Here is a 144,179-nt window from a genome sequence, read left to right on the forward strand (position 1 = left end):
CAAGAAGGTTTGCGGTGTCTGTCAGTGTAGTGTCCAGAGGCTGGAGATGCTACCAGGAGACAGGCCAGTACACCAGGAGACGTGGAGGGGGCCGTAGGAGGGCAACAACCCAGCAGCGGGACCGCTACCTTTGCCTTTGTTCAAGGAGGAACAGGAGGAGCACTGCCAGAGCCCTGCAAAATGACCTCCAGCAGGCCACAAATGTGCATGTGTCTGCACAAACGGTTAGAAACCAACTCCATGAGGGTGGTATGAGGGCCCAACGTCCACAGATGGGGGTTATGCTCACAGCCCAACACCATGCAGGACCCTTGGCATTTGCCACAGAACACCAGGATTGGCAAAGTCGCCATTGGCGCCCTGTGCTCTTCACAGATGAAAGCAGGTTCACACTGAGCACATTTGACAGACGTGACAGAGTCTGGAGATGCCGTGGAGAGCGATCTGCTGCCTGCAACATCCTTCAGCATGATCAGTTTGGCAGTGGGTCAGTAATGGTGTGGGGTGGCATTTCTTTGGAGGGCCGCACAGCTCTCCATGTGCTCGCCAGAGGTAGCCTGACTGCCATTAGGTACCAAGATGACATCCTCAGACCCCTTAGGAGACCATATGCTGGTGTGGTTGGCCCTGGGTTCCTCCTAATGCAGGACAATGCCAGACCTCATGTGGCTGGAGTGTGTCAGCAGTTCCTGCAAGATGAAGGCATTGAAGCTATGGACTGGCCCGCCTGTTCCCCAGACCTGAGTCCGATTGAGCACATCTAGGACATCATGTCTCACTCCAGCCACCAACGTCACACGTTGCACCACAGACTGTCCAGGAGTTGGTGGTTGCTTTAACCCCTTTCCAACCCTTGCCGTATTAGTACGCACATTTGCGCACCCCCGGTTCAGTGAGGGCTGCTGCGCTGAGCCCTCACTGAACCGAGCACATGTCAGCTGATTGTTACAGCTGACATGTGCCCGCAACAGCCGCGGGTGGAATCGCGATCCACCCGCGGCTGTTAACATGTTAAATGCCGCTGTCAATCTCCGACAGCGGCATTTAACGCGTGCTTCCGGGTTGCGCGTCATAAGCCCCGCCCATCGGCGACCCCGATGGGTGGGCATGACAACCTAGGGTCTGCAGCAGACGCCTGTGGTTGTCATGATCTCGTCGCTATGAGCGCCACCTAGTGGTCGGCGCTCATAGCACAGGACCATTTCTGCTATATGCAGGGGATCTGCTGGTTCCCTGTATGTAGCAGAGCCTATCAGACAACTGCTGCTTCTAGTCTCCTATGGAGACTATTGAAGCATGCAGTAAGTGAAAAAAAAATATGTTTTTAAAAATATAAAAAAGTTTAAATCACCCCCCTTTCGCCCCATTCAAAATAAAATATAAAAAAAAAAAACTCCACATACACATATTTGGTATCGCCGCGTTCAGAATCGCCCCATGTATCAATATAAAAAAAGAATTAATCCGATCGGTAAACGGTGTAACGAGAAAAAAATTCTAAATGCCAGAATTACGTTTTTTGGTCGCCGCAAAATTGCAATAAAATGCAATAACGGGCGATCAAAACATCGGATCTACCCCAAAATGTTATCAATAAAAAAGTCAGCCCGGCGTGCAAAAAATAAGCCCTCACCCAACCCCGGATCACGAAAAATGGAGACGCTACAGGTCTCGGAAAATGGCGCTATTTTTTTTTCTTAGTTTTTTTTACCAAATTTTGGAATTTTTTTTCACCACTTAAATATAAAATAACCTATACATGTTTGGTGTCTACGAACTCGTAATGACCTGGAGAATAAGAATAGCAGGTCAGTTTTAGCATTAAGTGAACGTGGTAAAAAAAAAAAAGAACGAACAACTGTGGTATTGCACTTTTTTTGCAATTTTACCGCACTTGGAATTTTTTTCCCGTTTTCCCGTACAAGATATGGTAAAACCAGTAATGGCGTTGAAAAGTACAACTTGTCCCGCAAAAAATAAGCCCTCACACGACCATATTGTCCAAAAAATAAAAACGCTATGGCTCTGGGAACAAGGGAAGTAAAAAACGAAAAAGTAAAAACGACAAACCCAAGGTTGCGAAGGGGTTAATCCAGGTCTGGGAGGAGATCCCACAGAAGACCATCCGCAACCTCATCAGGATCATGCCCAGGCGTTGTAGGGAGGTCATACAGGCACGTGGAGGCCGCACACAATACTGAGCCTCATTTTGACTTGTTTTAAGGACATTACATCAAAGTTGGATCAGCCTGTAGTGTGTTTTTCCACTTTAATTTTGAGGGTGACTCCAAATCCAGGCCTCCATTGGTTAATAAATTTGATTTACATTGATGATTTTTGTGTGATTTTGTTGTCATCACATTCAACTTTGTACAGAACAAAGTATTCAATGAGAATATTTCATTCATTCAGATCTAGGATGTGTTATTTGAGTGTTCCCTTTATTTTTTTGAGTAGTGTACATAAACACTAGACAATTTGTTCCCCTAAACAATAATTAAAGATATGAAAAATATCCTCAGTTTTTTATTACTATTGATTTTCTTACATTGTAACTGGGGCATTTATAGGAGCCCCATTTACAAGATAAAATAGCACACTACAATGACAAATGTCACTGGCAGAGCCATCAAAGTCTGCTAGGATCCAGGAGCTTTGCTATGCTTGAGACACCTCATGATCATGTGATTGCCGGGTCCTACAGAAGCATCAGCAATCCCATCACACAATGCGATTTAGTCAGTGAAATAGAAGACTGAAGCAGTAATAAACTGCTCCCGTCTTCTCCCCTGGATCCCAGGCAGAGTCTGACAGATGAAGACCCAACACGGCCCTGCTAGATTGCATGAGCAGGAGATTTAACCCTGCCCTGTGAATTTACAGGAGAGCAAGAGCCATAAACTTACACCATTTTGTCTTTCTGGATGTTCTTCTAGACATGAATTGCAAGCTCACTAAGAATATGGTAGATCTGTTGTGTGATGGCTTAAAATGAGTATTGGATATTAGATACAAACTGTAGTACTGAAATAGGCCATGTCTCAGTTGCTTTCCATAAAATTGCATGAAAACAATAAGCCCCTTACTCAAAACTAAACAAACAGTTTAGCAGAAACAAGAATTAAAAGCATGTTTTCTGGGGTTGAGACTGTAATCAGTACTATTACGCGTGATACAATCGCACCCGCACCGCTCCCGGCACATTAACCCCCGCAATGCTGCGATCGAAGTCGATCACAGCATTGCGGAGTTAAGCGCCGATACTCACCCCCTCTCCCAGTGTCCAAGTCCAGTCCCGGATGTCGTCATGACAACATTCGGGTCTCCAGGAGGCAGGATGTTGCTTTGGTCATGCGCAGTGCATAACAAAAACAACTTCTCCCTGTGCAGTGCTGACAGGCTGCATAACACAGGGAGCTGCTCCTGCTCTCTATGTTGTACAGCCGATCAGGCTACAAAAAGTGAACGTCCCATAGTGGGACAAAATGTAAAAGTAAAAAAAATAAATTGTAAAAATATAAAAAACAAAAAACAATATAATGTACCCATCAATAATTATGAAAAAGAAAAAATAAATAAATAAATGCACACATTTGGTATCGCCGCGTCCGGAACGACCTCACCTATAAAACTGGCTAGTTAACCCCTTTAGTGAACACTGTAAAAAAAAAAAAAAAAAAACAACAAGCAAATGCTTTATCTAATTTAAATGGAACAACACGCAATAAAAATGACGAATGTAAATAAAAATGGTACCGCTGAAAAAGTCATCTTGTCCCGCAAAAAACAAGCCGCCTTACAGCTCCATCATCCGGGAAAAAAAAAAAAAGTTATAGCTCTCAGAATAAAGCGATGCAAAAAAAATATTTTTTCTACAAAATAGTTTGTTGAGTAAAAGCGTCAAAACATAAAAAAAAATATATAAATTCGGTACCGCTGTAAACACACTGACCCGAAGAACAAAGCTACCTTATCAATTTTACCACACGCTGAACAGCATAAAAGAAACAAAAAATCAATTCCGGATTTGCTGGTTTGTTTATTGTGCCTTCCAAAAATCAGAATAGAAAGCGATCAAAAAATGTCACGTGCCCGAAAATGGTACCAATAAAAAGGTCAACTTGTCCCACAAAAAACAAGCCGTCACATGACTGTCGGCCAAAATATGGAAAAATTATAGCTCTCAAAATAGGGCGATGCAAAAAATAGTCTCTGCAAAAAAAGCGTCTTTTAGTGTGTGACAGCTGTCAATCATAAAAACTTGTTATGTATCTGGTATCGCTGTACTGTAATCGCACCAACCCGAAGAATAAAGTCATCTAATCGCTTAGACCACACAAGGAATGGCGTAAAAAATAAACTTTAGGGTTAGGGTCGGGCAAAAAAAAAAAAATGATGACGATATGGAGACCAGTGTTGAGCACAAGTGCTCGCTACTTGAATTTGCATTGGGTGCTCGGTTATGCACTGAGTATCACGGGTGCTCAAGTGACATGCTCGAGTCTCTGCCCCATATGCTTCACGGCCCAAAAAAAAATGTTGCTGGGATCACCTGCCATGCACGAGCGATACCCGTATCTTTTTTTTGGGGGGTGTCTAACAACCGTAAAACATGCAGGGCGGGGACTCGAGCATGTCACTCGAGCACCCGCGATACATGGTGCATACCTGAGTACCCAATGCAAACTCAAGTACTGAGCACTTGCGCTCAAGACTAATGACAACTTATTCAATTGAATGGCCTAATGTTATCAAATTCTGTTGTACCTCTGGGTTCAAAATGTTCACTTTACCCCTTGATAAAATCCTTGAGGGGTGTAGTTTCCAAAATGGAGTCAATTGTGGGGGTTTTCCACTATTTAGGCACATCAGGGGCTCCCGAAATACGACATGGCATTCGTTCTTGATTCCAGCCAATTTTGCATTCATAAAGTCACAGTGCTCCTTCCCTTCTGAACCCTGACATGCGCCCAAACAGTGTATTTTCCCCACATATGGGGTATTGGCATACTCAGGACAAATTGCACAACAGTTCTTAGGTTCAATTTTCTCCTCTTACCCTTGTGAAAATAAAAAAGTTGGACCTAAAAGATCATTTCTGTGGAAAAAGTTTGATTTTTTTTAATTTTATGGCTCCATGTTATAAACTTCTATGAAGCACCTGGGGGTTCAGGGTGCTCACCACACATCTAGATAAGTTCTCTGAGGGACCTAGTTTCTAAAATGTTGTCACTTGTGGGGTTTTTCCACTGTTCAAGCACATCAGGGGAACATCCGCTAATTATTCTTCCCTTCTGAAGCCTGCCGTACGCCCAAGCAGTGGTTTTCCCCCACATATGGGGTATCAGCTTACTCAGGAGAGATTTCACAACAAGTTACATGGTGCAATTTCTCCTGTTACCCTTATGAAAATGCAAAACTGGGGGCTGAAAACATTTTTTGTGGGAAAAATGTAAAAATTTTATTTTCACGGCTCCAGGTTATAAACTTCTGTGAAGCACCTGGGGGTTCAAAGTGCTCACCACACATCTAGATAAGTTCCCTGAGGGGTCTAATTTCCAAAATGGTGTCCCTTGTTTAGGCACATCAGAGGCTCTGTAAACGCAACATGGCGTCCGCTAATTATTCAAGCAAATTTTAGATTCAAAAAGTCAAATGGCGCTCCTTCCCTTCTGAAGCCTGCCGTGCGCCCAGTGTTTTTTTCCCCACGTATGGGGTATCTGCGTGCTCAGGGGAAATTGCATAACAAATTTTGTGGGCCATTTTTTCCTGTTACCCCTGCAAAAATATAAAAAAAAATTGGGTCTAAAGTAACATTTTTGTGAAAAAAAGTTAAAAATAGGAATTATTCCTACCGTTAATTACGCTTCCAGGAGTCCATCATAACGGCACGACAGGAGACATACCAAATCAAAAGAAATGGAACATTTAGGGCGGGACTACTGCCTGAAGGACTTTACGGCCATAGGCTAATTGTTGACTGGACAATACATCCAATTTATAATGTTTACTAAATGTGGATATATTGGACCAGGTTGCTGCCTGGCAAATTTGGCCCACTGACGCTCCAGCTTTCTCTGCCCAAGAAGCGGAGATTGCCCGAGTAGAATGAGCTTTAAGGGAAATTGGTGGATCCTTCCCCTCAGATTCATATGCGAGGGCGATAGTCCTTGTCAACCACCTTGCTAGAGTCGGCTTAGAAGCTTTCTTGCCCTTATTCACACCCGAAAATTGCAGAAAAAGGTTTGAGTCTCTCCTCCAGGGGGCTGTGATTTCTATATACCGAACAATTGCCCTCCTGACGTCCAAGGTATGGAAGGATTTTTCCTTTATTTTTGGAGGACTGGCAGAAAGACGGCAGTATTATCTCTTGATTCAGGTTTGAACTGGACACCACCTTAGGGTGAAAGGAGGGATCCAGTTTAAGAACCAATCTGTCCTCCACAATCTTAAGGTATGGGTCCAGAACTGAGAGGGCCTGGATCTCGCCTACCCATTTCGCTGTAGTAACTGCCACAAGAAAGGCTGATTTCATAGAAAGCAGGTCTACTGATGTTTCTTCTAGGGGTTCAAAGGGAGACTTACATAAAGCCCTCAACACCAGGTTCAGATCCCACGGCGGTACTAGACTCCTTATCGTGGGTTTTAAATGAGAAGTTGCTTTTATGAACCTTCATATCCATGGGTCGTCTATTAAGAAGTAGTCCAAAAAAGCACTTAGGGCCGAGATATGAACTTTTAACGTATTTGGCCTCAGACCCTTATCAAACCCCTCTTGGAGGAAATCCAATATCGTTGGAATATTGGGGTGAGACGAATTTCCCACAGACTGACCTGCAAAGCTACAGAACTGTTTCCAAATCCTAGTATAGATGGCTGACGTTACTGGTTTCCTACAGGCTTGTAGAGTTGTAATTACCCGATGGGAAAGGCCCCTAGAGGCTAGGATCCGCCTCTCAGGTTCCAAGCTGTCAATTGGAGGAATTGGATGTTCGGATGTAACAAGGGACCCTGCAATAGAAGATCTCTCCTGGCTGGGAGTCTGAATGGGAGATCCACCGCCATCCGGTGTAGCAGAGGGAACCAGCTCTTTTTGGGCCAGTAGGGCGCTATCAGAATAAGAGCTCCCCTCTCCTGTTGGATTTTCCTTAGTACTCTTGAGATGAGAGGGACTGGAGGAAAGGCGTACACCAGTTTTGTCCCCCATGATTGAGAAAGGGCATCTATTCCTTCTGGGCTGTCGGCTGGGTCCAAGGAAAAAAAGGGCTGCAGCTTCCTGTTTTTTCTTGTTGCGAACAGGTCTATGAACGGGGTGCCCCATCGTTGAATGATTTGATGAAACACATCCGGATTCAGCTCCCACTCTGAGGGACCAACTTTTGCTCTGCTGAGAAAGTCTGCTACCACATTTTCGGACCCCCTTAGATGAATAGCCGATATTGAAAGGACATTTCTCTCCGCCCAGTAGAAAATTCTTGACGCCAAGGATTGTAACCTTTTCCCTCTTGGACCTCCTTGTCGACGAAGAAAAGCGATGGTGGTGCTGTTGTCTGAGAAATTTTTTACATGATTTCCTCTGATCAAATGCTGACATCTTTGAAGAGTGTCCCAGAACGCCTTTAGCTCCCTGAAATTTGACGACCTGTGTTGTATCTCTTTGGGCCACATCCCTTGTAGATATCCGTTTCCTATGCTTGCTCCGTATGGATCTGGATTGAAGGAAGAAGGATCCAGTCTACTGCATTTTCTAAGTTTGAAGGGTCTGTCCACCAGGAAAGGGAGTTTTTTAGCTCTCTTGACAGTCTCATTTTCTTGTCCAACCCCGATGGTCGTCTGTTCCAAACTGACAGGATCGACTTCTGTAACGGCCGTGAACGGGCCTGTGCCCATTTCACGCTCTGAATGATTGAGGTCATCAGTCCCAACATCCGCATGGCGTATCTGATTGAGGTGGTCTTCAGTTTCTCGAAGTTGTAAATTTCCAGTTTTATTTTTTCTTTTCTCCTGGGGCAAGGAGGACTTTTGAAGACTGGAATCTAAGAGTACCCCTAGAAATACTTTTGTAGTACTTGGATGGAGGCTTGATTTTTCCCAATTGATGTTCCACCCCAAATATTCCAGGGTTTTGATCGTATGCTCTTGTTGACCGAGAAGAAGAGACTGACTCAGCCACCAACAATATATCGTCCAGGTAAGGGATGATTATAACCCCTTGTGTTCTTAAGAAGGCCGCTACTTCTGTCATAACCTTTGTGAATATTCGGGGGGCCGAGGACAGACCGAAGGTTAGGCAAGTGAATTTAAAGTGGTGTACTGTGTCCTCCTGCTCTAGAGCGAACCTTAGGTATTGCTGGTGATTTGAGTGAATTGGAACATGATAATATGCATCCTTGAGGTCTAGGGTGCACATTACCGATCCCTTCTCTATCAATGGAATGCTGGTTTTTATAGTTTCCATTTTGAACCTTTTGTATTCCACCCACTGGATTAAGGGCTTGAGGTTTATAACCGTACGGCGTTTGCCCGAGGGTTTTAATACCGAGAAGAGGGAGGAATAATGGCCTAAACCCTGCTCTGAAGGGGGGGACCTGTTTCACCACGTGTAGGGATTGAAGGACTAATATATCCTGCCATAGACTTTTGAGATCTACGGGGGAGCGAGGACGAGTGATTTGGAAACGACGAGGGAGGGCATGGGAGAAGTCTATTTTGAAACCTTCCCCTAAGGAACGTAGGATCCATTGATTTTTTGTAATGGACACCCACTTGTCCTAAAAGAAAAGAAGCCTGCCCTCTACTCCAATGGCGTCATGGTCTAGCTGGGGCTCCAGAGGCAACCTGATCTGCTCTGTCCTTTCCTCCCTTCCTGTAAGACCATCTCCCCGTCTTACCCTTACCCCTGTAATCACGTTTAGGGGATCGACGGGGTCCACGAAAGGGCCGGTATCTTTTAACCCTATCCTCGGGAAATGCTTTTTTCTTGTCTGATGCTCTTTCTAGGATCTCGTCCAACACTGGACCAAAGACCCAAGCACCCGAAAAGGGAATTGAGCACAGTTTATTCTTTGAGTGGCTATCCCCCGACCACATGTTTAGCCATATCGCCCATCTAGCTGTATTAGATAATACGCTACATCTAGCTGCGAATCTGACCGATTCGGCCGAGGCATCAGCCATGAATTGCGTTGCCAGCTTTAACATGGGAAGAGAGTCTGATAGCATCTCTACAGGGGAGTCCGACCTAATTTGATCTGACAGCTCGTCCAACCAAAAGGCACATGGATCTTGCCACTGAAGTGGCAGCGATATTTGACTTAATTATGGCTGCTGAGGCCTCCCAACTCCTCTTGAGCATGCTCTCTGCCTTCCTATCCATTGCGTCCTTGAGGCAAGACGAATCCTCAAAGGGGATGGATGTTTTCTTAGCCACTTTCGCTATTGGGACATCTACTTTAGGGATTTCCTCCCAAAGTTTGATGTCCTCCGGATTGAAAGGAAGACGGGATTTAAAGTCTCTTGGCACAATGAGTCTTTTCTCCACTTCTTCCCATTCCTCCATAATCATTGATTTTAAATGCTCATTTACAGGGAATACTCTATTTCTCTGAGTTCTCAGACCTGCGAACATTTCATCCTGTTTGGAATGGGAGACCTGAGTGTCCTCCAAGTTCATAGTACGCCTGACGGACTTTAATAGTTCATCCGTATGTTGCGTAGAGAAGACATATTTCTTTCGCTCGTGAGGGTAACAGAGAAGCGATCCTCATCCTCTTCTAGACTGCTCTGATGCGGAATCTGAATATTCTCCTTCCTCAGACACATCTTCCACCTCCCACCAAGGTCTTTTCTGGCGAGGAGAGGGTTGAACTATTTGGTGTGACGGCTGTGTACGGGAAGGCATGAGGCTCGAGACTGTACTCTGGACCTCCTCACGTATCATAGATCTTATATCCGTCAAAAAGGAAGTTTTTTCTTCCTTTAGGACCTCGGCTATACATTTTTTACACAGCCACTTTTTATACGAGTCCTGAAGCTTCGTGTTACAGTCTACACATCGTCTTGATTTTTTGGAAGAAGATCCAGACCTCTGGGTTCCCCTCTCCTAATCCATAAAAAAATATAAAAGGACACCGGAGATTTACTATAAAAATCTGTCCTAGAATACTCTGATTTATCCAGAGAAGGGCCTAAGGCTGTACTCACACTGCCCAGGGACTCTGAAGGGGCTTCTGACCGTGAAGGATTAGCTTCCATGGTGTCAGTGTGTGTGTGGCTGAGGTGTACCCTTTTATAGGGTCTTACCTGATCCAGGTGGTAGCCACGCCCCCAATGATAATCGCTATTCTTAATGCCCTGGAGGCTCACCACTGCCTCCGGGCACCTGTGCGTTCTGGGTGCCGAAGCCCCTCTTCTCAATGCCGGAAGGAGAACCGGCGTGCGCTCCACCCTGGAACGCACGCCGGCCAAAGCGGATGTCCGCTCTTCTGACTCCGCCTCCTGGCCAGAAGTCTCGCACCGCGCTCGGCGTGCGCTCCACCCTGGAACGCACGCCGGCTCCAAAGCGGATGTTTGCCCTGATGACTCCGCCTCCCGCCGGAAGCCATACACCGCGCTCCTCCGTGGAGCGCACGCCGGCCTTTCAGCCGGTGGGATAGCGCAACGCTCAGCTTGTCCGGGGGATACAGCGGCAAGCGGCGGTCTTCTGGCTGAGGGACCCCGCAAAGGGGTATCAGCATGGAGCCTCTGGACCGAAGGAAGGGGAGAGTTCTCAGACCCCCCCAATCCCCCTGGCTCTCACCTAACTTCTATCTTCGGAGAACCTCTCCATAGTGTCCTCTCCTGCTAGGGACAGAAAAAACACTGAGGGTGTGATGGGGGGGGGGGCTTTTAACCTCTCATGTGTTTCCTGTCCCTAGAGGAACAGAGGACTTAACTCATGTCGTGCTGTTATGATGGACGTACTGGTAAATATTCATTTTTTTCTTCCCCATTCCAAAAATTCCTGTGAAGCACCTGAAGGGTTAATAAACTTCTTGAATGTGGTTTTGAGAATCTTGAGGGGTGCAGTTTTTAGAATTATGTCATTTTTGGGTATTTTCTGTCATAAAAGCCCCTTATAGTCGCTTCAAATGTGATGTGGTCCCTTAAAAAAAAAAATGGTTTTGCAAATTTTGTTTTAAAAATTAGAAATCGCTGGTCAACTTTTAACCCTTATAGCTCCCTAATAAAAAATAAAAAAAATGTTGGTTCCAAAATTGTGCTGATGTAAAGTAGACATGTGGGCAATGTTATTTATTAACTATTTTGTGTGACATCTCTCTGATGTAACGGCATAAAAATTAATTTTGAAAATTGCAAAATTTTCCGAGCTTTTCACAAATAAACGCAAGTGATATCGAAGGAATTTTACCACTATGATGAAGTACAATATGTCACGAAAAAAATAAACATTCTCAGAATCAGGGGGATCCGTTGAAGCGTTTGAGTAATTACCTCATAAAGTGACAGTGGTCAGAATTGTAAAAATTTGCCTAGTCATTATTGTGCAAACCACCCTCGGGGGTAAAGGGGTTCTGCCACCATAAAGAATACTGGTTAACCAACCAGAAAAGGTAGAAATAAATTGTTTTGTAATTTATAGTGATTCAAAATTATGCCCCATTCAAAAGATACCAAGCTTTCATTTTTTTGAATTCTGCTCTCTGGTGCCCCCTGACTTTATTCCAATATGTCCTGGTAGTGGGTGATCAGCTGGTCGCGTTTGCACAGTGCCTGTCATAAGAGCCCCCCCAAGTCCACACCCGCAGTGTGCACAATGTATTCTGTCACAAGTCTGACAGTCTGCTGTAAGCACAGTGTGTGATTCACCCCTCCAGAACCATCTCACCGGGAGGGGAGCTGTGAGTGCAGGGGGAGGGGGGTGAATCACAGACACTGTGCTTACAGCAGACTGTCAGACTTGTGACAGAATACATTGTGCACACTGCGGGTGTGGACTTGGGGGGGCTCTTATGACAGGCACTGTGCAAACGCGACCAGCTGATCACCCACTACCAAAACGGAATGGAACACCACCAGGGGGCGCCAGAAAGCAGAATTCAAAAAAATAAAAAAGTTTGGTATCTTTTGAATGAAGCATAATTTTGAATCACTAAATAAAATTATTTCCACCTTTTCTGGTTGGTTAACTGTATTCTTTATGGTGGCTCGATCCCTTTAAGGATAAGGCAACAACTTGGCATGGCTGACAGGGTTAAGCCGTTTAAAAATTCAATAGGAAAACACTCCCTTTTATCATCTACAACATGACTCCACCGTCAGCTGATTCTTTTCTCGGACTCACCTCAACATTAAGATCTTTATGTAGTAAGATTCTAATAGAATATCTAAAATTTTAAATAAAAACTCCCTTTAACAGTTGATCTCCACCCTGAAATGAAGAGTCAGCAACATCCGCTTCAGGGGGTGGGCAGTCCCTGCTGTACTCTGCATGTCCCCTCACCTTACAATGCACACCAAGTGCACTCTTGTCGGCTAGTCTCTTCCCATTAGGGCTAGCGAGGGAGCACACTGTGTGCATTGAAAGTACTACACAGTGACAAGGAAGCTCATACAGAGTCAGAATGGACAACCGTCACATGCTCCGTACAGCAGGGAATAACCCTACCCCTGAAACTGATGTCAATGATGACTCCGTGTTTCAGGGTGGAGACAGGGGCTGCGGCAGTGACCAAGCCAAGGCTCCCAGATAACCAGGAGATTCTGGGGATTCTCAAAAAATGTCATCAAAACAAAGTAGGTAAAAAAAAATTAGACTAAGAAGTCACTGCTGTTCCCTCTTTAAAGTCAATTAGAAGAGCGATTAGATTAGTACAATAGAAAGACATTTAGGATTAAAATCCTTATTAGTTTCGAACCACTCCTATAATTTATCCTGCAGAAGCCACTAGTGGAAGCCAGAGTGGAGATCCAGACCACAGAACGCATCTTGCCCATCCAAACTGCCAAATTCTTACAGACCTTTGTCAACTCCAATTCAAAGGATGGGAGAACGTTAGCTTTTTTAAGTATTGTTCTGTATGCACGACCAATGCTAATGAAAATAAAACACATTACAATATATCAAGTATTTAATAAAAGATTTTTTAACTTTAACATATGGCTGTCAATAGTAATACAAGTCCTCTTCAGTGTGGAAGCTCAAAGGACAACCTTGTAGTGAGAGCCACACTGTGGGCAGCGATTTACCTGCCCATCATGGGCCCAGAACCAGATAACTTGAGAATTATCTTCTTCACCTGGAAGAAAGAAAATGATAAAAGGTTATGTTTCAGTGCTTGAATTTATTGTACAACTACAAACTGAGTCCTTTAAAATTCACATTGGTGCCAGACTTCATCATGCTGCTGCAATATCCACCATTTTAAAAAATAATGGCATTTTCTCTGAGAACTTTCAACAACAATATACACAACTATCTGAACCTGAACAGGCATTGCTTAGGCGGCTGGAATATATGGACTTCTATAAATAGGTAAAGAGTGATTGCAGGGCCATTGGAATTATACAGTATATTTTTTTGTATTTTATACCAGTTTTCTAGATTCAATCCCTTTGAGCGGATTTCTGTGAGTTTATGGTCTTGTACATTATTCTAGATGTGTGTATGACCAGTATATCTAAACGTGGTAGTACCCCATATGGGGGTGTAAACTGCTATTTGAGCACACGGAGGGATCGGATGGGAAGGAGCGCTACTTGGCTTTTAAAACGCAGACTTTGTTTTAATAGATTGTGGACTCCATTAGCCAAGCCCTTGAAATGCCAGAACAGCAGAAACACCCACCACCCCCCGGTGACTCCATATTGGAAACTCCACTGCCTAAGGAATTCATCTAGGGGTGTAGTGAGTATTTTGAACCCACAGGTGCCTCACAGAATTTTGCGATATGGGGACATGGAACTAACATTTTAGTGGTAGAACTGTACATTTTTTATTAGCTGAAAGTTTGTCATTTACACAAGGGTTATTAGGTGAAACTGGACCCCATAATTTATTGAGCAATTTCTCCCAAATGCAGCAATGCCCCATATGTCATCAGAAGTTACTGTTAGGCCACACGTCAGGGCTGAGAAGGAAGGAGCGCTATTTGGTGCACAAATTTTGCAGGTGACATTTGCGAAACCCCGAAGGTGTCAATAGAAAAACGCACAAAATGACCCCATTTTAGAAATTGTACCTTTCAATGAATTCATCAACAGCTGCAGTAACTATTTTGGCCCACAGGAGTTTGCTTTGCAACATACACGCCAGGCTTTTTTCCCCTTGAGAATTGCAAATCTGCCACTTAAATGCCCATACATTGTGCCCCCATACAGTGTAGTAGCCCCATATATTGTGCCCAGCTTGAGCTTATGGAGACATACACCCCGTAAATTGTTAAGTGCACTCTCCCAGCTACAATAATGCCAAACATGTGGCCGCTTACTGTGGTTTTAGGCATAGGGGGGCTCAGAAGGAGGGGAATTTGGAAGCACAGATTTCACTGGATTTTATTTGATGGGTTGGGATCCGTCGCTTTTCAAGAGTCTTTGTTCTACCAGTAATGTGGGACCCCCTATGTTTCCAGTGACAGATATCCTGCACAAAACTCCACTCAGGTCTAAGTTAGTGTTTTATTGGTAATATTTTGGGGGACATCCCTTGTTTTCAATAGAAGGCTGGGATCATATTATTGTGTTCTACACTAAGCACTTACGCTGGAGTTTCCGTGTAAATCCTACAAAAATGTGATTTAGATGAAACCCCCCAATGCAACCGCTCTCCATAATGAGGCAGGTGGAGACACTTTGGACTCAGTTTGGCATCTGTTCCGGTGGTATCCATCTTGAGACATGCACAGAACAGTGGTCACCCACACTTGTGCGCTAAAAAGACACCTAAACTGATGGGACTTTGGTGGAACACAGACCAGATGGAGTCCAAAGTGACCACCTGCCTCATTATAGCGAGTGGTTCAGTTGGGGGTTCTATCTGAATCACATTTTTTGGGGAATTTACACTGAAACCCAGACGCAAGTGCTCAGTGGAGAGCGCAGGATAAATGTGAACCGAGCCTTATTCAGATTATTGGGAATCAGAATGAACAAAAACAGCAGTAAAATAGTTTTTAAATTTTACGCAATTTTCGTGTGGTATAAGTGATAAGACTGCTTTATTATTCTGTTCAATACATTTACAGCGATGTCAGATTTATAAAAAAAAAAATTTTGGTCTACATTCTGAGAGCAACAACTTATCTGGCCAAGAGCTGTACGAGAGCTTATTTTTGCAGGAGGAGTTTGATCCTTTTTTAAGTACCATTTTGGGATACAGAACATTCTTTTGATCACTTTTTACACAGATGCAGGATGAACAAAAAAACAAAGAACAGCAATTCAGTTATTGGTTTTATATATTTTTATGTGGTTCACTGTGTGGTAAAAGCTATTAGTAGTAAGAATGATTTATTGTTTGGTTCAGTATGATTATAAGGATACCAGTTTTAGCTCTTTATGCTTTGCTACTTCTGCACACTAAAAACAATATTTTACAAACATTAATTTGTTTTTGCATTGCCATATTCTAGAAGCTGAAACTTATTTACCACAAGAGCTAGGTGGGGGATTTTTCTTTGTGGGAAAGTTAAGAGTAATTATACTTTATTTAATCCTTTTACTTTAACCTAGTACCACTGTGGAACATGAACATTTCTCACCAATTCCTGGTCCCATACACTGCAGTACTCACGTAGTACTCACAATACAGTGCATGAGACCTGTTAGATGTTCACTGACTCAGTCTGTTAGACACTGCCATAAAGAGGGTCCAACAGGCCACTGTACCCCGAGGTCATCTGATGACCTCAGGGTGCAATGCAAACTATTGGCACCCACGATTACAATCGCGATGAGCAGATAGTGTTAAAGAGGGAGTATTCTCCCTTTTAACCACTTAGATGCTGCTGTTGTGATTGACTGTGGTATCTGATGGGTTAATTGGCATGGTGTACATATCTGGCACACAGCCCAAAGTGACATGTGCTCATGACAAATCTGTACAGCTTTCAGGGGTTAATCACCCTTTCTATAAGTTTTACACTGAAATGAAACGTGTAGCAAAGAAACTTACATATGCAGCCCACAAGTCTCTGCTTATTGACTGGTGGCACAATGTGTGGATTCTCTTTGGTTCCTGCATAGGATTTTGGCTTGAGGACATTAAAAGGATCCTTAAAAAGACAAAATGAGTTGTAAGTGTTATACCACTTACAGGTGCATCTCACTGAATTAGAATATCAAAAAATGTATTTATTTCAGTTCTTCAATACAAAAAGTGAAACTCATTATATAGAGTCATTACAAACAGTGATCTATTTCAAGTGTTGATTTCTGTTAATGTTGATGATTATGGCTTACAGCCAAAGAAATCACAAAAGTCATTATCTCAGTAAATTAGAATACTTTATAACAGCTTGAAAAATGTTTCCTCTTGACAATACCCCATAGAGAATCTATGGGGTTAAGGTCAGGCGAGTTTGCGGGCCAATCAAGCATAGTGATACTGTTTGTAAACCAGGTATTGGCACCTGTCCACACTGCCAGAAGTACCAAGTCCTGCAGGAGAATGAAATTTCCATCTCCAAAAATCTTATCAGCAGAGGGAAGCATGAAGTGCAATAAAGTTTCCTGGTAGACGGCTGCGCTGACCTTGGTCTTGATAAAACACAGTGGCCCTACACGAACAGATGACATGGCTCCCCAAACCATCACTGATTGTGGAAACTCCACACTAGACCTCAAGCAGCTTGGATTGTGGCCTCTCCACTCTTCCTCCAGACTCTGGGACCTTGATTTCCAAATGAAATGCAAAATTTACTTTCATCTGAAAACACCACCTTGGACCACTGAGCTACAATCCAGGTCTTTTTCTCCTTGGCCCAGGTAAGACGCTTCTGGCGTTGTCTATTGGTCATGAGTGGCTTGACACAAGGAATGCGACACTTGTAGCCCATGTCCTGGATACGTCTGTGTGTGGTGGCTCTTGAAGCAATGACTCCAGCAGCCGTCCACTCCTTGTGAGTCTCCCCAAAATTTTTGAACGGTCTTTTGTTAATAATCCTTTCAAGGCTGCGGTTATCCAGATTGCTTGTGCACCTTTTTCTACACACTTTTTTGTTCCACTCAACTTTCCATTAATATGCTTGGATTCAGCACTCTGAACAGCCAGCTTCTTTAGCAATGACCTTTCGTGGCTTATCCTCCTTGTGGATTGTGTCAGTGACTGCCTTCTGGACATCTGTCAAGTCAGCTGTCTTCCCCATGATTGTGGAGCCTACTGAAACAGACTAAGGGACCCTTTTAAACGCTTAGGAAGCTTTTGCAGGTGTTTTTTATTAATTATTCTACTTTACTGAGATAATGAGTTTTGTGTTTTCATTGGCTGTAAGCCATAATCATCAACATTAAAAGAAATAAACACTTGAAATAGATCACTATGTTTGTAATGACTATAATATCAGTTTCAGCTTTTGTATTGAAGAACTGAAATAAATTAAATTTTTGATGATATTCTAATTTTGTGAGATGCACCTGTATATGTAAAGAACACAAACGTTTATTTAAAGACACTGAACAAAATAATTTAGCAATGTCTTGTCATGAATCCAGATACACTGAGAGATTCCTGCAAAGGACTCATTATGGACTTTGACCTTAATCCACATTTGTATAAGAGGTCGGTCATTTGCTTTACTTCTCCTGGAAACAAAGGAATAACTGGAACAAGGCCTGAAACTCATGATAGGCACTGCTGTACTTACATGGTTGATCCACTGAAATCAGCACAATATATCCCATGCACAGCTATACAGTACATTGCCTAATCTCAGACCTGCACTATTTACCGTGTGTTGAAGCAAGACCACCATCTTATAATAAGGTCTGGAAAGAAGCTGTCGTAGGACAAACTTATTATAATACTCCTGCCAGCAGTGATCAATGTAATGGAGGCCAAGTATGTCAACAGCAGGAGAAACCCTTCCTCCCCACTATGATGTCTAAAGTGATGGGTACATGGTTAGCACCCCATTCTGCTTTATGACATCCATATGCACTGAGGACCTGTGGAGAGGGTGCATGAGAAAGAACGTAAAAAAAGTAATCTGGTGGCATTACCCCTTGAGTTGTTGCCACATGACAGATGTTTGGAGTCCTTCACAGTGAGAAGCAAGGTAGAACAACGTTATTAAACGATGCTGCCAAAGTATCATTAAATGGGTTGTCCAGGGCCATTTTATTTTTACTTTGGGAAAAGGAAGCTGGCTGTCAACAGAGCAGAAGAGAAGAAGCTGCTCTGTTGACAAGACGTCCGTGGAAGCCGCTGAATCGCCAGCAGGAGCAGTCTGACCGCTCTGTGCTGGCAGAGACAGACACCAGGCACAGACAGACAGTTAGCAACTACCTGCCTGTTAGTTTTTAGGTCATAGTAAAATAAATAAATAATAATAATAAAAAAATTCTTCTCATGCCTATTTGTGGATACGGCCATCATTCCTAGACTACATATCCCATCCTGTTTTATACGCTGGAAAAAGTATCCAGTTTCTCCTAGTTCCCCACTCTGTAATAGGGTCCTGGCTTCAAATCCCACCAAGGACAACATCTGCAAGGAGTTTGTATGTTCTCCCTGTGTTTGCGTGGGTTTCATCTAATTTACTCCCAAACTTCAAAGACATACTGATAGAGAATTTAGATTATGAGCCCCAATGGGGTCAGTGATAATGTCGGTAAAGTGCTTCGGAATTAAAGGCGCTATATAAGGGATTAAATAAAAAAGCGCGAAGAAATAGGACCTGGGAAGCATGACTACAGAACACAGAAGTGACCAGATGTGTGTTCCCTGTGGCTAGACTGTCTAGCAGGTCACTAATAATGCCCCATATACACCGGGGTGTGACTAGCAGCTACACCAATAAAGTATAGGGGATGTCACCAGGACCCAAACTTTACATCACAAGCACAAGACCTACAGATGCATCTGAAGACGGGGACCCCTCTTCAGCCAGTTTCACTTTGTCCCAGACTCATCAAGTGTCACCAGGTTTCTACTGTAAAACCTGGAATCTCGCTACATTTTTGCACAACTTTTTGTTGCTGAAAGCAAATAGTTTCTTGACACATGTGTGTCCCAGCCAGCTTAGACAACTTTGAGAAGTGGGCAAAGCCAATGTTTGTTCCTCTAAACACACAAGGATATTAAAAGGTTTGTCAAAGACTTGACAACCCCTTTCTTAAAGGCTGTATTACCCGGTATAAAACAAACTCCAGTTTCACACCAGCGTCGTTCCAACAGTGTCAGCAATAGGTCTCCCGGTCCCATATGGAATAATCAGCAGCCGCTAACAGGCTGCTTCGCTCACACTTCCTGGAGATGAACTTTGGACATCAGAGGAAAGTGTGAGAACAGTGGCCCATTAGCAGCAGACTGGCTGCAGCACTCACACGGTATACAAATATCATGGGAGACCAGGGAGACCCAGCACTCACATTGCTAGAATGGCACCCGCACAGGAGGGGAGTTTGTTTCCATTTTACACTGAGGGATATAGTAAGGAGGGTTTGTCCACTACTTGGCACAATACAAGAAAATTGTAAAAAAAACAAAAACAAACAGTAAACACAAGGAGTAAGATATAAGTGTGTGAACATGGCTCAGCCTGGTCCTAGACGCACTCTAATGGAGGGGAGTAGCACTCTAATGGAGGGGAGTAGCACTCTAATGGAGGGGAGTAGCACTCTAATGGAGGGGAGTAGCACTCTAGCATCCCCAGTTGTACATTTCAGTCTTAATTATCTTCATTAGGTCATATACCTCTCCCTTCTTCAAAGCGTTCAGGACCTTCCTCTCCAGGCCCGTCGCCTACTCCTCATCAGTGGGGATACCTAAACAGAAAAGACACAAAAAGGACAGATCATAGCAAGAATACTACAAAGAAAAAACAAAGTGACCTGAAAGTGGCTGATAACAGAGGACAATAGCCAGCAGAGCTGTGTGACAATTCAGTCTGTACAGAGGGTACAGTAGTGGAAGTGTAACCTGTGCAGGGGCTTGGCAGACCCCGTGCACAAGGTCACAGTCCTGGGTGTCACCTGCTGTCACTGGAGCAGTGAGTACGTGCTGATGGGCGGCGCACATTACTACACTGCTGCAAAGTCACATACACTGTCCCGTCCTATGCCCTTCACAGGGGACACCGCACACTCCAGCCTCACACCTAGTAAAGGCCCTGTCACACATAACGAGATCGCTAGCGAGATCGTTGATACGTCACGGGTTTTGTGACGCAACAGCGACATCGCTAGCGATCTCGCTACGTTTGACAGGTAGCAACGATCAGGCCCCTGCTGCGAGATCGTTGATCGTTACAAAGCTCCCTGGACCATTCCTGGGTCGTTGCACTCCCGCTGGGCAGTGTGCATCGCTGTATTTGACACCTAGCCAACGACCTCGTCCAGCGATTCAGAACTGAGACACGTAGGCGTGTATAAATTGGACTATTCCGCGCCCCTCGTCCCCGATTGGTGGTCGCTACGGCGTTCTCATTTCCGGACGCGCATAAAGAAGGCAACAGAATAGCGATTCCGTCCTTTGTTTCTGACCTCGTGCTTATTGCAGATCCTACCAGAGTTCTCCGGGCTGCTAATATCCGTTCATTGGACTAGTGCTGATTTTTGCGGATCATTGCAGCGTTCTCCAGCTGTGACTCCGCTTTGAACATATCAGACATCTTTAGTAAGGTAGGTATTGTTTGAGGTCTCAGATGCGTTTCCATTTTTTAATCTTTTATCACACATTTACTAATTATCTGTTATCTTTGCTTTTCAGGGAGGGAGGGCTTGGCTTCTATTTGTATATATATATATGTATGCTTTTGCATGGGCAGATATTTTAGGGGTCTCATGCACATGCACCCACACAGCGCATTTTCTGTCATGCTCACTAACAGAATGGAATATGGTTTTCCATGATATTTTTTATATACAGTTTCAATACTTCTGTTAATTGTTTTGTTGAAAGTGTTCTCATCTTTTCATGTTATGTTTGCAGTTTGCACATCATGGACGACGGGCAGTGTGCTATTGTGGTTGCTGCATTGCTGGTTGAGGAAGCTCGGCGTCAAGATGAGGCACGAGAGCTACAGAGGCGTTCCAAACGAAAGCGTCGCATGTGGACCAGAGAGTGGCTGCAGAAGAGGTCTGAATTGTCCCACATGCAACTTGTAAGAGAGCTTCAGGAGAAGAATCCTCATGATTTCCGCAACTATCTGAGGATGTCAGAGGAATCTTTTAAAGAGTTATTGGAACGAGTTACGCCACGTATTCAACGGAAGGATACAGCGATGCGTGCTGCCATTCCGGCAGATGAAAGATTGGCAGTCACACTGAGATTCCTGGCCACCGGACGCTCACTCCAAGACTTGCATTTTTCTGCAGCCATTTCAAGGCCCATGCTCAGTGTTCTAATCCCGGAGACATGTAATGCAATTTACCACAGTCTATGTAGTTACATACAGTTTCCCAACACGGAGGAGGAATGGAAAAAGATTGCCTCTGATTTTGAGCAGCTGTGGCAGTTCCCTAACTGTGGTGGGGCTTTGGACGGGAAACATGTCCGAATCACTCAGCCACCAAATAGCGGATCCTATTTTTATAATTATAAGGGCTATTTCAGCATCATCATGATGGCCCTTGTTAATGCCAATTACGAATTTATAAATGTAGATGTTGGCATGAACGGCAGGGTTTCTGATGGTGGTGTTTTAGAGCACACACTTTTTGGAGAGCGATTGGACAAGTGTGACCTACACTTGCCTCCCAACTCAAAGACTACAGGTAACCTTAATTTTGTTTTTGTCGGCGATGAAGCCTTCCCACTTCATCCCAATCTTATTAAACCGTTCCCCCAAAAAAGTCTTACCCAGGAAAGAAGAATTTTCAATTATCGTTTGTCAAGGGCACGTCGTGTTGTCGAAAATGCCTTCGGTATCATGGCCAACCGCTTCAGAGTTTTTCACACGCCAATTAACATGAAGCTTACATCAATAGACTCTGTTGTTTTGGCCTGTTGCACACTTCACAACTTTCTTCGTCGACGTGATGCAATTACGTACTGTCCGCCTGGCTTCGTGGACTCTGTGGACCTAGCCAATGGGGAAGTGGAGCTCGGTGAATGGCGTTCAAACGATCCTGCAATTGCAGGCCTTCAACCAGTGGGATATGGCAGAAACACCCAGGATGCGAAGACCAGCCGCGACAACTACTGCCAGTATTTTAACGGTCCTGGTGCTGTTACTTGGCAACATCAGAACTTATAGTGGGCAACTACTGACAATTATACACTACTTTCAGTTTTGTATTGATTTGTGTAATAAACTGTGTTTAACTTTGCAAAAGATTTGTTTATCATTGTTTCAATAGTAAGGGCCCGTATACACATACGTGTACTCCAGGGGCGGACATAGGAATCATGGGAGCTCATAGCAGAAGTTATAATTGGGACCCCCCCACAAAAAAAAAAAAAAAAAAAAAAAAGGAAATAATTGTTGGGGACACAGAAGAGCAGATCCCACAACCTTCCAGCCTTTCTTCCTTTCTGAACTCCTAAATTACTCTTTCATAGCCCCATAAAAATGTGATGCCAACAAAAGTGTCCCCCTTAACACAGTATGATACCCCGATGGTGACTTCCTCCTTTTTAGCCTCCACATGCACAGTGTAATGACCCTAATGTATCACATGAGCCATGTATGAGGGAGGTGGAGTCGGAGTAATGGAAATTGAGGAGTCGGTTTGGCTTATCGACTCCGCAGCCCTGTATACCAGGATGGGAGAGCACACAGTATAATGCAGCCCCCCATAGGGTAAAAGGCAGCCCCAGTCCTCCAGTATTATCAGTACTGACTGATTTACAAAAATATATAAATACATACTTACCACTCCGTATTCCCCGCTGCTTCAGTCTCTGCAGCGCGTCTCTCTCATCACGACAGCAGCTGGCAGCTCCACTGTCTGACACAGCGTGGTGCATCGTAGCAGCGTTGCCGCGCCGCTGTTTGATTAACCGCCACCCACCGGCACTGTACTCAGTAATGGCTGCGTGTAGTGTGTTGTGCGGCTGTGCCTTGTAGTAATGCCGCAGCAGGGCCCACTCAAGCACAATTAAAGGTGTTGGCCATGTCTGAACACAGTGGCAGTGGGCGGTGGCGGCAATCAAACAGAGGAGCGTGGGGTACAGAATGGGGGAGACTGCTATGGGGTCCGCTGGCTCACGGGCCCCCTACGGCCACGGGCCCCATAGCAGTTATGTGGCCTGCCACCAATGGCGGTACGCCACTGTTGTACTCGTATGTATACATCCATATACACATCCATATACACATACATATTCAGATACATAAAAATCTACACCCATATCCACACTTATATACAGATAACCAGCTATACACACACATACTCACAGACACAGAAGTATGCATACCGACATAAAAATATAGATACATATTTCTACATAAAACCACCTAAACACCAGTGTTCCTGTGTGACCGTCACAATAGAGACACTGCTGCGTTCTACAGATGTCGCATTATCAATACAGCGTCTCTAGTCCGACACGCTAATAATTCAAGTCACAATAGGGTTCTCTAATAAACCGCGGGTTTATTGGCGACGTTCATGCGTCGTGGGCGTGGTTACCGACGTTCATGCGTCGTGGGCGAGTCTAACGACGTAGTTGCGGCCTAGCTTATTAAGAGCATTATGGCATCCAGGGTCAGGGCATCTCCTTGGGGTGATGCTGAGGTGTGCTACCTTGTGGAGCACCTGGATGCACTTGATTATGAGTGCCATGTGCACTCTGAGCATCCAGTGCTCCATAAGCAGGCGGTGCTGCAGAGGATCGGTCGGGGCCTGGTCCGGAGATTTGGGGTGCAGCGCTCTGCTACCCAAATCCGTAAAAAGCTGGCGGACCTGAAATATAGGTCTGCCGACCGAATCGTCAGCATCCGGTCACGGTCCCTGCCCCGCAGTGGTGAGTGGTTTTAAAATATGTTAACACAATACATGGCAGCACATTAGTTACAACTGCAATCACCTTAGGTATCTAATGTTATTTGTTTTCCAGCACCTGCAGCCCCAGAGCCCCCAAGGGAGTCACCTCCAGCCCTGGAGCCCCAGCAGCATTCCTCTGCCAGCTCGCCAGCATCACTCCGTGATATAGGTGCAGCTTCATCTTTCGGTAATGCTTTGACATAAAATACGGTCCATACAACTTGGAAAGTTTAGGGCTGTCATGTACTATTAAGTGTTGTGTCTTTCTCTAGCCGGTGGTGCCAGGGGATCGGGGTGGTCCTTAAGCTCGTCATCATCCGAGCAACCTGAAAACCGTAAGTGTTAAATACCAAACATGTACCTGATAGGCTGTGTGCCCACGATGCGTTTTTTAAGGTGTTTCTGCAGCGTTTTTGCTGCTGTGGAAACGCATTAAAAGCGCATGGTAGAAGGTCTGCCATGTTCCCCAATGATAATCCGCATGTGCTGTGCACATGCTGCGGAAATTTCCGCTGCACATTATCATTGCGGAAAAAAACGCAGCACTACCAATTATTTTGCATAAGGTGGTTTTTTTGCGCCGCCATTGACTTGCATTATAATGCGCCAATTCCGCAATACTGCATCTGTACTTGCGTAATTAGCGCGTTCTAATGTGTGGATGGTACCCGGGTGTGGTGCATCGTGGGCACATAGCCTTAATTTGATGAATGTACAGAATTATTGGACTTTTAAGTTTAACTATTACCTCCGTAGAAATCCCAACACTACAAGATCTCCTGGCGTCACAACGGAGACTGAGTGAAGAGATCCACCAGCACGGAGTGATGCTGGCAAGATTTGTGGCAGCCCATGACCGTCACGGCAGCCAATAAATTCTTTTTTGTTATGTAGTTGATATTATTTGGTTGGTTATATTTTTTATATTTTTATAAAAAAAAATTAGTTTATATCCACTATTGTCTACACTTTGTTACATCTAATCCTATCCTGTGTGATACTGCCTGACGGGTTGTGTATCTAATCCTATCCTGTGTGATACTGCCTGACGGGTTGTGTATCTAATCCTATCCTGTGTGATACTGCCTGACAGGTTGTGTATCTAATCCTATCCTGTGTGATACTGCCTAAAGAGTTGTGTATCTAATCCTATCCTGTGTGATACTGCCTGACGGGTTGTGTATCTAATCCTATCCTGTGTGATACTGCCTAAAGAGTTGTGTATCTAATCCTATCCTGTGTGATACTGCCTGACGGGTTGTGTATCTAATCCTATCCTGTGTGATACTGCCTAAAGGGTTGTGTATCTAATCCTATCCTGTGTGATACTGCCTGACGGGTTGTGTATCTAATCCTATCCTGTGTGATACTGCCTGACGGGTTGTGTATCTAATCCTATCCTGTGTGATACTGCCTGACAGGTTGTGTATCTAATCCTATCCTGTGTGATACTGCCTAAAGAGTTGTGTATCTAATCCTATCCTGTGTGATACTGCCTGACGGGTTGTGTATCTAATCCTATCCTGTGTGATACTGCCTAAAGAGTTGTGTATCTAATCCTATCCTGTGTGATACTGCCTGACGGGTTGTGTATCTAATCCTATCCTGTGTGATACTGCCTAAAGAGTTGTGTATCTAATCCTATCCTGTGTGATACTGCCTGACAGGTTGTGTATCTAATCCGATCCTGTGTGATACTGCCTAAAGAGTTGTGTATCTAATCCTATCCTGTGTGATACTGCCTGACGGGTTGTGTATCTAATCCTATCCTGTGTGATACTGCCTGACGGGTTGTGTATCTAATCCTATCCTGTGTGATACTGCCTAACAAGCAGTGCAGGGGCAGTAAAGCCCACTCCAAAGTCGGCTTTCACACCCTCCTGCTTATTGATGTTATCAGCTGAAGTTGTGTAGGGGCAGGAAAGCAGTCTGAAGTAGGCTTTCATTGCCGCCTACTTATTGATGTTATCAGCTGAAGTTGTGTGGGGGCAGGAAAGCCGTCTGAAGTCGGCTTTAATAGCCGCCTGCAAATTGATGTTATCAGCTAAAGTTGTGTGGGGGCATGAAAGCCGTCTGAAGTCGGCGTTAATAGCTGTCTACTAATTGATGTTATCAGCTGAAGTAGTGTAGGGGCAGGAAAGCCGTCTGAAGTCGGCTTTCATTGCCGCCTACTTATTGATATTATCAGCTGAAGTTGTGTGGGGGCAGGAAAGCCGTCTGAAGTCGGCTTTAATAGCTGTCTACTAATTGATGTTATCAGCTGAAGTAGTGTAGGGGCAGGAAAGCCGTCTGAAGTCGGCTTTCATTGCCGCCTACTTATTGATATTATTAGCTGAAGTTGTGTGGGGGCAGGAAAGCCGTCTGAAGTCGGCTTTCACAGATGCCAGCTAATTCAAGAAGAAGAGAGAAGAGGAAAGAATAGGAACATAGTATGAAAACTATAAGGAAGACCTAACATGTTGATCCAGAGGAAGGAAAAAAAAAACCATGCTCCGTTTTGGGAAAAAAAATTCCTTCCTGACTCCACATACGGCAATCAGACTAGTTCCCTGGATCAACGCCCTATCAAGAATCTAGTATATACAACCTATAATCTGAGTCAGACTCATGGTGCATGGTATGGCAGATCATTGCCATACCGTGCACCATGACTATGACCCCAAAGACTAAAAGAAGGGAAGTAGGAAGAGGAGGGGAAGAAAACCAGCTGTGAAGAAGACCAGAGGACACAGGGAGAAGACAGAAGACAGGTGATAAAGCCTGGAGCCGGAGGAGGAGAAGGGGAGGAGGTGATCACCAGCGGAGAGCAGGGATGGGAATAGACGGTAGAGAATGGAGGGGAGGGAACGGAGATTGGGAAGGGATCGGAGGGCAGGGGTGAGGGGTCCCACCCTCGGGAAGAGGTAAAGCAGAAAATAAGGCAACCAAAAAACATTTTTATTTCAATCAGGGTGAGATCAGAGGGCAGGGGTAAAGTTAAAAAAGAGGACAATAAAACTTTTTTTTATAAACAAACAAAAATATAAACAATTTTAACAATTTAAATAAGTATTAAATTAACAATATTTACAAAATGATAAAAAAAAATTGAAATGAAACATCACTACAGTTCTTCATATCGATTACCTGTATTTGTGTATCCGTGCCTGGGGGAAACAAAAGAATCAGAACACATGGGATACTGTGGGGGGGGGGGCAAGGCTTTGTGGACGCCGGATCCTCTGCACTGGTGTGCTGTGAAGTGGGTCCGGCCTATGGGTCCAAGAATGTTGTTGAAAATGGCCAGGGTCAATCAGAGTATGTACAGTAGACGTTTCATTAAGTTCACCGGCTGCCGCTTTATTTAAAGTCTCAAACATGACCCTTTCTGCATGCGCCCTCTGTCGGTCATCCAGCCTCTGTAGTCTCTCGCCAGCATATGTTGCAAAGCTGTCCCGCTTGGCCTGGGTCTGCAGAAGTAGAATCTTGTTCGCCAGAGATACTAGACCTGGCGATGGCGGCAAGCTGGCCTTTCTTTTCCTTGATTTTCTCTGTCGCCGAGGCACAAGGTCTTCACTTGTAGAGGCCATAGGGTCTTCATTCACCGATGCCATAGGTTCCTCATTCCTTGACATAACACTCGCCTCCTCCATACCACGTTCCGTAGCCGAGATGTCGTCATCTTGCCGATGGTGCTGTGGGAACACAAAATTAAAGTTAAGATTTGGTTACAACATCCAGCAGGTATGTTATGACCAGCATGGGTACACGTGCACTAAAAAACAAATATGAGGGGCGGCTAAACTATGGCATGTACATTGAAAGTATAAATGCTATTTACAGGGAAGCAAAGAAGGTACTTACATCTTCAACAGGGGAGTCAGTCCGTATGTCGGGGTCTTCTTCCGGGGTCGGCCGCATCGTACACGCCATTCGCCGAGGTAGCTCCTGGTCACGGGTGAAGGCAAGCAAATCATAATACCATAATGTCGGCACATAAACCTCATCTGTGCCGGTACCTGACTTCTTTGATTTCTCCACCCGGTTGAGTTCTTTCTTATATACGGTGCGTAGACCCTGGATCTTTCTCTTCACCAGCTCTTCATCCACCTTCTCGTTGGGGCCATGCCTTTTAAAGAGGGAAATCAATTGCTGGTAGGCCTCCCTCTTTTTCTCTCTATTGCAGTAGTCTGTTGATTTTATTTGCCAAAGGCACGGCAGGGAGCGGTACAGGTCAATCATTTCCCTCACAAACTCTTCACTTTTGAAAGCCATCTGAAAAGGATAGCAATACAGTGAGCATACATGAAACATTTTAAAACAAAGTAAAAAGTACTACACACCATTTGCTGACTAAAAATGGCCTCCAATGTATAAGCAAATGTATACTTATTGAGTGTGATAAAAATCCACTAAAATAACTTACCGTGGAAACAAAGCGATACAGTGCCTGAAGAACCCAAAAGTCAATGTTCAGTCACAGCTGAAGAAAATCCACAAATGAATGGAATCACAGCAGTAGAACGCAACTAGGATCCAAAAATCAGGACGCTGACAAGGCTTCAACAAATCCCAGATGGACGAAACTTGCCCGGAGAACACTGCTACGATCCGAAAGCAGAGCGCAGATAGGAACAAGGGAGCGGAATTGCCCCAACGTCGCCTTTTTTAAAAACCCGGCCGCCAATCAGAACGCAGTAGCGTCCACCAATCGGAGATGAGTGGGCGCGGAAAGGTAATTTTATGCACGCCTTTCTGTCACAGTACAGTCCCTCAAAGTGTGTATCGTTGAGTGTGGATCGTTGAAATAGCTGCTGTGTGACAGCGTCCCAGCGACCAACGAGATCGTTAGTTAGATCGCTGGGGCGGCCGAAATCGTTGGCAAGTTATACATGTTTGACGGCTCCCGAACGATCTCTCCAGCGATCTCAAAACTGTGACGTAGTAACGATCTCGCTAGCGATCTCGTTATGTGTGACAGGGCCTTAATACACAGCAGTCCTCACACCACACACAGGAGGCGGCCACAGTCCACCATGGCTGTCATACCCACCTCCAGCGCTCATTGCTCTGACGCATGGTCTGCTGAGGCACACGGTCCCTGCACTCCGGGGCACAGCGCGACGGACGAGCTGAGAAACCTCCAAGAAGCCATGACTGCTGCACCTCACAGCCGACAGCTGCCACTACAGCGTCCAGGGCGCGGGGCAGTGCGCATTTATACCCGGGACCATACCAAGCGCATAGCGGAGGGGTGCACCGTAACAAGGCAGCGAGCAGAGAGGCCGTGTCATCTCCGTATATGGCCGTAATGTGCTGTACCCGCGGGGTTATTGCTGGTGCTTAATTACCACATGTAAAGGGAGTCAATGACAGGTGGAAACGCCATTTGTTCTCTAGTAGTAGCCGCCCAATAAAAGTGACCTCATCAATGGGAAGAATTGTTTATAAAAAGCAGCAGCTTTGTGATTTACTTGTTTTTAAAAAATCCTTTTCATTCTCAAGGAGAGGAGGAATTTTAGTTTTGTTTACTGCTCGTTGCCTAGGTTACCGGCCACTGCTGTGCTAGGAGTGCAGCGCTTACAAGCTGTTTTCTATAGAGCTTGTACACACTGATTTGAGGCTGCCCGGATTTAGTACCCTGCACTCTCCGGGGCTGCAGCGGTAAAGATGCCTCATGTGTCAGCATCGGAGGGTGCACCATTTGGGTTCAGCAATGCTACATTGCCACATGTCTGACCTGTCAATCAAGCAGGACAGCATCGGCAACCGGGCAACCGGAAGTCGGGAGGATGGGGATCGGGGTGCTGAAGATCAACGTGGAGACAACCTCTTTATTATCTACCTTGAGCGAAGTTCACACACAGTTTTCTACATGGATATTGTGTCAGATCCACTCCAAAATCCACGTAAAAAACTGCTTCAGATACTCTGACTACTCCTCATATTCATTGCTGTGGAATATCCACACGGCTGTTCATATTGTGAATTATTTTGAGAGTTTTTCTGACTAAACATTAAAAACCTCACTGCACAAAATAAAAAATAATAATAATTAACGTCACTTCTGTGAGGCGGATTCTCATGGAAGCTTCTCCAAACTCGACACTGTCACAGGCTGCAAAAGACCATAAGGAGAAAATACTTCAATAACGCTTCAAGAAAACAACCCCAAAACAAAGAGAAAAAGCAACGCAAATTCCTCCGGAAAATCTCATTGGATTTTCCGCTTCCAAAAAAGACATAGTTTTGTCATTTCTGTTTATAGCCAAAGCCTGAGAGATACGACGCAGGACAGAGCCCAGTGGTGCCGGGCGGACTATTATAATGGGGTACTATAGTTTTTGCCTGGGGTGCTGCCAGGACTTTTGGTGAAAAGGATTTTCTGAGAATTATTTGTTTACCCCCGAGGCTTCCAGAGGTTAAATGGGTATTCCAGATTTGGAAGACCTCTGTTCCCCAGCTGCAGTTTATTTAAAAAACAAGCAAAATGCGCTCTACTCACCCTCCACAGGTCCAGCGGTGACTCTCTGCCGCTGCTCTTGGTGTTTGTTATTGTGGGTTTCTGCTGCTGCCCCTTTCTGCACCAACTAAACCTCAGAGCCCAGTGATAGGCTATGTGCCCACGGTGCAGAAATGAAGCTGAAATTTTCCGCAGCATTTCTGCATGTCCTTGGCAGTAAAAACGCATGCTGATTTTACACGCGCTTTTGATGCATTTTTACTTGCGGATTTGCCATGCGTTTTTCAAATGCATTGTATAGGCAAATCCGCATGCTGAAACGCATAAAGAATGGACATGCTGCGTTTTTTTCCACACCTAAAATCCGAGCAGAAAAAATCCTGAGATGTGCAATGTGCTTCAGCTACATTTCCACACGGAAAAAAAAAACACACAAAAAACGCACCAAATCTGCATCGTGGGCACATAGCCATAGGCTGCAATGGCGAGGAGCTGAGAGCCCTTCATAAGTGGCAGATGCCCAGTATGCGATACAGAGCCGGCATCTTTCTCTGACAGCTTTGGCTGGAGCTAGCTCCGATCGTTGTCGTCAACCATTTAGATGCCTCTTTTCCCTATTTAAAAATTAAGAAAATACAAAGTTGAAATAAAAAAAACATTTACTTAGTATTGTCGTGTCCAAAAAAAGTCTAGTTTATCAAAATATTAAATTATTTAAACTGTATGTAAAATGACAAAAAAATATATCAAAAGTTCAATTATAGCAGGATCCTTCCTTCTTATATACAGGTGCATTTCACAAAATTGGAATATCATCAAAAAGTTAATTCATTTCAGTTCTTCAATACAAAAAGTGAAACTCATTATATAGAGTCATTACAGAATGATCTATTTCAAGTGTTGATTTCTGTTAATGTTGATGATTATGGCTTACAGCCAATGGAAACACAAAAGTCATTATCTCAGAAAACCAATCAGTATCTGGTGTGACCACCATTTGCCTCACGTGGTGCAAACACATCTCCTTCGCTTAGAGTTGATCAGGTTGTTGGTTGTGAAATGTTGGTCCTCTCATCAATGACTGTGCAAAGTTGCTGGATATTGGCAGGAACTTGAACACTCTGTCGTGTACGCCGATCCAGAGCTATACTGGCCGTGCAAATCCCACCAAGGACAGCATCTGCAAGGAGTTTGTATGTTCTCCCTGTGTTTGTGTGGGTTTCCTCCGGGTTCTCCGGTTTCCTCCCACACTCCAAAGATATACTGACATCGATGATAATGTATGTAAAGTGCTGTGGAATATGATGGCGCTATATCAGCAAGGTATAATAAATAAATAAAATTAATGCAATTTTATTGTGCATAAGAAAAAAGCTGCTCATCACTAGCGAATGGTGCGTCCAATCTCCAAGGTCACAGTGCTGGCAACACACTGCAAGAAACTAACTGTAAGTTTAGCCAAAACTCAGTACATTTCTATATGAAAGACACAGCTACCAGGGGTGGATTAAGGGTGGCCAGGGCCCCGGGCAGTTCAGATTGTGTGCCCCCCCCCCATGTGAGGGGTCATGCGGTCCAAGTACAGTAACGTGATCAATGTCATCATCATATACCTGAAACCTATAATATGTAAGTAGGATGTACGTCACTCTTTATAAAAATATGGTGCCAGAATATGATAACACTCCATGTACTCAAAGAAGAAAAAATCCGGCACTCAGAGTTTCAGAAAAAATTCTGATTCATTAGTAAAGCAATCCAAAAACAGATCAACCATCTATCTGCAGGTCAATAGTGTTCTTCAACCTCACAGATTTCCTTTAAGAGCTTCCCTGCCGCCTGCTTTCTCACTAGATAAGAGCTGTTACCTCTGCAAACAATCTGACTGATCCTCAAGGCTCGGCCTTTTTTTAACTCACTCAGGAACCTTCGCTGAACTTGCACTTTCTCAATACTTCCTATAATCAGTGGAGTAACTTGAAGCTCATGGGCCCCAATGTAAAAGCTCCAACAGGGCCCCCAATTATTGCAAGTCTTTAATAGTATTGGTCTTTTCATACAAACCAAAGGGACTTTTTGGGCCCTCTAGGCTCTAGAGTCCAGATGTGATTGCAACCCCTGCACCTATTGTAGTTATGCCCCTGTCTATAATTGCTGACCCTTCTGCAATAAGCCCCACTCCTGACAGTGCTTGACCGCGTATGCCATATTGAAGAATTTTATGAAAAAAACACTAGTAAATGCCACAAAACAAAAAAGAAAAGTGACTTGAATAAATCACAAATGATGAATCGGGCCACAGTGTTTGTATTTAATGAATCTCCAGACTCTGCTATAATTCTTTGACAAAAGGGAAACCTCCATCACCTCAGTATTAGCCCCAGTTACTGCAAATGCCCAAAACAGACTCAGGAGCTCATGCAGGCACAATGTCTAACCAATAAATGTCAGACTAAGGGCCAGAAACCAGCACGTTCCGACATGAGAACGGCCGGTCTTGGTGAATCGCGGCTAAATCTTTACTGGAAGGTTTCCCATGTAAGAGGAATGTGCTGGCTGCAGTGAGGAGGTCATGTGACTGCAGGTGATTGGCAGTTACTGGTCGCTCCTGACATCTGTAATGTTATCATTTGTATCTCAGGTGACAGTTGGGAGAGAGCGACGCAGCGACTTGTCTACAAGGAGCATCCGCAGAGTTTTCAGCCTTAGAAGCGCAGTGTTTTGTCATATTTTTCCCTTTCCTTCCCATTTGTACCCTCCCCCATTTCCCCTTTTATCATTTTTGCTGGATTGACTGGATTACATCATCCGTTACTGGTCATCATGTGGCAAGTATCATTCTCTGTGCCCCATATACAGTTCACAGAGCACAATACATTCACATTACACAGTGTATACACAGAGATGGGAACAGAACTGCTCACATTATATGATTGGGACGAGCTGTATAACAGATTTATAACTTTAGAGTCTTAAAAGAAACCTCTCTGCAAAAATATAAATCTGCAGATAAAAGCTGTTTTATACAATGTGGGTCATCTAATTGGAAGTGGGGAAAAATGAAGTTGTATTCTCCCTGCAGCCGCTTGTTTCCTGTTCTTGGGCAGCACCGGGCAGTGAGCAGTCAGCGATCACTACACTGTGAGCGAGCTGTAATCTCTCCCTTCTTTCTCATTGACATCCTGCTCTATGGATGTCGGAGCGGTGGATGTGATTACAGAGCACTCAGTGTGTAGAGATCACTGACTCTTCACTGTTCGAGCCCTAATGACTGGAAGGGAGCGGCTGCAGGGAGAGTGTAACTTTATTTTCTCCCTGCAGCCGCTCTTCCAATTAGATTGCTGCACATGTTTAATATAGTATTTATCTACAAATGACTCCTCTGCCTGCAGGCTATTGCCGTCTGTCTGCAGACAGGCTCCTTCTATGGCAGGTATACCCCTCATGTTTGATGTTTCTATGGGACCTGACCAGTAAGACAATGTTCACATCATATATAGACATTTGTTAACGTACACATTATTTATGTTTTTATGCTAAAAGGATGCGCCTGACTGGTATATAATAAGTCTATTAAAGTCATCAAATCTTCCTGCCCTCTCCCCTCCCTAGTTTTTTTTTAACCCATTCCCTTTTCTGCTTTCTTTCTCCACCTTTTCCTGTTTATTGAGGGTGGGCTGGAAAAATGATACACAAGTGTTGTAAAATGTACATGTTTCTACAAAGCGATTTTATAACAAATAAAATTACTATTAATAAATTAAAAAATAAAATATCTTAATAGTATTGTAAAATATCTTAAAAAGACAACATCTGCAAGCAGTTTGTATATTCTCCCCGTGGGTGCGTTGATTTCCTCCCACACTTCAAAGACAGACCAATAGAGAGTTTAGATTGTGAGCCCCAATGGGGACAGTGATGATAATATCTGTAAAGCGCTTTGGAATTACTGGCACTATATAAGTGAGTAAAATTAATAAATTGTATACTATTTTTTGCAATGGATAGAAGGGACACAAAAAAACAATAATTAAGTCAATATAGCGAGTCATAAATAAATGTCATAAAAGATTAACTGTATTGATCAAGTAGAAAGGTGTAGTGGACATACAAAAAACAGAAAACATCATAAATAAAAATAGTGTATATGAAAATGTAAAGGAGACTCTGTGCTTAGTAGAAAATCACAAATATAGTATATTGAACGTAACCATCATCAGAAATATATATAAGGAAATATGTATAAAAATACATATATAATATTAATGATGCAATCATAAGATACAGTGTGTATGGTGACTAAATAATGGTCAAGTATACAAGATTGGAGTAAAAGGTAAAGATATTCCCATATATTGCATGGTCAAATAGTCAGCATACACTCAGGATGGATGGGAAAAAATTAGTTTAGCACATACTTGGTTCACAGCAGGAGCTCCCTTGCGATGCGCTGACCAGAACACGCATTTTGACAATGTCTTCATCAGGGGGTGGCATCATTATAGGAAGAGGGAGTATAACAATGCAGCACTAGCAAATAGGAGAGGGACGCGGCGTGTATTGGTGCATGCGCAAACTGGTGACATCCAGGAGCTTGCCAACACTGGTGTCACGTGACCGGCCGTGTCACAAACTGGGTTGAGACGAAGAACCAGATGTGCATGCGTGCTGCCGGGTCGATCTGCAAAAGTAGTCTAGCATTCATAGTTGAGAGAAATGAACACTGTGCATAGTGGGAGCGTAATACTCAAAAAAGGCCACAAGATGGTGCACAGGAGCATTGTATTAACTGTATACAGCACAGTGGAGAGACCACATTATGCGATATTAGAAGGATATTAAGATTGTTTCTTATTTATGGCATATTAATGATAATATCTATAGTGACAAATACAGAAATATACATGGCTCTATATGGGTAAGAGTGCAATATTAGGGGTATGACTAATTGATAACTACAATTAAGGGTGTTCCTGGGTGTGGAATCTATATGTCCATAGTGATATCTACAATTATGCTATAGATCACACCCACTACATATCTTCACCGCCACAGAATTATTGTTGTACTTTCTTCCATTGAGACCAACAGTTGTGCTCAAAAGTTTACATACCCTGGCAGAATTTTTCCTTTCTTGGCCTTGTTTCTGAGAATATGAATGAGAACAAAAAACTATTTCTTCACTCATGGTTATTGGTTGGGTGAAGCCATTTATTGTCAAACGAATGTGTTTTCTCTTTTTAAATCTTAATGACAACCAAAAACATCCAAATGACGCTGATCATAAGTTCACATACCCTGGTGATTTTGGCCTGATAACATGCACAGAATTTGACACAAATGGGTTTGAATGGCTACTAAAGGTAACATCCTCACATGTGACTTGTTTGCTTATAATCAGTGAGTGTGCATAAAAGCTGAGTGAGTTTCTGGGATCCAGACAGACCCTTGCATCTTTCATCCAGCCACTGACGTTTCTGGAGTCATGGGGAAAGCAAAAGAATTGTCAATGGATCTACGGGAAAAGGTAGTTGAACTGTATAACACAGGAAAGGGATACAAAAAGATATCCAAGGAATTGATAATGCCAGTCAGCAGCGTTCAAATTTTAATTAACAAATGGAAAATCAGGGGCTCTGTAAAAGCGTAGGTAGACGGTCATCTAGACCAACAAAAAATGCGGCCACAACTGCCAGGAAAATTGTTCAGGATGCAAAGAAAAACCCACAAATAACATCAACTGAAATTCAGCACTCTCTGAAAACTAGCGGTGTGGCTGTTTCAAAATGCACAATAAGGAGGTTCTTGAAGAAGAATAGGCTGCATGGTCGAGTCGCCAGGAGAAAGCCATTACTGCGCAAATGCCACAAAGTATCTGTCCTACAATACGCCAAACAGCACAGCGAGAAGCCTCAAAACTTCTGGAACAAGGTAATTTGGAGTGATGAGACCAAAATTGAACTTTTTGGCCACAACCATAAACGTTACATTTGGAGAGAGGTCAACAAGGCCTATGATGAAAAGAACACCATTCCTACAATAAAGCACAGAGGTGGATCGCTGATGTCTTGGGGATGTGTGAGCTACAAAGGCACTGGAAACTTGGTAAAAGTTGAAGGAAAGATGAATGCAGCACGTTATCAGCAAAAGCTGGAGGCAAATTTGCACTCATCAGCCTGGAAGCTGCGCATGGGACCTACTTGGAAATTCCAACATGACAACGATCCAAAACACAAGGCCAAGTCGACCTGTCATTGTCTACAGCAGAACAAAGTGAAGGTTCTGGAGTGGCCATCTCAGTCTCCTGACCTCAATATCATTGAGCCACTCTGGGGAGATCTCAAGCGTGCAGTTCATGTTAGACAGCCCAGGAATTTACAGGAACTGGAGGCTTTTTACCATCTGAGAAAAAAAAGAACCTCATCAACAACTACCACAAAAGACTTCAAGCTGTCATTGATGTTAGAGGGGGCAATACACGGTATTAAGAACTGGGGTATGTGAACTTTTGATCAGGGTCATTTGGATGTTTTTGGTTGTCATTAAGATTTAAAAAGAAAAATCACAGTAGTTTGACAATAAATGGCTTCACCCAACCAATAATCATGAGTAGAGAAAAAGTTTTTTGTTATCATTCATATTCTCTGAAACAAGGCCAAGAAAGGAAAAATTCTGCCGAGTGATGTAAACTTTTGAGCACTGTATATGGTTTACATTAATGATATTTCATGCATATGTCACTAAGTTATGGGTGTGTGGTTGTCATCCTTTATTAATCATGTGTGTGTATTTTATATGATCGTCTAATAAAGTGTTTAACTTTTTTGCCAAAAATTCCTATTTGTCTGATTGCTATACATTGATTATTTGGAGTGGAATTAAACATTCACCCCCATTTTTGGGCCATAATATGGTGCAGGTGCATTTTTTCCTAAAATGTACCTAGTGAATCTATTGCTATTAATATGTCAGTGAGCGCCATCGATACTCCTGCGCCCTTTAACACCATCTGCATACAGCGCATCTTGTCTCCCTGGTCATATGTTTCCATCCCACATAGACATGTTGCTGAACTCCAGATTGTACTGAAGAAGGCCAGATATAGGTCGAAATGTTAATTTATGCACACAGAGGAACCTGTATAAGAAACACATTATTTTCACATATACTTGGAGTGCCAAATTCATTTTTTATTTTGTTATTCATAGTCCTCCATATAGTATAATGCACCCCCCATAGTCCGTACTGTGCGCTGTGGGGATTCGCTGGTTTCTGAGCCACGACCGGAGGGTAAAAAAAGCATAATTTTATTGATACAAGTCTTAAAACATACAAACATAACACCCCATAAAAAGACAGAATACAAACTACCTATTTAGCTTTGAAGGGTCAACTCCAAGCAGCCAAATTTAAAATAATGGACTAATGCCCAATGTTATCACCATTAAATTACTATGCTGTACAGTTTAGCCCAACTAAAGTGCTATGCTGTAGGTACTATTTCTATAGGTACTATTTCACCTTCCAGCACAAAAGGTCATAGGTAACAAGAGAAGGGGGCCACCTAAATTACTCTGGGGGAAAAAAAAACCTCTATAATCAACGTGTACCCTTTACACTATATCAGGACACATAAATTTTACCTGAAGTCATGGTGACACCTTATATGGCAGCAAAGGAGGGTACGCATGTGTTATATATACTCATGGCTATGGCCTGGCCAGTGGGCGTGGCCTCACTTCCATACAATTGTATGGAGCGAGGCCACGCCCTCTAGATGACCACAACCACTGTCGTAGCACGGCCTCGCTCTATGCAAGTGTATGGAGCGAGGCCACACCCTCTAGATGACCACAACCACTGTCGTAACACGGCCTTGTTCTATGCAAGTGTATGGAGCGAGGCCACACCCTCTAGATGACCACAACCACTGTCGTAGCACGGCCTTGCTCTATGCAAGTGTATGGAGCGAGGCCACACCCTCTAGATGACCACAACCACTGTCGTAGCACGGCCTCGCTCTATGCAAGTGTATGGAGCGAGGCCACACCCTCTAGATGACCACAACCACTGTCGTAGCACGGCCTTGTTCTATGCAAGTGTATGGAGCGAGGCCACACCCTCTAGATGACCACAACCACTGTCATAGCACGGCCTTGCTCTATGCAAGTGTATGGAGCGAGGCCACACCCTCTAGATCAGGGGTCCTCAAACTTTTTAAACAGGGGGCCAGTTCACGGTCCCTCAGACCATTGGAGGGCCGAAATATAGTTTTTAAAAAAAACTATGAACACATTCCTATGCACACTGCACATATCTTATATTGTAGTAAAAAAAACAATACAGGAACAAATACAATATTTAAAATGAAGAACAAGTAAAGTTAAATCAACCGGTATTTCAATAGGTAGGTAACTGTACCCAATAGGCAGCATATGTCCTCAATTGGCAGGTAAATATCCCCAATAGGCAGCATAGGTCCTCAATAGGCAGGTAAATATCCCCAATAGGCAGGTAAATATCCCCAATAGGCAGCATAGGTCCTCAATAGGCAGGTAAATATCCCCAATAGGCAGGTAAATATCCCCAATAGGCAGCATAGGTCCTCAATAGGCAGGTAAATATCCCCAATAGGCAGGTAAATATCCCCAATAGGCAGCATATGTCCTCAATAGGCAGGTAAATATCCCCAGTAGGCAGCATAGGTCCTCAATAGGCAGGTAAATATCCCCAATAGGCAGGTAAATATCCCCAATAGGCAGGTAAATATCCCCAATAGGCAGCATAGGTCCTCAGTAGGCAGGTAAATATCCCCAATAGGCAGATAAATATCCCCAATAGGCAGCATAGGTCCTCAATAGGCAGGTAAATGTACCCAATAGGCACCATAGGTCCCCAATAGGCAGGTAAATGTACCCAATAGGCAGCATAGGTCCCTAATAGGCAGGTAAATGTCCCCAATAGGCAGGTAAATATCCCCAATAGGCAGGTAAATATCCCCAATAGGCAGCATAGGTCCTCAATGGGCAGGTAAATGTTCCCAATAGGCAGGCTGTTTCCCCCTTATAATGCAATATGCAGGCTGTTCCACCCCTTATAATGCCCCATGCAGGCTGTTCCCCCCTTATAATGCCCCATGCTGGATGCCACCCCCCATATAATGCCCCATGCAGCATGTCACCCCCCCCATATAATGCCCCATGCAGCATGTCACCCCCCCATATTATGCCCCATGCAGCATGTCACCCCCCCATATTATGCCCCATGCAGCATGTCACCTCCCCCCCATATTATGCCCCATGCAGGATGTCCCTTTCCCCCCATATTATGCCCCATGCAGGATGTCCCTTTCCCCCCATATAAAGCCCCATGCAGGATGTCACCCCCCATATAATGCCCCATGCAGGATGTCACCCCCCATAGAATGCCCCATGCAGGATGTCACCCCCCATATAATGCCCCATGCAGGATGTCACCCCCCATATAATGCCCCATGCAGGATATCACTCCCCTGTCTTTATAATGCCCCATGCAGCATGTCACACACCCCCGTATAATGCCCCATGCAGCATGTCACCCCCCCATATAATGCCCCATGCAGCATGTCACCCCCCCCATATAATGCCCCATGCAGCATGTCACCCCCCCATATAATGCCCCATGCAGCATGTCACCCCCCCCCATATAATGCCCCATGCTGGATGTCACCCCCCATATCATGCCCCATGCAGGATGTCACCCCCCCATATTATACCCCTTGCAGGATGTCACCCCTCCATATAATGACCTATGCCTCCATACATTAAAAAAAAAAAAAATATCCAATACTCACCTCACTTCTCACTTGCTGCCGCTGCTCTACTCTGGTCTGGACTCCAGCGTCGCCCCGCTCTGCGCTGCCTGTGACGACACTCGGGAGGGCGCAGTGTAAAGACGTCACCGCACCCTCTGACCTGAGACCTGAGACGTCACAGGAAGCGCAGAGCAGGAAGACAGCAGATCTGCAGAGGCACGGGGACAGGTAAGTATCCGCCTGCCGGGGCCCTGAGCAAGCGGGGGAAAAGGGCGGGCGATGACACCGCTCCCCTCTCCTCCGCCCATAGCCCGGCGGGCCGGATAAAAGTCCTCCGCGGGCCGTAGTTTGAGGACCCCTGCTCTAGATGACCACAACCACTGTCGTAGCATGGCCTTGCTCTATGCAAGTGTATGGAGCGAGGCCACACCCTCTAGATGACCACAACCACTGTCGTAGCACGGCCTTGCTCTATGCAAGTGTATGGAGCGAGGCCACACCCTCTAGATGACCACAACCACTGTCGTAGCACGGCCTTGCTCTATGCAAGTGTATGGAGCGAGGCCACATCCTCTAGATGACCACAACCACTGTCATAGCACGGCCTTGCTCTATGCAAGTGTATGGAGCGAGGCCACACCCTCTAGATGACCACAACCACTGTCGTAGCACGGCCTTGCTCTATGCAAGTGTAGGGAGCTAGGTCATGCCCACAAGATGGACCCTGGCCAGGAGTATGTATTACACATACAGTACAGACAAAAAAGTTTGGACACACCTTCTCATTTAAAGATTTTTCTGTATTTTCATGACTATGAAAATTGTACATTCACACTGAAGGCATCACAACTATGAATTAACACATGTGGAATTATATACTTAACAAAAAAGTGTGAAACAACTGAAAATATGTCTTATATTCTAGGTTCTTCAAAATAGCCACCTTTTGCTTTGATGACTGCTTTGCACACTCTTGGCATTCTCTTGATGAGCTTCAAGAGGTAGTCACCGGAAATGGTCTTCCAACAATCTTGAAGGAGTTCCCAGAGATGCTTAGCACTTGTTGGCCCTTTTGCCTTCACTCTGCGGTCCAGCTCACCCCAAACCGTCTCGATTGGGTTCAGGTCTGGTGACTGTAAAGGCCAGATCATCTGGCGTAGCACCCCATCACTCTCCCTCTTGGTCAAATAGCCCTTACACAGCCTAGAGGTGTGTTTGGGGTCATTGTCCTGTTGAAAAATAAATGATGGTCCAACTAAATGCAAACCTGATGGAATAGCATGCCGTTGCAAGATGCTGTGGTAGCCATGCTGGTTCAGTATGCCTTCAATTTTGAATAAATCCCCAACAGTGTCACCAGCAAAGCACCCCCACACCATCACACCTCCTCCTCCATGCTTCACGGTGGGAACCAGGCATGTAGAGTCCATCCGTTCACCTTTTCTGCGTCGCACAAAGACACGGTGGTTGGAACCAAAGATCTCAAATTTGGACTCATCAGACCAAAGCTCAGATTTCCACTGGTCTAATGTACATTCCTTTTGTTCTTTAGCCCAAACAAGTCTCTTCTGCTTGTTGCCTGTCCTTAGCAGTGGTTTCCTAGCAGCTATTTTACCATGAAGGCCTGCTGCACAAAGTCTCCTTTTAACAGTTGTTGTAGAGATGTGTCTGCTGCTAGAACTCTGTGTGGCATTGACCTGGTCTCTAATCTGAGCTGCTGTTAACCTGCGATTTCTGAGGCTGGTGACTCGGATAAACTTATCCTTAGAAGCAGAGGTGACTCTTGGTCTTCCTTTCCTGGGGCGGTCCTCATGTGAGCCAGTTTCTTTGTAGCGCTTGATGGTTTTTGCAACTGCACTTGGGGACAATTTCAAAGTTTGCCCAATTTTTCAGACTGACTGACCTTCATTTCTTAAAGTAATGATGGCCACTCGTTTTTCTTTACTTCGCTGCTTTTTTCTTGCCATAATACAATTTCTAACAGTCTATTCAGTAGGACTATCAGCTGTGTATCCACCAGACTTCTGCACAACACAACTGATGGTCCCAACCCCATTTATAAGGCAAGAAATCCCACTTATTAAACCTGACAGGGCAGACCTGGGAAGTGAAAACCATTTCCGGTGACTACCTCTTGAAGCTCATCAAGAGAATGCCAAGAGTGTGCAAAGCAGTCATCAAAGCAAATTGTGGCTACTTTGAAGAACCTAGAATATAAGACATATTTTCAGTTGTTTCACACTTTTTTGTTAAGTATATAATTCTACATGTGTTAATTCATAGTTTTGATGCCTTCAGTGTGAATGTACAATTTTCATAGTCATGAAAATACAGAAAAATCTTTAAATGAGAAGGTGTGTCCAAACTTTTGGTCTGTACTGTATATACCGTCAGGTCCCGGATCAGAAACCAGCGGATCCTCACAGCGCACAGTGCGGGCTCTGGGGGAATTCATAAGTCAGCAGTCAAACAGAGTGACTACAGACTTATGGATTTGAACCAGACAACCCCTTTAAATATTTTATATCTTGTGTAGGAGATGAAGCATGAGGAGCCTAAGAATCATTTGATCTTCTGCGTAAGAAATGAAATGGAAAGTGCCCGCTATATTCTCTAATGTATTCACCAGATAATGTGGCTTTATTTGTAAACCTGAGGGGTCTCCTGAAATCAGATTACTGTTTGGTTGAAAATAGGTTTGATGTTAAATATTTTATATTATGCTCCATCCATGAAGTCACTGATATACTTACAGCCATACCTCCCATACAGCCATACCTCCCATACAGCCACACCTCCCATACAGCCACACCTCCCATACAGCCACACCTCCCATACAGCCACACCTCCCATACCGCCATACCTCCCATACCGCCATACCTCCCATACCGCCATACCTCCCATACAGCCATACCTGCCATACCGCCATACCTCCCATACCGCCATACCTCCCATACCGCCATACCTCCCATACAGCCATACCTCCCATACAGCCATACCACCCTTACAGCCATACCTCCCATACAGCCATACCTCCCATACAGCCATACCTCCCATACAGCCATACCTCCCTTACAGCCATACCTCCCATACAGCCAAACCTCTCATACAGCCATACCTCCCATACAGCCATACCTCCCATACAGCCATACCTCCCATACAGCCAAACCTCCCATACAGCCATACCTCCCATACAGCCATACCTCCCATACAGCCATACCTCCCATACCGCCATACCTCCCATACAGCCATACCTCCCATACAGCCATACCTCCCATACAGCCATACCTCCCTTACAGCCATACCTCCCATACAGCCATACCTCCCATACAGCCATACCTCCCTTACAGCCATACCTCCCATACAGCCATACCTCCCATACAGCCATACCTCCCATACAGCCATACCTCCCATACAGCCATACCTTCCATACAGCCATACCTCCCATACAGCCATACCTCCCATACAGCCATACCTCCCATACAGCCATACCTCTCATACAGCCATACCTCCCATACAGCCATACCTCCCATACAGCCATACCTCCCATACAGCCATACCTCCCATACAGCCATACCTTCCATACAGCCATACCTCCCATACAGCCATACCTCCCAAACAGCCATACCTCCCATACAGCCATACCTCCCATACAGCCAAACCTCCCATACAGCCATACCTCCCGTACAGCCAAACCTCCCGTACAGCCATACCTCCCGTACAGCCATACCTCCCATACAGCCATACCTCCTATACAGCCATACCTCCCGTACAGCCATACCTCCCATACAGCCATACCTCCCATACAGCCATACCCCCCATACAGCCATACCTCCCATACAGCCATACCTCCCATACAGCCATACCTCCCATACAGCCATACCTCCCTTACAGCCATACCTCCCATACAGCCATACCTCCCATACAGCCATACCCCCCATACAGCCATACCTCCCATACCTCCATACCTCCCATACAGCCATACCTCCCATACAGCCATACCTCCCATACAGCCATACCTCCCATACAGCCATACCTCCCATACAGCCATACCTCCCTTACAGCCATACCTCCCATACAGCCATACCTCCTATACAGCCATACCTTCCATACAACCATACCTCCCATACAGCCACACCTTCCATACAGCCATACCTCCCATACAGCCATACCTCCCGTACAGCCATACCTCCTATACAGCCATACCTCCCATACAGCCATACCTCCCATACAGCCATACCTCCCATACAGCCATACCTTCCATACAGCCATACCTCCCATACAGCCATACCTCCCGTACAGCCATACCTCCCATATAGCCATACCTCCCATACAGCCATACCTCCCATACAGCCATACCTCCCATACAGCCATACCTCTCATACAGCCATACCACCCATACAGCCATACCTCCCGTACAGCCATACCTCCCATACAGCCATACCCCCCATACAGCCATACCTCCCATACAGCCATACCTCCCATACAGCCATACCTCCCTTACAGCCATACCTCCCATACCTCCATACCTCCCATACAGCCATACCTCCCATACAGCCATACCTCCCATACAGCCATACCTCCCATACAGCCATACCTCCCTTACAGCCATACCTCCCATACCTCCATACCTCCCATACAGCCATAGCTCCCATACAGCCATACCTCCCATACAGCCATACCTCCCAACTTTTAAAGAAGAGAAAGAGAGACAAAGTTTGCAACGCACACAGTGCACCGTGGCAATTTCTAAACCATGCCCTTAACTACACCCATATCCACGCCCCAACCACACCCATTCAGCATTTCCGATCAGATTGTTTTCTACACAATTAAAAACAGAAAAAAAAATATTTTCAAAAAATAATGAATAAAATATAAAAGCTGCACATTACATGATAGGTCAAAATATTGTGCTTTTGGTTAATAGGAGCAATTAGAGAATACAGTCAACTTATTGTTCTGCATGTCTGCTGAACTCTTGAGAAGCGTTCCCCTCACCTCTCTTAACAGTGAGGTCAAATGAAGCCGCAGAATCACCGGCAGGAGCGTCCATGACCACTCTGTCGGCAGAGATCGGTGCTGGGCAGAACAGGCAGGTAGTTAGCAACTTCCTGCCTGCAAATTCTTAGCCCCTTAAGAAAAAATATACAAAAGTCCTGGATAACCCCTTTCATTGCCCCAATTAATCAACAGCACATAATTATTATCTGTGCGATTTTGGCCTTCAAGGAGCGTGGACCTGTCATGTTAGGGCTGTGTTCATATTGTGCTTTTGCCGCTCGTCTGTTGCTCCATCTGGGCTTCTGTCTGAATCCCTGAAATACAGGATAATAGCACAACTCATGAGGGGGCTGTTGACCTTAATGAAGCAGACGGGGTCACTTTGTGCTTTACCTGACCTCACTTTTAACAGTGTCCGTCTTACTGAGGCGTGCACAAAAGCATGGTCGATAGCACTTGTGTCCTCCTCAGAAAGGTGGACGCTGCCGAAGCTGAGGCTGGACAGAGCACAAAGTGTTTAACCAAGCGCAAAACAAGCAAGCCTTTTTATAAATATAAGGGCTCGCTCACACTGGCGGATAACATGGCCGACTGCTATGCAATGTTTTATCAGATAGCACTCTGCCCAATGTTATACTTTGGGTCGGTGCAGGTCTGCAATTTTTTTCTCATGCTGATTCAGGGCATGCTGCAGGTGGCTCCGATATTCGGATTATGAGCAGCCACACAAGTCTATGGGTTCAAGTGAAACATCAGACTGCACTTGGATGTCACCCGAGTGCAGTCTTATTGCCGTGGACGCTGGCAATGAGAAGATGGAGAAATTACTGTATATTCTCTGTACCTGTGCTGCAATAACACTAGGATCAGAATTTGATCTCAGTGTCAATAGCATAATCAGCTTGATTCTCTCGCATGAGAGAACATACGCATGTGTGAACGCAGCCCTAATGTTGAGGTACACTCTACTGTCTGATATGACATTGGGTGTGGAGACACAACTGAATACTGGCAGTAGAGTTAAAGGAATTGTCCAGTACTCAGACAAACCTTCTTAATTACTATATTCCACCTTGTAAAATAAAAGCAATCCGTACTCCCTTCCAGTGCTGGCATTGTTGGCGCCAGGTGTCATGTGACGTTATGCCACGTGAGCCTTGCAGTCAATCAGCGTCTGCTATTAGACCGCTGCACTCTCACTTTCTTTGCCTGAACCTTGGATAAATTGAAATAGTGAGAGTGCAGCAGCGTGATAGCAGCCACTGATTGGCGTTATGCCTTGTGAGCCCCAAGAAACCTAGCGCCGACATCACTGGAACTGTATTTTTATTTTACAAGGTGGACTACTTTATTTTAAAAGGGGTTGCCAAAATAGTGACAATCCCTTTAATATATAATCAAATGTATTTTTTTAAAAGCTTATACTTGCCTCCCGTGCTGGCACCGTTCCAGCGGTGTCGGAGGTCCCATGCTGTTGCTGTGACACGTGACCCTGGCACCCAATCATCGCTGGTGTCACTGTCCCCGCCTTCATACAAATTGAACACGAAGAGGAGGCCAGGGCTGCGGCTGTTTGCTCCCTTCCTCTTCATGTTCAGTCTGTACGAAGGCTGAGACAGAGACGCCAACGCTGATTGGGTGCCGGGGTAATGTGTCACAACAACCGCACGAGAACCCCAAGCACAGGAGGCAAGTAGAAGCTTTCTTATTTTATCAGTGCCAAACATTTAGATCAAGAAGGGGTTGTCCAGGCTTGAGGTTAATATCAGACTTTTGAATCCTCACAGCGCCTGCATTGCGCCCTGTGAGGATTCTCCAGTGCCAGTAGCGGACGCCCATGTGACCACAAGTATGTGATTTGCATGCAAGCAGGCACATGCTGAATGGATGAGTGCTGCCTCACTCATTGCAATTGTATTGAGCGAGACTGGACACGTCTAGTTGGAATGTGGCCGGGAGTACACAAACGCTCCCAACACCAGTGTGGGCGCTGTGAGGATTCAAAAGTATGACAGTAACCTCAAGCCTGGACAGCCCCTTTAATAAACTATGGGGAAAAAAAAAAAAAAAAATATATATATATATATATATATATATATGTAGAGTACAGACCAAAAGTTTGGACACACCTTCTCATTTAAAGATTTTTCTGTATTTTCATTACTTTGAAAATTGTACATTCACACTGAAGGCATCAAAACTATGAATTAACACATGTGGAATTATATACTTAACAAGAAAGTGTGAAACAACTGAAAATATGTCTTATATGCTAGGTTCTTCAAAGTAGCCACCTTTTTCTTTGATGACTGCTTTGCACACTCTTGGCATTCTCTTGATGAGCATCAAGAGGTAGTCACCGGAAATGGTTTTCACTTCACAGGAGTGCCCTCTCAGGTTTAATAAGTGGGATTTCTTGCCTTATAAATGGGGTTGGAACCATTAGTTGTGTTGTGCAGAAGTCTGGTGGATTCACAGCTGATAGTCCTACTGAATAGACTGTTAGAATTTGTATTATGGCAAGAAAAAAGCAGCTAAGTAAAGAAAAACGAGTGCCCATCATTACTTTAAGAAATTAAGGTCAGTCAGTGCGAAAAGTTGGTCAAACTTTGAAAGTGTCCCCAAGTGCAGTTGCAAAAACCATCAAGCGCTACAAAGAAACTGGCTCACATGAGGACCGTCCCAGGAAAGTAAGACCAAGAGTCACCTCTGCTTCTGAGGATAAGTTTATCCGAGTCACCAGCCTCAGAAATCGCAGGTTAACAGCAGCTCAGATTAGAGACCAGGTCAATGCCACACAGAGTTCTAGCAGCAGACACATCTCTACAACAACTGTTAAGAGGAGACTTTGTGCAGCAGACCTTCATGGTAAAATAGCTGCTAGGAAACCACTGCTAAGGACAGGCAACAAACATAAGAGACTTGTTTGGGCTAAAGAACACAAGGAATGGACATTAGACCAGTGGAAATCTGTGCTTTGGTTTGATGAGTTCAAATTTGAGATCTTTGGTTCCAACCACCGTGTCTTCCTGTCTTCAGTTTCTTCCTGAAAATGATTGAAATCACAAATTCTTTGGTATTATTATCTTCATTTAATTTGTCTTCAATGAAAAAACACAAAAAGAATTGTCCTAAAGCCAAATTGGATATAATTCCACACCAAACCTAAAAAAGGGGGTGGACAAAAGTATTGGCACTGTTTGAAAAATCATGTGATGCTTCTCTAATTCGTGTAATTAACAGCACCTGTAACTTACCTGTGGCACCTAACAGGTGTTGGCAATAACTAAATCACACTTGCAGCCAGTTAACATGGATTAAAGTTGACTCAACCTCTGTCCTGTGTCCTTGTGTGTACCACATTGAGCATGGAGAAAAGAAAGAAGACCAAAGAACTGTCTGAGGACTTGAGAAACCAAATTGTGAGGAAGCATGAGCAATCTCAAGGCTACAAGTCCATCTCCAAAGACCTGAATGTTTCTGTGTCTTCTGTGCGCAGTGTCATCAAGAAGTTTAAAGCCCATGGCACTGTGGCTAACCTCCCTAGATGTGGACAGAAAAGAAAAATTGACGAGAGATTTCAACGCAAGATTGTGTGGATGGTGGATAAAGAACCTCGACTAACATCCAAACAAGTTCAAGCTGCCCTGCAGTCCGAGGGTACAACAGTGTCAACCCGTACTATCCGTCGGCGTCTGAATGAAAAGGGACTGTATGGTAGGATACCCAGGAAGACCCTACTTCTTACCCCGAGACATAAAAAAGCCAGGCTGGAGTTTGCCAAAACTTACCTGAGAAAGCCTAAAACGTTTTGGAAGAATGTTCTCTGGTCAGATGAGACAAAAGTAGAGCTTTTTGGGAAAAAGCATCAACATAGAGTGTACAGGAAAAAAAAAGAGGCATTCAAAGAAAAGAACACGGTCCCTACAGTCAAACATGGCGGAAGTTCCCTGATGTTTTGGGGTTGCTTTGCTGCCTCTGGCACTGGACTGCTTGACCGTGTGCATGGCATTATGAAGTCTGAAGACTACCAACAAATTTTGCAGCATAATGTAGGGCCCAGTGTGAGAAAGCTGGGACTCCCTCAGAGGTCATGGGTTTTCCAGCAGGACAATGACCCAAAACACACTTCCAAAAGCACTATAAAATGGTTTGAGAGAAAGCACTGGAGACTTCTAAGGTGGCCAGCCATGAGTCCAGACCTGAATCCCATAGAACACCTGTGGAGAGATCTCAAAATGGCAGTTTGGAGAAGGCACCCTTCAAATATCAGGGACCTGGAGCAGTTTGCCAAAGAAGAATGGTCTACAATTCCAGCAGAGCATTGTAAGAAACTCATTGATGGTTATCGGAAGCGGTTGTTCGCAGTTATTTTGGCTAAAGGTTGTGCAACCAAGTATTAAGCTGAGGGTGCCAATACTTTTGTCTGGCCCATTTTTGGAGTTTTGTGTGAAATGATCAATGATTTGATTTTTTCTTCATTCTCTTTTGTGTTTTTTCCTTGCAAGCAAATTAAATGAAGATAATAATACCAAAGAATTTGTGATTGCCATCATTTTCAGGAAGAAACTGAGTATTATCTGACAGAATTGCAGGGGTGCCAATACTTTTGGCCACCACTGTAATTCCACATGTGATAATTCATAGTTTTGATGCCTTCAGTGTGAATGTACAATTTTCATAGTCATGAAAATACAGAAAAATCTTTAAATGAGAAGGTGTGTCCAAACTGTTGGTCTGTACTGTATATATATATTTATATATATATATACATATACACTGTATATATACACATACATACATACATACATTTTTTTCACAGGATTTGTCAGCAGAAACATCATAAAAAATATCTTTGGTGGTTTTGCATATTTCCCAAGTTACAAGCAGAGCTAAACTGGGTGTGCTAGAACCCAGTAGCTCTGCCAAGCAGGCAACCATGTCATCCCCTAATCTCTCCAAATAACTGACCAAGTGAAAACAAACACCCCCAGCAGCAGCAGCTCCTTGCCGCTTCCTCTGAGTCCCCATGTGTACCTGCTTCTTCACCCCAGTGTCTGCTGCAGGCACACGGGGACCCTGAGGAGCAGACACAAGGGCTGTATCACCACTCATCTCCTCTTGCAGGCGCACAGTTGCTAATTCTAATTACCACAATAAACCTCATTTCAAGGCAGAAACATTACTGTGTCCAACAGTTATTACATATATCAAACTGAAATAGCTGTTGCAAAAACACCAATTTTTATAAAACATTAAGCTTAAGATTAATAGGGGTGCCCAAACTTTTTCATATAACTGTATGTACAACACTATCACGGAGGTTTTTACTCCTCTGAAAGGTGATACTAGATTTATTAGGTGAGTATTTGGATAGAGCACAATCTGCCAAGATGATGGGCCACGATTTTTCTAAACATTTCCTCATCAAGGAGGCTTGTGAAAACTCTTGATTTTACAGTTGTATTACAGTATTAACACTAGACAATCAGACCCCAAGTCCCTCAAAAAGAAAAAAAAATAAAGTAAAAAAAAAATTTAATTTTTTTTAAAGAATTATAAAAAAAATGTAGAAATTGAAAAACATTTGTGATTTTTCAGCTGCAGCAACTCCGTAAAAAATGCGATAAGTGAACAGAACATGATATCTACCCCAAAATAATATCAATAAACACGTCAGCTCGCCAGGCAAAAAACAATCCCTTACACCGCTCCATTCACTGAAAAATTAAACTAAACAGCTCTTGGAAAATGGCAATATCACTTTTTTTTTTACATAAAGAAGAAGAAAGAGAAGCGCACCTTGTGCAGATCAAACAGGACAAGTAAAGACTGAATGGTGGTATTACTCACCAGAGTGAGTTCATCTCAGGCACAACACTGAGCCAGGTAGCATGTATACTCCAGTTGGCCGCTCCTCCACCCACTGGATCCCGCTGGGAATCCAGGGATATAGTCAGGAAATGGCAAAAATCTTTAATATTTGCCTGAAGAAGGGGCTAGAACAACTCTGAAACGCATAGCAAATAATAAACTTTTAAAAAGTCATTACCTTAGTGGTATTGCGTTTTAAAAATCCTTGGCAGCGCTATTTCCAACAAACCAAATCCCCCATTTTCTGATATTTTTTTTCCAACTTCCAAATTTCATTTCATTAAATAAAAAAATATGTAAGTTTGGTTTTGTTGTAATCGCACTGACCAGGAGAATCAAACTGCTAGGACATTTTACTGCACAATGGATGCCATAAAAACGAAACCCAAAACACTATTGCTGAATTTTCCAGTACATCCCAAGGTAAAATGAAGGCTGTCATTCAAAAGTACAACTCATCCTGCAAAAAATACAACCTCAGATGGCCATGTCAGTGGAAAAATAAAGAAATCTTTTGGCTCTTGGAAGAAAATGAGGAAAACACATAATTGCAAAAATGAAAATTCGCCCTGTTCATAAAGTATTAAACAGAAAACCCACTGGACTGAATAAAGGCCATAACTGGTGTAAAATGCTGGGATCAGAAGAGTAATAAATGCTTCATGTTCAGAAAGTGAACTAAGTCCGTACCTCTGACTTCATGGCGCAGGGGAATATAGATTTGTACAGTCATCCTTTATCTTGTACTTATGTGATCGGGCATCAGATATTGTATTCTCTCTATTATATCCATTTACTCAGCACATTTCTAACCTTATGTTATGGTCTCACATTTTCACTTTATACTGGTGGCTCTGGAATATGACATATTCTTACACGTTTAAACATATTTTTATCTCTTCCCAGGAACCTGGGATCCACCTCCTTCCATTTAGAGATGGACCTCCAGCCACAGGACGATGGATGGAGTAACGTGACCACCATGATGGCGTCAGCATTGCTGGACTGCTACAAGAATACTGTCAGTGCCAGGCTCTTTCATCCATTAAATTGGCTGTGTAATGTATAAACTTGATTTCTTTATGAAATGTCCTAAAATATGAGTATCTCCTGTTATACTGTAGCCTCCACCACTCCACACTATGGAGCGTATCCTGAGGACCGCTGAGGACCGTGTAAGTGACAGCAACAGATAACACACCGTGACGTATCTATGAATCCAGACGCCCATATTTATCAGGCACAAAACATGCATCAGTTTATTTGGCATTATCACTAATCTACACAGAACCAAAACCAAACATATATAGAACCAGAACCCCAGCCTGACCCCAGAATAAGTGGAAGTGCCCCCTTACCTGCCTCAGAATAAGTGGAAGTACCCCCTCACTTAGCCCCAGAATAAGTGGAAGTGCCCCCTCACCTACCCCCAGAATAAGTGGAAGTGCCCCCTCACCTACCCCCAGAATAAGTAGAAGTGCCCCCTCACCTACCCCCAGAATAAGTAAAAGTGCCCCCTCACCTACCCCCAGAATAAGTAAAAGTGCCCCCTCACCTACTCCCAGAATAAATGGAAGTGCCCCCTCACCTACCCCCAGAATAAGTGGAAGTGCCCCCTCACCTACCCCCAGAATAAGTAGAAGTGCCCCCTCACCTACCCCCAGAATAAGTAAAAGTGCCCCCTCACCTACTCCCAGAATAAATGGAAGTGCCCCCTCATCTACCACCAGAATAAGTGATAGTGCCCTCTCTCATACCCCCAGAATAAGTGGAAGTACCCCCTCACCTACCCCCCGAATAAGTGGAAGTGCCCCCTCACCTACCCCCAGAATAAGTGGAAGTTCCCCCTCATCTACCCCCAGAATAAGTGGAAGTGCCCCCTCACTTACCCCCAGAATAAGTGGAAGTGCCCCCTCACCTACCCCCAGAATAAGTGGAAGTGCCCCCTCACCTACCCCCAGAATAAGTGGAAGTGCCCCCTCACCTACCCCCAGAATAAGTGGAAGTACCCCCTCTCCTACCCCCAGAATAAGTGGAAGTGCCCCCTCACCTACCCCCAGAATAAGTGGAAGTGCCCCCTCTCCTACCCCCAGAATAAGTGGAAGTGCCCCCTCTCCTACCCCCAGAATAAGTGGAAGTGCCCCCTCACCTACCCCCAGAATAAGTGGAAGTGCCCCCTCTCCTACCCCCAGTATAAGTGGAAGTGTCCCCTCTCCTACCCCCAGAATAAGTGGAAGTGCCCCCTCACCTGCCCCCAGAATAAGTGGAAGTGCCCCCTCACCTACCCCCAGAATAAGTGGAAGTGCCCCCTCACCTACCCCCAGAATAAGTGGAAGTGCCCCCTCTCCTACCCCCAGAATAAATGTAAGTGCCCCCTCTCCTACACCAAGAATAAGTGGAAGTGCCCCCTCACCTACCTCCAGAATAAGTGGAAGTGCCCCCTCTCCTACCCCCAGAATAAATGGAAGTGCCTCCTCTCCTACCCCCAGAATAAGTGGAAGTGCCCCCTCAGCTACCCCCAGAATAAGTGGAAGTGCCCCCTCTCCTACCCCCAGAATAAGTGGAAGTGCCCCTCACCTACCCCCAGAATAAGTGGAAGTGCCCCCTCTCCTACCCCCAGAATAAGTGGAAGTGCCCCCTGCCCTACCACCAGTATAAGTGGAAGTGCCCCCTCTCCTACTCCCAGAATAAGTGGAAGTGCCCCCTCTCTTACCACCAGAATAAGTGGAAGTGCCCCCTCTCCTACTCCCAGAATAAGTGGAAGTGCCCCCTGCCCTACCACCAGAATAAGTGGAAGTGCCCCCTCTCTTACCACCAGAATAAGTGGAAGTGCCCCCTCTCCTACTCCCAGAATAAGTGGAAGTGCCCCCTGCCCTACCACCAGAATAAGTGGAAGTGCCCCCTCTCCTACCCCCAGAATAAGTGGAAGTGCCCCCTCACCTACCTCCAGAATAAGTGGAAGTGCCCCCTCACCTACCTCCAGAATAAGTGGAAGTGCCCCCTCTCCTACCCCCAGAATAAGTGGAAGTGCCCCCTCACCTACCCCCAGAATAAGTGGAAGTGCCCCCTCACCTACCCCCAGAATAAGTGGAAGTGCCCCCTCTCCTACTCCCAGAATAAGTGGAAGTGCCCCCTCTCCTACCCCCAGAATAAGTGGAAGTGCCCCCTCTCCTACCCCAGCATATATTGCTCATGTCATCTAAGTGATGTCTGATCTTTCTAGCTCTTCAGGAACCTGTTCAGGACAGAGATCACCCTGGAGGAGGTAAGAGCCTCACATCTACATGATAAGACATTCCTCACAGGAGCAGGGGAACATCAGCTCACACTGAGGTCGGGTGCACAGAAGTGTATGCAAATCATCCGGTTACACCCAAAAAAATATGATGATTTTTCATCTGTATTGTCATCTATATGTCCATTTTTATTCACATCCATATGCAATCCATAAGTTCATTCTCACACACATAAGCGGAATTTAATACATAATAAAGATCAAATACAGTTTCCTATCTTTATTATTGTAACATATCTGTGAAATCACATGACATAAGGATGATAACTCGTATGTGATCGATCTGTTACACTCATTGCCCTATAATGGGTGAGGCTGATCCAGAATAGCAATCACAGTAGTGCATGCTGGGACCATCAGTCCGTGAGTAAAAATGTTCAGGTCAACAACCTCGTAGACTTGAACTGGTCCTTGTGCTGTCTGTATGCTATTAGTTTTGCAAGACTAAGTTCACACAAGAATATGCAAAAATATCGTCCGATTTTCATCCTGAAAAGCAGATACTTTTTATCTCAATTTTCTTCCGTGCGGCATCGATATTTATACTTCAGTTTTGAAAATTTACAAGATGAAATCCAGTTTCTTATGTTAAAGAATTGTTTGTATCCATAAAAATCTTACGCTATATGGATGACCCATATGGGATCCAATTTTTTTGCACAGCCATAGACTTGAATAGGCGAGTCTCATCCGACCTATGGAAGAAACTAATGGACGCTGAGATGTTTTACAAGTGGAGATTCAGTCCATGAAAAAAACAATGAAACAAAATAAACGCTCCTATGAACTAGTGGAATCACATTGGTCCTCGTGCCGTCCGTGTGACGTCAGTTTTTTCATGGACATCACTCAGACCGATAATAAAGTTGTGTGGACTCGGCCTGACGTTCAGGGGCTGTGGCTGTTTTGTCACAGCGCTCTGCTATTTTTGCTGGCAGAAACGATGCAGATCTGAAGAAATCCTTAACCTCAGTAACAAAAGCAGTAATTTTCCAGATCCCACCAATATTTGATGAGGAATTTGGCACAGATACAGAGGGGAAAATAAGTATTTGATACACTGCTGATTTTGTAAGGTTTCCCACCTACAAAAAATGGAGAGGTCTGTAATTTTTATTGTAGGTACACTTCAACTGTGAGAGACAGAATCTTAAAAAATCCAGAAAATCACGTTCTATGATTTTTACATAATTAATTTGCATTTTATTGCATGAAATAAGTATTTTATGAAATAGAAAAACAGAACTTAATATTTGGTACAGAAACCTTTGTTTGCAATTACAAAGGTCAGACGTTTCCTGTAGTTCTTGACCAAGTTTGCAGACACTGCAGCAGGGATTTTGGCCCACTCCTCCATACAGATCTTCTCCAGATCTTTCAGGTTTTAGCTCTGTCGCTGAATAACATTGAGTTTCAGCTCCCTACAAAGATTTTCTATTGGGTTCAGGCCTGTAGACTGGCTAGGCCACTCCAGGACCTTGAAATGCTTCTTACGGAGCCACTGTTTAGTTGCCTGGGCTGTGTATTTCATGTCCTTGTCATGCTGGAAGATCCAGGAATGACCCATCTTCGATGCTCTTACTGAGGGAAGGAGGTTGTGGTCCAAAATTTTGCGATACATGACCCCATCCGTCCTCCCTTCAATCATCAATATGGTGCAGGCGTCCTATACCCTTTGCAAAACTGTCCCAAAGTATGATGTTTCCTCCACCATTCTTCATGATTGGGACAGTGTTATTGGGGTTATAATCATACTTCCTCCTCTAAGCGCGGCGCGTGGAGTTGATATCAAAAAGTTTTATTTTGGTCTCATCTGACCACATGACCTTCTCCCATGCCTCCTCTGGATCATCTAGATGGTCATTGGTGAACTTCAAACAAGTCTAGACAAGTGCTGGCGTGAGCAGAAGGACCTTGTGTGATCTGCAGGATTTTAATCCATGACGGTGTAGTGTGTTACTAACGGTAATGTTTGAGACTGTGGTCCCAGCTCTCTTCAGGTTATTTACCAGGTCCTCCCCTGTAGTTCTGGGCTGATTTCTGACCTTTTTCAGAATCATCTTTACCCCACAAGGCGAAATCTTGCATTGAGCCCTAGACCGAGGAAGATTGACAGTCATCTTGTGTTTCTTCCATTTTCTAATAATTGTGCCAACAGTTGTTGCCTTCTCAACAAGCTGCTTGCCTATTGTCTTATAGCCCGTCCCAGCCTTGTGCAGGTCTAAAATTTAATTTTGCCCCTGGTGTCCTTAGCCAGCTCTTTGGTCATGGCCATGGTGGAGAGGTTGGGGTGTGATTGATTGTGTGGACAGGTGTCTTTTATACACGTAACAAGTTCAAAAATGTTCAATTAATACAGGTAATGAGTGCAGAGTAGGAGGGCTTCTTAAAGAAAAACTAACAGGTCTGTGAGAGCCAGAATTCTTGCTGGTTGGTAGGTGATTAAATACTTATTTTCATGCAATAAAATACAATTCAGTTTTTTGAAAATCATACAATGTGATTTTCTGGTTTTTAATTTTAGATTCTGTCTCTCACAGGTGAAGTGTATCTACGATAAAAATTACAGACCTCTCCATTCTTTGTAAGTGGGAAAACTTGCAAATTCGGCAGTGTATCAAATACTTATTTCCCCACTGTATATGATAATGTATAATGTGCAGTGGGAGGGCAGATACATATAAAGAATGAGACCCGATTTGGCTATTAATAAAAATGTTTGTAACAGAAACCACATGAGTCGAGTTCTTTCAGATCTGTTACTAGAAAACAGATTATTAGTAATTTATGTTTTTATTTCCTCATTGCAATAGATAAGACACTATGGATTACGGATCACCGAACACCACGTAAGTGATATGAGCAATTCATATCATTAAAGTGTATTCCAACTGTACAGCAGAGATATAAGTACACAGGGGAAAATGTATCAAAATGAGTGGTTTACGCACCAGTCGTGATCCAGTGCTGGAGTAAGATGTATCAAATTCATCTTTCATCGCCTATGCCAAATATGTGTATTTTTGATTTTTTTATTGTATTATTTTGAATGGGGCTAAAGGGGGTGATTTGAATTTTTATCTTTTTTTAAACTTTTTTAATATTTCTAAAACCATTTTTTTTACTTTTCATTTGCTTTTATAAACTCCCTAGGAGACTTGAAGCTGCGATCATCTGATTGCTTGTGCTACACATAACAGAGCTGCAGCCCTGCTATGTGTAGCAAAAATGATCATCTGCTATGAGCGCTGGCCACTGAGCGGCGCTCATAGCAGACGGGCAATGACCAACCACAAGGGTCTCCTGCAGACCCCGGTGTCATGCCAACTCATTGGCGCCCCGTGGTCATATGACAGAGGCTCTGATGGGTGGAGCTGATGGGCGCTTATGGCACGGGCATGTTAAATGCCGCTGTCAGCGATTGACAGTGGCATTTAACATATTAACAGCCGCGGTTTGATCGTAATCCCACCCGTGGCTGTTAGGAGCACTTGACAGATGATCAAATCAGCGATCATATGCCTGAAAAGATGCGGGCTCAGCACCAGACCCCGCATCAAAGATTATTCACTTAGGTCACTCCGCTCTGTGTTATGTACAAAAAGTAATGTTCTGAAAAATCTAAATTGCAACATATTAGGCAATTGATGGAAAGGGCACAACATTATATATATATATATTTGTGTGTCTACAATTTATGGTACATGAAGCATAAACCAACTGCATCAAAGCTAGAATATAAAAAAAAATCACAAATACACAGAGAAAAACACCAATAATATCATAGTGCAGATCTGAGAGCGCCCAAACATTCACCCAATACAATTTCTAATTTTATTCTTTTCTTCTATAAGGATCAGGATGCGGAAGGATATGACGACGATGACGGGGTAAGAGCCCCATTGGCACCATAGTCTACACAAGTGCTTCCTTACCTATGGCCCTGCAGGCATCTCTAAGCTATACCTCCTAGTATGCAATAATATCAGGAATTAATAAAATGGTTGAAATTAAAGGGGTTGTTAAGCCCAGGTGTAATTTTCAGCAGAATGCAGAATCCGAACAGTATGTAATGTTCTACTGACATGACCAATTATATGCAAATCACATAGTTTTGGTCACATGACAACTGCTTGATCCGGCACGCGTAGCTGAATCCTGACAGTGTGTTAGGATACAATGCTTTATGAAAATTCCACCAAGGCTACACAAGCCCTTTACAGTATCAAAAAAAAATACAAACAAACTAATTCTTACCTGTTGTATTGCAGCCTATCTACATGAAGCTGGATCAAGGCATCAGGATCCCAGAGGAAGACGTAAGTGATTATACAGCGTGTATCTTCATACTGAACTGAAAGGACATGATTTACATTAGCATCATGTAGAGGAAAAAAACTGGAAATGCCCTTATATTTGGTTATAGTAGTTATATACAGATCCCCATCACTACACGTAGTATTTATACCTACACACAGCTGGTTATATATCAGTATCTCCCCCATCTCTCAGCTGATGCACTTCTTAGCCCCTCGGATTATTACACATACAGAACGGCTCCAGGTCACAGGCCCTGATTCATCATTGCCTTTGCGCCTGTTTTTTGACTACTTTTGTGTGTTTAGCTTCTTTTTTATTTTGCATATTATTCGTTATTTTCTTTGAGCCTTTTTTGAAGTCTATTTTTTATGTGCTTCTCTGTTTTTGTTTTCCGCTTTGTGGCGAGAGTCTGGTAATTCCAGATGTTTTATCCTGATTCATCAATTGAAACCTTTTCAAAATTTGCTACAACTTTACTTCAGTCCAACCATTGTTGTATTTTAAGTAAGCCAGTATTGAGTGCAATTTTTAGCGCCAAAAGTGACAAAAAAAAGTTCAAGACAAAGAGAAAACCCATTTTTAACTTTATACCAAATTCATGTATCTTGTTCACCATTCTGACATACTTGACACCAAAAAGGCATTTAGTTTATTATTATTAGTTATTTATTATCTTTATTGTGTTCATAGGAGCAAGAGACAGAGCATATTCCACCAGAAGACGTCACTACGACAGTAGAGGAAGAACCTGTCTCAGGAGAAAGCAGCACAATTACAGAGGAGGAGGAGGAGGGGGAGGAAACAACCTGCTGCGCCTGGCCCTACATTCCATCAAGAAGGATGATGAGAACAGCAAGGGCCAGGATTGCCTCCTTCATAAACAATCTGTTGAGATAAGGCTAAGTATAGGTTAAATATAGGTAAGAAATTATAAGTATATTATTCAAAAAAAATTTAAAAATAAGAAAAAAAGTATAAGTATAGGTAAGCTAGTATAAGCATAGGTAAAAAAAGGATAAATTAATTAAAAAAGGATAAAAATAGATAGAAAAGGATATACATAGGTAGGAAACGATAAGTTTAATTAATCAAATAAGAAGTGGTCTTCAGCACCTAACCATTAAGCAATAGGATTCAGGCGGTGCAGTGCTTTATAAAGTAATTGAGTATCCAATATGCAGAAAAGAAGAAAATGTAGCGCTCACCAACTTCCTTAAGAACAGCCTTTTAATGCAAATAGCAGGACATAGGAGCGGCGTGCAGTGGGTGTGGGGGATCAGAGGACGACGGCCGTTTCGTGTCTTAGCTGACACTTCCACGGGTCCAGAGTGAGGGATGTTGTGTAACTTCTTCCTTTTTAGGGCTGTGCAACAGTACATGTCAATACATACACAATGTAAAAAAATACATTAAAATTCAGTTCTAAAATTTAAATCACAGAAACACTGATAGATCTATTCTATCGTTTAGACCTAATAGGCCCTGGGCTGATGCATTTATGATCCATTTAGCCTCTCTCCTTAATAGATATTTGTTATGGTTCCCACCTTGCGGTGAATATCTTACTTGTTCAAGACCTGCGAATCGCAATATTTTGGGATCTGCTCCATGGCATTCCTTTATATATGTTTGATCAAATTAGGAGAGTCTTTATTAGTATATATAGAACGAAAATGTTCACGGATGCAGATAAGCAAGAGTCGAATGGTTTTACCATTATTATAAAAATGACAGGGACAGAAAATTACATAAATTACATTGTTTGTTGTACAGGAAATAAAATCAGATACTTTATGGGTAATAGGTCCTATTCTCAGCGGATTTTCAGTTACATGATATTGACAAAAAGAACAATGGCCACATTTAACTTTGCCTCTTAAATTTTGCCTATCCAGCCAGTTGTTATTATTTGCGGACATCCTATGTCTAACTAAAATATCACCCAAATTATGACATCTCCTATAGGAGAATAGTGGTTTTCTTGTTGCCGTCTCCTTTTAATCCTTATCCTCCTCTATTATATGCCAATTCCTTTTGATTGCGGTGTGTATAATGTCATCCATAAAACCCTGTTTAAATGGGAATATAAATCTGCGATTATCTGTGTTAGGTGTTTTGAATTTGTTTTTTTCCCTTGGAGTAATTCTTGTTCATTGATGGCATTCACTTTGTGAAGAGCAGATTCAGAGCTACAGAAGGATATCCTCTTCTTATAAATCGGTGTGTGAGCTCTTTAGCTTGTTTTTAAAAATTCCCTTTGTCATTATTTATCTTCTGCAAATATTGGCTATATGGTAACCCTAATTTGATGTGCTACTGATGTGCACTGTTATAGTGTAACAGGGTACTTGTAGGTTTTTTATATGCCCCTGTGCAGATTTGCCCATTTTCTACTTGTAATTTTACGTCAAGGAATTCCAAAGAATCCCCACCATACATTGATGTAAAACGCATATTCTCAGAATTAATGTAATTTAAGTAATCCACAAACCTAAAAATCCTCTTTTGTACCTGCCAATACTATTAAAAATGTCATCCACATATCTTAAATTGCTTTTATGTATTTCAAATAGGGGTTTCGATTGTGCTTATGTATTTGCTCTCATAATGGGCTAAAAATAAATTTGCAAAAATGCATGCTGAAGGCGTGCCCATCGCTGTACCTGGTTTTTGAACATACCATTTTTCCATAAACTTAAATGCATTGTGTGAAAGCATGAGGTCAAGAGCTTCTGATATAAAATAAATAAAGGTTTGGCTCTTATTCATATTTTTAAGAATATTTTGAATTACCTCTATACCCAATTTTTGGAGGATATTTGTATACAAATTTTTAACATCGATAGAGTTGAGGGTGAAGTCCTCCTGCCATTCAGCATCATTAATGGCTCTTAAGACCTACCCTGTATCCTTTATATACGATGGTATATTTGGTAAAGAGAGGTTTTAAGAGCCAATCCAAATATTTGAAGAGGGGTTCTGTGATCAACCCTACCCCAAACACTATGGGTAGCCTGGGGAACAGTGGAATTCTTGAGAGCCATTAATGATATTGAATGGCAAGAGGACTTCACCCTCACCTCTATCGATGTTGAAAGTTTGCATACAAGAATCCCACAAAAATTATAGAGGAAATTCAAAATATTCTTCAAAATACCAATACGAACCAAACCTATATTAATTTTATATCAGAAACTCTTGATGTCATGCATTTAAGTTGATGGAAAAATGGTATGTTCAAAAAACAGGTACAGCGATGGGCACGCCTACAACATACATTTTTGCAAATTTATTTTTAGCCCATTATGAGAGCAAATAAATAACCACAATCGTAAACTCGATTGTAATACATAAAAACGTATTTAAGATATGTGGATGATATTTTAATAGTATTGGCTGGTAAAAAAGAAGATTTTTTATCTTGTGTTGATTACTTAAATGACACTAATTCTGAGAACGTCATCAATGTATGGCGGGGATTCTTTGGAATTCCTCAACGTAAAATTACAAGTAAAAAAAATCTGCACATGCATATAAAAAACCTACAAATACCCTGTTACACCATACAGTATACATCCACAGCACACCAAATTAGGGTTACCATATAGCCAATATTTACGTCTGCGGAAGATAAATAATGACCAAAGGAATTTTAAAAAACAAGCTAAAGAGCTCACACACCGATTTATAAGAAGAGAGTATCCTTCTGTAGCTGTAAATTCAGCTCTTAACAAAGTGAATGTCATCACTGAACAGGAATTACTCCAAGGGAAAAAACCCAAATTCAAAACTCCTAACACAGAGAATCGCAGATTTGTATTCACATTTAAACCCGCTTCTATGGATGACATTATACACACCGCAATCAAAAGGAATTGGCATATAATAGAAACTGATAAGGATTTAAAGGGGATAGCAATAAAAAAATGACTATAGGAGATGTCATAATTTGGGTGACATTTTAGTTAGAGATAGGATGTCCGCAAATAATAGCAACTGGTTAGATAGGCACAATTTAAGAGGCAATGTTAAATGTGGCCATTGTTCTTTGCCACATTTGGCAAAGTAATGTGATTTATGTAATTTTCTGTCCCTGTCATTATTATATTGATAAAACCATTCGACGCTTGTTTATCTGCATCCGTGAACATTTTCACTTTACTGTATATATACTAATAAAGGCTCCCTTACTTTGATCAAACATATACAGGAATGTCATAGAGCAGATCCCAAAATATTGTGATTCGCAGGTCTTGAACAAGTAAGACATCCACCGCAAGATGGGGACCATAACAAATATCTATTAAGGAGAGAGGCTAAGTGGATCATAAATGCATCAGCACAGGGCCCATTAGGTCTATTCTATCAGTGTTTCTGTGATTTAATCTTTATAACTGAATTTTAACTTATCTTTTTTACAATGTATATGTATTGAAGTGTACTCTTGCACAGCCCTAAAAAGGAAGCAGTTATACATCATCCCTCACTCTGAACCCGAGGAAATGTCGGCTAAGAAGCGAAACGGCCGTCGTCCTCTGATCCCCCGCACCCACTGCACGAAGCTCCCATGTGCCGCTATTTGCATTAAAAGACTGTTTTTAAGGAAGTTGGTGAGTGCTACATTTTCCTCTATTGATTATATACAACCAAGGTAAATACAGAAAACACTAAGGGCCAATACACATTAAAACCAGAAAAAGTGCACATAGCAGTCGAACCCAGTCGTAAAGACTCACCAAATATTATCAAACAAATGTAGAAATAATGCAAGCTCCTTTACTATAAAAGTAAGGGGCGGGTATATATGATGATAGACTCCCCCACCTGAGTAGATGTACCTAGACACAGCCTATATAATGAAAAAGGCACAGGCGGGTATATAATGAACAACGCCCCACATACATATGTCAGAATCCAAACCCATGTATTACCTCAAGGAGCCACAGGCCGGGACCAAAGCGCTGCACACGTCCCCCGATGCATGTTTCGGTGTGGAGCCTTTCTCAAGGGATACTAAATACTACTACATGCTAGCTATAAATAGGGAAGCACCGCTAATAGCAAGCCAATAGCATCGCGTGCGCCTCCCTCCTCCACCACGCCCATTCTGGAGATTGTATTGTCATGGGTACTATGGGCGTCTGCCCATAGTGCTCCACGCAGTACCAAATATGACGTAAACCACCTCACCCAAAGTTTTGGCTAGTATGCTCGAAAAGTGTAGTGTTCATGCCTGATATGACGCAGAGCGCGTCACTGTAACGAAGATACATGATGGCGTGGACCTCATGATGCCAAAGGCCGGCATGCATTTTGGGACCCTGACACCTCTGCGTACGGGCATCACGCACAAAAATCATCAATGGGATCAGGCCAGGGACACAGATATATATCTCAGGGACAGGGGGAGGAGGAAAAAAATCAAAACAATAAAAAACATACAGTCTCCACATAATACAACATAATATGTTAATTACAACACATTAAGACAATTTTTCACATAAAAACATAATGTTTGATACCCACAGATCACAACTTGCAAGAAAATGAAAACACATACATGAAGCACAATAAAGTACCCATATATAAAGCACATCCCGATATATATTCATATTGCACCTAGAAGGATAATAAAAAAATTAAAAATACCCCAACATGACATAACTGGCAACCAATCACACCATATAAATAGACGTTATCCCATCGTAACCATATTATATTATAATTCATGTATAATCCTAATCACATTGCCACATGTGTCATATGGATTCACGATACATTACCCTCAAAAATATATCCATAGGCTGGATCACCTACCCACAAAGAATAACTATTAATACAGCTACAATTACTTTAACATAGGAGATTGTCCCTTATAGATCCATCCATGACACAGAATTCTTGAATAGTCAAGGATCAATTGTAGCAGGAGAGATCCAAAGCCGATAGATGTGTATCAGAACAGATGTAGCCCATTTCCTGCAATATTCACCATATGGTGGAAGCAGATATCATCATGGAGACTATATTCATAAAGGTGTTCCATCCACAGCAGGTAAGTGTAATATAATTAGCATAAGACCTAAAACAATATATGACAACAAGAAGAAATTAAAATCATATAAAAATATATACCATAAAATGTGTAAACCCAGATGACAAATAGGTAAAACAGCAAGCCACGGATCACAAAAATAGGACAAACTAAGGTTTTTGTTAAGCCCAGAAATATGCAATGTTTTCAGGATCCAAATCCATCAGGATTCCAATTGCTCGAAACGTTGTAATATGGGACCTCCACGTATGTTTGCCTCAATAGCTTCAATGTCTCTAACCCTCAAAAGCCTTGCATTGCTTTGATGATAGAGTTTAAAATGGTGCGGGATGGTCTTCAACATGGATGCGTCCGTGTGCGGCCATTATACCCAAAACATGCTCACAAACTCTTACTTTGAACTCGCCAATTCAAAGTAAGAGTTTGTGAACATGTTTTGGGTATAATTGCTGCAGCTGACCACACGGATGCATCCATGTTGAAGACCATCCTGCACCATTTTAAACTCTATCATCAAAGCAATGCGAGTCTTTTGAGGGTTAGAGGCATTGATGCAATTGAGGCGAAGATACATGGAGGCCCCATTTCACAATGTTTCGAGCAATTGGAATCCTGATGGATTTGGATCCTGAAAACATTGCATATTTCTGGACTTAACAAAAACCTTAGTTTGTCCTATTTTTGTGATCCGTGGCTTGCTGTTTTACCTATTTGTCATCTGGGTTTACACATTTTATGGTATATATTTTTATATGATTTTAATTCCTTCTTGTTTTCATATATTGTTTTAGGTCTTATGCTAATTATACTACACTTAATTGCTGTGGATGGAACACCTTTATGAACATAGTCTCCATGATGATATCTGCTTCCACCATATGGTGAATATTGCAAGAAATGGGCTACATCTGTTCTGATACACATCTATCGGCTTTGGATCGCTCCTGCTACAATTGATCCTTGACGATTCAAGAATTCTGTGTCATGGATGGATCTATACGGGACAATCTCGTATGTTTTAGTAATTGTAGCTGTAGTAATAGTTATTCTTTGTGGGTAGGTGATCCAGCCTATGGATATATTTTTGAGGATAATGTATCGTGAATCCCCCTATATGACATATAAGGCAATCTGACTAGGATTATACATGAATTATAATATAATATGGTTGTGATGGGATACCGTCTATTTATATGGTGTCATTGGTTGCCAGTTATGTCATGTTGGGGTATTTTTGATTCTTTTATTATCCTTCTAGGTGCAATATGAATATATATCGGGATGTGCTTTATATGTGGGTACTTTATTGTGCTGCATGTATGTGTTCATTGGCTTTGTATTATTTCTATGCGTTTTCCTTTTCTTGCAAGTTGTGATCTGTGGGTATCAGACATTATGGTTTTATCTGATACATTATCTTAATGTGTTGTAATTAACATATTATGTTGTATTATATGGAGACTGTATGTTTATTATTGTTTTATTTTTTTCCTCCTTCCCCTGTCCCTGAGATATATGTGTGTCCCTGGCCTGATTCTATTGATGATTTCTGTGTGCGGTGCTTGTACGCAGAGGTGTCACGGTCCTGATATGCATGCCGGCCTTTGGCATCATGAGGTCCTCGTCTGTGAGTGACTTTGATGCCGACATCGTCATGTATCTTGGTTACAGTGACGCGCTCTGCGTCATATCAGGCAGGCGCACTACACTTCTCGGGCATACTAGCCGGAACTTTGGGTGAGACAGTTTACGTCATATAAGGTAGTGCATGTAGCACTATGGGTAGACGCCCGTAGTACCTATGACAATACAATCTCCTGAATGGGCGTGGTGGTAGAGGAGGCGCACGCGATACTATTGGTGTGCTATTAGCGGTGTTCCTTGTTTATAGCTGGCATGTGGTAATATTTAGTATCCCTTGAGAAACACCGAAACGTGCGTCAGGGGACATTTGCAGGGTGGTGGTCCCGGTCTGTGGCTCCTTGAGGTAATACATAGGTTTGGATTCGGACTCTCATTCAACATATGTATGTGGGGGGTTGTTCATGATATATTATATAGGCTGTTTCTAGGTACATCTACACAGGTGGGGGAGTCTATCATCATATATACCCGCCTCTTTTATAGTTTAGAAGCTTACATTATTTCTACATTTGTTTAATAATATTTGGTGAGTTTTTATGACTGGGTTCACTGCTATGTGCACTTTTTCTGGTTTAAAAATGTGTATTGGCCCTTAGTGTTTTCTCTATCTACCTTGGTTGTAAATAATTAATAAGGTATTTTCTACATATTGGATAAGTATATTTAAAATTTAGTAAAAATAAGAAAAAAAGAATAAAGTATAGGTAAGTAAGGATAAGTATACAGAATTTTTTTTTAAAAAAAAGATAAGTATAGATAGAAAAGAATAAATATAGGTAAAGTAGGATAGATTTAGTTAAATGTAGGTAAGAAAGGATTATATTTAAAATTCAATAAAAAAGCAAAAAATTTATAATTATAGGTAATAAAGGATAAGTATAGCTAAATATAGAAAAAAATAATAAGCATAAGTAAGAAAGAAAAAGTATTGGTAAGTATTGGTAAGCAGGTATAAATATACGTAAATATAAAAAGAAAGGATAAGTTTAAGTAAGGATAAGTGTAGGAAAGATAGGTTAAGTATAGGTATGAAAGAATAAGTGTAGGTAAGTATAGGAATGAAGTATAAGTATAGGTAAATATAGGTAAGAAAGTAAAATGTAGGTAAATATATGTAAGAATGAATAAGTATATTTAAAATTCAGTAAAAAAATCCTAAATAGATATAGAGATAAGATAGGAATATATGCATTAGATATGTATTAAATTTTTAATGTAAAAGGTTTGACAGGGCCCCATCCAGTGCTGATGCAGCAGTGAACCAGGGATTAGCCGATCGCCAGTACTTGGGGTCAGGAAGGAATTTTTCCCCTGTAATTGGGGTTGTTTTGCCTTCCTCTGGTTCACATCCTTTTTATGCAGTAAATCTTATAAATGGCACTGGATGATTAAAATAAAATAAATTTGATAATAGATAAGAATAAAAATGATTAATCTCTATTCCTTGTGTCTGTGTCTTTTTTGTATGCTGTTCATTCTGCTGAGACTAATATTTTAATTTTGGACTGCCGTAGTGAATATTACAAATGGCAAAGAATTAAGAGTTAATCGTATTTTGTTTTTTTGCTGGGAGTTGGGTCACATGATCTCGCTGTCGATTTTTCCCATCATGACAATGATATTATGGCCATCTGTCATATGGTTTTCCCAGACTAATGTCACTGCCCCAGTATGCACCAGATCATCAATCACATGTTGTACATGGGTTAGTGCTAACATCATTAGCTACTGCTCTTTACCCCAAGTGCAATCTCTCTACACTAAAGTCTCTGCATATCACAAATCATGTAGAGGATGATCAGATTTTATAGTCACTGTACTAACCCCACAGTAGCACCAAACTGTGCACCATTTCAGTAGCCTCAAGCCCATGACATATGGAAATGTAGACCTGGTGCAAGAGGATGTAATGGGAATATAATACATTAGTGCAGCAAAGGATGTATTGGGTGGATATAGATGGAAAAGGAGGTGTCATTGGCCTTACATAACAAGGAGGTATAGTGGCAGAATAAAGATGCTGAACTGGTACCACGACCATAAACCTGAAAGCAAATGAATGGCAAGCGCTCAGGATAATAGGACTTGAAAAAAACCCACCAAAACAAGAAAACAAAAATGTATTGAAATAAGCTTCAACACAAAAACTTTTCAGGTTTAGCATTTTTTGACTAATAGAAAATCCCTTTAAACACTTAGTGACCAAGCCAATTATGTCCTTAATGACCAAGCCTAATTTTACAATTCCGACAAGTGTCACTTTATGAGGTAATAACTCTGGAACGCTTAAACGGATCCCACTGATTCTGAGAATGTTTTTTCATAACATATTGCACTTCATAACAGTGGTAAAATTAATTCGATATGACTTGTGTTTATTTGTGAAAATAATGGAAATCTGGCGAATATTTCGCAATTTTCAAACATTTAATTCTTATACCCTTAAATCAGAAAGTTATGTCACACAAAATAATTAACAAATAATATTTCCTACATGTCTACTATACATCTGCATAATTTTTTAAACTTAATATTTTTTCTTAAGAAGTTGTAAGGGTTAAAAGTTGACCAGCAATTTCTTATTTTTCCACCAAAATGTACAAAACCATTTGTTTTGGGACCACATCACATTTGAAGTGACTTTTGGGGGCCTATATGACAGAAAATACCGAAAAGTAACACCATTATAAAAAGCTGCACCCCTCAAAGTCCTCAAAACCACATTCAAAAAGTTTATTAATCCTTCAGGTGCTTCACGGGAACGAAAGAAATGTGGAAGAGAAAAAAAAGGGACATTTTACTTTTTTTCACAAAAAAAATTATTTTAGCCCCAGTTTTTTTTATTTTCACAAGGGTAACAGCAGAAAATAAACTCCAACATTTGTTGCATAATTTCTCTTGAGTACACCGATACCCCATATATGGGGTAAAACTACTGTTTGGGCACATGGCAGGGTTCGGAAGGGAAGGAGCACCATTTGACTTTTTGAATGCAAAAATAGCTGGAATCAAGAGAGGACACCATGTTCCATTTGGAGAGCCAGTGATGTGCCCTAAATTTTTTATTTTCACAAAGGTAACAGGAGAAAATGGACTCCAAAATTTTTTGTGAAATTGCTTCTGAGTATGCCGATACTTCATATGTATAGGAAAACTATTGTTTGCTTGCACAGCAGGGCTCGGAAAGGAAGCTGTGATGTTTTGGAAAGCAGACTTTGAAGGAATGGTCTGCGGGCGTCATGTCGCATTTGGAGAACCCCTGATGTGCCTAAACAGTGGAACCCCCCACCTCACCCCAATTTACCACATTTTGGAAACTAAACTCTTCAAGGTATTGATCCAAGGTTATAGTGAGTTTTTTGAACCCACAGCTACTACACAGAACTTGATAACATTAGGTCGTCATATTCAAAAAATGTTTTTTTCATGAAAACATACATTTAGCCAGAAAATGTTTAATTTTTACAATGGATAATAGGAGAAAACAGACACCATGATTTGTTATGCAATTTCTCCTGAATGCCATATGTGGTCAAAAACTTCTGTTTGGGTACATGGCAGGTCTAGGAAAGGAAAAAGCACCATTTGTCTGTAATAGGTTATCAATGCCCTGTCGCATTTGGAGAGCCTCTAACTTGCAAAAACAGCAGAAACCCCTCCACAAGTGACCCCATTTTGGAAACTAGTCCCCTCAAGGAATTCATCTAGGAGTGTAGTGAGTAGTTGAACTCATAGGTGCCTCACAGAGTTATAACATTGAGATGTGAAAATATGACATTTTTGTGGTAAAAAAGTAGTTTTTGTATTTGTTGCAAATTTTAAGGTATATAAGGGTTAATAGGTGAAACTGGACCCCATAATTTATTGTGCAATTTCTCCCGAATGCGGTGATGCCCCATATGTCATCAGAAATTAATGTTAGGCCACACGTCAGGAGTGAGCAGGAAGGAGCGCTATTTGACTTTTGGCACACAGATTTTGGTAGAATAGTTTGCGGGCGACATTTGCAGAGTCCCAAAGGTGCCAGAACAGCAGAAAAACCACAAAAGTGACCCCATTGTAGAAATTATACCTCTCAATTAATTAATCTATGGCTGCAGTAATTATTTTGTAACATCCACGCCAGGCTCTTTTCTGGAGAATTGCAAATATGCCAGTTTAGTGCCCATACATTGTGCTCCCATACATTGTGCCCAGCTTAAGTGAGCACTCTCTACTAAAGTAATGTCAAACATATAGACGTTTACTGCTGTTTTGGCACAGTAGGGCTCAGGAGGAGGCACTTGGATTTGGGAGTGCAGAATTCACTGGATTTTATTTGAGGGGATGGGAGCAATCGCTTTTTCAGAGCCTTTGTTTAATCAGTAACGTGGGAACCCCCTATAGTTCCAGTGACAGATGACAGACCTGAGTGGGTGCTGGTTTTATGCGGGATAATTTAGCGTTTTTATTGGTAACATTTTGGGTACATTATATTTTTCTATCGCTTCCAGGATAAGGCTGGGATCACATTCTTGTGTTCTACACTGAGCACTTGCGTCGGGTTTCCGTTTAAATCCCACAAAAATGCAATTCAGATGAAACCCCCAACGGAACCACCCACCATAAAGAGGCAGAAGGAGACAGTTTGGAGTCCGTTTGGCGTTGGCTCCAGTGGTATCCATCTTTTTAGGCATGCACAGATCTGTGGTTGCCCACACTTGTGCGCTAAATAGATGCCTAAAATGATGGGACCTCGCCGAAACAGAGACCAGTCCAAAGTGTCTCCATCTACTTCATAAGTGAGTGGCTTCATCTGGTGTTTTGTCTGAATCGCAGTTTTGGGGAATTTACAAGGAAACTCCAATGTCAGTGCTCAGCTGAGAGCGCAGAACAAATGTAAGCCGAGCCTTATTCTGATTTTTGGGAAGCAGAATGAAGAAATAGACAGCAGTTCTAAAATAGTTATTTTTATTTTTGCGCCATTCGATGTGATAAGGCAGATTTATTCTTTGAATCGATGCAATTTCAGCTATAACAGATTTATATTGTTTTTTTTTACGATTTGCTATTTTTTTACACACTAGAAACATTATTTTACAAAAATGAATTTGTTTTTGCATCGCTATATTCTGAGAGCTGTAACTTTTTTTATTTTTTTCCCGAATGAGCCATATTATAGCTTATTTTTTGCCGGATGGTTTGGCGTTTTCATTTATACATTTTTTTTTTTTTACATATCACTTTTTGATCGCTTTTTATTCACTTTTTTGTCGGTATGATGAAAAAGCGACATTTTTGGCATGTTTTTAATTATTATTTTTTACGGTGTTCACCATATGGAATAAATAACATGCCAGTTTTATAGAGCGGGCCATTCCAGATGCAGCAATACCAATTATGTGTGTTTTTTTGTTTATTTTTGTTTTATCGCAAACACTGCGTTTTGAGTGGCGAAACACATTTTTGTGATTTGTGTGCACTCTAGCGTTTGTTTTTTTTTACATACTTTATTTTACTTTTTGTCTCCAAGTCCCACTGTGGGACGTGTATAATTTCAGTTTGATCACTGGTTTCATACACTGCAGTACTCGTGCACTGCAGTGTATGACGCTGTCAGTGTCTCATTGACTGTGCCTGTGAGACCCAGCTTATAGCTTTTGTTGGGTTTTTCAGCGTCACAAATCTGCAGGAAAATCTAATCTCTGGCAGGAAATCAGCTGCGTCAAAAACGCAGGTTTTGCTGTGTTTTTTGCAATGTTTTTTTCACTGTCCTGTCACTATTTATGCATGTACATAAAGTTCTGTAAAAAAAATCATTCTATGTTGCCATCAAAAATGCTGAAAAAATGCTGATGCAATTTTTGGTGCATTTTTTCGGTGTTTTTTTCACCACCCTTTAATTCATATGGGTGAAAAAACGCTGACATGCTCTATTGTCAAGACGAAGATGAGATGCCAGACCCAACAATGCTTGATTGCTATCAAAGCAACCTGGGCTTCCATAACACCTCAGCAGTGCCACATACTGATCGCCTCCATGCCACGTCACATTGATGCAGTAATTGATGCAAAAGGAGACCCGACCAAGTATTGAGTGCATTTACTGAGTATATGTTTCAGTATGACAACATTTTGGATTTTAAAATAATTTTTCAAGCTGGTGTTATAAAGTATTCTAATTTACTGAGATAATGACTTTTGTGTTTTCATTGTCTAAGCCATAATCATCAACATTAACAGAAATAAACACTTATAGATCACTGTTTGTAATGCCTCTATATAATATATGAGTTTAACTTTTTGTATTGAAGAACTAAAATAAATTAACTTTTTAATGATATTCTAATTTAGTGAGATGCACCTGTATATCACTTGTCTACAGGACATGTTCAATAAAGTTATTTTTTTCACCAAAAAGGTAGCAAAAGTGCAAGAAACACGCAGGGTTGTGTTTTTTTCCAGCATTTTTGCATTTACTCATTGCTTTCTGTGATGAAAAAACGCAGCAAAAATGCTGAAAGAATTGACATGCTGCAGATTTCAAAAGAAGCAGCAGTTTTCCAATTCAATCAGGAAGAAAAGCAAGTGTCTGCATGAGATTACTGAAATCTCATAGCTTTTTCTTGGGAGTAGCACAGGGCCCAGATCCTACAGCTTTATAGCATAGAGCCTGCTTGTGGCCTCACACTCCTTACCTAAGTAATTCTTAGGGCGCAGGTAGACGGAAATATAAATCGAACAGAGATTGGAAAGCAGAGCACAGACTGGCAGGAGACTCTCCGACCCGAACATGACAGCTCCTTAGAAACACATGAAGCTGTCACGCTTGGCTCGGGCGTCCGCTGGCCAGTCCGTGCACTGTGTTCTGATCTCGGTCTGTTTGACTGTTACTCGGGTGGCAGGTAACCGAGGCAACGAGCTGTAATCTGTAAAAGTAAAAATCCTTCCATATTTGAGAATTTAAAAGACATTTAAAAAGAGTTACATTGCAAAGTAGCTTGTTGTTACAAACAATTTGCAACTTTAACCATTTAAGAACTTTAGACAGCTTCTTTAGATAGTTATACAACATATATTCAGGAGAGGCGTCATCAGGGCTGTGGAGTCAGTAAGCCAAACCTCCGACTCCTCAATTTCCATGACAACAACTCTGACTCCGACTCCCTCATACATGGCTCATGTTTAAGTGATAAATTTACTGTAGCACAGATTCATCTCAGCTAAAAGTCTAGACCCTTAGATCAGGAATAGGACAGACATTTATAGGACATTTCATAACTTTCCCAAATTCTTATGAAAAAAATATTCCCCACAAACTGCATTAAACTACTGTGCCCAATTTAATGTACATTTTAGGAGATGGAGTCAGACTATTTTATACCGACTCCAAGTTTGACTCCACCAAAATGGACACCGACTCGACTCCACAGCCCTGGTGCGGTACATGGGGTGCGGTACATGGGGTGCGGACTGTACGTGATAGAGCGCCACAAAGGAGGGGAAGGTAAGGGGAAGGTAAGCACTCCTTAGTAGAATTGAAGATACATGGAATTTTTACTGTAGACAGTGAGGGGGAGAGGTATTTATGGGCACAGTATGGAGGGAATATAGTGTGGGGAGGGATACTGCAGATGGGGACAATTTGGAGGCTACAGTTTATAACGCAGGTACAGTGTGGAGGGTGGACAGTGTATAGACCATAATTGTTAAGGGGGGGTGGTTTGACTGTTTTGTTCATAAAGAAAGCCAGTGTGGCAGGCATAGTTCATGGGGAAGGGATGGGGTGGCATAATATATAAGGGGGAACGGTGGGGAGGCAATATTTTATAGGAGAGGAGGTCATGTATCATAAGAGGGACAGTGCGGGTGTCACTTTTTGGGGCAGAAAGCACAGTGAGGAGCAATTATTTATTTAGGGCACAGCATGGGCAGCTATTTTTATTTTGTTGGCATTATAATGACACTTTTTATTTTTAAGGGCTCTGTGTCAGGATGTGCTGCCAAATTCTGTAGAAGAGGGACGTCTGCGGAGACGAGCTATAGCGACGTGACCAGATGAAGAAGAAGAGGAGAAGAATGACAATCAGAGGAGATTTCACCTATGATGTACCGGGATCTAAGGAGGCATTTACACTGGTCAATCGCAGCACTTAAATGACCACTGACCGGTTTTATGAAGCCGATTGGCAGTCATTTATTAACCTGTTCAGACTGACCAACTGCACCTTCATGTGCAGAAAGCCATCCTTAATATGATATCTCTGTGCACATAGAATAAAAATGTACTTGGCAGCTCGTTTACACTGGATGATCTGCTGCCGAGAACAATGATATTTAAGTAAGCTGAAAAGGGTATTCCCATTTCCAAGACCCTATCCCAATATGTAGTATTTGTAATAATTATAGTATGAGCAAATACCTCTAATTAGAAATATAGTATAGTTTTTCTGATTTGCTATGTCCTTTCTTCAAGTAGAACAATGATATTTAAGTAAGCTGAAAGGGGTATTCCCATTTCCAAGACCCTATCCCAATCTTTCCTCATGTGCAGGGCATTGCAGGACCTTAGGTATCCACGGTTATGACCGCTAGCGGCAAGCTGTCACTATGTCAGTAGTCGTAGCCATTAATACCTAAGGTCCTGCAATGCCTACACTTGAAGAAAGGACATAGCAAATCAGAAAAACTATACTATATTTCTAATTAGAGGTATTTGCTCATACTATAATTATTACAAATACTACATATTGGGATAGGATCTTGGAGATGGGAATACCCCTTTAAAGGGAATCTGTTCCATATTTGACCTTTCTAAACTATTAATATGGGCATACAGATTATAGACTGCTGAGGAGAGTGATACCTGTATGTCTCATATCAGATGCCTTGCTGTTGATAAATCATCTTTTATTACTATATATAAATGAGTTCTTCCAGGCTATGGGGAGGATGCTGCCTGCCTGGAAGAAAATGCTGCCTCCGCACTTTATGTCCATGTTTCTCACTTCCCATCAGAGTCACTCAGTACCTGTGACGTCGGCTGCTCGAGAGGAAATCTCGCACATGAGGATTACTGTTCTCTCCGCAGTCTTCCATCCTTCTATAGACACAGGCATGACTTTGTGTGGTTGTCTACCAGGAATATCAAGTTGAAGGTTCCTTTCTGGAAGCTGGGGCCAAGATTTATTGGTCCCTATAAATTAACCAACGTCATTAATTCAGCAGCGTTTCGTCTTGAGCTACCTCAGGCCCTTAAGACCCACAATGTGTTTTACAGGTCTCTACTCAAGAAATATGAAGAACCTCTTGAGTCCTCTCCCCTGCCGCCGCCCCAATCATGGTTGATGGTAATTTGAAGTTTCAAATTTCGAGTGCTGTGGATTCTCGTCTCCAGCGTCGTTCCCTACAGTACTTGGTGCACTGGAGGGAAAGGATGTGGGTTTCGGCATAAGAGGTGAATGCCCCTAGGCTAGTTAGTTTGTTCCACACCTCTCATCCTGAGAAACCTGGAGGACTACATGGAGGCCTTTAAACTATATGCAAGCAATTTTACAGTGTGAAGGTTTGTGTAGGGTCCATCATGCTGTGTGGGGGCACAGTGTGGAAAGATGTGGGACCAATATATTGCATGTATTCCCATTATACTGCATGGAGGGCTGTGTGGGTGTCACAGTTGTGGGATTATAAAGTGTTGGGGTCACAATACTTTTCCAGGGCAGTTGAGGAGTGGGGTACAGTGGGGCCTTCATACTTTACGAATGCAATGAAAGGGGAATGTAGGGCTTTAGTAGGAGAGAAAATTATAGGGCACACAGTACCACACAGTAGGTGGTGATGTATTATACTGTATGGACTATGGGGGTGCATTATACTTGTGAATACCCGGGGTCTTCCGTGGGCGTAATGCTACTCAGACAAGGCAGAGTGAGGATAACACAGTGTGGCAATACTTTATTGAACCACAAAGTGGACAATAAACACAAAGAACAGTCCCAGCAAATACCCAAGATGGTACAACATTACACAGTCTTACCTTCCTTCTCCGCCCACCTGGGATAGAACATCTGCGAATTTGGAGACTTCCAGGGCCGACTACCTCAACCAGTGGCCCCCAGCTTCTGGCAAGCCCCCACAGAGACAAGGTAGTGGCAAGTTTAGGAATCTAGCAGTCCATCGAGGTACAAGGCCAGGAGACTCAAGGTTCCCACCCTCACCTCTCCGAAAGTTTCCATGGGGCCAGATGACCGGCGGGTCACAATCTGGCTTCTCCGAATGTCTCCATGGGTTGCAGGCAACTGGTGGGTCCCTCCTGGAAACCCCAAACAACATATCCATGGGGCCAGGTGACTTCCTTGTCCCACACTGGTCTCCCCAAAATATATCCATGTCTCTCTGATGGTCAATGGAGCAGATCCGAATCTTTCCAGTCAGGGCCGATACCCTTAGGCTAGAATCATGTAAAATCCAAATCTGTGTCTCTTTGGATGCCATGCTAAACATCTACTTTCCTAAAGGATGTCTCTCATTCTCCTTGTAAAGTCTTTTTGATGCTCCTTGATTCTGCCTGCAGCACTATAGACATCCCTGTTTATATTTACATCTGTGTAAGGTCATCAGTCACAGGTAATTAATTTACATAGTTGGTATCACAGGGGCTATGGTAAATAAACATCTAGCTGACTTTTAGTACAATTTGTCATTAGCATAGTAAATATGATTGTTTCCAAACGAATAGAATTCAACATTCAGCGTTATACAAATACTGGTCTGTGTTAATCAACTAAAGAAGAACACAGGTTAAAAAGTCAACATAAAAATAAAGGTATACTGCTTTTGCCATCAGAAAGTATGTCTGGCATAATTAAGATTTTACGCTGTGTAGTCACATTGCTCCCCCAATCTTAATTAGCCAGACATGATAGGATCCCAATCATCCTTCTCCACTTATTGGAGACAGTCCATCAGCATGTCTTTAAGCACAGACACGAATGTAAGAGGTCTCACCTTCATGAGAACAAAACTTTGCATCATCCAGTTTCCTCAGAGTATATTCCATGTCCTCCTTGCAAATAAACTCCACGCGCAATTGACACGAACAGACTGGTATTCATTGCATCCACACATACCGTCCTCTGCATCCTGTGGTTCCTGAATTAAATCCGATGAGTGTCGGTCGCTTGGTATTCAATCCGTTAAAGCTGGCACAGCTCCTGTAGTTGCAGTTTCTTATTGCTGCTGTATATCCTGTCCAGTCCTCCTCCCAAGGTGTTAAAGACGGGAGGGGATCTCGCTTCTTCTCAGGTAGACGAATTAGAAATAAGGATTTCCTATAGGTATGACGCTTCAAATAAGACACTCACTATAGACTGTCTCAAGAGAATGATTCTGTTTATTTTAAGATGTAATGTAATTATATACCCCAATCAACGTGGGTTGTGCTTTGATACATGCTATGAGATTATGTAAATAATATGTTATCCTTGGCGTAAAATAATTAAATAACAGGTGCTTGTCAATACATCTGCAGGATATTCATGATGTATGATACTCCCAACATCCTTTCTCACTGATAATACTGAATACAGTCCAGGTCATGGTGAACTTAGGGAGTTTCCTGGTGGTGATATATTGGGACTTTATTTTGTGTACAGACATAGGACAAGTATGATAATTATAAACCAATGAGCCAATTCTTATAAAGGTCATGAGAACACTACAAGAAAACAGAACAAACAAAAGTATTGCTAAATAAGGATTATCTGACTGAAAAACAAGTCTTCTTAAAGGCAATGATTTGAAGCTGAACCATTATTTTAACAATTCCCCTCTTTTTATCATCTTGTCATACTGTCTGTCCCTCATGTCCCTACCTAAATTCTAGGCCTGCAAATTAACCCTACTTCACGCCATCACGGGGCTTACCCTCCGTATGTAGTGGGATGCCAGTCCTACTGCGCATCCGTTCAAATTAATTTGTTATCAGACCCACTGTCCCTTACTTTCCCTACCATTTTCTGAGTATAGTTGCTATATGTATAGAGGGATTGTCAGGTATATGTCTACTTTAATATAATAGACTGCTGTGTATATACAACTACAAGTTATATGTTCGGTATCTTTGAGTAAATAGTAGCTGAGAGTTTAGCATCTATCAGGTTCCATCCTCTGCTAGTAGGATTTGCTTTTCAGACCAATGGCTTTGCGCAGAACATACAATCCGATAAGGCTATGTGTCCACGATGCAGAAATGAAGCAGAAAATTTCTGCAGCATTTCTGCATCTCCCTGGCAGAAAAAACGCATGCAGACTGTGCATGGGTTTTTCCTGCAGAATACATGCGGATCCACATGCGGATTCACTTGCGTTTCCGCATGCAGATTGACAAGCGCTTTCCATGCGATAGCATCACTTGGAAAGCGCTTGACAACTAGGTCACACTGTATAAATCCATGCAAACAGCATGGATTTATACAGTGTGAACCGTAAAAATTAAAACAAATAAAGCTATACTCACCCCCGAGGCCCCGGCGTATGCTGCAGCGGTCGTCCTGGCTTCTTCCGGGTTGCCGGCACATCGCGAGACAGAGCGGAGAAGGGTCTGCGGTCACATGACTGTGACGTCACCGCAGGTCCTCAAGCGATGCCGGCATTCAGAGAGAAGCCGCCGGACAGGTGAATATAAACTTTATTTGTTATTTTATTCTTTTTTTACAGGTACAATGGTACCCAGGTCTGGATGAGAGTCTCCTCTCCTCCAGAACTGGGTACCATCCGCACATAGAGACGCATAGAAGCCGCTTGTAAAAATGTACAGTCGCGGTTTCTATGCGTCTCAATGCAAGTCAATGGCGGGAGTTCCGCTGCGCTTCCGCAAAATTAAATGACATGCTGCTGATTTTTGTACGCAGCATAAACGCTGAGGAAAAATCCGCAGCATGTGCATAGAACATGCGGAATCCCCTTGGGGACCATGGGGTGCGGATTACCTAGCGTTTCACAAGCTTTTCCGCTGCGGAAATTCCGCAGCATAAACGCTTGAAAAACGCTACGTGGGCACTCAGCCTCAGTCTGCTGCAGTCATCTTGTTGCAGAAGATGCATTCTCGCTGTGCTGTGGTTATTATTGTACTTGGGTTTGTTTCATTTCAGTGTCTGTATCAATTTTATGTTGGGATTTACCTGGAAAACATTTACAATTAGAAGCAAGAATTTTCTTTATCATCATCACAAAAAGTTTTATGATTATTGCAACCACCACTATTATAAACACAGCCTGGATCAAGAAATGTATGACACCACTTATCCACCCTCCAACTCCCCTAAATAAGTTTAAAGGATTCATCCAAGCGAGCCACTCGGGTAGTGGTAAATTATCTAAGGCCTAAGGCATTTGCCTTCCACACACCTTCTTTGATCCGTTGTGCTTGTTCTATATCATGTGTGACTTGCATTAAACCAGTGGGATTTATAAAATGGCAACATGCTGGACCTACAACCTGGCAAAAACCTCGTTACGAGGCAGTAAGCTAGTCTAGCACCATAGAGTGTTGATTAGTGATCATTATCAGTTGTTTCATGTAGGCGGATTCCACATTAATTGCATCAAATAAATAATCAGTTATATTATCAAAAACGTCCCCCAGCTCCTCTATCATCTGGGCATTTCTCATTGTGCCAAAGTTTACCCCCAAGGGACCAGTTAACACCATTCCTGCCTTGAGATACCAGGGTGTTACCATGAGATGTTTTCTCGGGGGGGGGGGGGGGAGTTATACTCCTTTTTGCAAGCATATGGCTGGGCACATTCTTATAGGGGAAGTCTTCATCTTTCCAAACCCATGTGGCAGGCTCTAATCTAGCCAATGTACAGGTGCCTTCTGCACCTTTGGGTATCCATCGGTAGGCCTTGTCCCCAAATACTATATATACGCCCTTTGGCAACTGAAATTGAAATTCATTTAAAAATGCCATAACGATAGTTACTAAACGTACTGTTTTTGGGTATAAACACCAAGAATCCTCTAAATCGGTAGTGACTGCTCTATAGTATTGGAGAACCAAACATTGGGATTGGGTGTTAATACTTATGGACATTTCGGATGCACCATCTCCCAATTGGCCTTCCCTTGTTTCTTCATCTATATATATAGCTCCTCTTTCTGTACATTGGTGGGTATCTCCTAAGGTAAAGAGGTGTTCCTTTGTCCAATTCCTATGGATATGCCTTTCCAGGCAAGTTGGTTTACATTGCTGGCCACCTTTACTGACAACATAAGGGGCAGGGTTTTTTGCTGCGAAGCTGAGCTTCAATTGTTGATCAGGTATTTTTCCCAAGTAATGTCTATTACTTTCCTTGTTTCTCCAGGTACCATCAAATTCCGCAAATTCATATATATTATTTTTGTCTTTGTTAGTTAGTGGCTCGGTCAAATTGACCTGAAACCAGGGCTGTTTGGTCCATCCCGTAATTGGCAGAGCTGCTAAAGTTTTACTCTCTGGGGACGGTAAATTTAATGCATACATGTCCCAACATCTTTCCCTAAGGATCTCATCTTCAGGGATGGGGGTTGCAAAATAGGGCATAGTTTTTGCAGCTATGGGGGCATGTGTGCAAATCCAACAATTTGAAAGATTCCTAGCCCGGGCTACATAATCATGATATTTTACAAACTTATTACTCCACTGTTTTGTTTGATCATCATCCCACTCTATTGGTATCTGGGCACCCCTTTTTCCTTGGAATGACACAAGTAATATAACCACATGGAGAAAGTAATACTTCCCAAAGCCCATTCTTTTGGTTTAATTCTTGTAGAACTTCTTGCAATGTGAAGCGTGGATCCAGGTGGGTTTTCCCTCCACCTTTACTGACGTAGGTTTGTCAATTGGATTTGGTAAGGTCCTTCAAATCGTGGATCCAAGCTTTTGCTTATGTGTTTTCGTATCGTCACCCAGTCCCCAGGGTTGAGGCTGTGCGTGCCTTGCAAAGAGGTAGGATCTGGAATGGAACTGAAAACACGGTCATGAATCTGTTGTAACACAGTTTGCAAAGCTCCCACATATGATGTCATATTTGAATGTAAGGCCTGCAACTGTTGAGGGAAATAAAGCCCAGTCTTTGGTGGTCGCCCAAACAATATCTCATACGGACTGAGACTAGTTTTCCTCATTGGGGTTACTCTAACAGAGTACAACGCTATGGGGAGGCACTCAGTCCAGGGCTTTCCTGTTTCTGCCATTGCCTTTTGTATTTTTGATTTGAGTGTACCATTCAGTCTTTCCACCCTACCACTGCTCTGTGGGTGGTAGGGAGTATGGAAAGACTGTTGGATCCCTAAGGCGTCCAAAATTTCCTGACAAACTTGAGAAGTGAAATGGCTACCTCTGTCACTTTCTATCACCTCAGGGACTCCATATCTGCACACCACTTCAGAGAGCAGATTCTTGGCTACTGTTTTAGCTTTAGCTTTTGCAACTGGCCAGGCCTCTGGCCATGATGAGAATAAGTCGATACAGATGTAGCACCCTGAGGATTCGGCTGCTACAGGGGTATTGCACCTCAACCCAGAGGTGTGATATTCCACTCCCGGGTAAGGATGGAGTGTGGAACTGAGCTCGGTAGGCTGCATGCACTACACACATCCCATTTCCGAGGAACAGACCAACGGTACTCCCACTTAGAAATGTGCAGGTACGACCGAGTCTGTTCCTGGCTGGAGTGGGAGGGGGGTGGTACATCCCAAGTAGTGTAGGGGCAGATAGGGGGAGCAGCCTGGGTAAAGATAGGAGCTCATTGGGTGCTGGTCACCTGAGCTCACACATAGAGGGAGTATATAAGGTGGGCACCATCTAAGATCAGGGTCAGTCTGTGAGAAGGCGGTCAGTCTGTCAGCCTTTGCAGAGAAGTCAGAGGAAGAGGAGCAGAGCAGCCCCAGAGAGAGAGAGAGAGGAGAAAGCAAGAAAGACCCAGAGGGGACAAAGAGAGGACTCTGAGAACCCAAATTCAATCCCCGGGTGAAGAGTCGGCAATAGGGTACCGGATCCCAAACTGGTGGGGGCAAAAGCACACCCTAGCCAGAGACCGGAGGCCGTGGGCAGGATCTGCCACGGCCACCCACCACATCCACCCCGAAGGCAAACCACATGTAGGGTCAGGGAACCCAAGGCCAAGGGTCTCCCAACAGAAGGCCCGAGGGAGCTGGACCTAGGTGGATCACTAGTGGGGACGGCCAGAGGAAAGGACAGAAGGAGAGCTCAGGGTCACGCTCCGGACTTGTTTGGGGGTTTGCTGAATCCAGGACCTGGTGGACGCAGCACGGCTCGGGTGGTCACTTGAAGCTGGAGTGACCGGAACATCAGCAGTGAGTAAATACCCTAAACTGCACAACCCGACTCTGTCTTCATTTAACATCTATGCTGCACCACCACAACCCCCATCCTCTGCACCTGACCCCCTGAGGCTATACCCCACCCGTTGGGGGTTATACTACCAAAAGCTGCACCAACACCATCAGCCTCAGCGGACCCTGCTGCAGCGGCGGCCATAGTGACCGCAATACAACGGGTGGCGTAGTCGACATTAAGAACTTTATAACATCTGTAGGACTGCCACATACTCTGAGCTTGACACCCTGGGCACGGACCGGGTCACAGCCACTCGGAAGACTACAACCCCCATCTGATCCGGCTCCGGGTATTCCCCTAAAGAATATGGCCCAGGGGGCGCGTCAACTTTGGCGTAGTCGGCAGGATCACGTGCCCGCAACACCCGGGTACTGCGTGCCTGAAGAAAAGAACAAGTTTACCTCAAAAAGAAGTCTCCTGCCTGTTCCGGAGGGTCCCCGCCATCGGACTCCGTCACAGATCGATTCCCGCCGGTTGTCCGCCATTAACAGCTTTTTCCCGCCATCTGCAGAGTTTCCCGCCACTGGGAGACGATTCCCGCCATTTCCAAAGGTTTCCCGCCTTGGAAGAGCGGACGCCATTATGGGCGTGCCAGAGGGTGGCAAGAGGCCACCTCCCATCGTGGGCCAGGACCGAAAATGGCGCCAAAAGTGGAAACCGCCCCCACCAACAGAGACTGTGATGCTAGAGGTGTCTGTCAGCGTGAAAGAACTGCCCCTGGAGCTGACAATGACCAAGTGGCCCCGGGACCGCCCTCGAAGTGGGAGGACTGAGAAGGAGAGAGCAAAGATGGGTGTCGCCTGGAGCAGTCTGGAGCGAGCGCACCCGGAGGCAAGAAGCCTGGAGAAGAGTTTCGGAGGAGCTTACCCGGAGATGGCGAGAAAGCAGAGCAGCACCGGCCCGTTGGCCAGGAGCCTGCTAGAAACAGAAGAAGAAGAGCAGAGCAGCACCGGCCCGCTGGCCAGGAGCCTGCTGGAAACAACAGAAGGAGAGCAGAGCAGCACCGACCCGTTGGTCAGGAGCCTGCTGGAAACAACGACCCCACTAGGCCTAGTGGAGGTCCTAGCACAGCTCCCCCGAGATCGGGAGTGTGCGCAGACCGCTCTGGAGGGCCTCGCAAGGAGGATGGCCCGGGTGCAGCGAGAGACGTTGGCGGAGTGGAGCCGTGAGATGGCCCAGCGGACCGAGACCCGTCAGCGGAGCACGCCACCCAAGACGAGGAGACAGACCGCCTCTGAGGATGGCGCGGGAGGACTCAAGGCCGGAGACGGCGCCGAGAAGGGAGCCGAACGAGTGGAGGCAGGTAAAGGGGACGTCTATACCCCAAACCGGGAAACCGCGTACCTGCCCCAGCTCCCCGTCGCAGAGCCCGAAGTCTATCCTGCCGTGCCCGTCGCTGCAACGTCACCGCCGCAGACTAGGCCTCAAACGGGAGCCGCGACCCCTGTGACGTCACACGCCTCGACCCCGAGCGTGACCAAGCAGGAAGTACCACCAGCCTGGTCGCAAGGCCTAGTACCCCCGGGCGCCGCAATACCAACAGCGCCCCCTACCTCCGCGGAGCCCCCGGCCTGGTCGCAGGGCCAAGTAGCCCAGGGCGCCGCCGTCCTTACGGTGCCCTTCACCTTCCAGATACCCCAGGCCTGGCCGCAAGGCCCGGGCAACCCGGGCGCTAACACCACCGCACCCATAAGACCAAGAGTGCCGCATCTGGGAGAGGACCTGTTTACCCAACACACGTGCCCGGATGGGCAGCCTTTCATCTGGCCCCAGGAATATCGTGAACTGGAACGGCAGAGGAAGGCTGGGGCCATGTGTGCACCCCTGATCCCGGCTCCAAAGCCCGTAAAGAGGATCTCGCCCCCGCTAGAGGAAGCACAGTTTGAGTGGGACCCCACCGGAGAAGATCTCATGGGGTTCACTCAGGAGACTCGGGCAGCTGCAGCGGAGCGTGCTGAGTGCTGCCGCCAACAGCTCGAGGTCTTCGAGAGGGAGCGGAGAGAGAGGCGGGTCCGGGAACAGCAAGCTCAAGTAAGGAGCGCGGAGCAGAAGAGCCGGGCCAGGAGAGACCCCCGTGCAGCGCATAGTCCCCGCACCATCGGGACTGTGATCAAGTTTAACATGCAGCATGGGTGGGGCTTCATCCGAGACCACCGCACCCTAGGCGACGTCTTCGTGACCAGGAGAGACGTTGAGTCCCACCTACCGGAGGGACACAGAGGTCGTGACCTTTACATCGGGGACGAGGTCACCTTCACCCGGCACAAGTGTGCCAAAGGACCCTACGCCCTCCATGTGCATCGCCTGACGGAGGAAGAGCTGCGGTGTGAGGAGGAAGAACAAGAGGACCCGGACGGGTCTGAAGCTAAAGGTAACCACCAAGAAAGAGCAGGAGGACGCCGTCGTTAAGTACAGCAGAGTACAAGCTGTATATAGTTGCCCGTCGGGGCACAGTGAACTGTTGCTAATATAGTCCCCGTTGGGACCAGCATGTGTGAACTGTTTACCCGTATTTCCCTTAATTCCCACTGACCGAGGACTGAGAGCGGTCATCCCAATTCCCATTACCTGGCCGAGGACTGAGAGCGGCCATATCCCTGTAAATAGTTGCGCTTCCTAAAGCGCCCCCTACCGGTTTTATAGGAAAACCATTTTTCTAAGAGACTGTCGCACTTTTCCCGGACACACGTTGCACAGTGTCCGGAGGAGGAACCAGAAAAAGAAGAAAGAATGTTTATATGAAAAGTTTTATATGATGTTTTATTATGTTTATGTTTATGAAAAAAAATGTATGTTTGGTGTTGTTTTTGTCTTACAGCCCGAGGACGTGCTGTGATTTACCAGGGGGGAATGTAGCACCCTGAGGATTCGGCTGCTACAGGGGTATTGCACCTCAACCCAGAGGTGTGATATTCCACTCCCGGGTAAGGATGGAGTGTGGAACTGAGCTCGGTAGGCTGCATGCACTACACACATCCCATTTCCGAGGAACAGACCAACGGTACTCCCACTTAGAAATGTGCAGGTACGACCGAGTCTGTTCCTGGCTGGAGTGGGAGGGGGGTGGTACATCCCAAGTAGTGTAGGGGCAGATAGGGGGAGCAGCCTGGGTAAAGATAGGAGCTCATTGGGTGCTGGTCACCTGAGCTCACACATAGAGGGAGTATATAAGGTGGGCACCATCTAAGATCAGGGTCAGTCTGTGAGAAGGCGGTCAGTCTGTCAGCCTTTGCAGAGAAGTCAGAGGAAGAGGAGCAGAGCAGCCCCAGAGAGAGAGAGAGAGGAGAAAGCAAGAAAGACCCAGAGGGGACAAAGAGAGGACTCTGAGAACCCAAATTCAATCCCCGGGTGAAGAGTCGGCAATAGGGTACCGGATCCCAAACTGGTGGGGGCAAAAGCACACCCTAGCCAGAGACCGGAGGCCGTGGGCAGGATCTGCCACGGCCACCCACCACATCCACCCCGAAGGCAAACCACATGTAGGGTCAGGGAACCCAAGGCCAAGGGTCTCCCAACAGAAGGCCCGAGGGAGCTGGACCTAGGTGGATCACTAGTGGGGACGGCCAGAGGAAAGGACAGAAGGAGAGCTCAGGGTCACGCAACGGACTTGTTTGGGGGTTTGCTGAATCCAGGACCTGGTGGACGCAGCACGGCTCGGGTGGTCACTTGAAGCTGGAGTGACCGGAACATCAGCAGTGAGTAAATACCCTAAACTGCACAACCCGACTCTGTCTTCATTTAACATCTATGCTGCACCACCACAACCCCCATCCTCTGCACCTGACCCCCTGAGGCTATACCCCACCCGTTGGGGGTTATACTACCAAAAGCTGCACCAACACCATCAGCCTCAGCGGACCCTGCTGCAGCGGCAGCCATAGTGACCGCAATACAACGGGTGGCGTAGTCGACATTAAGAACTTTATAACATCTGTAGGACTGCCACATACTCTGAGCTTGACACCCTGGGCACGGACCGGGTCACAGCCACTCGGAAGACTACAACCCCCATCTGATCCGGCTCCGGGTATTCCCCTAAAGAATATGGCCCAGGGGGCGCGTCACAGACAAGCACATATTCATAAATGCCTACCTTCGGGAGCTGAATGAAATCTATCTGAAGTCGCTGAAACGGGTATAATGGTCTCACAGTGCACTTTGGTGGCACTTTCACCGTTTTTCCCACATTGTGACATGCACAGATGATGCATCCCTGTATGAATTTAACAGCAGCATAATGGAATCCTGGTGCTACCCAATAAATCTTTACCTGACTTACCATTGCATCCTTGGACTGATGGGTTGGTCCATGAGAAAGAGTGCACATCATAGAGTACAGGGATCTTGGCAGACAGTGTTTTCCATCTGCTCTCCACAGTCCATCCTTTCCCTGTTTAGCTTAGCGTTTAGTCCATTCTTCCTTTTCTGGTGCAGAGGCCTGATCCTGTAGGCTCTGCAAGAGATCCAGGTCCACACTCCCAGACACTTGCACAGTGTATGCTTCTACTCACACTCCCAGACACTTGCACAGTGTATGTGTGACACCCCAGGGGTCTGGTTGCCACAGTAATAGAGATATTATGTCTGAGAGCAAGTGGGAGGTTTCTCTGGTCAGGAGCCCTAAGCATGCAACACGGCCCACCCAGACCTGGGAGGGGAGGAATCTGCCCTTATAAACTGGGTCTGGGGCGGGATTAGGTCAGTCAGAGCCTGGAGTGAAGTTCCAGACACAGGGAAAGTGACAACAGGAGCTCTGTAGGAGCAGGAGTGAATGCCAGAGGCTGGAAGCTAGAGAGCTCGCCTTGGCTGAAGACACTAACACCGGACACGGAGTCCGAGGCTGTGGGGACATCCAGGTCCAGCAGCAGAATCCAACTAGCAGGGGATTCCATGTCCTCTGGCCTTAGAAACCCGAAGGCATGGTCACAAGCAAGGGACCAGCACCGCCATCGTGAAGCGAAGGCTAACGGAAGGCCCCAAGTCACCGGCCATACGGGTGAGCACCACACGGTATACTCAGGGACGTCGGCTACTTCTACCCGCATAGAGCAAGGTAGCCAGGAAAGAGTGCAGATAGTCGGGGAGGCCTACAACTCCACCTGGCCAGGGGAGATCCTGCTTGCTCACAGACTGACCAGGCCCCTACTGCTAACCAGTACTCCCGGGAGGGTCTGCTTTATACCATCAGTAAAGACCCTGAACTGCACCACACGTCTCTGTGATTCCTTGCCGCACCAGCACCATTACTACTGGGACGCTCACACCATCACTCCCATCATCCACCTTAGCTGCCCTGAGGCAATACTTCTCCCGTGGGGAGTTATCCCATACTCGGCTGCGCAAACAACATCAGCCTCAGCGGTCGGCAGCGCAGCGGCGGTCCCCACTGACTGCAATCCACGGGTGGCGTAGTCGGACATTGTTCTTACTTAAGGCCGCCACTGGTTTGACCGCCCTGGGCACGGACCGGGTCACCGCCACGGAGAACTACAACCCCCAGCGATCCGGCTCCGGGTATCCCCCTGCACAGCACAGGCCCAGGGGGCGCGTCATATGTTTCTACTGGGAGGGGCAACAGGGCTGCAGCTTTTGCAGCTGCATCCGCCCTCCTGTTTCCCTCAGCCTCTTTTGTGCACTCTTTGGTGTGAACTCCAATGCTCTGTGGAGTTGTGCTACTGCTTCTGCATTCTTTATTGGTTTACCAGAAGAACCAATAAACTTTCTGCTTTTCCATATGGGACCATAATCATGGCAAATGCCAAATGCGTAGCGACTGTCTGTAAAAACATTCGCAATTCTGTTTTCTGCAATTATACATGCTTCAGCGAGTGCTTTTAACTCAGCTTCCTGGGCAGACATTCTAGGGGACAGTGCCTCATCCTTTAATACTTCATTTTGACTGACTATGGCATAGCCTGTATGGGGCTTCCCATCTAGGTAGTATCGGGAGCCATCTACATATAGCTCTAGATCCACCTCGGAAATTGGTGTTTCTTGTACATTGGCTAATGGTTTAGTTTCTGCGTCCATTAACTCAAAGCAGTTATGCTCAAGGTGTAATGTTTCATCATCAATTGGTTCAGGTATTAGTGTGGCAGGGTTAAGAGTTGTACACCTTCTGATAGTGACATTTGGGGGAGTCAATAATGCCACCTCGTACTTGGTAAATCTGCTCATGGACAGGTGTTTTGTCCTGGCCTGGAGCAGAAGCTCCTGTACTGAATGGGGAGCTTGAATTTCTAGTGCATTGTCTAGCACTATATCAGCCACCTTTTCTTTCAACATTGCACAGGCGGCTACTGCTCTGATGCATGAGGGTGCCCCCTTTGCAACAACATTGAGCTGAGCAGAGTAGTATCCTAGAGGACGATGTCTACCTCCATGTTTTTGGGTGAGCACACTTTTAGCATGCCCCCCTGATTTATGACAGTAAAGGAAAAATGGTAGGCCGTAGTTGGGGATTTCTAGTGCTGGTGCTGAGAGAATGGCGTCCTTGAGCATTTGAAACCCCTGTTTTTCTTCTAGGGTCAGCAAATAAAGCTGACCCTTATTGCATGCAGAGAGCACGTCAAATAGGGGCTGAATCATGGCAGATGCAGTAGGAATCCACTCTCTACAGTAGCTGACCAGCCCCAGGAACGTTCTTAATGCGCTGGAAGTTGTTGGTTCTACAGCCTGACTGATTGTTGTTGTTTTTTTTTTCCATTCTGGAGTGATATGTTTGAGTGGGAAGGAGATACAATGTCCTAAGAACACTACTCTTTCCTTTGCAATTTGCAGTTTTTCCTTGGATACCTTGCAACCTTCGTGGTACAAGAAGATTAGTAAAGATAATGTCTCTTTTAAACATACATCCTTACTTGGGGTACACAACAGTAGATCATCCACATACTGAAGTAGCTGAATGTCTTGATTCTCAGGATGCCAAGAGAGAAGTACTCCTGCCATTGCCTCTGAGAACATGGAGGGAAAAGTTGCTCCCCCCTGAGGCAACCGGGTCCAGCAATACTGCTTTCCTCCATGGATGAAGGCAAACAGCAGCTGGCTCTCAGCATCTATTGGCACTGAGAAGAAAGCATTACTGAGGTCAATCACTGTGAAAAATTTTGCATTAGATGGAATTTGATTTAATAGGGTATGTGGATTTGGTACTATGGGCGTGTCTACAACCATTAATTTATTAATCTCTCTCAAATCATGGACCATACATTCCTTGATTATACCTTTTTCTAGGTATTTATTCACCTGTAGTGCAATTGCTTCTGTTTGCTACTTGCTCAGGGGAAATTGTCTCATACGTACCGGTGCAACACGAGGCTTCAACCTAATTGTCACTGGGGTTATTTTTAACAGTCCAACATCCGTTTTATCTTGTACCCATAGTACGGTTGGTACGTTACCAGGCATCTCCTGTATGTCGTCATCGAGACCTGTATCCACCTCCTTTTCAAGTTGAATTATTGACATCATTGTTGATATTGTTGTTTCAGATAATGGACCTGCAATGGTAACACCTTTCTTTCCAAATTTAATGATCGCATTCATTGCATTAAGAATGTCTGCACCTATTAAATTTCTAGGATATTTATCTGAGACAAGTAGATGGGTACATAAGTCAATAGCATGTGCTATCTTTAACATTTACAGGTTCAGTTTCCTTTAGATGTGACCCTTCTCACCATACCCAAAACAGAAACTCTTTGTTTACAATCCTCTGGGTCCATTTTTTTTTTCTTGTCTACTCTTCCGCCTAAAGTAGTTCGACTGGCTGATTTCACTGTGTCCTTAATAGTGTCCTGAAAGGCATCTGGGTGTATATTTACCATAATTGAGGTGACCTTATCTTTCTTTTTCTCTTATTTATGGCCTGTTCTAATCCTCTGAATGTGGATATTGACTGCTCCAAGGGGCATATAAGCATTCTGGGTGCAGCTTAAACACCTCTGCCCTGAGGTCTTCTCTGAGACTAGTGATAAACATATTTCTCAGAAACCCCAATTCCCTTGGATTATTCAAATTATAATCATGATCTGTAAACACAGCTACACACCTAGCATGAAATTTATCAAACGTTTCCTCAGGTTCTTGGAATATCTCTGGCATCCTTTCTGCCATTATTTTAGTGACTGCATTTAACCGGAGGATAAACTGTTTCCCCGATTCTAGGGTCTTAGTGTCACCCGGTAGCGCTCCTATTCCGTCTCCTACATGGACCTGTTTAACCTTTTCCACAAGTGGTACTCCACCATTGAGACTACAGAGCGGTACCAGATCACTCCAAGTGGCATCATAGTTCTCAGCTACCCCTTTCACCGCCTTATAATATCCTATCGGATTCTTATACATGTCTGGAAAACTATTTGCCATGGACAATTGTTCTGACCTAGACCACGGTTTATACCAAGTAGTGGTATCAGTTTTCACCTGTTGTTCACCCTGTGTGCCCGTGGTTGTCTGTGTAATAACTAGGAATGCAGCAGTCTCTGGTTGTCCTCTAACAAAGTTACAAGTTTTACACTCTGATTCTGCATTGCTGTTATTATCCTGACATCCAGGGCAAATCCATGTTTGAGGCTATGTGCCCACGATGCAGAAATGAAGCAGAAAATTTCTGCAGCATTTCTGCATCTCCCTGGCAGAAAAAACGCATGCAGATTGTGCATGTGTGACACCCCAGGGGTCTGGTTGCCACAGTGATAGAGATATTATGTCTGAGAGCAGGTGGGAGGTCCTTTGGTCAGGGATCCTGTGCATGCCACACCTCCTGCCCAGTCTTGGGAGGGGAAGAACTTCCCCTATATAAACCCGGGGCTGAAGCAGGGTGAGCAGTCAAGGAAAGTAGAGACAAGAAACAGTCACAGGAAGAAACAGCAGAAGCTCAGTGGGAGCAATACTACTACAAGTCAGGGGCTGGCAGCTGCAGAGCTCGCCCTGACTGAGAAGCTTTCTTACCGGACCCGGCGTCCGAGGCTGTGGGGACTAACTCTTACCCAGCAGCAGAAGCCGACCGGCAGGGGATTTCAGGTCCTCTGGCCCAGAAACCCGAAGGCACGGTCACACGCGTGGGACCAGCACCGCCATCGTGGAGCGGAAGCCATTAGAAGGCCCCGAGTCACCGGCCATACGGGTGAGCACCACACGGTACACTCAGGGACGTGGGCTACTTATATCCGCTTCTAGCAAGGTAGCCAGAAGAGTACAGTCAGTTTGGGAGGCCTACAACTCCGCCTGGCCAGGGGAGATCCCATCTGCTCAAGGACTGACCAGGCCCCGTTCACTAGCAAGTACTCCGGGAGGGTCTATCGTTGTTACCAGTAAAGACCCTGAATTACACCGCACCGTCTCTGAGTGGTTCCTGCTACCCCCATCATCCACATCTGCTGCCCTGAGGCCATACCCCTCCCGTTGGGGGTTATACCATCATCGCTGCACCATCCATCCACCGGCCTCAGCGGACTGTCCTGCGGCGGCAGCTCCATAGCTGCATTCAACGGGTGGCGTAGTCGTCCTACATCTACCGCTGTTACATCGCCGCTCAGTTTGACTCCCTGGGCACGGACCGGGTCACCGCCACGAGACTACAACCCTCAAGAGATCCGGCTCCGGGTAAGCTCCCGCGTGCGCCGCAGCGCGACACAGGCCCAGGGGCGCGTCAACTTTGGCGTAGTCGGCAGGATTTCGTGCCCGCAACCACCGGGTACTGCGTGCCTGAAAAAGAGACTTTTAAAACTTACCATCCGTGAAGTTTTCCCGCCATCGGTGAAGATTCCCGCCATCCGGCGCCATTTTCAGCCTTCTTCCCGCCATCTGTGAAGATTCCCGCCATCCGGCGCCATCTTCAGCCTTCTTCCCGCCATCCGTGGAGTTTTCCCGCCGTTGGACGCCATCTTGAGGACGCCGCGCGGGAAGAAGAGGGGCGTGGACTCCGAAAGCGCGCGAGAACTGAAGCCCCGCCTCACGTCCGGACGTTGCGTAAGGTCCTGGAAGGAGCCCAGCAGACGCCGACGTCACCGGAGCGCGACGGAAAGTCCTCAACCCTGACGATCTACTACGGAGCCGCGGCCTACGGAACAGGATCATCGCAAGGTAGGCCACGGTCCACTAGGGGGGAGGAAGATGTCGGATGCGGAGGAGAGCTTCACTGCCTCAACCCCCGCCAGCGCCACCGCTGCTGCAGTTATGCCCTTCACCATGCCCTATATTCCGGGAGCAGCTTGGCTACCCCAGTACTCAGGGGAGTCACATACCCTGCATGACTTTAGAGAAAAGCTGGATAGCCTCTTCCAGGTGTACCCCCTCACAGAAGAGCAAAAAGTGAGCATCCTGGTGGCTCAACTAACCGGGGCAGCCAAAAGGGAAGTAAAATCCTGGCCACCTGGGAGGAAGACTGTCGCAGGGATACTAACCCGGCTGAAGGATACCTTTGATACCCGCACCTCAGCCGAGATTAAGCTTAGATTCTACGGGTGCAAGCAGCGAGCGCATGAGAGTATAAGGGACTATGCACTAAACCTACAAGAGGCCCTGAGGGCCATTAAACAGACCGACCCTGATGGAGTGGGAAACGAGGACAGGCTGTTGACCGAACAATTTATAGAGGGACTATATTGTAATGCCCACCGAACCCAGTTGCGGGCGATGGCCTTACAGGATCCCCATCTGGCCTTTGCACAGTTCAAGGACAGAGCCATCCGGGTGCTCCGAGAACCGGCACCGGGTGGCGTTGTGACCCACAGGCGCCCAGCTATCACTTACCACCAGGAGGCGGCGCCCTTGTCGGCAGGGCCTGTGGGAGCTGATGCGCAGGCTTTGGACAATGACCCAGCTCCAGACCTACACCATCAGGTCCAAGAGCTAGCTAAGAGCGTTGCTGCGCTAACCCGAACTGTGCAGTCTTTACAGGTTTCCACCCCAGGGAAGATCCAGCTGGCATCCGGACCGGAGGACATCCCGTGGCGTCGACCAAGGAGGACCCCACCGGCCAGAGGAAGACCCAGTGACCGATACAGCGAAGACGGACGACCCATCTGCCGCCGCTGCAATCAACCCGGACATATGGCAAGGTACTGTTCTTTAAACGGGCACAACCTGGGGTAGAGGGCCAACCCCCAGGAAAAAGATCACCAGGTCCATCGAACTGGCGCGACAGATATGTGGGAGGACGTCCAGTCTTGCCTGTGGTACTGGATGGCATTCCCATGAGTGCCCTACTGGACACCGGGTCACAGGTCACCACCATCCCGTACGTGCTCTTTAAGCAGTACTGGAATGACTCGGATATTACCCGCTACCCTGACGACGACTTGAGTATCATCGCCAGCAATGGCCAGCCCGTGCCACAGATCGGATTTAAAGAGGTGACCATCAAAATCGGTAGAGTCGAACTGGCAGCACAGGGACTGATCATTGTAGATATTGACAAACATGAGAGTCACCCAAAAATAACTCTAGGAACTAATGTAATTGAAAATTGTCTTGCAGAGGTGATTTTCCTTTTACAGCAGGTTGCCAAGAACGCCAGCTCCGGCGAGCAGCGGGTGCTCCAGAAAGAGATCCGGGCACTGATGCGACGGCAACAGGTGGAACTCTCCGGCGGTGAGATTGGTAGCGTAAGAATGTGTGACCCTTTTCCTATTGCCATGCCCCCAAAAAGTGAAATGATGATTTGGTGCCGGGCAGCTATTGGTCTGAGAGGTAGAGATTACCAGGCAATGGTAGAACCAGTTTACTCGGACAGTAGGCCCACCATTTTGACAGCACGGGGGGTGGTTGATGTACGCCATGGGAGGGTGCCCGTTCGCATAATAAATATCGGGGAGAGGGAAGTGTACCTGCCCCGGTATGCCACGCTAGCCAAATTATATACCATTAACCAAAATTCTATACAATCTGTGGAACCCTTGCCTCCATCTCACCCGGAGGAAGGTAACGGCTCTAAGAAAAACATGGAGGACTGGTGTCAGCAACTACATCTGGGTACTGACTCCACTCCCGCACACCAGAAACAAGGAGTCTATCGGGTGGTTCAGGAGTACGAGAGAGTGTTCAGTAAACACCCGTTAGACTTCGGGCGAGTCAAGGGGGTAGAACACCACATCCCCACGGGAGACCATCCTCCTATAAAAGAGAGGTATCGACCCGTACCCCCTGCCCACTACCAACACGCCAAGGGGATGCTTAGAGACATGAAGGAGGCTGGGGTGATCAGGGATAGCTGTAGCCCCTGGGCAGCTCCACTAGTCTTAGTCAGAAAAAAAGACAACACCATGAGGATGTGTGTAGATTACCGGAAAATCAACCGTATCACACACAAGGATGCGTACCCCTTACCAAGGATAGAGGAGTCATTGGCTGCTTTAAGATCTGCTAACTTCTTCTCTACCTTGGATCTCACTAGCGGGTACTGGCAGGTTCCTGTAGCAGAGGCGGACCGGGAGAAGACCGCATTCACCACCCCGATGGGACTTAGCGAGTTCACCTGCATGCCGTTCGGACTCTGCAACGCACCAGGAACCTTCCAACGACTAATGGAGTGTTGTCTGGGCCACAGAAACTTCGAGACGGTCCTGTTGTACCTGGACGATGTCATCGTATATTCCAAGACGTATGAGGACCACCTGAAACACCTGGCGGAAGTGTTCGAAGCTCTGGCGAGTTACGGCCTAAAGGTGAAACCCTCCAAGTGTCACCTCCTGAAACCAAAGGTGCAGTACCTGGGACACGTGGTGAGCGCTGACGGAGTGGCTCCCGACCCTGATAAGATCACCGCAATTAAGGAATGGCCAAGCCCCTCCAGCGTAAAAGAAGTGCGGCAGTTCCTCGGGTTGGTAGGCTACTACCGAAGGTTTATTCCCGGTTTCACCAAAAAGGCAGCACCTATGCAGGACCTCCTGATAGGCCAGTCCCGGAAGGCCAAGAACCAGAAGCCGCCCTTCAAATGGGAGGAGCTGGAAGAAGAGTCCTTCCGCCAGCTGAAGATGGCCCTCACGGGGGATGAAATCCTGGCGTACCCGGATTATAGCCAGCCCTTTATCCTCTACACCGACGCCAGTAACATCGGGCTAGGAGCCGTACTGTCCCAGATCCAGCAGGGGAAGGAACGAGTAATCGCCTACGCCAGCCGAAAGCTGCGACCCACCGAAAGGAACCCCGAGAATTACAGCTCATTTAAGCTAGAGTTCCTGGCCGTAGTATGGGCAGTCACCGAGCGCTTTAAGCATTACCTCGCTTCTTCCCGGTTCACCGTGTACACGGATAACAACCCGTTGACACACCTGGACACGGCAAGACTCGGTGCCCTGGAGCAGAGGTGGATGGCCCGTCTGTCCAACTACGAGTTCACAATCAAATACCGGGCAGGACGCTCCAATACCAACGCGGACGCCCTGTCCAGGATGCCCAACCTGCCGGACGGAGGAGAAGATCCGGAGGGACTGGAAGAAGTTGAACTCCCTGCGTTCCACCGTCATGGGACTATTCAGTATTCCCACCAGGTAAGGAGTAAGCAGACTGCTACGTTGAACCCCTTACCCCACTACAACTGGGCGGAAACGCAAGACAGCGACCCTGCCGTCCGACTGGTGAAGGAGATGCTGACTCGGCCGGAGGCTCGCCTTGAACCAGACGCTCCGGAGGAAGCCAAACAACTATGGGCAGAGAAGAGTCGACTGTTCCTTTACAAAGGGAAGTTGTGCCGCAGAATGGTTAACTCCCGGACGCATGAATTACTCTGGCAAGTAGTGGTGCCACGAAGAGACGCAGCCATGGTGATGGAGGCATACCACGACGGAGCGGTTCCACTGGGTAGGCATGAGGGGAACCATCGAGAAGTGGTGCAGAGACTGTGGCCCGTGCAATCTGAGAAGGAAGGACCGTGCCAGCCAGAAGACTCCCCTGCAGTCCATCGTCACCCGGCAACCGTTGGAACTGGTAGCCTTGGATCATGTAAAACTGACCCCAAGCAGAAGTGGCTACGTCTACGCGTTAACCATCGTGGATCATTACTCCCGGTTTCTGGTTGTCGTCCCCGTCAAGGACTTAACGGCTCAAACAGCAGCTAGAGCCTTCCAGCAGCACTTTTGCCGTCCACACGGGTACCCGGACCAAGTGCTGACGGACCAGGGACCTGCCTTTGAAGCGGAGGTCTTCCAGGAATTCTGCAATCTGTATGGCTGCCGGAAGATAAGGACGACACCCTACCATCCGCAAACTAATGGACTTTGTGAGAAAATGAACCAGGTGGTAATGGATCTTTTAAAAACGTTGCCCCTGGAAGAACGCAGTCTGTGGCCTGAGAAGTTGCCCGATCTGGTGGACCTATACAACCACATCCCGGTAGGTTCCACCAACTGTACCCCGGCTTACCTAATGAGGGCAAGACCTGGTAAGTTACCTGTTGACCTGGAAATGGGAGTCCTGACACCCGAGGACACTTCACCAGAAACAGACTGGGACACAGAGAGGCAGCAGCAGTACCGGAGAGTACAGGAGAGCGTGGAGCGAAGTCTCTGTCAGGCTAGGGAAAGACAAGAGAAAACTTACAACCAGTATGCTCCCGCTGTTCCCCTGGTACCCGGAGAGCAGGTCTTGAAGAGGAAGAGACGGCTCCACAAGTTGGACGACCAGTGGAAAAAGGACCCGTACACCGTACTGCCCTCAAGCCACGAGAACCCGAAGGTTTGTACCATCAGTAAAGACGGAGGGGAAACCACAGCTATTGTATCCCGGGACCACCTGAAGAAGTGTCCCGAACAACTGAGGAACCCTGAAGAGGAACAAGAAGACCATCGACCCGTAGAGGAAAGGGAAGATATGGTTAGTACTGTGCTCGGGGACTTCCCTCGGTCTTGGACTCAAGTCAATGGTGCAGTTGTGGTACCCGTACTCACCTTCCTCCAACCAGCATCCCAAGCACCTACGGAGCAACAGGTAGAGCTGGAAGAGCAGCCGGTCCAGGAGGCAGAAGACTCCACACAAGCAGAACAGGAGGATCAACCCTCTGTTTATAGTGAGCCTGCCGTACCCCTAGTGAGACAAAGAGCCGGTAGACAGCTGCCCAGTTTACCCTTGACAGCTCCTACACCCTGTAGTTCAGGGCCAGACAGTCAGCTCCGTAGGTCCACTAGGGCCACTAGAGGCCAGTTACCCGCACGCTGGAGGATTTGAAGTGTATAAATTGTTTTATTTATATTTATCTGTGTATTGTTGCTTGTGTATAATTTTGTGTTTCCAGTTATTTTTAGGAATCCTTGGTGGATTTACCGGGAATCCTTGTACATGGTTGGAGCGTAACCCAGGATGGACTAGAGACTGTTAAGGACTCGGGGTAGGACAGACCCCTACCTGGTTACGTCTCCCTGTTTTGGTGAAATGGACACCTTGCTTTCTTCAAAGACTGCACCCGGTTACGGACATGCCGTGACCACCTTTATGTGTTTCTTTATTGTATTGTTATTGTTATATCTTGTTATGTTTTTCTAAAATATGTTTAGTCCCGGAGTACTAAATTTCACTAGGGGGGAATGTGACACCCCAGGGGTCTGGTTGCCACAGTGATAGAGATATTATGTCTGAGAGCAGGTGGGAGGTCCTTTGGTCAGGGATCCTGTGCATGCCACACCTCCTGCCCAGTCTTGGGAGGGGAAGAACTTCCCCTATATAAACCCGGGGCTGAAGCAGGGTGAGCAGTCAAGGAGAGTAGAGACAAGAAACAGTCACAGGAAGAAACAGCAGAAGCTCAGTGGGAGCAATACTACTACAAGTCAGGGGCTGGCAGCTGCAGAGCTCGCCCTGACTGAGAAGCTTTCTTACCGGACCCGGCGTCCGAGGCTGTGGGGACTAACTCTTACCCAGCAGCAGAAGCCGACCGGCAGGGGATTTCAGGTCCTCTGGCCCAGAAACCCGAAGGCACGGTCACACGCGTGGGACCAGCACCACCATCGTGGAGCGGAAGCCATTAGAAGGCCCCGAGTCACCGGCCATACGGGTGAGCACCACACGGTACACTCAGGGACGTGGGCTACTTATATCCGCTTCTAGCAAGGTAGCCAGAAGAGTACAGTCAGTTTGGGAGGCCTACAACTCCGCCTGGCCAGGGGAGATCCCATCTGCTCAAGGACTGACCAGGCCCCGTTCACTAGCAAGTACTCCGGGAGGGTCTATCGTTGTTACCAGTAAAGACCCTGAATTACACCGCACCGTCTCTGAGTGGTTCCTGCTACCCCCATCATCCACATCTGCTGCCCTGAGGCCATACCCCTCCCGTTGGGGGTTATACCATCTACGCTGCACCATCCATCCACCGGCCTCAGCGGACTGTCCTGCGGCGGCAGCTCCATAGCTGCATTCAACGGGTGGCGTAGTCGTCCTACATCTACCGCTGTTACATCGCCGCTCAGTTTGACTCCCTGGGCACGGACCGGGTCACCGCCACGAGACTACAACCCTCAAGAGATCCGGCTCCGGGTAAGCTCCCGCGTGCGCCGCAGCGCGACACAGGCCCAGGGGCGCGTCACATGCGTTTTTCCTGCAGAATACATGCGGATCCACATGCGGATTCACATGCGTTTCCGCATGCAGATTGACAAGCGCTTTCCAGGCGATAGCATCACTTGGAAAGTGCTTGACAACTAGGTCACACTATATAAATCCATGCAAACAGCATGGATTTATACAGTGTGAACCGTAAAAATTAAAACAAATAAAGCTATACTCACCCCCGAGGCCCCGGTGTGTGCAGTAGCGCTCATTCCTGTCTGGTTCCCGGCTGCCGGCATATCGCGAGACAGAGCGGTGAAGGGCCTGCGGTCACATGACTGTGACGTCACCTTAGGTCCTCAAGCGATGCCGGCATTCAGAGAGAAGCCGCCGGACAGGTGAATATAACTTTATTTGTTATTTTATTCTTTTTTTACAGGTACAATGGTACCCAGGTCTGGATGAGAGTCTCCTCTCCTCCAGAACTGGGTACCATCCGCACATAGAAACGCATAGAAGCCGCTTGTAGAAATGTACAGTCGCGGTTTCTATGCGTTTCAATGCAAGTCAATGGCGGGAGTTCCGCTGCGCTACCGCAAAATTAAATGACATGCTGCGGATTTTTGTACGCAGCATAAACGCTGCGGAAAAATCCGCAGCATGTGCATAGAACATGCGGAATCCCCTTGGGGACCATGGGGTGCGGATTACCTAGCGTTTCACAAGCGCTTAAATTCCGCAGCATAAACGCTTGAAAAACGCTACGTGGGCACCCAGCCTCAGAGCGTAGTGCTATTGTTCCTCTTAGCTGCTGAGTGCGGGAAGGGGCTGTGGGCTGCACGTGTGTGCCTGCGTTCTCCTCTCCACCGTCCTCCTCACTGGCAACTGAGCTGATAGCTAGATTTTCCCTTTCTCTCTCTTTATCCTCAACCCCCCAAGTCCCGTCCTTGCCTACTTTTAGTTTTAAAATTATTGTCTCACGTGGAGTCATGGATGGGGATGGTGTCATATGCAAGTGAAAGGATCTGTCACTATCTGTAGTAGATGCAGTACTATGCGGGGAGAAAATTGATAGGGGTCGTTCTCGGGAGGACTTTGTTTCCTCTTTGTTGGGGTGGAGAAACTATCAGTAGACCCAGATGGGATCCCTGGAAAATGGTTTCCTATAGCGTAGGCGGGGGGGTTCTCAGGTGTACCTGGACTGACTGGGAGTGACGGATACAAAATGTGAGAATACTGATAGCCCTGTTGCTGTGGCATCAGGACGGGTGTCTGATACTGCGGCATCAGAACGGGTTGTTGGGCATATGTGTAATGAGGTGAGTGCTGTGGCTGTGATGGTGTAAAGGGTTGCATCATGGGTGGTGGTGGAGAGTGTAGAGCCTGGCCGGTTGATTCATCCATATACGGGATAGTGCTAGCACTATGCGTGGTTGCTGGGGAGGTAAAAATCTCGGACAATGATTTTTCTTTCTCAACACTTACACTTGACTCTGACCTATCACTTGGCTCTAATCTATTCTCTGACGGAGCGGAGGGCGCAGCCTGGATTGGACCTTGTTCCCGACTAGGTGTCGGGGGTTGTATGGCATGAGATCTGCTTCTGATCACTACCTGATCAGTTTCATCGTCATCATCGGGAATTAAAAAGGGATGATGTCTCTCACTAGTTCTCAACCAGGCTGCAACCTGTGCTCCGTAATCATGCTTATCAATCCATTGTGAATGTTCCTGACTGAACCGTTTCCATCTCTCAGCATCTAGGCATCCCTTGGCTGGCATACCAGCCCTTTTCAATATCTTTGTTGCATCTTTTACAGCTGCCCTGCTGTGCTCCCTTCTCACAAGATCACACATGGTGCACCTCGGATCCTTATTCCTTGATCTGGAGACTCGAGCACCCATAACAGGATTTGTCAAGGGTTGCGATCCCTATCTTCAATATCCTGCTATATAATCAGCTGGGTCAACCAGTCAGATACGTTAGCTGGTTACCCCTGATTCAATCAGCTGGATCAACTGGTCAAGTACGTTAGCCAGTTACCTCTGATTCGAGGACCTTAAGCTGAACTTCAACTCTTTGCTCTGCTCTGATGCTGAGACAAGTTCGTCTAAACAAATAAATGTAGACTATTATAAACAAAACCATTCCAAAAGCAATCGCTATATATTCTTCATACATCTGGGTCAGAGTCCTCACTTGAAAAATATCCTACGTCTATTCCTGAGTCCGTGTCAATATTGGCAAGATAATTATCATGAGTAATAATATCCTGTCACACAGGCATATACCATCTGTTTTCTATAATATACTGCCACTCTTTACCTATAGTGTGTGGATGTGGAACAATATGGCAGGGAAAACTCGGTATGTAACGTTACTTCTCCTATACTGGTGTGCACTTACAGGGTACAAATGTATTCTTTCTAGAAATGAAGCAGTATCCCTACGATGAGGCTTTCGCTTTCTCACTACTGTAACCGAGCACAAACACTTTTCACAAGTCATGTATGCTTTTCCAGCCTATCAATTATTCATTTCTCTTAATCACCACTTCAATCATTAACACCTCCTCATTCTCCACCACAACACTTCTCGTACTCCAATTCCTATTAAAATTTTCTAGGGCAACTGGGCAAAATAACTTTATATCCTGTGAATCCTGGATTCTATTTATTGCTCTAGCTGAATCAATATCACAATATTCATAAATGGTATAAGGTTCAACAAAACAATGACTGTTAATATTCACATATACTAACGTAAGGAATGTATTATCTTCCTCCCGTAGCCCCCAACCTTCAGATTCCACACTAATCTCGCAGCTTCCTAAAATGCGTGACAGCTCCATTGTTGTATTTGCTAACCAGAGTACTACACACGCATTCAGCACACGTCATCTAATCACTTATATCTCGTACATTTTTGCTATAATAAGCATGAACTTAACACAGTTACACTTAGCATGAACGTTAGTTAAGTTGGAAGCAGCAATGATTGGGGATGTAGAAGTACTATATATATATTATATGAAATAGTTAATGCATGCAAAAATACAGATATATGATATAGTATTTGAATGAGTAATTTTCCAGTTATGTGAAATTGTTAGTAATAATATATATTAAAAAAATTAATAATAATAATAATAATAAAATTGCTACCTGAGGGTTTCCCGTTCAAGATCCCGGAGACTGACCTAGATCGACCCCACCTTTCCCGGAGAGAAATATGCTCAGAGTGTTAAGGCCACTCACTTACCCGGCCGGGGTTTGTTTCTGTTCGGGATAGGGGTAAAACTGTTGTTCAGTCTCAGATGAAATTAAAAGGACAAAAAGGAAATAGATCTCGCTGAAGGGCCTCCAACTGTGGCTGGTGGGGTTGGACATGGTAGCATCCGAAACCCGCTGTGTATGCCTCACCTATTGTCTGCTGGGTCCGTCTATGTGCCTCCTTGGATGTGAAGCTCTTTGGATGGTGTGTGCCAACACCAGTTTCCTGCAGCTCCCCCAGATCTGCTGGGCTGAGTAGTATCCCAGCGCTGCCACCAAAATGTGAAGACCCAGGGTCTTCTGTGGGCGTAAAGATACTCATACAACACAGGGTGAGGGTAAAACAGCGTGGCAATACTTTATTGAACCACAAAGCGGAAATAAACACATAGAACAGTCCCAGCAAATACCCAAGATAGTACAACATTACACAGTCTCACCCTTCCTTCTCTGTCAGGCTGGGATAGAACAGCCCCCACAGAGAGAAGGTAGCGGCAAGCTAAGGAAGCTAGCAGTCCATAGAGGTACAAGGCCAGGAGACTCAAGGTTCCCACCCTGACCTCTCTTAGAGTTTCCATGGGGCCAGATGACCGGTGGGTCACAATCTGTCTTCTCCGAATGTCTCTGTGGGTTGCAGGCGACTGGTGGGTGGGTCCCTAATGGCAACCCCAAACAACATATCCATGGGCCGGTTGACTTCTTGGTCCCAACCTGGCCTCTCCGAGATGTATCCATGTCTCTCTGATGGTCAATGGAGCAGATCCGTATCTTTCCAGTCAGGACCATACCCTTAGGCTGGAGTCATATAGAATCCAAATCTGTGTCTCTTTGGATGCCATGCTATCCATCTACTTTCCTGAAGGATGTCTCTCATTCTCCTTGTAAAGTCTTTCTGATGCTCCTTGATTCTGCCTGCAGCACTACAAACATCCCTGTTTATATTTACATCTCTGTAAGGTCATCAGTCACAGGTAAGGGGTAAAAGTGCATGGCTCACCAGTAGTGATGAGCGAATGTGCTCGCCACTGCTCGGTACTCGCCCAAGCATCACGGTGCTCGACAAGCTCGACAAGCTCGGCACTCGGCGAGCATTTCCAAGTTGCTCGGGCGGGAACTCGGGTCCCCGCCCTGCATATTTGGCGCAATTTAGAGAGCCAGTGAACATGCAGCCATTGCTTGCCGCGCACTGTAATGCCATAGCCATGTTTGTTGTGGGCATTACAGTGATTGGCTGGGCACACAGCGTCATCAGGTCTATATAAGACCTGGCGCCGCTATGCTCGTCACAGTCTACCCCGGAATCAGGCAGAGTAGGGAGAGCTGCTGCTGAGTCAGGGAGAGATTTGCTTGTTTATAGTTAGTATAGGTATTCCACAACATACAGTGGGTACGGAAAGTATTCAGACCCCTTTAAATTTTTCACTCTTTGTTTCATTGCAGCCATTTGGTAAATTCTAAAAAGTTCATTTTTTTTCTCATTAACCCCTTTACAACCCAAGGTGGTTTGCACGTTAATGACCAGGCCAATTTTTACAATTCTGACCACTGTCACTTTATGAGGTAATTACTCTGGAACGCTTGAATGGATCCCCCTGATTCTGAGAATGTTTTTTCATGACATATTGTACTTCATGATTGTGGTAAAATTTCTTCGATATCACTTGTGTTTATTTGTGAAAAAAATGGAAATCAGCACAATTTTGAAACCAATTTTTTTTTATTAGGGAGCTATAAGGGTTAAAAGTTGACCAGCGATTTCTCATTTTACCAACAAAATTTACAAAACCATTTTTTTTTAGGGACCATATCACATTTGAAGTCACTTTGAGGGGTCTTTATGACAGAAAATACCCAAAAGTGACACCATTCTAAAAACTGCACCCCTCAAGGTGCTCAAAACCACATTCAACAAGTTTATTAACCCTTCACGTGCTTCACACCAATTAATTGAACCTGAAAGGAAAAGATGAACATTTAACTTTTTTTCACTAAAATTTTATTTTAGACCCCAATTTTTTTATTTTCACAAGGGTACCAGGAGAAATTGGACCCCAAAAGTTGTGTAATTTCTACTGAGTACGTTGATATCTCATATGTGGGGGAAAGCCATTGTTTGGGCGCACAGTAGGGCTTGGAAGGGAAGGAGCGCCAATTGTCGTTTTCAATGTAAAACTCGCTCTAATTCACAGTGGACCCCATGTCGCGTTTGGAGACCCCCTGATGTGCCTAAACAGTGGAACCCCCCAACAAGTGACCCCATTTTGGAAACTAGACCCCTTAAGGAACTTATTTAGATGTGTGGTGAGCACTTTGAACTCCCAAGTGTTTTGCAAAAGTTTATGACGTAGAGCCAAAATAATATTTTTTCCACAAAAACAATGTTTTAGGCGCAATATTTTTATTTTCACAAGGGTACTAGGAGAAATTGGACACCAAAAGTTGTTGTGCAATTTCTCCTGAGCACGCAGATACCCCATGTGTTGGAGAAAACTACTGTTTGGGCGCATGTCAGGGCTCGGAAGGGAAGGAGTGATGCTTTTGAATGCAGACTTTGATGGAACAGTCTGCCGGCGTCATGTCACGTTCTCAGAGCCCCTGATGTGCCTAAACAGTGGAAATGCCCAACAAGTGCCCCCTTTTTGGAAGTGATAGCTGATTTTTGAATTCTATAATGTAGTGTCATACGTCAGTTGTGTAGGACAACCTGACGAACACTGCACAACTGACGTATGACAACCTGACGAACACTACGTCAGCTGTGTAGTGTTCGTCAGGTTGTCATATGTCAGAAATTAATTTAATAGTCCATGGAAGTATGGTACCTTTTGAAGCAGTCTTTGATGCACAGGCCAGGTTTGTCGGGGCAGGTGTCACATTGATTGCGTATTCCCCTTTTATAACACACTCGGCACCTCTTTTGTGACTTACCTTTTTTTGTGAGGGATCTGCCCCGGGAAATGCTGGCCTGGTACAATTCGAGGTCCTTCAGTTCCGGAACTACTGGGGCCTGCTCCGTCACCGCTGCTGACAAGCCCAGGGGATGGGGGATGATTCGGTTGCCCTGGCCTTTAACCTTAAGGAGGTCGCGGTGGTCGGCTCCCGGGCCCGTACTCTGGGGTCTCTCTTTAAAAAGGCGTTGATAGATATTAAGTTTATAAAAGTTCGTGACGCCACCTATGGTTTCTGATGATATTCACCAGCGCTGCGCAGTCCACTGAGGCCGGTGATAAGGCAGCTAGATGGTATGGCTCCCCACAGGTGGAGCTAGGCCTCAGGGCAGGGTACGGACGGGGTATGCAGGACGAAGAGACTCTGTCGGGTCAGAGCAAGAACAGGGATGGACACAATAGTCACTTCAGTACCTTTTACTGATGGAAATTCAGGCACTCCCCGGAGCACTGTAGGGTGAAGGGTGTATGTCCGGATCCTCCCCAATGAGCAGGTTTTGGGCCTCCTGGTTCTTGCTGCTGCGTAGTAAGTTTTTGACCTGCCTGGAGCTAGGCCTAACTTTGTCTCTGTCCTGCGCTGGCTGACCTTGTGGTAGGGCCTTCTCTTGGAGTGCACGTTCCCGACCTACGGGGCCTATGTGTCTCCTGGCTCTGGTACGTATCAGCACTTTAGCGATCCTGGGACTTGTAGTTCTCCAGGGATTACGGTTTATCTTACTGGGTCGTGGAGATCCCGGCAAGCTTCGGACCCGGTGCCCGGTAACTGCTTCTTCGGGGTGAGCTAGTTAAGCTCCTCTGCCTCCTATGAACTAACTCTCTCTACTTTTTCGCCTTCGGCCTACTCGGACCCTCAATAGGCTACTCACACTAACGGCAGCTTGCCGCGTTTCACCGATCTTATGGCGCCGGCACACCTAAAGCTCACCTCTCTAAGCTACAAGGAGTCTTGATCTGGAAGCTCCACTGCAGGATAGCAATTGCAGGAGCTGGAACAGGCTTTTGTCCTCTGAGGTAACTCCTCTCAGGCTGTACTGGACTCACTGCTATACCAGAATAGACTCTGGACTGATTGACTGCTGCCTGGCTCCACCTTCCCTTTTATATCTCCCTAACGGGCACCCTCTGGTGGTCTGAGGTGGAAGGTGGAGATGTGTGAATGGTTATGGGGGCCTCTTGTGGAGGAATCCTTCAATACACCCTTCTAGGATCTGTGATACCAAGCACAGATGGGCTTCACATTCCCCCCTAGTTAAACTCAGCACTCCTGGGCTGAAGTACATTTTATAAAAACAATAACAATAAGAAACATAAGCAATACTAGAACATTCTTCCCGTTATGGGAGGCACGAATCTTAAACGTTGCATAACAATAACAAAGCAGAGTGTCCTCAGAATCCAAGTCTCTTGTGGTGAGGTTCCCAAAAAGGATGTCCATCTCACAAGGTAGAGTACTTTGGTGGTTTTGAGGGACCTGTCCTAAACCCTCTACGTAGGCCCTGGGGTGGCTGCAGGGCATGAAGATCCCGAATCGGACCTCCACACGTGCCACTCCAGACAGGTTTTCCTTCTGAGGTCACCTAAAGGGCACTCCAGGGAGCGCAATTATATACAATAAAAGTTTTTGGGCTGCACACAGTCCTCAGCCACGCAGTTCTTTGGTAAATAAAGAAGTAAATAGGCAAAATGTCGATATCACTTAAACTGTTCAAAAATAAGCAGAACACAAAATAATGTACATTTGCATGGGAAATACACAATTATGCAGTACATTACAATTTAATATACAATACCCCAGGGGTAACTATCTACACTTTCAGAAATTTTAACCATCTACTGCATGTACCTAGCAGGGGGTTTACCTCTCGTGCTACGTACTGATCTGCATAGTGCTGTGGTTGGTGGAGTGTTAGTGTCTGTATCCTCAGTTACTCTATCAGTTCTACGTGTGACCATGTTGTAAAACTGCCTTAACCTTTCTCTTGGACTGGCAAGTCTACCATTGCATGGGCCCTCTTGCTCTGCTCCTGCCGGGGATCCTTCATCCGGGGATACTTCTTGAGCTGGCTCTTCTGCAGCACTTACAGGTACAACTTGCTGTGGAGGGTTTTTGGCTATTCATAGAATTGGAGTACTGGAATGATTACTGCACCTCCTATCTGAGGCCAATCCGCTGGGAAGTCTCCAAGGTCAGTGTGTATCACTGTTTCTTTAGGTTCTTCCTGGGTTGTGAGAGACACTTCTTCATGGGGTTTCAGTAATTCTGGACACAACTTTAAGTGGTCCCTGGACACTGTAGCAGATGTTCTTCCTCCATCTCGACTGATTATGCATGTCTTTTTGTTGTCAAATCTTGACGGTAACACAGTGTAGGGTTCTTTTTCCCACTGGTCATCAAGTTTGTGGTTACGTCTTTTCATTTTTAGTACTGTTTCACCAGGTGTGAAAGGTTCTGCTGGTGCGTTTTTGTTGTAGTGCATTTCCTGCTTTTCTCTCACCCGAGTAAGACTGTCCTTGACACAAGCTTGTACCCTTCTGTACTGCTCTTGTCTGGTGGTGTCCCAGTCCTCAGTGGTCATATCAGCTTCAGGTTCAACAACACCAAGCTCCAAATCCATGGGCAGCTTTCCTGGCCTTGCCCGCATGAGATATGCCGGAGTGCAATTGGTGGAACTGACTGGTATATGATTGTACAGATCCACTAGGTCTGGTAGTAGGTCTGGCCACTGGTTTCTCTCCTCAAGTGGTATGGTCTTTAGCAGGTCGATGATGATGTTGTTCATCTTTTTGCAGAGACCGTTTGTTTGTGGGTGGTAAAGTGTAGTTCTTATCTTTTTACACCCGTAGAGATTGCAGAACTCCTTGAACAACTCAGCCTCAAAGGCCGGGCCTTGGTCCGTCAGCACCTGCTCAGGGCATCCATGGGGTCTGCAGAAATACGCTTGGAACGTTTTTGCTGCTGTCTCTGCTGTCAGGTCTTTGACAGGGGTGACCACCAGGAAACGTGAGTAATGATCCACCATAGTCAGAGCATAGGAGTACCCTGACCTGCTGGGGGAGAGCTTGACATGGTCCAGGGCCACGATCTCCAGGGGCCGAGTCGTCTTGATGGGTTGCAGGGGTGCCTTCTGGCTGCTGAAGTCCTTCCTTCTTAGGCCGCAGGGTCCACAGTCTCGGCAACACCTTTCAATGGAGCTGCGCATTCCTACCCAGTAGAATCGACATTTCAGCAGGGTCTCTAGCTTTTTCCAGCTAAAGTGCCCCGCCTGATCATGGTAAGCTTCCAATACCATCTGGATGTCAGTCTTCGGGACCACTATCTGCCATACCATCTCGTGGGTTCTTGGATTAACGTACCTCCGGCACAGCTTTTCACGGTAGATAAACAGCCGGCTTCTCTCGTTCCACAGCTGCTTTGCTTGCAGAGACGCATCTTTCTCCAGGGAGGCACCTTCTTGGGTTATCAGCTGTTTGATGCGGCTGACAACCGGGTCGCTGTCCTGGGTCTCTTTCCAGCTGTGGTGAGGAAGGGGGTTTAACGTCTTTTCACTCGGCTTCCTGGAGGCTCGTTGCTCATGGATCATCCCACTCCGGTGAAAGGCCGGTAGCTCTATCTCTTCCTGGTCATCCACTTCTTCTTCTGTGTCTGACTGGTGAGGCATCCTAGACAGAGCATTGGCGTTGGCGTTCTTGCGGCCCGCCCGGTATTTAATTGTAAATTGGTAGTTTGACAGCCGAGCCATCCATCGTTGTTCCAGAGCCCCCAACTTAGCTGTTTCAAGATGGGCCAAGGGGTTGTTATCAGTAAAGGCAGTGAATTTGCTGGAAGCCAGATAGTGCTTGAATCTTTCAGTGATGGCCCAGACCAAGGCCAGGAACTCCAACTTGAAGCTGCTATAGTTCTCTGGGTTCCTCTCAGTCGGACGGAGCTTCCTGCTTGCGTATGCGATGACTTTCTCTTGCCCATTCTGCTTCTGACTTAAGACAGTGCCCAGGCCTTCGTTGCTGGCATCCGTATACAGCAGGAACGGTTGGCTGTAGTCAGGGTAGGCTAGGATCTCATCACCTGTCAGGATCGCCTTCGTCTCCTGAAACGACTCGGCTTGCTCCTTACCCCAGTGGAATGGAGGGTTTTTGCCTTTGGGGGACTGCCCTACCAGGAGGTCTTGCAGAGGAGCTGCTTTCTTTGTGTAGTCCTTTACGAACCTCTGGTAGTATCCTACTAGTCCCAAGAACTGACGCACCTCCTTGAGGTTCTTCGGCTCCAGCCACTTCTGGATGGCTGTGACTTTCTCCGGGTCTGGTGCTACGCCTTCCGGACTGACAATGTGCCCCAGGTACTGTACTTTCCTCTTGAGCAGGTGGCACTTTTAGGGCTTCAACTTCATCCCGTACCGGGACAGTGACTCAAATACCTCTGCCAGGTGTTTCAAGTGGTCCTCGTACGTTCTGGAGTACACAATTACGTCATCCAGGTAAAGTAACACAGTCTCTAAGTTGCGGTGTCCCAGGCAGCACTCCATCAATCTCTGGAACGTTCCAGGGGCATTGCAGAGTCCAAACGGCATGCTGTTGAACTCGCAGAGTCCCATCGGGGTGGTGAAGGCCGTCTTCTCCCGATCCTCCCCAGCCACAGCTACTTGCCAGTATCCACTAGTGAGGGCAAGGGTGGAAAAGTAATTTGCAGACTTCAAGGCAGCTAGGGACTCCTCTATGCGTGGGAAAGGGTATGCATCTTTATGTGTAATGCGATTTACTTGACGGTAATCTACACACATTCTCATGCTCCCGTCCTTTTTCCTAACCAGCACTAGGGGAGCCGCCCAGGGACTACAACTATCTCTAATTACTCCCGCCTTCCTCATGTCACTCAGCATTTCTTTTGCCTTCTGGTAGTGAGCTGGGGGTATAGGCCTATAGCGTTCTTTGATTGGGGAATGGCTGCCTGTGGGGATATGATGTTGAACCCCCTTAATCCTCCCGAAGTCTAGTGGATGTTTACTGAACACCTGCGAGTATTCTTGTACCACCCGGTGTACACCCTGTTTTTGATGGGCAGGAGTGGTGTCTGTCCCAACATGGAGATGTTGACACCAATCCTCCACCTGGGTTGCAGGGTCATTATCCTCTACTTCCTCTGGTGAGGTTAAGGACTCCGCCTCATGAATGCAGTTATTATTGACAGCATGTAATTTGGCAACAGTGGCATAACGTGGCAGTTTGACCTCATCTTCCCCTAGGTTAAGAAGACGGACGGACACTCTCCCATTACGTACATCTACCACTCCCCTGGCGGTTAAGAGCGTGGGTCTATGCTCGGAGCAAAGGGGTTCTACTACCGCCTGGTAGCTCTGTCCTCTAAGACCTATGGCAGCTCTACACCAGATGAGCATTTCACTCATTGGGGGGATGACAATGGGTATGGGGTCGGTTACCCTCACATTACCGATTTCACCATCTGTCAACCTTACTTGCTGTTGATACATCAGGACGCGGATCTCCTTCTGTAGCGCCCTCCTCTGTCCTGGTTTGGCAGTGTCAGCTATCTGTTGGAGTAAGAACACAACCTCTCCCAAACAGTTACCAACAATGTTAGTGCCAAGTACCATATATGGGTTGCTGTCATCAGGGTTAGTCTCCACTACAATTAGTCCCTGGTCCTTCAGCTCCACTCTCCCCACCTTTACAGTCACATTCTTAACCCCGAGTAGGTTAAGGGGGAGTCCATTTGAAGCATATACAGACAAATTTGGAGCTGGCGGACGTAGATCGTCCATGGACCAGAACCTCTTGTAGAGGACTTCAGGCATGATGGTTACCTGAGATCCTGTGTCCAGCAGGGCATGCGTCGGGATCCCGTCCAGTACAATGGACAGGAAAGGTCTTCCTCCGACGAACCTGTTGTACCAGTCTGATGGGCCTGGTGAGTCTACTCCTGGGTGGCAGCCCTCGGACCCAGGGTTTTCTCGTTTAAAGGACACTTCTGGGCGAGGTGTCCGGTCTTGCGGCATCGGTAGCAGGTTGGTTCCCTCGGTGGGTGGCGCTGGTCACTGGTCCTTGGCGAGGGTGGTTTTGGCCTCCTCCTTCTCCGCATCCAGGGGACATCCTCAGGGCTGTCGGCTAACAGGATCTTCCCTCCTTCCTCGGGCTCCATCCGCAGCTGCAGAGCACTCAGCACGGTGGTCAGAGTTTTGCTCAACTGACGCACCTCAGAGCGCAGACTGTCCAGTTCTTTAGGGGACGTTGCTGGGACTTTAACTTCAGCAGCCACTGGGGATAAGGTGGGTGTAGCAGGCACTGGAGTAGCCCCACCCTGGTAACGTTGGATGGCATTTGTTTCCAGGGACTGCAGTCCTTTTATAGCCATGTCCTTGAGATTGTCAAAGGTGGCATCCGGATGATCCAGGGACCACCAACGCACAGTCCTGCTCTCCTCTGGAGACTTCAGTCCCGGGACAAACTGTTCCTTCAGCATTTTGTTCTCATTCTCAATGCTGGTTGGACTAACCTGGTTCAGAGCCCGCAGGGCCCCTTGGAGACGCCAGGCGTAGTCCCGAACATTGTCCTCTGGTTGTTGGGAGCAGCTGTAGAACCTCATCCGGAGGTCCGCCTCAGTAAGGTCGTCAAATACAGTCTGTAGTTTTTGGAATATTGCGGACACTGACTCCTGGTCTGTGGCTGACCATGTTTCCACTTCCCGTTCCGCAGCACCGGTCAGTTGTCCTAATACAACGGCAGCTCTTTGTTTGCCGGTCATAGAGTACATGTCTAAGATACCACATATCTTCCGCTTGAATCCAGACAGGGTATCTGGTTTGCCGTTGTACTGGGGGAGCCACTTTGCTCCAGGAATGTACGGTAAAGTCATAGGAATTACAGGTGTTACAGGCGCTGCTGGTGGAGCGGCGGCTTCTGCCTGCCCATTATCGGGCGCGGGCTGAACTTCAGGGACGTGGACCGGTAGGTCGGCGTTCTGCTGCTCGACAGACATCTTAGCGCCCCCCTAGTTAACCGTGGCCTACCTTCTGATTTGTCTTCCGGTAGGCCGCAGCTCCGCAGGTGACGGTTATCTTCAGGACCTTGCGTCGCTTGCGTCCTACATCAGAGCGTTCAGCGATGCTCCGTACAGGACCTGGCGCTTCCAGATTTGACGTTGAGGCGTGGGGCGTGTCCGGGACTTCGCGCTCTTTTGCAGGTACGCCCCTTATTTTCCCGCGGTTACGCCCTTCTTTTTGCTCAACAGCCCAACAATGGCGGCTATCTTCACCACAACTTTACGTACACAGTTCAAAATAAAGGCGCACAGTACCCGGTGGCAACGGGCACAACTCCTTCAGTTGCCGCAGGCACGCAATCCTGTTCGTGACGCCAGAAGAGAGATGACAAGCCCAGGGGATGGGGGATGACTCGGTTACCCGGGCCTTTAGCCTTACGGAGGTCGCGGTGGTCGGCTCCCGGGCCCGTACTCTGGGGTCTCTCTTTAAAAAGACGTTGATAGATATTAAGTTTATAAAAGTTCGTGACGCCACCTATGGTTTCTGATGATATTCACCAGCGCTGCGCAGTCCACTGAGGCCGGTGATAAGGCAGCTAGATGGTATGGCTCCCCACAGGTGGAGCTAGGCCTCAGGGCAGGGTACGGACGGGGTATGCAGGACGAAGAGACTCTGCCGGGTCAGAGGAAGAACAGGGACGGACACAATAGTCACTTCAGTACCTTTTACTGATGGAAATTCAGGCACTCCCCGGAGCACTGTAGGGTGAAGGGTGTATGTCCGGATCCTCCCCAATGAGCAGGTTTTGGGCCTCCTGGTTCTTGCTGCTGCGTAGCAAGTTTCTGACCTGCCTGGAGCTAGGCCTAACTTTGTCTCTGTCCTGCGCTGGCTGACCTTGTGGTAGGGCCGGCCTTCTCTTGGAGTGCACGCTCCCGACCTACGGGGCCTATGTGTCTCCTGGCTCTGGTACGTATCAGCACTTTAGCGATCCTGGGACTTGTAGTTCTCCAGGGATTCCGGTTTATCTTACTGGGTCGTGGAGATCCCGGCAAGCTTCGGACCCGGTGCCCGGTAACTGCTTCTTTGGGGTGAGCTAGTTAAGCTCCTCTGCCCCCTATGAACTAACTCTCTCTACTCTTTTGCCTTCGGCCTACTCGGACCCTCAATAGGCTACTCACACTAACGGCAGCTTGCCGCGTTTCACCGATCTTATGGCGCCAGCACACCTAAAGCTCACCTCTCTGAGCTACACGGAGTCTTGATCTGGAAGCTCCACTGCAGGATAGCAATTGCAGGAGCTGGAACAGGCTTTTGTCCTCTGAGGTAACTCCTCTCAGGCTGTACTGGACTCACTGCTATACCAGAATAGACTCTGGACTGACTGACTGCTGCCTGGCTCCACCTTCCCTTTTATATCTCCCTAACGGGCTCCCTCTGGTGGTCTGAGGTGGAAGGTGGAGATGTGTGAATGGTTATGGGGGCCTCTTGTGGAGGAATCCTTCAATACACCCTTATAGGATCTGTGATACCAAGCACAGCTGGGCTTCACACTGCCAAATATCAGGGCCTTGATAACTGTCTCCTGGAAGTGAAGATACGACGTAGAAGTCTGGCCTGCACATTGTAACAGAAGGAAAGCGTTGTGCATTGCCATCTGTACAATGTGCATGGCCAGCTTCTTATACCATAACTTGGCCTTTCTCAAAGCACTGTACAGCTGGAAGACTTGATCAGAGAGATCAACTCCCCCCATGTACTTGCTGTACCCCACTACACAGTCTGGTTTGTCGACCTGTGTAGTGGAACCTCGTACAGTGCTGAGGGTGCTGCCATCACCATGTATGGTGGTCAAGAAAAGGACATCCCTCTTGTCCTTGTACTTGACCACCAACAGGTGGTCGGTACATTGGGTTCTGCTCTCACCCCTTCTGAGCAGCTGCCCAATTAGCGTCTTTGGGAGACCTCTCTGATTTTTGCGGTCCGTAGAGCAGGCTGCGGTACCTCGCACAGAGAGGGACTTGAAGAGCGGGATACTTGTATAAAAGTTATCCAAGTACAGGTGATAACCTTTATCCAGCAGTGGGTGCACCAAGTCCCACACAATTTTCCCACTCACTCCCAGAACAGGGGGGCATTCAGGGGGTTCAATCCGAGAGTCCTTCCCTTCGTAAACTCTAAACTTGTGAGCGTACCCTGAGGTACTCTCACACAGTTTATACATCTTGATTCCGTACCTAGCCCTCTTACTGGGCAGGTGTTACCGGAATCCAAGTCGCCCCTTAAAAGCGATTAAGGACTCATCCACACAGATGTCCCTTTGGGGCACGTACACTTCAGCAAACTTGTTGTTGAAGTGTTCAATGATCGGCCGAACTTTGAAAAGATGATCAAAGTTCAGGTCATCGCGTGCAGGACACCTTGCATTATGTTACGGATCCGGGTGGTGGAACCTCTGTGCTGCGGTGCAAGGAGGGGCCAGAGGGGCATGACTAAGTATCAACTCGGTCCTACCAAGGTCGCACGGCGGCCCAGTCGACTCCGTGAACCAGGGAGGAACTGAGCAGAGGGATCAAGTGCCACTCTGGGACCGACCTTGTATGAGAGCAGGTGACTCCCACGGGTCAGAAGGCAGGAACTGGCCGGAACAGCGGATGAGCTTCGGCAGGCAGGCAGACGGGTGGTCCGGGTAAACAAGCAGGCTGATTAGGCAGATAGCCAGGCAAGCGTACCGGATAGGCAGGCTGGCGGGCACTACAGGTAGACAGGTAGCTGGCAGATGCTTCCAGGTAAGCAGGCAGGCGGGCACAACAGGTTACAGGCAGGTGCTTCCAGGTAATGCAGGCTGGCGGGCATGGCAGGTAGCAGGCAGGTGCTTCCAGGTAAAGCAGGCTGGCAGGCACGGCAGGTGACAGGCAGGTGCTTCTGTGTCACCTTGGCCTGGATGCCACAAAATGTATTAAAGCTGTGTCTGAGAGCAGGGGGGAGGTTCTCTAGTCAGGGGAACATTAGCATGCAATGCCTCCTGTCTCAGGCCAGTAGGGGGAGCTGGCTGCCCCTATAAAAGCTGGTACTGGGGGCAGGGTTAGAGAGAACTTGAAGGCCTGTCTCAGGACTGAGACTTGTCCCAGAGCAGAGCAGGGACAGACAGTTGCACTGCACCTAAGAGGAAGTGTGGCAGGAGGAGAGCCACAAGCCAGAGACAAGAGGCGAAGTGAGCCTGTCTTGGCAGATAGAGGACTTAATCTACCAGACTTTGGTGTCTGAGGCTGGGAGGATTCTACATCCTCCAGCAGATAACCAGTCCGCAGGGGACTGTATGTTCCTTGGCCTAAGAAACCTGGAGGCTCTGCCACAACAGAAGGGACCAGTAAAGCCGTACAAGGCTGGGAGCAGAAAGGAACCCACGTCGCAGGCCATACACGCGAGAATACACGGAAAGCTTGGAAACGTGGGCTGTTACCCTATAACGAGGAGATAGCCAGAAGGAGCACAGAAAGCACGGTAGGCCTACACCCTCACCCTGACCAGGGCCAATTTCCCCGTTGCTCTCAGACATCCAGGTCCCCTCCTAGCTGGGACTGTTTGTGGGTCAATTTACCTGTTCTAGTAAAGACCCTGGACTGCAACCTGTTGTCTGCGTGCTCCTTGCTCCTCCAGCACTATCAGCACTGGGACTCTCACTACCATCACTCCCAACATCCATTATACTGCCCTGGGGCCGCACTCTTCCCGTGGGGAGTCACACTACCCTAGCTGCACACCTCATCAGCCCCAGCGGTCTGCATGCCGCGGCGGTTCCTAATAACCGCAATCCACGGGTGGCGTAGTCGGACATAATCATCAGCACATAACGGACTACCACTGGCCTGACCACCCTGAGCCACGGAACCGGGTTGCCACTACTACTCCCATCGTTCCCCTACTGCCCGGATCCGAGTGCCCCACGGCCCAGGGGGCGAGTCAGATTTCGTGCCCGCAACCACCGGGTACTGCGTGCCTGAAAAAGACTTTTGTAACTTACCTGTGGCGAAGTTTCCCGCCGTCCGGAGTCGTTTCCCGCCATCCGGAGCCGATTCCCGCCATCAGACGCCATCTTGGACCGTTTCCCGCCGTCTTCTGCCATCTTCCCGCCATCCGCAGCTGCTTCTCGCCATCGGACGCCATCTTCAGGACGCAGCGCGGGAAGAAGAGGGGCGTGGACGTGAAAACCGCGCGAGATCCGAAGCTCCGCCCCACGCACCGACGCTGCGCAAGGTCCTGGAAGGGAGAGAGAGCGACGCTGATGTCATCAGGACGCGACGCAAGGTCCTCATCCAGAGCAGCAGCAGCGGAGCCGCGGCCTACAGAAGAGGATCGTCGGAAGGTAGGCCGCGCTTCACTAGGGGGGAGGAAGATGTCGGACACGGAAGCGCCCACTACCACCAGCGCAGCTGCAGCAGCGGTGATGCCCTTTTCCCTGCCCTACATCCCTGGAGCAGCCTGGCTGCCCAAATACTCAGGGGAGCCCCATGCCCTAACTGACTTCAAGGAAAGGCTATACAGTTTGTTCCACGTTTATCCCCTGACAGAGGAACAGAAGGTCAGCATATTAACAGGGCAGTTAACTGGCGCAGCCCAAAGGGAGGTAAAATCATGGCCCACTGAGGAGAAAAGCACTGTGAAGGGTATTCTGGCCCGGCTGCGGGGTACTTTTGACACACGTACCTCCGCTGAGATTAAAATGAGGTTCTATGGATGTAAGCAGCGGACACAGGACAGCATCAGAGACTATGCCCTAAATCTGCAGGAAGCCTTGAGGGCTATTCAACAAACTGACCCTGGCAGTGTGCAGGAAACGGATAAGCTGCTAACAGAACAATTCATAGAAGGTCTGCTGTCTAGCGCCCACAGGGCCCAACTGCGCCTCATGTTCTTTCAGAACCCTGACCTGACCCTTGCCCAATTTAAGGACAGGGCCATAAGGGTGCTCCGTGAATCTGCAACCAGTGGCGCTATAAACCCCCGGCGCCCTGCTCTCACCTACCACCAGGAGGCGGCGCCCTCCTCTATGGACCCCGTGGGGGCTGATGCACAGGCCCTGAACCAAGCCCCGTCGAAAGACCTGCACCACCAAGTCCAGGAGCTGACCAGGAGCGTCGCGGCGTTGACCAGGACCGTCCAGGCGTTGCAAGTGGACCCGTCAAGACCCATCGAGCTGGCTTCAAGTCCGGAGGATGTCCCGTGGCATCGACAGAGGAGGATCCCGTCGTTCTGAAGGAGGCCCACAGACCGCTACGCAGAGGATGGACAGCCCATTTGCCGTCAATGCAACCAGCCCGGACACATTTCCAGGTACTGTAATTTAAACGGGTCCAACCTGGGGCAGAGGGCCAACCCCCAGGCATAAGATCACCAGGCCCTTATAATTGGCGTGATAAGTACGTTGGGGGCGCCCGGTTTTACCCGTGGTGCTGGACGGTATCCCCATGAGCGCCTTGCTGGATACTGGGTCGCAAGTAACCACTATCCCTTATGTACTTTTTAAGCAGTATTGGACTGATGCTGATATCACACGGTATCCAGACAGTAACTTGAGCATCATCGCCAGTAATGGCTTACCCATGCCGAGGATGGGGTTCAAGGAGATGACCATTAAAATTCGCAAAGTTGAACTGCCGGCACAGGGAGTGATTATTGTGGACATTGACCGTCGTGAAAGTCACCCTAAAATAACTGTGGGTACTAACGTAATTGAAAATTGTCTTTCAGAGGTAATTGTAATCTTACAACAGGTGGCGGTGAATGCTAGTTCCAGCCAACAGAGAGTCCTCAACAAGGAGATAAAAGCCCTGATGAGACGGCAGCAGGTAGAACTGTCTGGTGGTGAGATCGGTAGCGTAAGACTGAGTGACCCATTCCCCATTTCCATGCCTCCCAAAAGTGAAATGATGATCTGGTGTCGGACTGCAATCGGGTTGAGAGGTAGAGACTACCAAGCCCTGGTAGAACCCGTGTACTCAGACAGCAGGCCCACCATTTTGACAGCCCGGGGGGTGGTTGATGTCCGTCATGGGAGGGTGCCCGTCCGCATCCTCAACATTGGGGAGAGGGAAGTACACTTACCCAGGTACGCTACACTCGCCAAACTGTTTGTTGTCGAACACAAAGCTATCAGGGCCGTGGAACCCTTGCCTCCATCTCCTCAGGCGGAGGGTAATGGCTCCCAGAAACAAAAGGAGGACTGGTGCCAGAAACTCCATGTGGGTGCTGACTCCACTCCCCTGCACCAAAAACAAGGAGTCTACCGGGTGGTACAGGAGTACGAGAGAGTCTTTAGTAAGCACCCGCTAGACTTCGGCAGAGTAAAGGGGATAGAACACCACTTCCCCACAGGGAGCCACCGACCGATAAAAGAAAGACACAGGCCTGTACCCCCTGCACATTATCAGAACGCCAAGGGCATGCTAAGAGAAATGAAAGAAGCTGGGGTCATTAGAGACAGCTGTAGCCCCTGGGCAGCCCCCTTGGTTCTGGTGAAAAAGAAAGACGGCACCATGAGAATGTGCGTCGACTATAGACAAATCAACCGTATCACCCACAAAGACGCATATCCGCTGCCTAGAATAGAGGAGTCTTTAGCCGCACTAAAATCAGCTAACTTCTTTTCTACTTTGGACCTTACTAGCAGGTACTGGCAGGTTCCTGTGGCAGAGGCTGACAAGGAAAAGACCGCCTTAACCACCCCGATGGGACTGAGCGAGTTCAACTGTATGCCTTTCGGGCTCTGCAACGCACCAGGGACCTTCCAGCGGCTGATGGAATGCTGTCTAGGGCACCGAAACTTCGAGACGGTTCTCCTTTACCTGGACGACGTGATCGTCTATTCGAAGACCTACGAGGACCACCTAAAGCACCTGGCCGAGGTGTTCGAAGCCCTGGCAGGCTATGGCCTGAAGGTGAAACCATCGAAGTGTCACCTGTTGAAACCAAAGGTCCAGTACCTAGGGCATGTGGTAAGCGCGTAAGGAGTGGCCCCCGACCCTGACAAAGTCACGGCAATCAAGAGCTGGCCAAGCCCCTCGAACATCAAAGAGGTGAGACAGTTTCTCGGGTTGGTAGGCTACTACCGAAGATTCATCCCCGGGTTCACTAAGATGGCAGCTCCTATGCAGGACCTCCTGATCGGACAGTCTAAGTCCAGGAGTCAAAAGCCACCCTTCAAGTGGGATAAACCGGAAGAGGAGTCCTTCCGCCAGCTAAAGATGGCCCTCACAGGGGACGAGATCCTGGCCTACCCTGATTATGGCCAGCCTTTCATTCTCCACACAGACGCCAGTAATGTGGGACTGGGAGCCGTACTGTCCCAAAACCAACAGGGCAGAGAACGGGTGATCGCATACGCCAGCCGGAAGCTGAGGCCCACCGAGAGGAACCCAGAGAATTACAGCTCCTTCAAGCTAGAATTCTTGGCGGTGGTGTGGGCCGTGACGGAACGCTTCAAGCATTACCTGGCCTCCGCAAAGTTCACCGTGTACACGGACAACAACCCATTGACACACCTGGACAATGCAAGACTGGGTGCCCTAAAACAGCGGTGGATGGCCCGTCTCTCCAACTATGACTTCGTGATCAAATACCGGGCCGGCAAAACCAATGCCAATGCTGACGCCCTATCGAGGATGCCTCACTTACCTGAAGGTGACGAAAACCCAGAAGAGCTGGAGGAGGTAGAACTCCCCGCGTTTCACCGGTATGGAGCCGCTCAATACTCCCACCGCGTGAAGGAGGAGGATCTAACAACCGTGATGATCAATCCCCTACCTCACCACAGCTGGGCCGAGACCCAAGATAGTGACCCTGCCATCCGCCTGGTGAAAGATCTGTTGACCCAGGAAGACGCCCGCTTAGATCCAGATGCCCCAGAGGAAGCCAAGCAGCTATGGAAAGAGAAGAGCAAGCTGTTCCTCTACGAAGGCAAGTTGTGCAGAAGGATTGTCAACCACCGGACGCACGAGCTGACCTGGCAAGTCGTGGTTCCAAGGCGGGATGCAGCTATGGTCCTGGGGGCTTACCATGACAGAGCGGGACACTTCGGTTGGAAGAAACTGGAGTTCCTTCTAAGAGGAAGGTTCTTTTGGGTCGGCATGAGAGGAGCTGTAGAAAAATGGTGCAGAGACTGTGGCCCTTGTCACCTAAGGAGGAAGGACCGCGCCAGCCAGAAGACACCCTTGAGGCCCATTGTCACCACGCAGCCTCTTGAGCTGGTAGCTCTGGACCATGTCAAATTGGCTCCCAGCCGGTCAGGATACATCTATGCCCTGACAATCGAGGACCACTATTCCCGTTTTCTAGTGGTGGTCCCGGTAAAAGACTTGACAGCCCAAACAGCGGTCAGAGCCTTCCAGCAATATTTCTGCCGTCCACACGGGTATCCGGAACAGGTCCTGACAGACCAGGGTCCAGCGTTCGAGGCTGAAATCTTCCAGGAGTTCTGCAACCTCTATGGCTGTAAGAAGATTCGTACAACGCCTTACCACCCCCAAACCAACGGGATGTGTGAGAAGATGAACAATATAGTCATTGATCTCCTGAAGACATTGCCCCTGGAGGAACGCAGCCTGTGGCCAGAAAAACTGCCGGACCTGATAGACCTATACAACAATATCCCGGTGAATGCTACAAACTGCACCCCGGCTTACCTGATGCGAGCTAGACCAGGTAAGCTGCCCGTAGACCTGGAGATGGGAGTCCTAATACCTGAGGACACCTCCCCGGATGCGGACTGGGATACGGAAAGGCAACTGCAGTACAAGAAGGTACAGGAGAGTGTGGAGAAGAGCCTGGCCCAGGTGAGAGAGAGACAAGAAAAACTCTTCAATCAACATGCCCCTGCTGGTCCCCTAGAACCTGGTGAGCAAGTCCTAAAGCGAAAAAAAGAAGGCTACATAAGTTGGACGACCAGTGGGAAAGGGAACCCTACACCGTACTGCAGTCTGACCACGACAACCCAAAGGTGTGCGTAATCACCAAGGACGGAGGAGAAACCACTAGTGTCGTCTCCAGAGACCACCTCAAAAGATGCCCCGAGCAAGAGGACAAGGAAGAAATGATCAGCACCGTTCTCGGAGAGTTCCCTCAGTCCTGGACTCGCATAAATGATGCCATAGTGGTACCCGTCCTGCATTTCCTGCAACCGGCACAGCAACAACCAACACCAGAGCCGGAAGGTGAAGAGGAGCAAGCGGTTCCAGAGGCAGAAGAGTCTATACCAGCAGCCCAGGAGAGTCAACCCTCTGCTGACAGTGAGCCTGCCATGCCTGCGGTAAGCCAAAGAACCCGCAAACAGCTGCCTGCCCTACCTGTACACCCAGCTGGTAGCTGTACCCCTAACGCTAGTGGGGAAAGCCCGGTTGGTCCACCACCAGACAGTGGGCTACGTAGGTCAACCAGGAGCACAAAGGGGCAGATACCCGCTCGCTGGAGAATATAGAGCGCGCTAAGATTGTAAATGACCCTGTTGCCAAATGTTGAAATGTTTGCCAAGTTACATGCATGTTTGGTAATTCTGTGTTTCAGTTTCTTGCAGCTACCGTAAGGACTCAACGGTTATGGACTTTTTGTAACCGGGACCTTGTAGGGACTGCGTTCGGAGCTTAACCAAGGAATGAACTAAGACTGTAAAGGACTTGGGGTAGGACAGACCCCCACCTGGTTATGGCTCCCCGTTGTGTTGGTGATATGGACACCCGGTCACAGGCCACACTGTGACCTTAAGAACTCAATTTGTGCGTCGTCTGTCTATTAATGTTTTATGGTTATGCATATTGTCTTTGTTTACTGTTTAGTCCCGGAGTACTAAATTTCACTAGGGGGGAATGTGTCACCCTGGCCTGAATGCCACAAAATGTATTAAAGCTGTGTCTGAGGTTCTCTAGTCAGGGGAACATTAGCATGCAATGCCTCCTGTCTCAGGCCAGTAGGGGGAGCTGGCTGCCCCTATAAAAGCTGGTACTGGGGGCAGGGTTAGAGAGAACTTGAAGGCCTGTCTCAGGACTGAGACTTGTCCCAGAGCAGAGCAGGGACAGACAGTTGCACTGCACCTAAGAGGAAGTGTGGCAGGAGGAGAGCCACAAGCCAGAGACAAGAGGCGAAGTGAGCCTGTCTTGGCAGACAGAGGACTTAATCTACCAGACTTTGGTGTCTGAGGCTGGGAGGATTCTACATCCTCCAGCAGATAACCAGTCCGCAGGGGACTGTATGTTCCTTGGCCTAAGAAACCTGGAGGCTCTGCCACAACAGAAGGGACCAGTAAAGCCGTACAAGGCTGGGAGCAGAAAGGAACCCACGTCGCAGGCCATACACGCGAGAATACACGGAAAGCTCGGAAACGTGGGCTGTTACCCTATAACGAGGAGATAGCCAGAAGGAGCACAGAAAGCATGGTAGGCCTACACCTCACCCTGACCAGGGCCAATTTCCCCGTTGCTCTCAGACATCCAGGTCCCCTCCTAGCTGGGACTGTTTGTGGGTCAATTTACCTGTTCTAGTAAAGACCCTGGACTGCAACCTGTTGTCTGCGTGCTCCTTGCTCCTCCAGCACTATCAGCACTGGGACTCTCACTACCATCACTCCCAACATCCATTATACTGCCCTGGGGCCGCACTCTTCCCGTGGGGAGTCACACTACCCTAGCTGCACACCTCATCAGCCCCAGCGGTCTGCATGCCGTGGCGGTTCCTAATAACCGCAATCCACGGGTGGCGTAGTCGGACATAATCATCAGCACATAACAGACTACCACTGGCCTGACCACCCTGAGCCACGGAACCGGGTTGCCACTACTACTCCCATCGTTCCCCTACTGCCCGGATCCGAGTGCCCCACGGCCCAGGGGGCGAGTCACTTCCAGGTAAGCAGGCGGGCAGAGCCCATAGACAGACTGGTGGACTGGACTGCAGACAGACTGTCGGGCTGGAGAGTAGTCAGACTGGCGGACTGGACTGAAGATCAGACTGGCAGACAGGACTGACTTGCAGAGGACCTGAGGGCTGAAGCAAAGTAAGAATCACAAAGCACCAACCTTGCACAAGCACCTCCATATTTGAGGAGGTGCCTTTTATAGGGGAAGTCCTCCGTCCATTGGCCGGCGACTTTTTAATACAACGTGCGCGGCCCCTTTAAGAGGGAGGGAGCGCGCGCGCGTACGCCCTAAGCACAGAGCCGGGGAAGCTGCGTGTACCAGCAGCAGCTGCAGGGAGGCCGGAAGACGGCGGAGCAGGGCCGCGGCGGTAAGGGGGACTGCGTCTCTGCCGGGCAGGAGGCAATGACGCCGATGCTACACATTATCTTGGTAATGCAAGAACTTGTGGATGGCCTGAAAACGTTTCCGGATCATGACCATTCTGAACACTGGAGTGTTATACAAAACGTCAACACTCCAGTATTGCCGAAGATCTGGCTTCTTCAGGATCCCCATGAGAAGGACCAGGCCCCAAAACTTCATAATTTCTACTGCGTCTACAGGAGACCAGTTAGAAAATGATGAAGAGGGTTTTTGTTCCAAAAATTGATGAGCGTATAAATTAGTTTGGCCCACCATGAGGTTTACAAAACCCTCAGAGAAAGTCTAGTTGTGTGAGGCCGGTGGTGTCAAACTTGATTCCTGATTCCGCCACAAAATCAGAAATCAGTGGCTCATAATTTTTGGGGAGCGAGGTCCATATGGGATCAGTAGTGGGGAGCGCAGGATCATCTTCTCTCCTGTGACGACTGCGGGCGGTCCAGCAGCACCTGAGGAGGAAGAGGAGGAAGAAGAGGAGGAGGAGGAAGACAACGGGGAGTTGGAAAAATAAAAAAATGTGAGATCCTCGCTGTCAGTGTTGGAGGCAAGAAAAGCGTATGCCTTTGTGATGCCTCATGCTCGAAAAAGCCCTTTAGTTTACCCTGGGTGATGGGGGACTCGGAGTCGGGTCCTGAGATGGAGAGATGGGGTGCAGCCGTGGCCCGGACCCGACCCGTGCTCAGGGCCGTCACATTAAAAGAGATGGTGTGGGCTCATCCGGGTTGAGTGGCTGATTAACGACTACGCCACCTGTGGCACCTGGTGAAGGCCACCAGCGCCGCCGCAGTCCGCTGAGGCATGGTGTTATGGCGGCTAGAGTTCTTACTACTCCCCACAAGTGGAGCAGGGCCTCAGGGCAGAGGGACAGGAGGATGGGGGTAGTCGTAGAGGGAGGCGGGCGCCGCGTCTCGCAGTGTGGCGCAGAATAAACAGTCCGGAGGCCATAGGGGTGAACTTCCAAGGCTTTATTCACTTTAGAGATGGCAGAAGGAAGGCGACTCCCTGCTCCCCGTGGAGTCCTGCGGTCACCAGGGACGGGGGTCCGACAACCTCCGAGTAAGTCCAGCATTCAGTCAGGACCCTACACCAGAGTGTTCCTGAACTACAGACCGAATCCTTTCCTGTCCGTGTGTGTGCAAATAGGCCAGGTCTCCCTCTGAGCTCCTCTCAGAACAAGGGCACGGGTAGCAGCTCCGCTCTGTCTGATACCCGGTGGGATCCTCAGGGTACCCCTTTTGCAGCCGGAGTCCCTCTGAATATATCAGCATGGCGAGGACGGGTGGCGTACACCGCTCCGTCTGCATCCTGCCTGGGATCCATTTGCAGTGGAGCCACACTCTTGAGCTCCGGGCCTTCTTGGTCCTGGTCATTGGCCGGGTTGAGACATTCCTGGTCTACAACCTGCCCCTCGTCCCAAGGCTAAGGTACGAGGGCTGTGTCCCTTGCCGGTGCAGGCCCACACAGGATCTGCACTCCGGGATGGAGGTCACAGTTACACACAGTATATGACAGCACAGAACGACCAAGACCAAAAATGGCTTTTTATTAAATATGAAATTTAAAGTGTAACTAACTTGTAAGTCCTCCACCCTCACCCACTAACTGGTTCCCCTAACTCTTGGCTCCCCAGTCTCCCTGTAACCAGGGGAGCAGCACCTAGTGCATACTAGCCCCCTCTGGTGGAGAAGTGTGGTGTTGGATGCAAAGGTTGGGTCACGACTATCACACTGTTCTTACCTCAGAGGAGGAACACTACACTCCATTAGAGAAGTGCAGCATCCCTGTGGCGGTCGAACCCTCAGGGGCGCCACACCTTCTCCGCTGAATAGCGAGTTTGGGATGAACGGGACATTTTTTATTTATGTTTGTTGCGCATTTGTGTCAGTACTTTATTTAGAGTGTGTTGAAAAAAGGAAATATAGTATGTGGTGCAAACAGCGAGCACGAGTGTGGATTGGTGAACTATGTCACCGATCAACACTCGGCGGCTGCTGGATGTGCACAAGGATGTGTGGGGAGTGGGAAGAGGGGAACTGGGGTGGATGAGGGGAGATCAGAGATGGACTTACCAAAGTCTTCTCTGTTCTTCTTTCAGCAGCAGGACCGGCGCTGGTGACCGGGAGCCCGGCGCTGGTGATCGGGAGCCCGGAGCAGGAGGAGACCGGGAGCCCAGAGCAGGAGACCGGGAGCCCGGAGCAGGAGACCGGGAGCCCGGAGCAGGAGACAGAGACCAGGAGCCCTGAGCAGGAGACCGGTACTGGAGGTGGAGATCAGAACCAAGAGAATTAACAGGGACACTGGGGTGAGGGGGATTGGGGTTTGAAGGGGGTAAAAAGATAGGGGAGTGGGGAGAGAGGGATTGGGGTGGATGAGGGGAGATCAGAGATGGACTTATCAAAGGGTGAGCAGGATCAGGAGCAGGACCGGAACAGAAGACCCGGAGCAGGAGACCGGGAGCCCAATGCTGGAGACCGGGAGCCCAATGCTGGAGACCGGTACTGGAGCTGGAAACCAGAACCAAGAGAATTAACAGGGACACTGGGGTGAGGGGTATTGGGATGGGAAGGGGGGTAAAAGGAAGGGGGGGTGGGGAGAGGGGGATTGGGGTGGATGAGGCAGGATCAGCAGCAGGAACGGAACAGAAGACCCAGACAGGAGCCAGAGCCTGGCGCTGGTGACCGGGAACCTGGCACTGGTGACTGGGAGCCGGGGGCAGGAGCCCGGCGCTGGTGACCGGGGGCTCGGAGCAGGAGATCGTGAGCTCGGCGCAGGAGACCGGGAGCCGAGCTAGAGACCGGGAGCCGAGCTGGAGACCGGGAGCCGAGCTGGAGACCGCTGCAGGACGCACGAAAAAAAATGGTGGTAAGGGGGGTGAAAAGAGGGGGAGGGGGATTGGGGTGGATGAGAGGAGAACAGTCTTACCAAAGTCTTCTCTGTTCTTCAGCAGGATCAGCAGCAGGATCAGCAGCAGGCTCTGGAGCAGGAACCACAGCAGGTCAGGAGCAGGAGACCCAGGACGCCGGAGCAGAAGATCCAGGAGCAGCAGCAGCGACTGGAGCAGGTGAAAAGATGGTCTTGTGGTGTCACAGAATATTCTGTGGCACTACAAGGCCCAGTGACAGAAACATCAGACGTGACCGCTCTGCAGAAATCCTCACCAAGTGTGAGGGTCTGCAGGGCGGTCACAGGGGGGTGAGAGGTGGAGGTCACCACCCAGTCACCTCCCGTTCAAGTAATCTGATTGGAGCAATCGATGATGACATTGATCGCTCCAATCAGAGTACCTGAATACAGATGACCGGGCGGTCACAGGGAGGTGTCACCTCCCTGTGACCCCCTGTGGTGCATGCTCTGCCCCAGTCATCTGATTGGTGACATTTATGGCTGTCCACCAACGTTCACCATCCAACCTGACAGAACTGGAGAGGATCTGCAAGGAAGAACGGCAGAGGATCCCCAAATCCAGGTGTGAAAAACTTCTTGCATCATTCCCAAGAAGACTCATGGCTGTACTAGCTCAAAAGGGTGCTTCTACTGAATACTGAGCAAAGGATCTGAATACATATGACCATGTGATATTTCAGTTTTTCTTTTTAAATAAATTTGCAAAAATTTCTACATTTCTGTTTTTTTTCAAGATGGGGTGCAGAGTGTACTTTAATGAGAAAAAAATGAACTTTTTAGAATTTACCAAATGCCTGCAATGAAACAAAGAGTGAAAATTTTAAAGAGGTCTGAATACTTTCCGTACCCACATATATCCATCTGAACTAACAGTCCTTCTGAGGACTAATCCATGTGCATATTTTCAGTGGTGAAAGTGATAGCAGGAGTTAGGCATGCAGGCAGTCTGACACTAGTCTCACACTAGGTCTCTGTGAAGAATAGTATTAGTAAATTACAGGCCTGCTATTTAAAACCGTGGTTCTCTATGAGACGTATCACATATATAACTGTGTTCCAAAATCAGCCCTTTCTGCTTTTCATTTCGCTGCAGTGTGTCGGTCAAGCTATTCACACTAAGTCTCTGTGAAGAATAGTATTTAATAAATTACAGGCCAGCTATTTAAAATCGTGGATCTCTGTCAGATGTATCACATATAACTGTGTTTCAAAATCAGCCATTTCTAGTGAACGTGGAAAATATTGTCCTCCATTTAAAATGGGCAAGGTGCGTGGCAAGGGACGGGGAAGTGGACTTGACGGTGATGGTGCATGCAGAGGCCGAGGCCGTGGGCAAGCTGAAATTGTACCACAACAAACACCCACATCTTGTTGCCCGACCTTCCTGTCCCAATTGCTATGGGACCACAGCACACCACTATTGAACCCAGAGCAATGTCAAAAGGTTGTTGGTTGGATAGCAGATAATGCTTCCAGTCACTTTGCCACCACCACCCTGTCTTCCACACGGTCAAGTCTCAGTAGCTGAGACGTGCAAGGAGACAAGGACGTGGACGTGCTTGCTGATGGTGCTAGTTGAGAGTGTGCAACGACACGTGCAGGGCAGGAGGCATCTTTGCATGCGCCATGGACAGTGGATTGGCGTGCACGCACAACAGCGGAAGAAGCCCACTTAGTAGGGTGCTTTGCTGACATGTGCCTGATCATGCTGGTGGTGGTCAGGCTGCTAGTTTTGGTACCCCTGCTGATGCTGGCCTGGCAGGTGGTGCAAATGGCCTTTTTGGGGTTATCGGCAGAGTCTTTAAAAAACAACCAGACTCAGGAAGACCTAACAGTTGTGCTGGCAACTTCCGTCGTGTTGGTGTTACGGGGAACGCTTTTGTGGCACCCCAGGGGTCTGGTTACCACAGTAATAGAAATATTACGTGTGAGAGCAAGTGGGAGGTTTCTCTGGTCAGGAGCCCTAAGCATGCAACACCGCCCGCCCAGACCTGGGAGGGGAGGAAACTGCCCTTATAAACTGGGTCTGGGGCGGGATTAGGGAGTCAGAGCTTGGAGACAGTTCCAGACACAGGGAAAGTGTCAGCAAGGAGCTCTGTAGGAGCAGGAGCGAGTGCCAGGGGCTGGAAGCTAGATAGCTCGCCCTGGCTGAAGACATTAAGACCGGACACGGAGTCCGAGGCTGTGGGGACATCCAGGTCCAGCAGCAGAATCCAACCGGCAGGGGATTCCATGTCCTCTGGCCAGAGAAGACCGGAGGCACGGTCACAAGCAAGGGACCAGCACCACCATCGTGAAGCGGAGTCTAACAGAAGGCCCCAAGTCACCGGCCGTACGGGTGAGCACCACACGGTATACTCAGGGACGTGGGCTACTTCTACCCGCACACAGCAAGGTAGCCAGGAAAGAGTACAGATAGACGGGGAGGCCTACAACTCCACCTGGCCAGGGGAGATCCTGCTAGCTCTCAGACTGACCAGGCCTCTACTGCTAGCCAGTACTCCCGGGAGGGTCTGCTTTATAACATCAGTAAAGACCCTGAACTGCACTGCACGGACTCTGAGTTATTCCTGCTGCGCTCGTGCACCATCACTCCCATCATCCACACTAACTGCCCTGAGGCTATACTCCTCCCGTGGGGAGTCATCCCGTTCTTAGCTGCACACACAACACCGGCCTCAGCGGTCTGCCTTGCAGCGGCGGTCCCCACTGACCGCAATCCACGGGTGGCGTAGTCGGACTATTATCTCACTAATAAGACTGCCACTGAACTGACCACCCTGGGCACGGACCGGGTCAGCGCCATGGAGACTACAACCCCCAGCGATCCGGCTCCGGGTATTCCCTGCACAACACAGGCCCAGGGGGCGCGTCAACTTTGGCGTAGTCGGCAGGATTCAAATCAACCCGCCCCAACGAGTATTGCGTGCCTGAAAAAAAAAGACTTTTGCACTTACCTAGGAGAAGTTTCCCGCCGTCCGGAGTCGTTTCCCGCCATCGAACGCCATCTTGGGTCGTTTCCCGCCATCTTCTGCCGTCTTCCCGCCAGCCGCGGCCGCTTCCCGCCATCGGACGCCATCTTCGGGACGCCGCGCGGGAAGAAGAGGCGCGCGAGATCCGAAGCTCCGCCCCGCGAACTGACGCTGCGTAAGGTCCTGGAAGGGAGAGGGAGCGACGCTGACGTCACAGGAGCGCGACTCAAGGTCTTCAACCCCGACGATCGACTGCGGAGCCGCGGCCTACGGAAGAGGATCATCGCAAGGTAGGCCACGGTCCACTAGGGGGGAAGGAGGATGTCGGATACAGAGGGAAGCTCCACCGCCACAGCTGCCGCCAGCGCAACCGCTGCTGCGGTCATGCCATTCACCATGCCCTATATCCCGGGGGCAACCTGGCTACCACAGTACTCAGGGGAGTCACATACCCTAAGTGACTTTAGGGAAAGACTGGATAGCCTCTTCCAGGTATACCCCCTCACGGAAGAGCAAAAAGTGAGCATCCTGGTGGCCCAGTTAACCGGGGCAGCCCAAAGGGAGGTAAAGTCCTGGCCACCTAGGAAGAAGAGGACTGTCAGAGAAATACTAGCCCGGCTGAAAGACACATTTGATACCCGAACCTCAGCCGAAATAAAGCTCAGATTTTACGAGTGAAAACAACGGGCACACGAAAGTATAAGAGACTATGCTCTAAACCTACAAGAGGCCCTGAGAGCCATTAAGCAGGCAGACCCTGACAGCATGGGGAATGAAGACAAGCTGTTGACCGAACAATTTATTGAGGGTCTACTGTGCAATGCCCACCGAACCCAGTTGCGGGCAATGGCCTTACAGGACCCTGACCTGGACTTTGCACAGTTCAAGGACAGAGCCATCCGGGTGCTCCGAGAACCGGCACCAGGTGGCGCTGTGACCCACAGGCGCCCTGCTATCACTTATCACCAGGACGCGGCGCTCTTGTCTGCAGGGCCTGTGGGAGCTGATGTGCAGGCTTTGAACAATAACCCGGCTACAGACCTGCACCCTCAGGTCCAAGAGCTGACTAAGAGCGTTGCCGCGCTAACCAGAACTGTGCAGTCTTTACAGGTCTATTCTCCAGGAAAGATCCAGCTGGCATCCGGACCGGAGGACGTCCCGTGGCGCCGACTGAGGAGGACCCCACCGGCCAGAGGAAGACCCAACGACCAATACAACGAGGACGGACAACCCATCTGCCGCCGCTGCAATCAACTCGGACATATGGCAAGGTACTGTCATTTAAACGGGCACAACCTGGGGTAGAGGGCCAACCCCCAGGCATAAGATCATCAGGCCCATCGAGCTGGCGTGACAAATATGTAGGGGGATGTCCGGTCTTGCCTGTGGTACTGGATGGCATTTCTATGAGTGCCCTACTAGACACTGGGTCACAGGTGACTACCATCCCGTACGTGCTCTTCAAGCGGTACTGGAATGACTCGGACATAACCCGCTACCCAGATGACGACCTGAGCATTATTGCCAGCAATGGTCAGCCCGTGCCACAGATAGGATTTAAAGAGGTGACCATCAAGGTCGGTAAGGTTGAACTGCCGGCACAAGGACTGATCATTGTGGACATTGACCGTCGCGAGAGTCACCCAAAAATAACCCTAGGTACTAACGTAATCGAAAACTGTCTTGCAGAGGTGATTCTTATTTTGCAACAGGTTGCCAAGAACGCCAGTTCCAGCCAGCAGCGTGTCCTCCAAAAAGAGATCCGGGCACTGATGAAACGGCAACAGGTGGAACTATCTGGTGGTGAGATTGGTAGCGTGAGAATGTGTAACCCGTTCCCTATTGCCATGCCCCCGAAAAGTGAGATGATGATTTGGTGCCGAGCAGCTATTGGTCTAAGAGGTAGAGACTACCAAGCAATGGTAGAACCTGTCTACTCAGACAGTAGGTCCACCATTTTGACAGCACGGGGGGGTAGTCGATGTATGCCATGGGAGGGTGCCCGTCCGCATCATAAATATCGGGGAGAGAGAAGTATACCTGCCCCGGTATGCCACGCTAGCCAAATTGTTCACCATCAACCAGAACTCTGTACAGGCCGTGGAACCCTGTGGTTACCACAGTAATAGAAATATTACGTCTGAGAGCAAGTGGGAGGTTTCTCTGGTCAGGAGCCCTAAGCATGCAACACCGCCCGCCCAGACCTGGGAGGGGAGGAAACTGCCCTTATAAACTGGGTCTGGGGCGGGATTAGGGAGTCAGAGCCTGGAGACAATTCCAGACACAGGGAAAGTGTCAGCAAGGAGCTCTGTAGGAGCAGGAGCGAGTGCCAGGGGCTGGAAGCTAGATAGCTCGCCCTGGCTGAAGACATTAAGACCGGACACGGAGTCCGAGGCTGCGGGGACATCCAGGTCCAGCAGCAGAATCCAACCGGCAGGGGATTCCATGTCCTCTGGCCAGAGAAGCCCGGAGGCACGGTCACAAGCAAGGGACCAGCACCGCCATCGTGAAGCGGAGGCTAACAGAAGGCCCCAAGTCACCGGCCGTACGGGTCAGCACCACACGGTATACTCAGGGACGTGGGCTACTTCTACCCGCACACAGCAAGGTAGCCAGGAAAGAGTACAGATAGACGGGGAGGCCTACAACTCCACCTGGCTAGGGGAGATCCTGCTAGCTCTCAGACTGACCAGGCCTCTACTGCTAGCCAGTACTCCCGGGAGGGTCTGCTTTATAACATCAGTAAAGACCCTGAACTGCACTGCACGGACTCTGAGTTATTCCTGCTGCGCTCGTGCACCATCACTCCCATTATCCACACTAACTGCCCTGAGGCTATACTCCTCCCGTGGGGAGTCATCCCGTTCTTAGCTGCACACACAACACCGGCCTCAGCGGTCTGCCTTGCAGCGGCGGTCCCCACTGACCGCAATCCACGGGTGGCGTAGTCGGACTATTATCTCACTAATAAGACTGCCACTGAATTGACCACCCTGGGCACGGACCGGGTCAGCGCCACGGAGACTACAACCCCCAGCAATCCGGCTCTGGGTATTCCCTGCACAACACAGGCCCAGGGGGCGCGTCACTTTCTCACCTTGTGTCTGTGGCCACCACACCGCTTCTTTCTGCCTGTTGTGGTGCTACGCCTCCCTCCCCCTGTGTGATGCTGTCCTTGCTCTGCATATCCCCCTGCCAGGTTGGGTCAGTTACTATATCATTCACCACCTCGTCTTCCACTTCCACACCCTGGTCCTCCTCCTGACTTTCTGGCAATTGTGTCTCATCATCATCATCCACCTCTTGCGACAGTAATTGCACTTTCCCACCGTTGCCTTCATGTGACCGTGGCTGCTCAAATATTTGGACATCGCTACACGCATTCTCCTCTTGACTCGCTTGAAGCTGGCTGGGTGAAAGGCCCGAATCTACAAATGGAAAAGTGAACAGCTCTTCTGAGTGTCCAAGTGTGGGATCATTTGCCTCCGGGCACTCGGCATGGTGGGAGAAAGGAGGATCAGGGTTAGGAATATGCGGTCCAGACTCACGGCTACTGAGACTTGACCATATGGAAGACAGGGTGGTAGTAGTGGTGGCAAAGTGACTGCTATATAACCAACAACCTTTTGACATTGCTCAGGGTTCAATAGTGTTTTGCTGTGGTCCCCTAGCAATTGGGACAAGAACTTCGGGCGACAAGATGTGGGTGTTTGTTGTTTGTTTGTGAGACCTAGTGGGAATAGCTTGACCAACACACTGCAATGAAATGGAAGGCAGAAATGGCTGGTTTTGGAACGCTGTTATATATGATACGTCTGACAGAGAACCACAGTTTTAAATAGCAAGCCTGTAATTTACTAATACTATTCTTCACAGAGAACTAGTGTGAGTAGCTTGACCGACACACTGCAAAGAAATGGAAGGCAGAAATGGCTGATTTTGGAACGCTGTTATATATGATACGTCTGACAGAGAACCACAGTTTTAAATAGCAAGCCTGTAATTTACTAATACTATTCTTCACAGAGAACTAGTGTGAGTAGCTTGACCGACACACTGCAAAGAAATGGAAGGCAGAAATGGCTGATTTTGGAACGCTGTTATATATGATACGTCTGACAGAGAACCACAGTTTTAAATAGCAAGCCTGTAATTTACTAATACTATTCTTCACAGAGAACTAGTGTGAGTAGCTTGACCGACACACTGCTACAAAATGAAAATGTAAGCCATTATTTTCCATGTTCAGTTCAAACTTCTGGATTTTTATTGCTGTAATATCAGGATTAAGATAAAAAAAATTGGCCCTGGCCCCTGCTATATGAGGCTATGTCTACAAATATATGTCAGAACAGCAGCAGCAGACAGAATGTTCAATGGACCCTCTTGTGCTGTATCATGCACTGCAGTCGGCCACATACACTGCCTGCCTGCCTAACTCCTGCTATCAAATTCACCACTGAATATATGCAGCTGGATTAGTCCTCAGAAGGACTGTAAGGCTATGTGCCCACGATGCATGCAGAAAATTTCTGCAGCATTTCTGCAGTCCTTCGCGATTTGCCGGCAAAGGAGAGCAAAGCGCTGCAGGGGCCATCATATTTTATTCTTTTTTTTCACAGGAACAATGGTACCCAGGTCTGGATGAGAATCTTCTCTCCTCCAGACCTGGGTACCATCCGCACATAGAAACGCACATAATCCGTGTGTACAAATGTACTGACGCGGATTATATGCATTTCAATGCAAGTCAATGGTGGCGATTACACTGCGTGTCCGCAAAATTAATGGACATGCTGCGGATTTTTGAGCGCAGCATAAACGCTGCGGAAAAATCCGCAGCATGGGCATTGACATTGCGGAATGCCATTGGGGACCATGGGGGACGGATTACCAAGCGTTTTTTAAACGTTTATGCTTCATAAACGCTTGAAAAACGCATAGTGGGCACACAGCCTTAGTTCAGATGGATATATATGTTGTGGAATACCTATACTAACTCTAAACAAGCAAATCTCTCCCTGACGCAGCAGCAGCTCTCCCTACTCTGCCTGTTTCCGGGGTAGACTGTGGCGAGCATAGCGGCGCCAGGTCTTATATAGGCCTGATGACGCTGTGCGGCCAGCCAATCACTGTAATGCCCACAACCAACATGGCTACGGCATTACAGTGCGATGCAGGCAATCCCTGCATGTTCATTGGCTCTCTAAAGAGCGCCAAACATGCAGGGAGGGGACCCGAGTTCCTGTCCTAGCAACACCGAAATATTCGCTGAGCTTTTCGAGCACCGTGATGCTCGGGCGAGAACCGAGCAGTGACAAGCACGTTCGGTAATCAATAAATAGTACCAACCCATAGAAAAACAAGTAACATGTTAGTTATTCTCCACAGTGAGGGGAAAAATAGTTAATATCAATGAGTGATATATACTTCAAAAATGATGCCATTGAAAAATACAACTCAAAAAAAAAAAAAACTTCCACAGGCCTTAAAGGGATTTTCCAGGAATTGTTTTTTTTCTTTAATTTCATAGTCTTTCAAGGGGAAATATTAAATACAGCTTTACATACTCTTCCCTGCTCCTGTGAAGGATTATCAAAACTGCCTCCCCTCTTTGTTGGTAGGTGGGAGCAGTGATGTAACGTCATCAGTGCTGCAGCCAATCATTGGGCTCAGCAGCTCATGCTGTCTGCATTGACAGAGTCACTGAGCCCAATAATTAGCTGTTGATGTGAAACCGCCAGTGCAAAACAGACCAGAGGCAGGGGTGAAGAGCTGAAGTAGATGATAAGTAATGTTCAGTTTGATATTTTCACCTATTGGGACTCTAAATAGGCTTTGTACTTAAGGGGTTAAGAAAAATCTGTGGAAGGAAAAAAAATACCAAATAAACGACCCCTATTTACTGCATTTCTACAAAGTACTGTATTTTGGAAGTATGTACACAGTTGTAATCAAAATGATTTAATCACCACTGCATATTAGGTTTATTAGTAAAAATGTACAAACTTTCTGCTGTTTGTGGGAAACAAACAAATGAAACAAACACTATTTACATAGCTCAACACAACTAATATAACAAGTGGTCTCTCCAAATTCATCAAAAAAGATGATTTTTAATGACTATTGCAGTCTCAGAATTATTCATCTCCTTTGTGACAAACATCCTTATTACTTATTTATTTTACTTTCTTTTATAGCTCCATCATATTCCACAGCACTTTACAGATATTATCATGACTGTCCCTGTAACACGGGTACTTTAGATGCAGTGACACAGAAACACAGAGCAGACAATACGGGGTTAATAAACGGGGGGATTTATAAGAACAAGGTCAATCTCCATGCAGGGAGCAACAAGGAAAATATGGGGGAAAAACAAGGGAAATAGCAGGTGAAAGTCTATGGCTGTGTGCCCACGTAGCGTTTTTCAAGCGTTTATGCTGCAGAATTTCCGCAGCGTAAACGCTTGTGAAACGCTAGGTAATCCGCACCCCATGGTCCCCAAGGGGATTCCACATGTTCTATGCACATGCTGCGGATTTTTCCGCAGCGTTTATGCTACGTACAAAAATCCGCAGCATGTCATTTAATTTTGCGGAAGTGCAGCGGAACTCCCGCCATTGACTTGCATTGAGACGCATAGAAACCGCGACTGTACATTTTTACAAGCGGCTTCTATGCGTCTCTATGTGCGGATGGTACCCAGTTCTGGAGGAGAGGAGACTCTCATCCAGACCTGGGTACCATTGTACCTGTAAAAAAAGAATAAAATAACAAATAAAGTTTATATTCACCTGTCCGGCGGCTTCTCTCTGAATGCCAGCAGCGCTGAAGGACCTTCGGTGACGTCACAGTCATGTGACCGCAGGCCCTTCACCGCTCTGTCTCGCGATATGCCGGCAGCCGGGAACCAGCCAGGAAGCAGCGCTGCAACCACGGGGGGTGAGTATAGCTTTATTTGTTTTCATTTTTACGGTTCACACTGTATAAATCCATGCTGTTTGCATGGATTTATACAGTGTGACCTAGTTGTCAAGCACTTTCCAAGTGATGCTATCGCCTGGAAAGCGCTTGTCAATCTGCATGCGGAAACGCATGTGAACCCGCATGTGGATCCGCATGTATTCTGCAGGAAAAACGCATGCACAATCTGCATGCGTTTTTTTCTGCCAGGGAGATGCAGAAATGCTGCAGAAATTTTCTGCTTCATTTCTGCATCGTGGGCACATAGCCTATAACTAACAGTTCACAGTCTGACAAGATGTAGCAGAGCCGAACCGGTTGTAAACGTCAGTTTGTACACTTAGCTGACTCCGGCTCCTCACAAGGCAGTCGCCAGCAGATGCAGGTGATGATTTCTTCAGGCTTCCCCGCCCAAACAATGCTCCGTCTTCTGGCAGCAGCGGGCGGTCTCTGGTTTTACCCGCTGAGCCCCTAGTCCATAACACGGCACCTTACATGCCTCGGCTCCACGGACACTGAGTCCCTTGTCTCTATAGTCGTGCTTGACTCCTCCGGTCCACTGCACCCGACTCCTGATCCCAGTACTCGAGCCAGGAGCCTGGATCATCTCACACTGTTCTCCTGCGCAGGACTCAGCTCCGCTTTCCAGCCAAAACGTCCTCGTCTCTTCCTCTCTCTAGTCACACCAGGAGTCCCTTGATCACCTGACCTCCCAGCTCTGTCTCTGGACACCCCCCACTTCCCAGTCACATGACTCCTGTGCTCGCAGTCTGTCTCCCCCCTGCAACAGGAAGTACAGCCCCAGCAGTTCCAGATCCCTTGCTCTGAAAGAACTTACACCCTGGTCTTCCCCCTTACATCCCCATTGGAGCTCACAATCTAGATTTCCTATCAGTATGTCTTTAGAGTGTGGGAAGAAACCGGACCCAAAGGAAACCCACACAAACATGGGGAGAAGATACAAATTCCTTGGAGATGTTGTTCTTGGTGGGATTTGAATCCAAGACTCAAGAACTACAAGGCAGCAGTGCTAATCACACTGAGCCACTGTATTTTGTATTATGTCATGCGAATTGTGTCCTGCGTCTTAAAAATATTAATGTAATGTGATCAGTGTTAATAGTATTGTGATGTAATATGAATAGTGTAATGCGATAAACATGTTAATGATGTTGGTAGTGTATATAATTGACCATAGTGTAAGTTGGAGTTAAAGGTTGGGACTAGGCCACAGTGGGAGGGGCTAGTATAAGGGAAAGTGACAGCTTCCTGCTAGGAAGTCCAATAGGGTCGAGAGTACAAAGTGAGCGGACTAAAAGGTCCATAGTGAGCAGTGCTGCATTGGAGGTGGACCCTGAATGAGAGGAAACTGAAGGGAAGGGATAGTGAGATCCTGAGGAAAAGTGACTGTAGTATCGGCGTCTCTGCCCTCTGACAGGCAGAGACGCCGTCCCTCTAACCGCCACGCTCCCCGCCCGGCGTCCTCTGGCGCTCCTGCATCTGCTGCCGGTGCGCGCAGATTCCCTGGCACTGTGATCATCCTAATGAGTCCCCGGCCAATGACCGGAGGACCTCCCATATAAAGGGCACCTCCTCCAAAATGGAGGTGCCCGTGCAAGGTTGTAGCTTTGTGTGTTTAACTCTGCTTCAGCCCCCAGGCCCCGCTGCTTGCCTGACTATCAGTCCAGCCCGCCAGCCTGACTACCAGTCCTGTCCGCCAGCTTGTCTACCCTCCAGCCTGACAGTCTGCTTACAGCTCCGTCTACCAGTCTGTCTATGGGCTTGGCCAGTCCGCTAATACGGAGCTTTAACGTGCTACCTGTCTCCGCCAGCCAAGGACACTCTCCAGCACGACGGTCTGCCTACGGTCTACCCGCCAGTCTGTCTATGGGCTAGGCTAGCCTGCCTACTTGGAAAACCTGCATGTTACCTGGAGGCTCCTGCCTGCACCTGCCGTGTATACCTGACAGCCTACCTAGAGGCTCCTGCCTGCACCTGCCGTGTATACCTGACAGCCTACCTAGAGGCTCCTTCCTGCACCTGCCGTGTATACCTGACAGCCTACCTGGAGACTCCTGCTTGTTGTGCTCATCTGCTGTACCGGTCAGTCCCTGCCATCTGAACTGTGGGAGTCACCTGCTCTCTTACAAGGTTGTCCCCAGAGTAGCACCTGGTCCCTCTGCTCGGTCCCTCCCTGTTCACGGAGTCGATTGAGCCGCCGTACGACCTTGGTCGGTCCGAGTTGATACCTAGTTACGCCCCTCTGGGTCCCTCCTTGCACCGCAGCACAGTGGTTCCACCACCCGGATCCGTAACAGTGACTGATGAGACAGAGTGGCTTCCCGGAGACGGGTCCTTGGAGTGGACGCCAAGCCACGAGACCTTGGGCTTGTAACGCAGAAAGAAATGTCCTTAACAGAACTTTCAAACTGGGACTAATGTGGGTCCCGAGCAGGAGCTCCAGGGCCACAGTAGTGGAAGAAATAGGATGCGGAACCGCTGAACAAGTAGCGGAGACTTGTTAATCAGGACCGCTGCGTTAAAGCTGGGTTGTGGCGAAGTAGGGAGAAACAGCAGATATAGAAAGCCCTGGAGTATACTACAGAGGAATGATACTGTGTGGAAATTGCTTCATACTGTAAAGGAAACGTCTTTAAGACTTTGTACCCGCTATCCCTTTTATATAACCCTGATCAAGTTGCCATTCAGTAGAGTTTATTTTCTAATGATGGCCTCTCTCATTGAACTGTGAAACATCTGGTTCTGGAAAACCAGCAACATTAGCTACATTTTGCCTGCATGGGTGTAAGGATCTCACAGCACAAATCCACACACCCAGCCAGGACCTTCACTTTCATGTAATGTGCCGGGGCGCTGGAGACGAGTGCCTCGCCCACGGCTACTGCTCCACGCTGTGTTACACCACCATGCTGCTAACTCTACTTAGTAGAATTGCAATGGTGATAGCCAGCCAGACATAGCTTCTGGTAGCATTCTTGGGGAATCTTAACCCATTCATCATGGTCTACAGGTAACTAATTTTCTTGGCTTTCCATGTTGCAACCGCCTTCTTCAAATCCCATCAAAAATTTCTATGGGCTTCAATTCAGGCGACTGTGACAGCCACCTGAGAATCTTCTAAGACTTCTTCTGAAACCATGCCTTGGTGGACCTTTGGGATCATTGTCCTGTTGGATAGAATAGTGTAATAATAGAATTGGTGCGAATTGATTTTCAGGACCCAATCAATTGGCCAGGTCAGTAATCTGTGTCTGCTCTAAGGGCGCCCTGAGAACCGCCTCTTGCCTAACGGCATCTTCGGCTCCTCCGGCCTGGCACCACATCATTGTTGGAGTGTGATGTACATGTGATGTCGCACCAGGCCAACTAATCAAAAAAAGATCCACCGATGCCAGGAGGTAAGAAGTGATATTCAGACCTCCCTTCCAGCAAGCACTGATTACGGACGTGGCCGATGAATTAGATCCTGTGACTTGGTTCGCACCAATTCTAAGACCACGTTCACACGTTCAGTATATGGTCAGTATTTTACCTCAGTATTTATATGCCAAAGCCAGGAGTGGAACAATCAGAGGAAAAGTATAATAGAAACACGTCACCACTTCTGCATTTTTCACCCACTCCTGGTTTTGGCTTACAAATACTGATGTAAAATACTGACCAAATACTGAACGCATAAATGTGGCCTAAGGTCGTAGACAGACAGCCGTATAACTCAGGAGAGGATCGCATCGCAATATTCGGACTGGCCGTCGGCTCCTGACCTGAGAGTGGCAGCATGTATTTCTCTGCAGCTGTCACGCTCAGGTCAGGAGCCGACAGCCAGTCCGAGGATTGCGATGCGATCTTCACCCGAGTTATATGGCTGCCTGTCTGCACCCTAACGCTCAAGCTTCATCTTCCTCAGGAAGACCCTCCACACGCTGCAGGTTTCCAGTGGCAGAGGAATTGTAACAAGCGTGTGGTCATGAAGTGATTTACTACAAATTGAATTCTGTTGTGTTTTTTACCAGTTTTATTTCTATGTTGATTTGCATATTACTAGACTGTTAGTTCTTTTTTGTTAAAATAATATAGTCAGTGATCATCAAATGTGAAATTTCACTTCAGATATGTGCACACAGGAGTGTTTGAGGCTGTATTGGAGCAGAGACTGAGCGGAAACTCTACAAATCCTCCTCAAAAACTTAGAGGATCTGCTGTGAAAACTGCAAAAAAGACTCGGTGTGCACATAGAAGAGGTGTTTCAGGATCAATATCCGGCACCCCCGCCGATTAGCTGTTTTCAGCTCTGGTGGCTGCCAGATGTAACCAGTGAATGGAGTGAACAGCATGGTCCGGTTCGTGGCCTATTGGCTGTTCATGAATATTTCAGCTCAGTTTTTATCCACTATGCAATAAGAGCTGCACACAGAACAGCCAATACACCGTGAACAGAGCTGTGGGGGTCTGCATGGGTCACTTTCACATCCCCCCGCTGCCAGAGCTGAAAACAATTGATCGGTGGGGTACTGCGTTCTGGGACACCATGCATCTGATACTGATGACCTATCCTAAGAATAACTTACCAGTATCTTAAGCCTGGAAATCCTCTTCAGATTACTACATATATGTTGTAGGTAGGCAGAGCAAAAACATTGTCTGCTGAGAGCACAGAATTAAAGGTGTTGTCCAGGCATACTGTAGTTACAATGTTTACAGTCCGCTGGAGCAAAAAAACAGCTGATCGGTGGGGGGCGCTGAGTGTCGGAATCCCACCAATCAGCTGTTCATGACCTATCCTGTAGATAAGTCATCAACACCATAAGCCCAGACTCCTTTACACCTGAGATGAGTGAATGTGCAGTGCCTTAATACTTGTGCCAACTTCATGTCAGCTCACTAGGGACATCTAGTGGTCGCTATCTGAAAGTACATTTACAACTGAAAAATAATCTGTTCGCTATTTTGACTCTCCAAGACCACTATCACTATTAAATGGGTACAAACTCAGGTGTAGTAGTAATAATAAATGTACCTTAGAAACAGAAGTTTTAATATCTCCTGCTTTGTTGCAAATTACTCTAATATCGTAGACTGGATGTTTCTTTAGCAGACGTGTATCGAGCACTGGTGGACACAGGCAGAAAAGGGCCCCTGTGCAAGAACAATATATGGGCCCTTTGCAGCCCCAGAGCTGCTAAAAATGCAAAATTGCACCTGCTTTGGAGGTAGAAATGGGCCCTTTTACCTCTTGGGCCTCTGTGGGGCCGCACAGGTTGCACCAATGATATGTCCGCCCCTGGTATCCAGTGATCTCCTCATAACCCCTCTCCTTTAGGTTAGATTGATGCCTCTGACCTCTCCTGCATCATCCACTGTTATATGCATAAACATCAATCAAATCTAAACAAAAAGGGGTCGCTGCTGAGACCACAGGATATTTGGCTACTAGAGAAACTGTGGAGGCTTTTAAAGGGAATCTGTCATCCCCGGGGACCTATCAGACCTCTAATATGGGCATACAGGTGATAGAAATGTAAGTCTATACATACCTGTATGCCTAATATTAGAGGTCAGCTTGCTTTGAAATGTCTTTTTATTCAGTTAGTTTTCTCATTCTTGAGAGCCGGGGAACGGACAGAAATCCCAAACTACTTTGCTAATTACAATGTTTCCCCCCTCCCCTGCCCTGTGACGTACAGTCTCGTCTTCCAGATCCCGCGCATGCACAAATCACCTATAACGCAAGGTGCACTTTTTTTTATCCCGGCTATATTTTTTCCAGCAGTGATCCTTCCAGACATTTAGGCCTCATTCAGAAGTCTGTTTTCCACATACTTGTTTTTAATGGATTACAAAAAATAATAAGAGGAATAATAAAAAGAATCAAAGTGCTGTATCATGATGCAGAGTAGACAGAGTACATAATTTCTCCATCTTGTCCCTTGTCTGAGTCCGTGGAAATTGGACTGCACTCAGATGACATCCGAGTGCAGTTCAATGTTTCACACTGATGTCATACAAGTCCATAGACTTGTATGCAAAATCGGCATGAGAAAAAAACACTAGTTGGCACTGCCCCACAGTATAACATTGGGCAGAGTGCTATCTGATAAAACATCGGACAGCACTCGGCCATGTTAAGCGGTCGTGTGGACGAGCCCTCAGTCTGAGCCTGCCATTGATAATTATGACTTGACACTATAGGTCCCATTATTTTCTTTGTGTTGTCAACCAGAGATTTAACAGAACGAGTATTTTTTAAACACATTTATACACAGATCGTTTATTCTTGTAATGATTTAATCCTATTTGTATCTCTATTTATACCCAGCTTTACGCATACAAGGACTCTATCTGTCTCACCCTTTTTTTACTGCATAGATTCATTTATCATCAGGTTTTTAATCTTATGTATTTTTATTTTTAATGATTTTAATGATCTTTTAATCTTATGTATTTTTAATAATGTTTGTGCTTTTTCACAATATCCCTCTACCCCTCACGACATTTATCAAGGGATGCGGTGATCTTTTTTTTTTAACTTAAAAGTAAGTTCAAGAGATAAATACGCGGCACATGGCAAATGGTGAAAATATACATTTTTCCCCAGTTAAGGTTTATTTTTTACAGCATTGACCATTTCATATCAATTACATATTAACTTTATTCTGTGGGTCAGTACAATTAACATAAAATCACCATTTACTTATGTTTTATGATGTCTGCATGAAAATAACACATTTTCAAAAACAAAACAATTTTACATTGCCATATATGGAGAGCCATAACTGTTAACAGATTTGTATGAGAACCTATTTTTTTGCGGGATGAGCTGTATTTTTTATTTTTGTTGTTATTTTGGAGTATAGGTGCTGTGAGGACCCGTGGTCTTCTGTGGGGTTAACGCTACTCAGACAACGCAGGGTGAGGGTAAAACAGCGTGGCAATATTTTAATGAACCATAAAGCGGACAATAAACACATAGAACAGTCCCAGCAAATGCCCAAGATGGTGCAACATTACACAGTCTCACCCTTCCTTCTCCGCCCGCCTGGGATAGAACAGCTGCAACTTTGGAGACTTCCAGGGCCGACTACCTCAACCAGTGGCCCCCCGCTTCTGGTGGGCCCCCACAGAGAGAAGGTAGCGGCAAGCTTAAGAAGCTAGCAGTCCATCGAGGTACAAGGCCACAAGACCCGAGGGTCCCAACCTGGCCTATCCGAGAGTTTCCATGGGGCCAGATGACCAGTGGGTCCCTCCTGGCAACTCTCATTGTCTCCATGGGTTCTAAGCAACCGGTGAGCCCCTACTAGCAACCCCAAAACAACATATCCATGGCGCCAGGTGACTTCTTCGTCTTCT

At 46.5% G+C, this 144,179-nt stretch overlaps 1 protein-coding gene and 1 pseudogene across 2 annotated transcripts; both read right to left on the minus strand.

Moving 5' to 3' along the window:
- Positions 1-13,112: 13,112 nt before the first annotated feature.
- On the minus strand, positions 13,113-29,281 carry LOC141235422 (cytochrome c oxidase subunit 5B, mitochondrial-like; annotated as a pseudogene).
- Positions 27,282-77,937, minus strand: LOC141235421 (uncharacterized). 2 transcript variants are annotated; one of them, XM_073668104.1, is made up of 4 exons: positions 77,561-77,937; positions 58,813-58,909; positions 27,991-28,401; positions 27,282-27,821 (listed from the first exon to the last, which is right to left on the minus strand). In XM_073668104.1, the coding sequence occupies exons 3-4, from the start codon at positions 28,399-28,401 to the stop codon at positions 27,312-27,314; spliced, it is 921 nt and encodes a 306-aa protein (XP_073524205.1). In that variant the 5' UTR covers positions 58,813-58,909; positions 77,561-77,937; the 3' UTR covers positions 27,282-27,311. The 2 variants fall into 2 exon arrangements, with proteins under 2 accessions (XP_073524205.1, XP_073524206.1); XM_073668105.1 differs by having other exon boundaries at positions 76,590-77,937.
- Positions 77,938-144,179: the final 66,242 nt, after the last annotated feature.

The sequence above is a fragment of the Phyllobates terribilis genome, unplaced genomic scaffold, assembly GCF_046119375.1.
Source record: "Phyllobates terribilis strain yellow unplaced genomic scaffold, ASM4611937v1 Scaffold_659__1_contigs__length_869699, whole genome shotgun sequence".
Taxonomy (NCBI): Eukaryota; Metazoa; Chordata; class Amphibia; order Anura; family Dendrobatidae; genus Phyllobates; species Phyllobates terribilis.

Excerpts from the sequence above, each read along its gene's own strand:
- LOC141235421 (XM_073668104.1), bottom strand. The coding sequence starts at position 28,401 with ATGGCTTTCAAAAGTGAAGAGTTTGTGAGGGAAATGATTGACCTGTAC. Across the intron at positions 27,822-27,990 it reads CTGACTCCCCTGTTGAAGAT|CACCATCGGCAAGATGACGA; the intron begins GTAAGTACCTTC and ends GTGTTCCCACAG.